This window comes from Amblyraja radiata, chromosome 18 (assembly GCF_010909765.2).
Source record: "Amblyraja radiata isolate CabotCenter1 chromosome 18, sAmbRad1.1.pri, whole genome shotgun sequence".
Taxonomy (NCBI): Eukaryota; Metazoa; Chordata; class Chondrichthyes; order Rajiformes; family Rajidae; genus Amblyraja; species Amblyraja radiata.
Genome location: NC_045973.1, coordinates 26,345,507 through 26,458,098, shown reverse-complemented (window position 1 = coordinate 26,458,098; position 112,592 = coordinate 26,345,507). Strand labels below are relative to the sequence as shown.

General features: G+C 51.2%; 3 protein-coding genes and 3 long non-coding RNA genes across 7 annotated transcripts; 2 read left to right on the top strand and 4 right to left on the bottom strand.

The window, feature by feature from the left end:
* Nucleotides 1-11,615: 11,615 nt before the first annotated feature.
* Nucleotides 11,616-26,031, bottom strand: LOC116983274 (phosphatidylinositol 4,5-bisphosphate 3-kinase catalytic subunit gamma isoform-like). Its single transcript, XM_033036955.1, has 11 exons — nucleotides 25,721-26,031; nucleotides 23,326-25,146; nucleotides 22,585-22,650; nucleotides 19,255-19,480; nucleotides 18,505-18,599; nucleotides 17,804-17,950; nucleotides 17,568-17,658; nucleotides 15,634-15,764; nucleotides 15,284-15,395; nucleotides 13,677-13,834; nucleotides 11,616-12,093 (listed from the first exon to the last, which is right to left on the bottom strand). The coding sequence occupies exons 2-11, from the start codon at nucleotides 25,135-25,137 to the stop codon at nucleotides 11,830-11,832; spliced, it is 3,102 nt and encodes a 1,033-aa protein (XP_032892846.1). The 5' UTR covers nucleotides 25,138-25,146; nucleotides 25,721-26,031; the 3' UTR covers nucleotides 11,616-11,829.
* A 5,001-nt stretch (nucleotides 26,032-31,032) lies between these two features.
* LOC116983273 lies at nucleotides 31,033-32,163 on the bottom strand. The gene is made up of 2 exons (XR_004414664.1): nucleotides 31,984-32,163; nucleotides 31,033-31,608 (listed from the first exon to the last, which is right to left on the bottom strand). It is a non-coding gene; the product is annotated as an uncharacterized LOC116983273 (long non-coding RNA).
* Nucleotides 32,164-39,774: 7,611 nt separating this feature from the next.
* LOC116983271 (coiled-coil domain-containing protein 71-like) lies at nucleotides 39,775-41,498 on the bottom strand. The gene has a single exon (XM_033036954.1). It carries the CDS (start codon nucleotides 41,446-41,448, stop codon nucleotides 40,828-40,830), a length of 621 nt encoding a protein of 206 aa, XP_032892845.1. The 5' UTR covers nucleotides 41,449-41,498; the 3' UTR covers nucleotides 39,775-40,827.
* A 9,914-nt stretch (nucleotides 41,499-51,412) lies between these two features.
* Nucleotides 51,413-52,638, top strand: LOC116983267. Its single transcript, XR_004414660.1, has 2 exons — nucleotides 51,413-51,455; nucleotides 51,488-52,638. It is a non-coding gene; the product is annotated as an uncharacterized LOC116983267 (long non-coding RNA).
* Nucleotides 52,639-54,077: 1,439 nt separating this feature from the next.
* Nucleotides 54,078-91,036, bottom strand: slc6a6 (solute carrier family 6 member 6). 2 transcript variants are annotated; one of them, XM_033036945.1, is made up of 15 exons: nucleotides 90,786-91,035; nucleotides 90,165-90,226; nucleotides 89,216-89,443; nucleotides 73,541-73,675; nucleotides 72,721-72,955; nucleotides 67,590-67,722; nucleotides 66,663-66,797; nucleotides 64,259-64,362; nucleotides 63,739-63,863; nucleotides 62,867-62,979; nucleotides 59,731-59,868; nucleotides 57,520-57,622; nucleotides 56,315-56,415; nucleotides 55,460-55,630; nucleotides 54,078-54,236 (listed from the first exon to the last, which is right to left on the bottom strand). In XM_033036945.1, exons 3-15 carry the CDS (start codon nucleotides 89,439-89,441, stop codon nucleotides 54,084-54,086), a joined length of 1,872 nt encoding a protein of 623 aa, XP_032892836.1. In that variant the 5' UTR covers nucleotides 89,442-89,443; nucleotides 90,165-90,226; nucleotides 90,786-91,035; the 3' UTR covers nucleotides 54,078-54,083. The 2 variants fall into 2 exon arrangements, with proteins under 2 accessions (XP_032892836.1, XP_032892837.1); XM_033036946.1 differs by lacking the exon at nucleotides 90,165-90,226 and having other exon boundaries at nucleotides 90,786-91,036.
* LOC116983268 lies at nucleotides 63,534-71,067 on the top strand. The gene is made up of 3 exons (XR_004414661.1): nucleotides 63,534-63,546; nucleotides 65,524-65,528; nucleotides 70,643-71,067. It is a non-coding gene; the product is annotated as an uncharacterized LOC116983268 (long non-coding RNA).
* Nucleotides 91,037-112,592: the final 21,556 nt, after the last annotated feature.

Below are 112,592 nucleotides of genomic sequence, written 5' to 3'. Positions count from 1 at the left end.
CAGCTGGGAAGAAATTGTCCCTGAATCTGTACCTCTTGCCTGATGGGAGAGGGGAGAAGAGGGAGTGACCGGGATGAGACTGGACCTTGATGATGCTGTTGGCCTTGCCGAGGCTAGGTGAGGTGTAGATGGAATCAATGGAAGGGAGGTTGGTTTGTGTGATGGTCTGGGCTGCATCCACAATTTTCTGCAATATCTTGCGGTCTTGGATGGAGCTGTTGCCTTCAATGTTTTCAAGAAGGAACTGCAGATGCTGGAAGATCGAAGGTACACAATAATGCTGGAGAAACTCAGCGGGTGCAGCAGCATCTATGGAGCGAAGGAAATAGGCGACGTTTCGGGCCGAAACCCTTCTTCAGACTGATGGGGGGTGGGGGGTGAGAAGGAAGGAAAAAGGGAGGAGGAGGAGCCCGAGGGCGGGGGGATGGGAGGAGACAGCTCGAGGGTTAAGGAAGGGGAGGAGACAGCAAGGGCCAGCAAAACTGGGAGAATTCAACGTTCATGCCATCCGGACGCAAGCAACCCAGGCAAGCAATATGAGGTGCTGTTCCTCCAATTTCCGGTGTTGCTCACTCTGGCAATGGAGGAGACCCAGGACAGAGAGGTCGGATTGGGAATGGGAGGGGGAGTTGAAGTGCTGAGCCACCGGGAGTTCAGGTAGGTTATTGCGGACTGAGCGGAGGTGTTGCCTTCAATGTTTGGGGAGCTTGTGGGAACTGATGGATGGAGATCTGCGATGGGGACCTCTAGGGTTCAGGTCACCAACTGTGCCTCAGATATCATCGCAGTCTTTAGACTCCAGAGATCAGAAACAAGCCCTTCTGCCCACTGAGTCCGTGCCGACCAGCGATCCCCGCGTACACGAGCACTATCCTTCTCACCACTGGGGACCATTTACAATTTTACCAAAGCCAATTAACCAACAAACCTGTACGTCATGGGAATGTGGGAGGAAACCGGAGCGCCCGGAGAAAACCCACGCGGTCACAGGGAAAACGTACAAACTCCATACAGACAGTAACCGTAGTCAGGGTTGAGCCCGGGTCTCTGGCGCTGTAAAGCAGCAACTCTACTGCTTCGCCACAGTGCCACCCGGCAGACAAGGTGGATACTATAACAACCTTTACAACTCCTCCTGAATCAGTTGGGATTTAACTTACCCACTAACAAGAATCCTGTTGGACCCTCACCCTGTGCGGCTGAGGGTGGTGGCACTGGTGTTGTCCTCTCTGCTCTCTACATTGGCTCTGACTTTTGATCTCCGTACACAGTATCACCACCCGCTGGGCAACCACAGACAGACAGACATCTATCAGCATACACCATCCCAACACACACCCGGGGTGAGACACAGTGAAGATGTCCCTTTACATCATTCCATCACACCTCCCTGGGCAAGGATGACACGCAATGTGAAGAACATTCAATGTTGGTAACAGTGCATTTTTCTCCAGTTTTGATTACGACTTTACGGGATTCTTCGCCAAAGCCCCTCTCACAGCAGGACCCTCGTACTGTGGGGAGGGGTGGTGGTACGGGGCAGTTAGTTGTCCAGCTTGCTCCTTGGACCTTGCATCTTCACCGCCCTGAGGGCTGTAATGAGAGGAAGGATCTTAAGGGACTATCTCCCAAAATACTTCACCAATGTCAAACATGCCAGGGGCTGTGATTCTGCACAAACACATTTCCTCTTCCATAAAACATCTCCACACTGCAGGGGAGGCAAGCACCTGGTAACCTTTAGCAGGGACTAGACACTTGCAGGTAGATTCCTTTCCCCAAATGTGCACGATTACAACACTTAAGTAATGGCAGAGTAGAGGGATCTAGGAGTGCAGGTACATAGTTCCCTCCTGAAAGTGATGTCAAAGGGAGGCGGGATGGTGAATAAAGCTTTTGGCTCCCTGGCCTTCATCAGTCAGGGAACCAAGTATAGAAGTAGGCACGTTATGTTACAGTTGTACAAGATGTTGGTGAGGCCGTGAGGATATCAGGTGAAGGGGGATTATGCACGACCGTAGGGGGAAGGGGTCAGTGAGCTTAGTCAGTGAGCTTAGTGTTCTGACGGGGCAGGTGGAACAGGTTCAATGGGGACGTTAGGTTTTGGTTTATTAACATGTAGCCGGTGACAACTTGGACAGCACGCATAGTCGGGATCGAACCCAGGTCTCTGGCAGCAACTCTACCACTGCGCCACTTTCTTCCCCGCTCCCTACCACCCCTCGTGTCCTCTCCTCCCTCCCTTTGCTTTTCCTCCAGTCTCCTCCAGCCCCCTTCCCTTTGCTCAAACCCACGCCTCCCTTCCCTCCCCTCCTCTGCGCTCCCATCATCCCTCCTCCTCCTTTCCTCACTCCCTTCCTCCCCCCTCCTTTGCACTCCTACCCCTCCCATTCCTCTCCGCCAAACTCCCTCCATACCCCTCCTCCTCTCCATCCCTTTCTCCCCTCCTCTCCCCCTTCCCTTCCACAAAACCCCAGAACCTACCAGAGTCCCCGCGGGAGTGGCAGCCGCACCAGCCCCGGCGTAGAGGGGGTGCAGGAACCTCCTGGGTCCCTCTCGGCCGGCGCTGTCGTTAATATCGGTGAGTGGGTTGGCGTTGAGGATGATGGCGGCTCGTTCCTGCTGCCTCTCGGCGTCTCGCCGTACTCCCTCCACCACAGCCCGCCGGTGGGTGGACGCCCAATTGGGTGGCCTCCTGCCCGCTGCCTGCTCCCGCACGCCTGCCTGGCACACACCCACACAGACACACACACACATGGACACAGACATACACAGACGCACACACAGACATACCGACACACACATATACACATCAGTACGTGGCAGCTTTGGGCTGCACTCAGAATATTATGTGAAGTTCTGGCCGCCCCATTACAGGAAGGATACCATCATCAGTCAGGGGGTTGAATCATTTAGTTTAGTTTATTGTCATGTGTACCGAGAAATATGCAGCAAGTGTCAAGGAGTCAATAGTCACGAACGTTTAATTTTCATATGTACCGGCAATGGATCAATAAAATTCGTACTCGCTGAAGCTTAACGGACCTCTAAATTATTATTATTATTATTATGTGTACTGATGTACAGTGAAAAGCTTTTAATTGCGTACTATCCAGTCAGCGGAAAGATTATACGTGATTACAATCAAGCCGTCCAAAATATGCAGATCCAGGATAAAGGGAATAAGATTTAGTGCAAGATAAAGTCCAGTAAAGTCCAATTAAAGATAGTCCAAGGGTCTCATAATGAGGTCGATGGGAGGTCAGGGCCATTCTCTAATTGGTGAGAGACACTTCAGTTGCCTGATAACAGCTGGGAAGAAACTGTCCCCGAGTCTGGATAGTCTGACGAGCTTCTGCCCCATCCCTCGAGCATCCCCTATCGCCCCCTCACCTGCACCAGGGCCTGAGAGCTCCTGCTTCCGGAACCTTCTCTAACACATCGCCACAGCCGCTCGGCTGTCACCTGACCTGTAGAGGTAAAGTTGGCGAGTCAAAGGGTCGTACAGCAAGGAAACAGGCCCTTCAGCCCAACCCCCCCGTGCTGACCAAGATGCACCGTCTAGGCTAATCCCATTTGGCCGATATATCCCTGTAGGCATTTCCTATCCACGTGCATGTCCTAGTGTCTTTTAAATGTCATCATTGTATTGCCTCAACCATCTATGGCAGCTCATTCCATACACCCACCGCCCTTATGTGGAAAAGTTGTCCTTCAGGTTCCTATTAAATCATTTCCCTCCCCCCCTAAGCCCATGAGATTCCCTTACGGTGCCAAAAAGATTGTGACCATTCACCTTATTCATATCTCTCATGATTCTAAAATCCTCTAGACAGTTTCCCCTCAGTCTCTTACTCAGCGGGGCCAGGCAACATCTCAGGAGGACATGGACTGGTGATGTTTCGGGGTCGGCACCCTTCTTCAGATTGATTGTAGGGGGAGAGAGAAAAGCTGGAAAAGTGGGAGAGGCAGGACGATGTGTGGCAGGTCATAAGTGGACAGAGGCAAGGGGGGCGGTTGATAGGCAGATGGTTAGAATAAATGCCAGGTTTAAGAGCAGAAGGTGTGAGATTGGTTTGAATAATTGCGAATTGTGAAGTCAGATGGAGGAATGTAGGAGGGGGAGGGTGGAGAAACAGGTGGGAATCCAGGTGGGGGAATGGGGAGGAGGAATGGGGAAAAAGATAGGGGGGGGGGGGGTTAAGATTACCTCAAATTTGGGATATGGGCCAAATTGAAGCAAATGGGAGATTAGATGGGGCATCTTGTTCGGCATGAACGAGTTGAGCCAAAGGGCCTGTTCCATGGTGTATGACTCTATGACCTGTGCTATGTACAGCCCCTCCCAAAGTAAACATATTTAAGGGCCTGTTCCACTTGGGTGTTATTTGCACGTCATTTACGCGACAGGCCGGTAGTGACAGTCGCGTGAAAATCGTCTAGCAGTACGATAGTCGCGGGCCAAGTGCTCTAGAGGGCCCTGCTTCTTTTGGGAGCCATTTGCGATATCGTTCATACTTAGCCTGATCTCCGTGGCAAGGATTTTCCCAGTGAAAAAATGTTCAAAACTACGCACGCTTTATACCCGGGTGGTTACGTGGTGCGGCGCTCAAATGACGTACAAACGGCGCGCCGATGGCGTACGTGCGGCGCATGGTTACGGACATTGACGCATAATAAATTAGCATTGGCAATGTTCGTGCGTCACCGTGAGTAGCCATGCGTCACTACGCGCTACACATACGCCGTCGGTACGTCAGCGTGCGCAAGGGATACATCACGCAGGTGGCGTGCGCAGATTTTGAGCATTACAAAATCCTGGGGCACCGCGCGTCAATGCATACGCCACCACGCTCGCGTCACGACGCACCAACCAATTTTTCGGATGTCGTGCAAATGACGCCCAAGTGGGATAGGCCCTTTACTATCAGGGGGGAAAGGAACAGGGGAACGCCACCACCTGCAGGTTCCCCTCCTGGTCCTACACTGTCCCATCTTGGAAATCTATCACCATTCCTTCACCATCACCGAGTCTAGATCCTGGAGCTCCCTCCCCAACAGCACAATGGGGACCGCTCAACCCCCGTGATACCATCATCGCACCTCCCATCCTCTGGAGAAGCTGCTGGACCGAGGGGTTTGGCGGGTCTCGTGCTGGGTCAGGATGGAGGAAGGTCTCCGCCACTTCACGTCCAAAGAGCCTGGAGGGGAAAATGAGAGCAGCAGACGTTAACGGAAGCTGTCTGTCGGTCAATGGGCGCCGGTGGGCAACGCAGGGCGAAGGGGGCAGCACTCAATGGAAGGGAGAGACTTGCCTGTAGATAGTCACAAAAAGCTGGAGTAACTCAGCGGGACAGGCAGCATCCCTGGAAAGAAGAATGGGTGATGTTTTGGGTCAAGACCCTTCTTCAGAAGCTTCCGTTACTGCAGCTTTCTGTGTCTTATCTTCGGTTTAAACCAGCACTTGCCTGTAAAGCTGTCTCTTGTACTCGGGCTCGCCGCTGGGCTCCCATTGGCTAGGTTCTTCTGCTGAGGGCTCCCACTGGCCAGCTTCTGACAAAGGCCCCCATTGGTCAGGTTCCTTGGACACGGACTCCCATTGGCCAGTTTCCCTGGGCACGGGCCCCCATTGGCCGGGTTCCTTGGGCGCGGGCCCCCATTGGCCGGGTTCCTTGGACACGGACCCCCATTGGCCAGTTTCCTTGGGCGCGGGCCCCCATTGGCCGGGTTCCTTGGACACGGGCCCCCATTGGCCGGGTTCCTTGGACACGGGCCCCCATTGGCCGGGTTCCTTGGACACGGGCCCCCATTGGCCGGGTTCCTTGGGCGCGGGCCCCCATTGGCCAGGTTCCCTGGGCGCGGGCCCCCATTGGCTGGATTCCCCTGTCGGGGGGTATCTTTGCCACACGTGGCCCACCGTTCCCCCTGGAGAGCAGCCGCCCGCACCAGAGGTGACGTTGTCCATCTTGACCCGGGCCATCCGCTGAGACTCGTCTGGCAATGGCAACACAACATGTAACACGCAACACAACATGTGATAAAGTGCAACACACTCCTCCATTAGTTCAGTCATCAATCCGTGCAATGTCCCTGGAATCGCTCTTGTTGTGGATTCTTGTAACCTCACTGCCGTACACCCCGTCACACACATACAATAACTGCCGGACACAAAGGAATGTTGATGAACAGAGATACAAAACGGCCTGAAAGTGGCCACACAGGTGAAGAAGGGTGGTGTCATGCGCGCCTACATAGGTCGGGGCATATCCAAGTGCCTACCCAAAAGCCTCATAAACGCCACTCTTGTATCTGCCCGCACTACCATCCCAGTCAGCCCATTCCAGGCACCCACTAACCTCTGTGTAACAAGATTTGCCCCGCACATCTCCTTATAACTTTGCCCCTCTTACCTTAAAGCTATGGTCTTTAGAGTTTGATATTTCCATCCTGGTAAAAGGTTCTGACTGTCTGCCCTATCAATGCCTTTTATAAATGTATATACTTCTATCAGGTCTCCCTATAACCTGACACTCCAGAGAAAACAATCCAAGTTTGTCCAATCTCTCCCTGTGGCTAATACCCTCTAATCCAGGCATCATTCTGGTAAACCTTCTCTGCACCATTTTCAAAGCCTCTGCACCCTTCCTGTAATGGGATGACCAGAATTGCATGCAATACTCCAAATGTGGCCTGACCAAAATTTGATAAAACTTTGTCAAGACTTTCTGACATTCTCAATGCCCCGACCGATGAAGGCAAGCATACCATATGCCCTCTTTACCACTCAATCCACTTGTGTTGCCACCTTCAGGGAGTTGTGGACTTGGAGCCCAAGATCCCTTTGTATATCTTATTAGCTGGTGGGACAGTCTAGAGGGGAAGAGTAGCCTCCCCCTGCCCTCCTATTCCTGAGGCAGGGTGAGATCTGCCTGGGCTCATATGCCGATGGTTGGATTTGTTAGGGGTCTGTGAGGCGGTTCCTTGAGATGCATTCTGAGGTGGAACAGCTTGCCAAGGTTCAGTATCTAGGCCAGCAGTGTATCCAACGACTTAAATAATGAGAAGACCTCCCTAAGGGGCTGTCCCACTGCGGCGACCTAATCCGCGAGTTAAGAAGAGTGTCTTCAACCTTCAAGCTCGAGGCCACTCGCCTGGAAAACCTCGAGCTGGATCGGCCGTCAGCGTTGAAACCATGAGCTGGATCGACCGACCGCACACACACACATTGGAAAGGCGGGGGCCAGGGAAAGCGGGGGAGCGCTGTCTGAAATTCACACCGCGATGAAGAGGAAGGTAAAAGATGGCTGCACAATGTATGGTAAGTTCTTTAGAGAGCGCGGAGAGGGGGTTGGGGGGAGAGGAGAGAGGGGGAGAGGAGTGGAGACACTTTTAAGAAGTATAATAACGTTTAGCGGGCATTTTACCTACCGGTCGGTTTTCCTTGGCCCTGAAAGCTACAATGAGCCAATTAAAATGCCCAGTCAGCGAAGGAGATTGCCTACAGCTGCCCGCCACTGCCTGTAACTAAATAGCGACCCCATTTCACTGCACGAGTTGAAAAGAACCATGCTGACCAAATTTCCGTGACCTAGCTGAAGTCGCGAGCATTCGGGAACTTCCCTCGAGCATGAAGGAGAGTTCCAGTGACCTCATAGGACCACGTGTCAACCATGCTGCGAGTTTGAGTCGAGGGCAAACTCTTCTAAACACGCAGATTAGGTCGCCGCAGTGGGACAGCCCCTTTACGCTCATCTCCCATCCCCCGAGCCCCTTATTCCCATTTTACCCCTCCTCTTTCCCCACGTCTCATCTCATTCCACCCATATCACACCCTCTGGCCTTACATTTCACTCCTCTTCTCCTTATCTGACATCTATGTCTCCTTTTCACCTCCAGCCTATCATTTACTCCACCCATCTGCCAATCACCCCTCACCTGTATCCACCTATCACTCGCCAGGCTTTGTCCTGCCCCTACCAGCGCCAGGATCGTCTGTATCTGGTAACGGAGAGGACGGTCCCCCTTTTGAGTGACGGTCTCCACAGCAACCTGAGGTTGAGGTGTATCAGGAATGGGGGTGGGGAACCTTCGAAAAATCTGAGGAAAAGGGGGTGAGATGAAAAGGAGGGAAACATTCCTTACCTGAGGAAGAGAGGGGTCAGGTTGGTCGCCCTCCCAGTGCGGAGATGTCTATACTGGGTGCGGGCAGGAAGCTGTAGATCACTATCAACCCACTGCTGACCTCGGACAAAGTGGAACACTCGTTGTTTGGCCTTCAGTTCTGGCCCAGGTCCTCCTCTACATACCAGGCCATTGAAACAAGACCATGATTGATGTGTTCCGCATGGAAATGCGCTTACAGTCGTTGCGTTGAAAACTGACACCTTGGCAGGTTGAAGTTGAGGGTTAAGCAGGAAGGAGTGTAGAGAAGATTTACGAGCACATTGCCTGTGCTATAGGGAGAGGTTGGCAGGCTTTTACCCAGGGTACGGGAATCAAGTACCAGAGGGCAGAGGTTTAAGGTGAGAGGGAAAAGATTTAATAGGAACTTGAGGGGAAGCTTTTTCACTCAGAGGGTGGTGGGTATACGGAACGAGCTGCCAGAGGAGGCAGGTATTACAACAGCATTTAAAAGCTAAGTATAAGAAAGGTTAGAGGGAAATGGGCCAAATGTAGGCAGTTAGGACTAGCTTGGATGTGGCAGCTTGGTTGTCATGAATGGGCCAAATGACCTGTTTCCTTGCTGTACGACTCAATGACTCTAAGTGCCTGCCCTTTGTCCAGACCAGTGCCTTGTGCTCAATGCTTTCATAGACGAGCTGAATAGCACGGAAACAGGTCTTTCTGCCCACCAGATCCATGCTGACCAGCGTGGTATTCAGGGTTAGTCGTGTATCCTTGCGTTTGGCCCATATCCATCTAAACCTTTCCTATCCATGTATTTGTCTATATGTCTCTTCTGGCAATTCATTCCATACACCTAACGCAATCTGTGTGAAAACGTTGCCCCTCAGGTTCCTATTAAATCATTCTCTTCTCACCTTAAACCTCTGTCCTCTGGTTCTTGATTCCCCTACTCTGGGCAAGAGACTATGCATTCACCCTATCTACCCACTCATGATTTTATACACCTCAATAAGATCACCCTCAGCCTCCATCGCTGCAAAGAGTAAAGTCCTAGACTGCCCAACCCCTCCCTATAGGCCTGGCAACTCACACCCCGGCCATTCCCTCTTCTCTCCGCTCCCGTCTGGCAGAAGGTACAAAAGCAGGAAAGAGCGCACCACCAGACTCAGGATCAGCTTCTTTCCCAATGTTATCCGGCTTCTAAACGGCCCTTCCATAAGCTAGGGTACTGTCCGATTCACCTCTACCCCATTGTGGACATTGGACTTTGACTCTGGAACTGGTGCGCTACAATGCTGAGAACTATATTCTACACTCTGTATCTTCCCCTTTGTTCTACCTATTGCATTTGAGTTTGGCTTGATTGTATTTAAGTAAAGTATTATCTTATCTGTTTGGACAGCAAGCAAAACAAAGCGTTTCACTGCACGTGACAATAACAAGCCTAAACCGTGGCTGTGTGTGCTGGATTATGGGCGGTGACCCCCAGCTTGCAAAGGTCATCTCTCCGATCTCTTCATCCCCTTGACCGTTCCAACCCTTGCCTTGGTTCCCCACAGCAATCACACTGGTTCAGCAGGTTCTAGATTCCAACGGTCCTCGATCCCACCACCCCTCCCTCAGACAAGTGCTGCCCATGAGATCATAAACTTAATGGGGCACCACACAGGTGCAGTGGTAGAGCCACTGCTTCACAGCCCCAGGGACCCGGGCTCAATCCTGACTATGGGTGCCACCTGCATGGAGTTTGTACGTTCTCCCTGTGACGGTATGGGTTTCCTCCGGGTGCTCCGGTTTCCTCCCACATCCCAAAAACATGCGGGTTTGTTGATTAATTGGAGTTTTGATAATACCCCCCAGCGTGGATGAGAAAGTGGAATAAGATATAAGTTAATGTGAATGGTCAGCGTGGACTCGGTGGGCCAAAGGGCCTGTTTCCACGCTGTGTCTCTAAAACTAAACTAACCTTAAACCCATGGGACTGTGGATCAGTGTAACAAGCCCCCCACCCACCGCGATTGAGAAGGTTGCTCAGGCACGTACCTCTCTGGCAGAATCCTGTGCCCGCTACTCGCTCTCGATTCTCTGCCCAGTGGCTTGACTAACTATTTGTTGTTCCACTCCCTTCTTCTCCTCCCCCTCTCTCGCCATGACAACCGCACTGTCCTATCCTCAGATCAAAGTAATAATTAATAAAAAATCAAGTGCTGGGAGTCGTTTGTTCACCATCGATGCACCATCGAGATTCAGAGGAACATGGGGAGTAGTGGGCCGGAACTGGTCTCGCCACCATTCAAACCTGTCCCACCGTTCAATACTATCACTTCCTTGATCATCTAACCTCACTCACCTGACTCGTACATTCACCTCCATTACCCCTTGGTCTCTCAAACCCTAAGAACTACATCCAACTTCCTGAATATGGAGTAATGGGGCTACACAGCACAAAAGCAGTCTCTTCAGCCCACCTTATCCAAGCTAGCATCCTTCGCTAGTTCCATTTGCCTGTATTTGGCCCATATCCCTCTAAACCCTTCCTATCCATACATCTGTCTAAAAGTCGTAATCTGCTTCCACGGATACATACTGGTTGCATCAGGACCTGCTTCAGTAACTCAAACGACAAGGAACGAAGGAGACTACAGAGAGTGGTGGACACTGCCCGACCCATCACAGGTACTGACCTCCCCATCGTTGAAAGAATCTACAGGAGGCGCTGCCGCGGAAAGGCAGCCGGCATCATCACAGACCCACAACACCCTGGCCACGCTCTCATCTCACTGCGACCATCGGGAAGAAGGTACAGGAGCCTGAAAACCGTGACCTCCAGGTTCAGGAACAGCTTCTTCCCAGCAACCATCAGGCTCTTGAACACCGCACAACACTTTAGTTTGTCTTTGGTTACACTACAGACTTTGGTTTAGCACTATTGTTTCCCGGGGTTTATTATTAATTTATTGTATTATTGGTTATTATATATTTATTTGCATGTTATTGTGTTTATGGGCCTGTTAAACCACAGCAAGTTAACAATGTAATTGTTCCATTGATGGTACTTTGAAACTACCTCGAGCGCAGCACTGCGGGCATGATCCCAACACACCCATCCCACACCGGTCACTCTGTCCCACACTGGTCACTCCATTCCACATCGGTCACTCCCGTCCCACACTGGTCACTCCCGTCCCACTGGTCACTCCTGTCCCACTGGTCACTCCTGCATCACCGGTCACTCCCGTCCCACACTGGTCACTCCCGTCCCACTGGTCACTCCTGTCCCACTGGTCACTCCTGTGTCACCGGTCACTCCCGTCCCACACTGGTCACTCCCGTCCCACTGATCACTCCCGGCGCACACTGGTCACTCCTGTCCCACTGGTCACTCCTGTCCCACCGGTCACTCCCATGTCACCGGTCACTCACGTCCCACACTGGTCACTCCCGTCCCACTGGTCACTCCTGTCCCACCGGTCACTCCCGTGTCACCGGTCACTCCCGTCCCACACTGGTCACTCCTGTCCCACCAGTCACTCCCATGTCACCGGTCACTCCCGTCCCACACTGGTCACTCCCGTCCCACACTGGTCACTCCCGTCCCACACTGGTCACTCCTGTCCCACTGGTCAGTGCCCACACACATCGGTCAGTCCTGTCCCACACCGGTCAGCGCTGTCCCACACCAGTCAGTCTCTGCAGCTGGGGTCAGGCTTGTTTAATGCCCATCCACATGTGGATCCACCAGTTGGCCTGTACAGTCCAGCCCAGGCTCTCGCACTCGCTGATGCAGCTGAGGAAGTGTTGGTGCGCGGCTGGGGTTTCACTGCCCACAGCCAGCGCCTCCCGCAAGTATTCAACGTCCCGCGCACAGTTCAGCTCCGGGAGTCCTGTCCGCAGCATCAGCGAGAAGAGGGTGATGAGGAGCGAGGAGTGGGACCGCAGGCTCAGGTACGCCTGGACACAGGTGTCCTGTAGACCAAAAAACAGGGGTTACCACATCTGGCCACACACTGACTGCTCCAGGGAGCCGATAAGAGGGGCGGTACTGAGGGAGGGGCGGTACTGAGGGAGGGGGTTACTGTGGGAGGGGGAACTGAGGGAGGGGCAGTACTGAGGGAGGGGGTTACTGAGGGAGGGGCAGTACTGAGGGAGGGGCAGTACTGAGGGAGGGGCAGTACTGAGGGAGGGGGTTACTGAGGGAGGGGCAGTACTGAGGGAGGGGCAGTACTGAGGGAGGGGCAGTACTGAGGGAGGGGCAGTACTGAGGGAGGGGGTTACTGAACTGAGGGGCAGTACTGAGGGAGGGGGAACTGAGGGAGGGGCAGTACTGAGGGAGGGGCAGTACTGAGGGAGGGGGTTACTGAACTGAGGGGCAGTACTGAGGGAGGGGGAACTGAGGGAGGGGCAGTACTGAGGGAGGGGCAGTACTGAGGGAGGGGCAGTACTGAGGGAGGGGCAGTACTGAGGGAGGGGCAGTACTGAGGGAGGGGCAGTACTGAGGGAGGGGGTTACTGAGGGAGGGGGTTACTGAGGGAGGGGGTTACTGAGGGAGGGGGTTACTGAGGGAGGGGCAGTACTGAAGGAGGGGGAACTGAGGGAGGGGGAACTGAGGGAGGGGGTTACTGAGGGAGGGGGTTACTGAGGGAGGGGGTTACTGAGGGAGGGGGTTACTGAGGGAGGGGGTTACTGAGGGAGGGGCAGTACTGAGGGAGGGGCAGTACTGAGGGAGGGGGAACTGAGGGAGGGGGTTACTGAGGGAGGGGGTTACTGAGGGAGGGGCAGTACTGAGGGAGGGGGAACTGAGGGAGGGGGAACTGAGGGAGGGGGTTACTGAGGGAGGGGCAGTACTGAGGGAGGGGTTACTGAGGGAGGGGGTTACTGAGGGAGGGGGAACTGAGGGAGGGGCAGTACTGAGGGAGGGGGTTACTGAGGGAGGGGCAGTACTGAGGGAGGGGGGACTGAGGGAGGGCAGTGCAAAGTGAAATTTACTAAAGAGCAGAATTTAATGTTCGAGCATTACACTGTTATAGTTACAGAGAAGGTGCAGACTAGAAAAAGTGCAAGGGCTACAATAAACTAGGTTGGTTGATCGGGTCTACACCCTAGATTCACAGATGGTAGAACATTACAGCACACAGTGTCTGTATCGAACATGATGCCAAGTTAAACTGATGGAAATGACTCATATCCCTCCTTGAAACAATATGAAACGATTCATATCCATGTGCCTGCCCAAACGCTTCTAAAACACCACTATCATAGCTGCTTCCACCACTATATCTGGCAATGCGTTCCAATCACTCACCGACCGCATATCTCCTTTATATTTTGCCCCTCCCAGATTAAAGCTATGCCCACTAGTATCTGACATTTCTACCCTGGGAAAAGAGGTTCTGATTGCCTACCCTCTCTATTCATCCCTTCATTTTATATACTTATATCAGGGCTTATGGAAGGAGCATTCAGTAGTCTGATAACAGCGGGATAAAAGCTGTTCCTGAGTCTGGTGGTGCGCACTATCAAATGGGACTTCCATCACCGCCCACACTCACCTTGAAGCGCTGGAAGTAGAGGCTGGGCCTTCTGTTCAGCCGTCCCATCACAAAGAGCATGTCTGGGGTTAGGACGAAGGGCACCCGCTCCCGCCTCAGGCCCAGGAACCGCTTCCTGTTGCCCAGGATGTGGCCAAAGTCAACATGGAATAGGTTCCCTGTGGAGAGAGGAAGGGTGACCAAACATGCACTCCTGCCTTTGTGTCCCCACCCGGATATCGATCAGGATATCACCATCATTCAGCAGGGAAACAGGATGATGTGGATAGATAGACACAAAGTGCCAAAGTCACTCTGCAGATCAGACAGTATCTCTGGATCCCCTCTACTCTCAGTCTGAAGAAGGGTTCCAACCCAAAATGTCACCTCTTCTTTTTCTACAGAGATTATGCCTGGACTGCTGAGTTACTCCAGCAATTTGTGTCTATCTCCAAATAGCATTCCAACCTCCCATACTGACTGCAGCTCCCAAGCTCTGGAAGTGCACTGCCGTGGATCAAACAGGGGGGAAAAAAGGGATATGGACCACGTGCATTAAATTGACATCGTTAGCACAGACATCAGGGCCGAAGGGCATGTCCCTCTGCTGTGCTTTGTCCAAAATCACTGGGCATCTGGAATTCTCTGCCTGTCTATGGAATTCTCTGCCTCAGAGGGTGGAGGTGGGTTCTCTGGATCCTTTCAAGAGAGAACTAGAAATGGCAGAGTCAGGGGATATGGGGAAAAGGCAGGAACGGGGTACTGATTGGGGATGATCAGCCATGATCACATTGAATGGCGGTGCTGGTTCGAAGGGCCGAATGGCCTACTCCTGCACCTATTGTCTATTGTCTATCGTTTATCGTCTATCCAAGACCTGTTTTCACATATTTGGCCCAAATCCATCTAAACATTTCCTATCTATGTACCTCTAAAAAAATGTATTTTAAAGGCACAGTGTGGTGGTGCAGCACTAGTGTCTTACAGCGCCAGAGACACAGGTTCGATCCTGACTAAGAATTCTGTCTGTATGGAGTTTGTACATTCTCCCCATGATGTGTCAGTGTTCTCCGGGTGCTCTGGTTTCCTTCCACATTCCAAAGATGTTATTCATGACTTTGGTAAAGATTGTAAACTGTCCCTCGTGTGTAGGATAGTGCCAGTGTATAGGGTGATCGATGGTCAGCGTGGACTCAGTGGGCTGAAGGGCTTGTTTCTGCGCTGTATCTCAAAACTAACCTGTTATAGTACCCGTCTCAACTGCCTCTTCTGACAACTCGTTCCATGTAATCAACACCTCCTGAGTGAAAACTGGCCCCTCAGGTCCCTATTAAATCTTTCCCCTCTTGCCTTATACCTATGTTCCCTGATTCTTGATTTCCCTACCCTGGGTAAGGGATTCTATGCATTCACCCTATCTATTTCCGCTCGTGATTTCATTACGTCTATAAGATCACCCCTCATCCTCCTGCGCTCCAAGGAATCCTAGCCTGCCCAGCCTCTCTGTAGCTCAGGCCCTCGAGTCCTGGCAATGTCCTCATAAATCTTGTCTGCGTTCTTTCCAGCTTGACCCTCAACATCAGCCCAGGGTGTTTGGGAGATCAGGGTGCATGGGTGAGGGGTCACACCTCGCTCTGTGATCATGATGTTGTCGTTGTGTCGATCTCCGATGCCCAGGACGTACGTTGCGACACAGTATCCGGCACAGGAGGTGACGAAGGTCTCCATCGCTTGCTGATACTGTAGGTTGAGATGGATGGCCAGTGAGACGCAGTGGATAAGACACAGCGACACACCAGTCCCAACCCTGGGCTTCCCCCGGGGGTGGGGGCTGGTACTGAGGGGATGGAGGGGGGGGGGGGGAGGGAGATACTGAAGGGTGGACAGTATCCTTCAGTATCCTGAGAGGGGCGCGGTGAGGAGACAGTGAGGGAGGGGTACTGAGGGGGGGGGGGTACTGAGGGAACGTAGGACTCACCGCTTCCTCCACCTGCAGCTTAGACCGCAGCCAATCGTGCAGCGCGTCGTTCTTGAAGGCACCACTGTTGCCGCCCTTCAGGCGCTGCACGGCTGCAATGGTCATCGCATCTCCCACCGCCTCGATCATCCCTGCAGCGCACAGGCAGGGCAAGTTTATTATTGCACGCATGGGTTCAGTGAGATACAGGTGCAGTGAAGATCCTGCTTGCAGCAGCATCACAGGCACAGACTCAGACACACACAGAAACATCAATTACATGGAGATTCTCCAAGTCAGTGAAAAGGAAAAGTCTGTGCAAAAGACAAAACACAAAACACACTTATAGAAAACAAAGTCACGGTAGTGCAAGAGGTTGTTCATCATATTCTCTTATTGAGGTAGGATTAGGATGAGTTGCAGGTTGGTTCAAGAAAAATAAATAAAATGAATAACATCAAACATAGAACAGTACAGCACAGGAATAGGCCCTTCAGCCCATAATGTCCGTGCCAACATGATACCATTAAACTAATCTCTGCCTGCACGTGATCCATATCCCTTCATTCCCAGCATACCCACGTGCCTCACTTAAAGCCTCTTAAACACCACTATAGTATCTGCCTCCACCACCACCCCTGGCAGTATTTTCCAGGCACCCACCACCCTCTGTGTAAAAAACCCTGCCCCGCACATCTCCTTTAAACTTTGGCCCTCTCACCTTAAAGCTATGCCCTCCAGTGCCTGACATTGTCACCCTGTAGAAATAAGCTCTAATTGTCTACCCTATCTGTGCCTCGCAGAATTTTATAAATAAATCAGATATCCCCTCTGCCTCGGGTACTCCTGAGAAAGCAATCCATGTTTCTGCAACCTCTCTTTATAGCTAATGCCCTCTAATCCAGGCAGCATTCTGGTAAACTTCCTCTGCACGCTCTCCAAAGACTCTATATCCTTCCCTCTGCTTGACCGAACAGAACTGCACGCAATGCTGTCTAACTAGAATTTTATTTATGCTCATTGGATAGGTTGGATAGGCTATCGGAGACCTTATTGAGGTGTACAGGATCATGAGAGTCACGGATAAAGTACATGCTCACAGTCTTTTCTCCAGGGTAGAGGATTCTAAAACTAGAGGGCACAGGATTAAGGTGAGAGGGAAAAGATTTAAGAGGGACCTCAGGGGCAACTTTTTCACTCTAAGGATAGTCTGCATCTGGAACGAGCTGCCAGAGGAAGGTATAGAAGCAGATACAATTATGTCTTTTAAAGGACATTTGGACAGTTATATGGATAGGAAAGGTTTAGAAAGATATGGGTCAAATACAGGCAAATGGGACTAGCCCAGTGTGGCAACTTGGCATGGACAAGGTGGGGGAGAGGGGGAGGGGGGAGGGGGAGGGGGAGGGGGAGGGGGAGGGGGAGGGGGAGGGGGAGGGGGAGGGGGAGGGGGAGGGGGAGGGGGAGGGGGAGGGAGAGGGGGAGAGAGAGAGAGAAAATCAGTACAGGAATAGGCCATTCGGCCCTTCGGGCCAGCACTGCCATTCAATATGATCATGGCTGATCATCCACAATCAGTACCACATTCCTGCTTTCTCCCCATATCCCTTGATTCCCTTAGCCCTAAGAGCTAAATCTAACTCTCTCTTGAAAACATCCAGTGAGTTGGCCTCCACTGCCTTCGGTGGCAGAGAATACCACAGATTCACAACTCTCTGGGTGCAAAAGTTTTTCCTCATCAATGGCCTACTAATTATTCTTAAACAGTGACCCCTGGTTCTGGACTCCACCAACATCGAGAACATTTTTCCTGCATCTAGTCTGTCCAATTCCTTAAGAATTCTATATGTTTCTGACAGACAGACAGAGAGAGAGAGAGACAGGGGGAGAGAGGGGCAGAAAAAGAGGGATACAGATAGAGACACAGAGGCAGGATGTGTGTGGGGGGAGTTTACCCATGTTGTATCCGGTGGCTATGCACCCGTAGGGGATGAGGTTCAGATCGAGCGAGTTTTCCTGCCAGATGGAATCCATTATCACCAGAGTCTGTGGGACAGGCAGAGAGGAGGGGGCATGAAACAGGTGGACCGGCTGAGGTACAGGCTGAGGGGAGAGCTGGTACAGGAGGTGGGGACGGCTGGTACAGGAGGAGGGGAGGGCTAGTACAGATGGAGGGGACGAGCGGTCTCACCTGGAGGACCAGCATGTCCTGTCGCAGGTCATCGCCCTGCTTGAAGATGATGCAGATTGGCCGGCCGTGGGGGTCACTGAGGTCAGCGGGGGTGAACTCCAACCAAAGCGGCTTCTTCTTGGAGGGTAGAACCTTGCATTGCTCCACCTATCAGAGGCAGGGTCAGGACCACTTGTTCCCAAAGTAAACATCCGCCCCCCCACCCCCCCCTCAGTACTGCCCCTCCCACAATAAAAACTGTACTCCCCCCCCCCCCCCCACAGTGCGGCAGTACAGACGGAGAAAGGTTGGGGTCTCCCTGTCGGTCTGCCCCTGGGCCTGACCAAGATGGCCATTCGCAGGTCCAGGCAGCGAGTAGTCGATGGCTGCACTGGGGTTGGCTACCTGCCCCTTTTCCGGGCCTATGTCCGTCCCCGCGTGTCCCTGGAGGGGGGACTTTGCAGGCCTTCCGTGAATGCTGGTTGCCGCGGGAGGTCGAGTGTATTGTTGATAAAGTTGGCGATATATTAATTTGACGACCGTTTGTTTGTAAACTGTCAACATAGGCAGTCTTTGATCATGTTAATACCCTGTATGGTTTGTTTTTTCCATGAATAAAAGTATTTGTATAATTTTTTTTTTTTAATGTTTAAACGCACGGTGCCCCCTCAGTACTGCCCCTCCCACCGCGCGGTGGTCCCAGAGGACTGCCCATCTCTCACCAGGATGCGCCCCACCCTGAGGCTGGGGTTGTACGGAGCCACGACGTTCTGGGGAAGATCCGCCTGTCGCAACAGTTCGTGCAGCAAGGCTGCGGCTGCAACGAGATGCATGTGTTAATGCCCCGCAGAGGAGCAGAGTTTTGCCTCCCCTTCCCTCCCTTCATCTCCCCTCCCCTCCCATCCCCTATTATATATTTATCGCCTTGTATTAATGGCAGCTTTTAACTGCAGCAAGTAAGGATTTAGTAACAAGCTCCTGCAGATGCTGGTTTACACAAAGGTATCAGGGGGGTTGGGCAGCATCTCGGGAGAAAAGGGATGGGTGATGTTTCAGGTCTCGATCCTTCATGGGACTGAGGACGTTTGAAACAGGGTCCCGACCCGAAATGTCTTCCATCGTTTTTTCCCCAGAGATGCTGCCTGACCTGCTGAGTTACTCCAGCACTTTGTGTCCATCCCTCTAAACCATTCCTATTCATGTACCTGCCCAAGTGTCGTTTAAACATTGTACATTGTAGCCGCCTCTACCACTCCCGCTGGCAATTCCTTCACCTCTCCTCTTGCCCCTCCTGCACTCTCACCGTCTCTCACCCCCAGCGATCGCTTCCCCTCTAGCCTCCTCCTCCACTCCCTTGAACCATCTGCAGTTCCACCTACATCTCCGCCCCACCCTCCCCACTGACCCTGGGGGGGGGGGGGGGGGGGGGGGCAGCGCTGGCTTTTGGCCGTTCCCAGCCGGGGTGGACTGACCGTTGGACGGGACATCTCCTTTCTCAGCGATGGCCGCCTTGAGGCTGGTGGCCACGTGTCCGAGGGAGCTGACCAGATGGACCTGCCGCTGGAAGTCCTGCAGAAGGGTTTGGCCGCATGCCAGCAAGTACGCTTCCAGGGTGACCGCGTAGCGCTCCGAGAATGGGGGCGATCCCATCACCTCGCCGCGGCAGTACCAGAAGAAGAAATGTCCGATCCTCTTGCTCTGGGGGAAGAGGAAGAGCTGCGGAGTTAGACGGAGAGATTCCAAGGTGGCATCATCGTGGTCAGACACATCGACCTCACGCCGGTGGTCTTCTCTGACCACTGCCTCCTTCAGGCTTCCTGTCACCTACAGGAGGACCGAAAGGCAGGCAGAGGGTTGTGGAAGTTAAATATGAAGCTGTTGACCCCAGAGAACATTGAGGAGCTAAAGAGGGACTACACATGTTGGAGAACGGTGAGGCCCCTCTTTGACTCCCCAACACACTGGTGGGAAGCAACCAAGGAGAACATTAAGAGGTTCTTCAACTTTAAAGGGGTTCAGAGCAAGACAAAGTGAGAGGGAATTATGTCAACTCCAGACAGGTTTGCAGCACCTGCTCCTTCTGCAGTCGAGAGGGGTGGATGTGAGGAAGGAACTTAGAGAGCTCGGCTCTTTACCTCAGAATCCTCCAAGATCATCTTCCGATCCAGGGTCCGCCACATGGAGCAGGATGAGATGTGCTCACGCTTCTTCTTCCATAAGGTTCACAGGGGGAGTTCTGTGATCACCAGCCTTAGTGAGGACAGCTCGGTAACATCCTTGCAGACGGACATGCTGAGGATCTGCACATCCTTTCATACAGGTTTGTACGACAGTAAGGCCACAGACAGCACCGCCTCCCAGAACTTCCTGTCCTCTATCACGGAGGTCTTGGAGGACAGCAAGCGGGAGAGTCTGGACCAACCACTGACCTAGGAATTGATTGGCTCCATCCGTTCCTTTGAATTGAATAAAACTCCCGGAAGCGATGGCTTACCGGCTGAGTTGTATTCGGCTCTGTGGGACTGGGTGGGCCCGGACCTGCTGGAAGTGTACAACGACATGCTTCTAGCCGGCAGCATGTCAGACTCTATGAGGAAGGGCAGCATCGCCCTAATCTATAAGTAGAAGAGGGAGATGAATGATATCGGGAATTGGAGACCCATCACATTGTTGAATGTAGATGTCTAAGGCCATCGCCAACTGGGTCAAGTCTGCTATCGGACAGGTGGTCCTCGCTGGCATTTAAAACTCAGTCACCTTGGAGGACAGACGGGAGGATGCCTGCCTAATCAGCTTGGACCAGGAGAAGGCCTTCGACAGGATATCGCACACGTACATGAGGGACGTGCTCTCCAAAATGGGCTTTGGGGAGGGAATCAGAAGTTGGATCCAACTGCTCTACACCGATATCTGTAGTGCAGTCCAAATCAATGGGTGGGAATCAGACAGCTTCCCTGTCAGGTCTGGAGTCAGGCAGGGTTGTCCTCTCTCCCCTGTCTTGTTCGTCTGTTGTATTGAACCTTTTGCCTAGTCCATCAGGAAGGACGTGATCATAAGAGGAGTGACATTGCCAGGCAGTGGGGACACTCAGGTCAAAACCTCCCTGTACATGGACGGGGTCACCGTCTTCTGCTCAGATCCAGGGTCGGTCCGCAGATTGATCAGCATCTGCGACCAGTTTGAGTCGGCCACGGGAGCCAGGGTGAACCACAGGAAGAGAGAGGCCATGCTCTTTGGCAACTGGCCTGACCGATCATCTGTCCCCTTCACCATCAAGCCTGACTTCTTGAAGGTGCTGGGGATCTGGTTCGGGGGGGGGGGGAGCTGAGGCATGTGACAAGAATTGGCTGGAGCAGACGGCCAAGGTGGGGAAGAAACTGGAGCTGTGGATGCAGCGCTCCCTGTCTATAAAGGGGAAATCTGGTCATCAGGTGTGAGGTGCTCTCGAGGCTGCTGTACTTGGCGCAAGTGTGGCCCGTCCCTCCCTCCTACACCACAGGGATCACCTGGGCCGTCTTCCACTTAATCTGGGGGTTGAGAATGGACCGGGTGCGACAGGCCACACACGGGGGTAAAAGCATGCCCAACGTCGCCCTCACCCTGATGGCCACCTACGTGTGTGGCTGCATCAGGCGGAGTGTAGAGCCAAGGCACGTGGGCACCAAGTGTCACTACCTGCAGAGGTTCTACCTGTCCCCGGTGTTGCGAAGGATGGGCCTGGCGCAGATGCCACACAATGTGCCAGTCAGCTGGACATTGCCGCCCCATCTGTCGTTCGTGGAAAGGTTCTACTGGACCAACACCTTTGACCACATGTCCATCGGGCAGTGGTCAGCACGGAACGTCCTGCAGGCACTGCAGGGAAAGGACTCGATGGATCCGGTGGCGTGGTTCCCAGAGCAGACTGCCCAGCTTGTCTGGCAAAATGCCTCATCGCCAGAACTCGCCAACAAGCACCAAGACCTGGCTTGGCTGGCGGTGAGGGGGAGCCCTCCCAGTCAGATCCTTCCTGCACCGTCGGAACCTCACTACCAGCTGCCCTCGGGAGGGCTGCTATGGAGCGGAGACGGTTGCCCACCTCTTTGCAGAGTGTAGATGTGCAAAGACAGTCTGGAGAGGTCTGCAAGGGTCCCAGTCACGATTTATTCAAAACTGCTCCGTCATAGAGGACTCTGTGATTTACAGACTGTTCCCAGGGACGCATTCAGAGACTGACATCGAGTGCTGCTGGGAGGTCATCAACTCGGTGAAAGACGCTCTTTGGTCTGCCCGAGCTTTGTTGACCACCCAGCGGAGCGGGATGTCCGTCAGGGAATGTTGCCGACTGGCCCACAGCAGACTGCAGGAGTCCGTGCTGAGGGACGCACTGAAGCTCGGTGCAGCTAACGCCAAGGCTCGGTGGGGGAGGACCACGGTCTAGGGTCCTTCCGCTGCTGGGCATGGGGGGCAGGGTGTGGTGGAGACGCCCCTCAAAATAAGGGAAGGGATTCCACGCCAGTGGGCCACATGAATGTGGGGTAATTTGTGTAAACAGTATTGAACCTATGTATAGACTCCGAGAATGTTGGATGGAGTTTTGTAAGGATCATGTATTGTATATATTTATAAAAAGGTCTATTTTGAAATTAATTTTTTTTTTTTTTTTTAAATCTCTCTCGCCCCGCCCACACCATCCACGATTCCTCAGGAGGGACTCGGCGCTGAGGGAGGGGCGGTATTGAGGGAGAGGTAGTACTGAGGGAGGGGCGGTGAGGGACGGGCAGTACGGAGACACCCCCACTCTGCCTGTAGCTGACACTCACTGTCAACGCGCGACCAATCAGGAACCTGGCCAGGCTGCTGTCGTGGTACGGCTCGAACTTCAGTACCTGGGGAACAGATAGACAAACCTCAGAGGCCATTCAGCCTTGGTTTCACTGCTAGCCCACCAACCCCACCATCCCTTCCACATGGTCCCCAGCCTGGATCAGGTGATGGTGATTCTGGCCAACTGGTCCATTGCCTTGGTCCATTGCGGGGGTTCGGGCGAGGAATCTGACCAGGCTAAGGATGTATGGGGGGGGGGGGAGGGGGCAAGGAGTGGAGGGGAAGAGGCAAAAGTGCAGGAGAGAGAGCGGAGGGGGGGGGGGGGGGTGAGTGGAGGGTAATAGAAGGCAAGGGAGGGGTGGAGGAGGGGAGAGAATGGGGAGGAAGGAGGGGGGGGTGGTTGAGAGTGGGCATGGAGGGTGCGACATCACACCAAGAGCACCTGGAGGAGGGATCAGGATGTGATGCGTCTCACCTGCACCACCTGGAGGTGGTAACACCGGAGGAACATCTCACCTGGACACCTGGGGCATATCACATAACTGCTGGAGGAGGGATCTCAGGTAGTGACACCTGCAGGAAGTATCTCAATCGGTTTCACATCTCTGCTGGATCATCTGGAGGGGGTATTTTTGGAGGTGGGGCATATCACTTGGACACTGGGAGGCGATATCTCGAGGTTTCCCATCTAGCCTAGTCCACCTGAAGGAGAAATCTCAGGAGGTTTCATATCTCACCTGGACTAACTGGAGGAGATATCTCAGGAGATGGTCATTGTCCAAGCCCTCCAGCCGCCTCACCGCCAGTTTGCGGACTTCACGGTCGGCAACGTCCGCCCCGAGCAGCTCCAGGGCCACCGCCAGGTCCAGCTGTTGGGGCTGCCAGCGGTGAAAGAGCCAGTGTACCTCCTGTACCACACTGCGGTCTCCCCACTGCACCGTGGCCAAGAAAATGGGCAGCGGGCGGCTGTAGAGCCCGCACTCTTCCCTGAACCGCTCCAGCAGGTCCCTCTTCTCACCGTGGGATGTCTGCCCGAAGTCTGACGATTCCGACCCCTTGTCCGAGTGTCCGGGCAAAGCCACCGGTCGATGGTAGGTGTCAAGCAAGATGCAGATGGCAGCAGAGGTCACGAGCTCGGGGTTGGTTTGGGAGCTCAGCAGGTCCGCTCCTTGGTTGTCCCTGGATCCCGGCCACATGTGCAACACGTACTCACCCTGCCTCAGGAGCGAGTGGTGGTCTATCAGGAGCAGACTGACCGAGTGTAGATGTCCAGCCTTGCCCTGCCCAGGGTTCCCTTCCCTTGGACTCTGCCTGGGGTCCCAGGCCGGGAGTGTCTGGTCGTCTAGCCCGTAGACCGCCAGCCTCAGCCGTGATCCCCGGGGCAGGTTCTCCACCCGGATGTCCAAGCTAAGCCAGACGTTCCACATCATCTCTTGGGCAAGGGGTCGTGGGGGCGAGGCGACGGAGGACAGGACACTGGCCCCATGGAGCACGGCGGCCTCCACGTAGACCGCGGGAGGCCCCTCGCTGGGCGGGGCGGGGAGGTCCAAGCCCAGGAGCTTCACCCGGAAGCGGTGGTGGCAGTCCCAGAGCGAGATGATGGGGGGTTCCTCCCCATCCAGCTCCTGGAGTCCAGTGGTCAGCTCCGTGGCCTCGTCCACCAGTGGCCACTCCACACCTTCCACCCCATCCTCCTCTGCGCACGGGGCCTCCACCAATGCCAGGTGGACCTCCTCCTTGTTCTTCAGACAGTGGCGGACCCAGGAGAAGTCCACCAGCGGCCGGCAGCCGGTGAGGTAGTCCTGGCGCCCGCAGACCTTCAAGACCAGGTCAGGGGCGACCTCTGGCGGCGTTGCCTCACGGTAGGCTTGCACAACCTCGCCCGGAGTGTAGCGAAGGTCCACCTTCATCTTCCGGCTGGTGCCAGCATGGTAGATGGTCACCGCCATCTCCCTGATGACCTGGGGCAAGAGACCTTGAGGGAGGGGGCTGGACACCAGGCAGGGCTCCATGGCAAAGGCCCTCCCGTCCCGCCCTTGGACATCCGCTTGCCTGACCACCGCAAACATCCTGCGTGCCCAATTCAGCTCACTCTGCTGGCTGGCCACTCTGGACCGGACATCCAGACCCACCAGGTTGGTCAGCCCGTTCCAAAAGTCCTGGCTGGATCTGGTCTCCTTGGGTTGGGGCTCCAGGTGGATCTGACCCTTCTTGAGGCCCAAGCTCTTCCAATATCTCACCGCCTCCAGCGAGGCCAGGGTCTGCTGGTCCTCCAACATCTCGTACCAGGTGGGACCCTTCCTGTACAGCAGCCGGAAGTGGTGGGGGGAGTTCAGCTGGTAGTTGCTGGGCGTGGCACTGTGCCCGGCAGCCTGGCTCCAGGCCAACAGGCGGAGGGTCCACACTGTGGAGTGTGTGGGCATCTCCAGGTCCAGCGACTCACTCTGGCCGTCGGAGGGGCAGGAGGTGGGCAGCACGCAGGTGAGGAGCAGAGTGCCGCGGGCGGTGAAAGGTCCGGCGCTGTTGACCGCACCCTCCGCCTGGTCCATAGCCGGCACCTGTGAGGAGAGGGGAGATATGCCAGTGGTCAACGCAGCTCTCTGCCCAACAATGTCCCATCACACACTCCCTGAGTGAAGCTCCCTCTACCTCCCTTTATACTCCCCCGAGGTCAGACACAGGGTGAAGCGGTCCATATCCCTCTATTCCTTGCCTATTTATGTGCTGCCTACATGCATCTGAAATGTTCCTATAATATTTTACCATATATATAGTTCAACCAGATCTCCCCTCAGCCTCCGATGCTCCAGTGAAACCAATCCAAGTGTGTCCATCCTCTCCGTGCAGCTAATACCCTCTAATCCAGGCATCATTCCGGTAAAAGGTACACAAAATTGCTGGAGAAACTCAGCGGGTGCAGCAGCATCTATGGAGCGAAGGAAATAGGCGACGTTTCGGGCCGAAACCCTTCTTCAGACGAAGACGAAACGAAACCCTTCATCATTCCGGTAAAGCTCTTTTGCACCCTCTCCAAACCCTCTACACCCTCTCGGTCATAGGATGACCAGAACTGCACACAACACTCCAACTGAGGCACAGTACTCCCAAACGGACACAATACCCAAGAATTACCTGACAGGACTTCAGCTGAATGAATCGGGTTGCAACGCGGTGTCCTGGAGGTGATGTCTACCCTTCCAAGCCTCTCACTGAGGGAGACCAGGTCTGGGGTTTGCAGACGACTCTGGTGTCTCATGGGCTGGCGATGAGCAGGCAAGTGTGACAGATAGAGATGGGCGTCAGCTGCTGAGACGGTCTTTATACTGGAAGGTAATCTGTGCCAAGAGGTGGAGAGAGTTCTCCGCACTTCCTCATTCCTGATAATTGAGTTACCTGTTCCACCACATTAGTAACACAGTGCAGGGCTCTGATCTGCTGGTAATGAGATCCGGGCTCAGCAACACCTTTTCCCCCACTAGAGGGCAGCACAGTGGTAGAATTGTTACCTTACACCAGGGGTCGGCAACCTACGAATGCGACCCGTAACTCGAAATCATCCGGCCCGCAGTAGTTTTTTTCGAGACAGGGGTGTTCCTCTCCTCCTAAAGTCCACCACTAACTCCTTAGTCTTGTCGGTGTTGAGCTGCAGGTGATTCAGCCCACACCACTCAACAAAGTTGCTGACCACACCTCTGTATTCAGCTTCCCTCCCCTCACTGATGTAGCCCACAATTGCAGTCATCTGAAAACCTCTGTAGGTGGCTGGAGTCCGAGTTGTATCTGAAGTCTGAGGTGTAGATGGTGAACAGGAAGGAAGGGAGGGAGGATCGTCCCCTGTGGGGCCCCTGTGTTGCTCACTACCATGTGTGAGACACGGTTCTGTAGCCTGACATATTGTGGTCGTCCAGTCAGGTAGTTGGTGAGTCAGGACACCAATGGAGCATCCACCCGTATCTTCATCCGTTTGCTCTCTACTATTGTAGTACTGATTATGAGATATTTATCTGTGCTCACAAGCCTGTTATGCTGAGGCATGTAAGGATTGAATTGTTTTGTTGTCAGTGCAGATGCCAATTAAACATTTTTCACTCTCTTAAAGAGAAATTGTAGTTGTACAAGAGGTTGGTGAGGGTGCACTTGGAGTATTGTATTCAGTTATGGTCATCCTGCTGCAGGAAAGATGTGGACAGTGTCATTATGTGGACAGTGTGCCGAGAAGATTTATGAGGTTGTTGCCAGGACCCGAGGGCCTGAGCTACAGGCAGTGGTTTGGAAGGCTAGGACTTTAATCCTTGGAGCACAGGACGCTGCAGAGTGATCTTATCGAGGTCTGTAAAATCAGGGGGAACAGATTGGGTTAATGCACATTCTTTTATCCAGGGTAGGGGGAATTAAGAACCAGAGGACATGAGCTTAAGTTGAGATGGAAGATTTAATAGGGGCAACTTTTCACACAGAGGGTGGTGGATATACGGAATGAGCTGCCGGAGGAGGCAATTGAGGCTGGTACAATACAACATTTAAAAGACATTTGACAGGTATATGATCAGGAAAGATTTAGAAGGATATGGACCAAATGCGGGCAAATAGGATGAGCGTAGATGGGGCATGTTGCTCGGCATGAATAAGTTGGGCCAAAGGGCCTTTGCTTGCTGCATGACTCTCTAACCGATCCAATTTCCATGGCTAGGCACCAGCCGCACTTGTGTACCCCACATGGAGTTATTTCGAATGAGAGATCATCAGTTCTCTCCTGCCCCCACAGATGCTGTCTGACCTGCTGAGTATCTCCACCCTTCTGTGTTGAACTTCCCCGCTGCATTGAAGGGCTGCGGTGAGACAGGGCTATTACTGGAACAGTGCACCACCATTGTGAGCGGTGTCATGGAAGGTTGGCGGGCGTCCAAGGTACAAAGCATTCTTCAGCCGAGCGGAACTGAGAACTTCCCACCGCCACAGCTGGGTGAGCAACAATTGTTGCAATGGAGTTGTTTAGTTTAATTTAGTTTGGAGATACAGCGCAGAAACCATCCCTTCGGCCCACTGAATCCACACCGACCAGCGACCATCCAGTACAGTAGCACTGTCTTACACACTGGGGACAATTTGCAATTTATTTTTACCTAAGCCAATCAACCTACAAACCTGCACATCTTTGGACTATGGGAGGAAACCGAGCTCCCGGAGAAACCCCACGTGGTTACGGGAATAATGTACAAACTCCGTACAGACAGCACCCGTAGTCAGGATCGAACCTGTGTTTCTGGCGCTGTAAGGCAGCAACTCTACCACTGTGCCTTTCTGGGAAGCTGTTCACATACATTGATACATTTGCTCAGAAGGCAAGAGCTAAGAATGAGGGTGGCAGAGCTGCTGCCTCACAGCGCCAGAGACCCGGGGTTAATCCTGGAAGGAATGGAATACTTTATTGTCACATGTGACATGGCACAGTGAAATTCTTTGCTTGCATACCCAATGTATACAAATAGCGGCCACCTACGGCACTGACAAAGTTACAAAACATGCCGGCTCCGCCTTTTGTCCCCCACAGTGGTCCACCCTGCGGTCTCATCGACCGTCGACGCCCCCACTTCACGCCTCCGTGGTGCCGACCCGGACTCCGACCCGGGCTTCTACGTGGATATCAGGGTGGCATCGAGACCCGATAAAGGTTTCCGGCTGCGTTCCCAGTCCACAGCCGCGGCCCGGCAGGAAGCCCGACCTCGGGTGCAGTCTTTCTGTGAGGAGTATGCACGTTCTCCCTGTGAGCACATGGGTTTCCTCCGGGTACTCCGGTTTCCTCCTCCCACATCCCAATGGCATGCAGGTTTTTAGAGTCATATAGTGTAGAAACAGGGCCTTCAGCCCAACTTGCCCATGCCGACCAACATTGCCCCATCTACACTAGTCCCAACCGCCTACTTTTGGCCCATATCAACTAACCTATCAATGTACTTGCCGTTTTTTTTAAAGCATTGTGATAATACCTGCCTCAACTACCTCCTGAGGCAGGTGCTATCGCAATGTTTAAGAAACATTTAAAAAGGTACATGGATAGGAGGTTTAGAGGGATATTGGCCAAATGCAAGTAGGTCGAGTTAGATAGAGCTCTAGGGGCTAGTGGAATCAAGGGATATGGGGAGAAGGCAGGCAGAGGGGAGATCTTATAGAAACATATGAAATTATAAAAGGACTGGACAAGCTAGATGCAGGAAAAATGTTCCCAATGTTGGGCGAGTCCAGAACCAGGGGCCAGTCTTAGAATAAAGGGGAGGCCATTTAAGACAGGTGAGAAAAAACTTTTTCACCCAGAGAGTTGTGAATTTATGCAATTCCCTGCCACAGAGGGCAGTGGAGGCCAAAACACTGGATGGATTTAAGAGAGTTAGATAGAGCTCTAGGGGCTAGTGGAGTCAAGGGATATGGGGAGAAGGCAGGCACGGGCTATTGATTGGGGACGATCAGCCACGATCACAATGAATGGCGGTGCTGGCTCGAAGGGCCTCCTCCTGCACCTATTTTCTATGTTTCTAGGACTAACGTAGATGTGGGTAAGTTGGGTCAAAGAGCCTGTTTCCGTGCTGTATTACTCCATGAGGGGTTGGATAGGCTGGGAGCGTTGTGACCTTATTGAGATGTACAAGATGAGGGGCATGGATAAATTAAACGTTCAGTCTTTTTCCGCCATTTTACAAGGTTCTAAAGGTGAGAGATATGAGAGACCTCAGGGGCAACTTTTTCACTCAGCGGGTAGTCCATATCTGGAAGAGCTGCCATAGGAAGCTATAGAAGTGGATACAATTCCAATTTTTTTAAAGACAGTTGGACAGATATATTGATAGGAAGGTTTTAGGAGTCAAATGCACATAAATGAGAATAGCCCAGTATGCCAACTTGGTCAACATGGACAAAGTGGGCTGAAGGGCCTGTTTCTGTGTTGTACAGGTATGTGACTCTAAGGGCCAATGAGTTTAGCAAACAAGGAACAGCAGGGATCACTGGTTCTGATTCATTTTTCAGGGGGTGGGGTGTGTTTTATTACTGAGGCCCAATGTTACTTGCCTTGGTGTAGATGTTGATCCATCTTCACCCATCTCTGTGATCCTTCTGGTGTAGGTGGTGTGCACGATCAGATTGCAGGATTTAGGCCCAGTGATGATAAAGAGTCGATGGCAACATCCAGTTGAGTTGCTGGTGAGGGTTGAGCCCCATAATGTTGATGGTGAGAAGGTTTCCTAAAGACCTTTATCATGTTTTGTGACATGATACGTGGGATTTGTCAACCCCTGCCCGCGAGGCTGGCTGGTCAGAGACAGTCTCTCTCGGCTCACTACAGGAAACCGGGGTCCACATTTGGAGTGAAGGGACTGGACCTGGCGGTTACGGGGTGGGTACCTCGGGAGGGAATCGAGATGGTTCACCCATTCGATAATTCTGGACCAACGCAGCAGTGAATGCTGACACACGGAGCAGCAGATGCTGGAACCTTCAGCAAAACGCAAAGTGCTGGAGGAACTCAATGGGTCAGGCAGCATCTGTGGAAGGAATGGACATTTCAAGCTGTGACCTTTCTTCAGACTGGATGACATTTCACAACTGGACTCTTCTACAGTCTGAAGAAGGGTCCCGACACCGTTGCCTGTTTGTTCCTTCCACAAAGGGCAGGCTAGGATTTTATTGCTTGAAGTGTAGAAGGTTGACAGGGTGATTTGTATAAAATCAAGAAGGGAGTAGATGGGGTGAATGCTCAGTCTTTTTCCCAAGGTAAGGGAATTAAGAACTTGAGGGCAGTACGGTGGCCAGCTGGCAGAGAACCTGGTTCGATACTGACCACGGGTCGTGTGTCTGTGTGCGCGTGTGCAGAGTTTGCACGTTCTCCCTGTGACCCCGTGGGTTTGCTCGCGGTTCTCCGGTTTCCTCCCACTTCCCCAAGATGTGTGGGTTTGTAGGTTAACTGGTGTCTGTAAATTGCCACTAGTGTGTAAGGAGAGGATGAGAAAGTGGGATAACATAGAACTAGTGTGAATGGGACCGATAGTTGGCAAGGCCTGAGCTAATAGAAGTGACTGGGCAGGCTAGGACTTTATTCCTTGGAGTGCAGGAAGAGAAATGATCTTATAGAGGTCTAAAACATCATGAGGGGGGGATAGGATGAATGCATTCTTTTACCCAGGTAGGGGAATCAAAAACTAGAGCCCATAGGTTTAAGGGGAGAGGGAAAAGATTTAATAGGAACCTGTAATAGGAACCTGTGGGGCACCCTTTTCACACACAGGGTGGTGGGTATATTGAACGAGCTGCCAGAGGAGGTAGTTGAAGTATGTACTGTAACAACACTTAGCAAATGGGTTGGATTGAGATGGAGCATCTTGCTCGGCATGAATGGGCCTGTCTCTGTACTGTACCTGTTGTGTCGTCACAGGTAAAGAGAAAATCACAGTACATTTCACAGTCAAAATGTTTGTTTTTTAAAATAACTGTAAAATATACAAAGTCAGTTACATAGCAAAACCACTCTTCCTAGCTTTCAATGTCTGAAAAATCTGTTTCCAAAAAATATATTCACACCCCTCCCATCATTTCTTCCCACCCATACCTTCCTTTAAAAATATAAACACACACACGTCTCCCTTCCCACCCAGGAAGAGCCCTCCTGAAAGGATTGACTCCACGAGAACAATCTTTTATCCTCTGGTGGTCAGGTCCAACAACCCTCTCTGAGGATAACCTCGCACTTGGAGACAGTCACAGCCCCCCAGCCCCTCTTGCAGTCTTTTGGGTTTAACATCTTGGGTGGTAAAGAAGGCGTTTGGCACGCTTTCCTTCATAGGTCAGGGTATTAAGTACAGGAATAAAATACACTAAGTGCTGGAGTAACTCAGCGGGTCACGCAACATCTCTGCGGAACATGGTCAGGATCGTTCTTCAGACTTCAACTTAAATCGTCGCCTATTCATTCTCCAGAGATGTTGCCCGACCCACTGAGTTACTACAGGACTTTTGTGTCTTTGATTCTGAACCTGCATCTGGTCTTTTCTTTTATTCCCTTAAAAAACCCTTTTTTATATTCTGAACCTGCATCTGCACCATTACATCAATGACCCCATGGTCGTCCCTGGCCAGGACCTGCCCCAAGAGCAGTGGACAACCCTCAACCGCTTGAGGACAGGTGTCGGACGCTATGGAGTAGCGATGAAGAGGTGGGGCCTCGTGCACAGCGCCTCCTGCGAGTGTGGGGACCCAACACAGACAGTGGAGCACATCGTCACCAGTTGCCCCAAACACCGGCCACCGAATGGTGAACGAGGTCTGATTGACCTGGACGATGACACGTTGGCCTGGCTCACCTCAACGGAGCTGCAGGTCTAAAAGACATACAACAGAAGAAGAAGAACCTGCATCTGCAGTTCCTCGTGTCTATATTGAGTACAGAAGTTGAGTACAGTCACGTTCCAGCTGTACATGGCGTTGGCAAGGCCACATTTGGAGCACTGTAGATGCAGTGCATTCTGAAAGTATTCAGACCCCTTTATCCACATTTTGTTACGTTACAGCCTTATTCTAAAATGGATCAAATTCATTTTTTTAATCATCAATCTACACACAATACCTCATAATATAAAACCAAAAACAGGTGTTTAGAAATTTTTGCAAATTAATTAAAAAGAAATAACTGAAATATCACATTTACATAAGTATTCAGACCATTTGCTGTGACACTCAAAATTGAGCTTCGGTTCATCCTGTTTCCATTGATTATCCTCGAGATGTTTCTACAACTTGATTGGAGTCCACCAGTGGTAAATTAAATTGATTGTACATGATTTGGAAAGGCACACACCTGTCTATATAAGGTCCCGCAGTTGATAGTGCATGTCAGAGCAAAACCCAAGCCATGAAGACGAAGGAATTGTCCGTAGACCCCCGAGACAGGATTGTGTCGAGACGCAGATCTGGGGAAGGGTATAAAACAATTTGTGCAGCATTGCGGGTCCCGAAGAGCACAGTGGCCTCCGTCATTAAATGGAAGAACTTGGAAACCACCAGGACTCTTCATAGAGCTGGCCGCCCAGCCAAACTGAGCAATCGGGGGAGAAGGGCCTTGGTCAGGGAGGTGACCAAGAACCCGATGGTTACTCTGACAGAGCTCCAGAGTTCCTCTGTGGAGATGGGAGAAACTTCCAGAAGGACAACTATATCTGCAGCACTCCACTGATCAGGCCATTATGGTAGTGGCCAGACGGAAACCACTCCTCAGTAATAGGCACATGACAGCTCGCTTGGAGTTTGCCAAAAGGCACCTGAACAAGATGCTCTGGTCTGATGAAACCAAGATTGAACTCTTTGGCCTGAATGCCAAGTGTCACGTCTGGAGGAAACCAGGCACCGCTCATCACCTGGCCAATACTATACCTACGGTGAAGCATGGTGGTGGCAGCATCATGCTGTGGGGGTGTTTTTCAGCGGCAGGAACTGGGAGACTAGTCAGGATCGAGGGAAAGATGAACAGAGCAAAGTACAGAGAGATCCTTGATGAAAACCTGCTCCAGAGTGTTCTGGACCTCAGACTGGGGCAGAGGTTCACCTTCCAACAGGACAACGACCCTAAGCACACAGCCAAGACAATGCAGAAGTGGCTTTGTGACAAGTCTGTGAATGCCCTTGAGTGGCCCAGCCAAAGCCCGGACTTGAACCCAATCGATTATCTCTGGAGGGACCTGAAATTAGCTGTGCATCGACGCTCCCCATCCAACCTGACAGAGCTTGAGAGGATCTGCAGAGAAGAATGGGAGAAATCACCCAAATACAGGTGAGCCAAGCTTGTAGCGTCATACCCAAGAAGACTTGAGGCTGTAATCGCTGCCAAAGGTGCCTCAACAAAGTACTGAGTGAAGGGTCTGAATACTTATGTAAATGTGATATTTCAGTTATTTATTTTTAATAACTTTGCAAAAATTTCTAAACACCTGTTTTCACTTTATATTATGGGATTTTGTGTGTAGATTTATAATTTAAAAAAAAATTGAATCCATTTTAGAATAAGGCTGTAACGTAACAAAATGTGGAAAAAGTGAAGGGGTCTGAATACTTTCTGAATGCACTGAAGACACAAAGTGCTGGAGTAACTCAGCAGGTCAGGCAGCATCTCTGGAGAAAAAAAGATGGGTGTAGTTTCAGGTCGAGACCCTTCTTCAGAAGAGTGTACAGTTCTGATCATACTGCTATGGGAAGGATATTAAACTATAGAAGGTGCAAAAAAGATTTGAGGATGTTACTGGAAGTTACAAGGAGGCTAGTTAGGCTTGGACATGTATCCTGTGGATCATAGGGAAACTGAGGGGTCACCTTATAGAGGATTATAACATTGAGGAGCATAGATAAGGGATGGTCACAGTCTTTATCTCCCCCCCCCCCCCCCCCAAGGTAGAGCTTAAAGGGCACAGGTTTAATGTGAGGAGGGAGAGATTTAGAAGGGAACCGAGGGGCAACTTTTTCAGAGGGTGATGGGTTTATGGAACAAGCTGCCAGAGGAGGTGGTTGAGGGAGATACTGTAACAACATTTAAAATACATTTGGACAGGAAAGTGGATAGGAGAGTATGGATGGAGATGGGCCCGGATTAGGTAAGTGGGACTAACCTGTCTAGGCAACTTTGTCAGCACATTATCCTCAGGGGACAGTTAAAAAACGTCATTCCATCAATGTCCAGTACATCTTTCTAACCCTGCCTCTGTCATGGAGGCATATAAAACAGACACCCAGGGGCAATAACACAAATCAACAAACTACTGCAGAACTCAGTCGGTCAGGCAGCATCTGTGGAGGCAAACGATGGTGGACATTTTGGGATCTTGCTTCAGGAGTGAGAGTGTAGAGGGAAGGTAAGCAGTATACAGAAGTGAGAGGGAGGGGAGAGGTGGGGGCTGGTGATGGGTGAATGATGGGCAGGTGTAACCAAGTGGGAGGAGAAATGAGTTTTAGTAATGAGGGAAGGATGGATGGATAAGGTGAATAAGGGGAGGGAGAGCCTGGTTAGGCAGATGGGAGTTAGAAAGGAACACAAGGTGGGGAGGCGGCAGGGGGTGGATTACCTTACCCCTCCATCCTGGATCCATTAGCCCATCATCTATCTCCATATAACTGGTGCACTACAATGCTGAGAACTATAGTTTAAGGAACTGACATATTACAATGCTGGGAACTATATTCTGCACTCTGCATCTTCCCCTTTGCTCTATTTATTGTACTTGAGTTTCCCTTGATTGTATTTGTGTACAATGTTATCTGATCTTTCTGGATAACGTGTAAAACTGTGCTCGGGATAATCGTCCCTTCAGTAAACCAACCAATGTCACTCCTGGGGGTTTCAATCCCCGCTACCCGTGCCCTGCCGTGGAGGGGGGTAGGGTGGGATTGAACCTGTACCGTGTCTACCTGTGGTGCTCACCTGTCTGACAGCTGGAACCAGCCTCTCCCCAGTCAAGCCTCCCTGCTACTCCTGGGATTAAATGAAGCTCCACGCCCCATGTTCACTCACACACTGGCCCTCAACTTAAAACCCAGTGCTAACCTTCGAAACACCCAAATTCCGTGATAAAGAGACAATGCAAAAAACATTCAAAATATTGGCACAGATTTTCTTTTTAAAAACACTCATCCAATTTGCCGGCAGTTATTTCATAATTCACAGTGATTTTGTTCAAAATGCAGCTGAATTGTCGACTGTAAAAGCACAAATAATTATTAAATTCCTTAAACCGCTAGTCTTGATTAATAAAGTGACAGATACAACAGTCAGACAGCTACAGACATTAAAATGCTCGGCGATGCAACAAATATAATTCCTGTTCAGTTTCATTAACACATTTAAACGTTCAGAGTTTGTGTTCAAGGGGCAACCAGGTAAGAACTGATGTCCGGGGACTGCCTCATCCATATTTTTGCGCGTTGAACCATTGGCACGATTACCGACTTTGACTTTAACGAATTAAGTTGCTGAAACGTTCAACGATGGATGGGAAGACACTGTTGAAAACCTTGAAACCAGGAATGGCCGTTGGTTTCAGGGACGTTAGTGTCCATGATACTGTGGTGACAGGTTCCACCCGCCACGGAGACTTGCCGCATTACGTTGAAGTCATTCCAGCGCTGAGCCTGAACACACACACACACCAGCGGGGGGGGGGGGGGGGAGGGGGGACACCACTGACACTCAGGCACGGTGCCACATTAAACGGCTACCGACTCCAGTACAGAGTGCCACGCAGACATTCCAGCTAAATATAACCCCCACAATAAGCCTTGGGCAAAACACAAAGCACTGGAGGAACTCGGCTGGGGAGGAAATGGACAGGCAACATTTCGGGTTGGGACCCTTCTTCAGGCTGATCAGGAGCTTTGCATCACAACCTAATGAAACTCCCTCCACAGAGGCTGCCTGACCCGCTGAGTTCCTCCAGCACTGTGCATTTTGCTCAAGACTCCAGCATCTGCAGTTCCTTGCGCCTCCAATACTGCTTTCTATATATCGTGCATCAAATCGGGACCTTTGCCAAGAGAGGCCGCCTGCGTTGCAATCAACACCAGGCATGTCAAACCATACCAACAAAGTGCTGTTGAAAGGAAGTGCACTCTGAGCTAAAGTCACTCCAAGCACTGCATTCATCATTTATAACACTGCATTGTAAATCTATTTAAACTCACTAATTCCTGCTCTGTTCCTCTCTGCCTCGTGTTTCGTGGGGCGTCAGGTCACATACTTTGCATTTACTTCCACTGCCTGTGACAAACAGAAGCAGATCTTAGCAGGAATGTGAGTGAGCTTGAACAATGAAACAGTCACTAGGATGAACTACAGCTCAGTCAGAGGTAGGTTATAAAGCAGCATATTAGAGGGGAATGAGGAAGAAAGAGGGCAGTAGAATTTAGGGAGGGTATTGCAATGGCGCAGCAGGTAGCACTGCTGCCTCACAGCACCAGAGATCTGGATTCAATCCTGACTATGGGTGCTGTCTGTACGGAGTTTGTATGTTCTCCCTGTGACCACATGGGTTTCCCCCCACACTCCAAAGACTTGCGTGTTTGTAGGTTAATTGGCCTCTGTAAATTGTCCCGAGTGTGTAGGATAGAACTAGTGTATAGGTGATCGCTGGTCAGCATGGACTCATTAAGCTAAGGAACCTGTTTCCACACTGTATCTCTAAACTAAACTAAGACCCGGGTTCGATCCAGACCTTGGGTGCTGTTTGTGTGTGTGGTGTTTGCACATGCAACATCCCAAAGACATGCGGGTTTGTACGTTAATTGGCCCTCTGTAAATTGCCCCTAGTGTGTAAGGAGTGGCTGAAAAAGTGGGATAATATAGAACTAGTGTGAACGGATGATGGATGGTCAGCGTGGACTCGGTGGGCTGGACGGTGTATTCCCATGCTATATCTTTCAATCAATCAAACATTCCACTCACCGATCATGTAAAATATATACCCAGGGGAAATGCTCATGAAAGGATCTGGCTCCCTAACCGTTCCCTACACTTGGCCAACACCAACACACACCAATGATATGGAAAAAGCTGTTGGAGGAGGTAGTTGAGGCAGGTGCATTTAGAAGACATTTGGTTAGGTACATTGTTCGGAAAGATTTAGAAATATTTGGGCCAAATGCAGGTATAGCTTAGATGGGGCATCTTGGTTAGCATGGATAAAATGGTCCGAAAGGCCTGTTTCTGAGCTGTACGACTATGTGTCGGGTAACAAGTCAACAAAGCGTGAATGATAAGGGGAAAATAAGATGCAAAGTGCTGGAGTAACTCATTGGGTCAGGCAACATCTCTGGAGGAAATGGATAGGTGATGTTGCAGGTCGGGGCCCTGCTTCAGATTGATCCAAATCATCGCCTATCCATGTTCTCCAGAGATGCTGCCTGACCCAATGAGTTACTCCAGCACTTTGTGCGTTTTTTTTGGTAAAGAATCATCTGCAGTACCTTGTGCCCCTGCAAATGACAGGGAGTCAGTCTCCACATTCTAAGTAATCTGACACAAACTCACTCGGCTATTTGTTCCTCCTCCACACCAGCCCGTTCTCCCCCCACACTGGAAGGTGAACAGCAGCGGGTTTAACGGTTTGGACATCTTGTTGAAAGGACATAGGAGAGGGGTTGAGGAGACCTGTGCTTGGGGGGTGGAGGGTGGTGAGGCTGGAGATGTAGTCGGGTCCGTGATGGTAGCTTACCTCTCTGAAGCAGACCCTTCGACCTGACGGCCTTTTGCAAATAATCCTGTCAGCCTCACGGTCACTGCTTACGACAAAGCACCAGACTGGACAGACACCAAGTGCTGGAGTAACTCAACGGACCAGGCAGCATCTCTAGAGAATATAGATGGGCGACGTTTCAGATCGGGACCCTACTTCAGACCCATGAAACATCACCTTTCCACATTTTCCAGATGCTGCCGGATCTGCCAAGTTCCTCCAGCACATTGTGTCTTTTATTGGTAAATCAGCATCTGCAGTACATTGTTTCAACAAAACACTGGGCTGCCTCGACCACAGCCTGGGGTACCTGCCCAAATCCGGATCAAAAAGGGCGGGCAAGGTTATCTGGTTATCTATGTTTCTGTTCCTTATTTCATCAGGAATATGTGAATGTTTTAGCTGGCTTTATATAACTAGGTTAAAATACTGTTCTAAGGCATAAGAACACTTCTGCGATTAAAGGTAGCCCAGATTAGATTCTCAGAATCTGAAAGCATTTGAAGGCTCGGCCATTATCTGAAGGTTAGACATTCAGAACCTTTTTCCCAGGATGGAAATATCAAATACTAGCGGGCATAACCATAAGGTGAGAGGGGCCGGTTTCATAGGAGATGTGCAGAGCAAGTGTTTTTTTTATATAGAGGGTGGTAGGTACCTGGAATGTGTTGCCAGGGGTGGTGGTGAAAGCATAAACAACAATGGAGTTCAGGAGACTTTTGGACAGGCACATGGATATGCAGGCAATGGATCACGTGCAGACAGACAAGTTGGTCTTGGCATCGTGTTCGGCACAGACATTATGGGCTGAAGGGCCTGTGGCTGTGCTGTCCTACGGTTCTATACCAGCCCACGGGTTCTTTGGTATTTGTCTGGAAGCTGCCTCTTTCACCTGAGCACGTGGCCACTGTTGTTATTCAGTGAGAGTGTCGAGGACTAAGGTTGTTAGGGGAGGAAGTGGACATGGCTGACAATGCAGGGCTGCTTGGATAGGACAATGCAGTGTGCCAGCGGCGAGCAATGGGCTGCCTGGTGTAATCTGGCGGCTGTTTCACGTTAGGGACTGGCAGGCACACCACGTATCACGGGCTGGAACCGAGGTACAGGAGCCCTGAGGATGAGCCAGACAGTTGCCCCTCCGCTCAGCCCACCCTAACTGGAAGGCCACACGTACTGACTGCAGCAGCCTCCCGGCGGCACGCAATCTGTGCCCACTTGTGGCAGGGTCCGTAATCCAGCCACTCGCTACGGGATGGATCTATCCAATGCTCATCTAACGTCCCCTGCAGTCCTCCCTCCTCAACCCCAAAAATAATCGTTACCCCTATCCCGTCCTGCAAAACCAGAACTCCTCCCAGGGCGGCAGTGATCACAGCTTGCCTGGACAGTTATAGTGACAGAGGGATGTTTTCCCTCTACTCTTCCCCAGACAGAGACCCACACGAAGGCTTCACAGACGGCAGGTTGGACAGTAAACTCATCTCCAGTCCATCCGGTGATTCCTGCCCCCCAGAGCTTGACGTGACTCTGCCAGGTAGAGCCACAGCACAGCAAACAATCATTCCCAAAGAGTCACAAACTACCGAGCCCCAAGGGTACTCAATGTAAACTTGTCCTAGGGAAGAGGTGAAAGGAGATGTGTTGGAAGCAACAGAGGTACTAGCCTGTACACGTCTACGAGGAATGCTCACAGCCACTCTGCTCTGATGTGATCATCACACAGTCCACGGGGGAATGGAGACTCTCGGGGAGACCGGGGACGAAACTAAACTACCCAGTACCACCTCATGTTTTATATTGCACTCGCTGGGAAGCAAAGGCTCATCTCAAGGCTTCTCCCCCTCGTTGCAAAACTGGGAACGAGGGAAGGTCAGCGATTTCTCTTGGTGAAATTTGCCTTCACGGTTAATGTGGCTCCCCCCCCCCCCCCCCCCCCCCAAGCAGAGTGGAGTCATGACAGCACTCAAAGCACTGGAACGGTCTTCCCCGTTTAAAGCAAGATCCACTTTAAATCCGAGGATTGAATCCACCATATTGCTGGAGGTTTATTTAAGATGACCCTGAGACCCCCTTATAAGCCAGCTACCGGCTCCAAATGGTGGCTCATATCCCGAGGCCGGGTATGAATATACCTACACAGTTGGAGGCCCTTTAGCCCTGTAGACGTAGGCAAGGGTTTTGTCACTTGTGATGTCTCTGCTGCCCCTGAAACCCTGTCCACTTTCTATGAAGCACCAGAAATGTAAACTGCAGAATCCTTCAGGGCAAGGAGTAGAGTGGCTGGCAGACCACAATCTCACTAGCTCGACGGGGCAGAGGTTCCCCACCTGGCAAAGTAGGGAGCAGCACTAACTGGGGGCAGAGTGAGACGGGGAACGCACGTAGACGTACGGCCACGTGAACCAATGACATCTGATTGTGTCCCACTGATGCCCAATTCCAGATGTCGCAGGTGCTTAATTGTCATCCACTGGTGCACGTATCCAGATGTTCCAAAGCCGGAATCATTGCTCAACGGCCCTCTGTATGCAGATGTTGCACACCCTAAGTCATTGTCTAACTGGTGCCTGTTTTCAGATGCTGCATGTTCTGCTGTTACCCATTGGTGCACATATCCAGATGTTCCATGTCCCATTGGTGCACATGTCCAGATGTTGCTGGTCTTGTCCTTGCCCCACTGACACAAGTCTCCAGATGTTCCAGGCCCAAATCACTGCCCCCAAAATGTGGCCCCAGATGTTGCAGGTACAGAGATGTTACCCCACCGACGCCCCTTTCCAGATGTTCCACATCCCAAGTCATTCGTTTCCAGATGTTGCAGGTCCTGAGTCATTGCCCCGATGACAGGTCTTTCCAGATGTGGTAGGTATAGGCTCCTGCCCCTACCGAGGAGCGGGCCCAGATGTTGCCGTCCCAGAGATGGCAGCTCAAAGGCAGGGCCGGTGCGTGCTGAGTGGCGGCGAGGTCGTGGCGCCGAGCCGGGGGCTATGTTGGGTAGGCGATGGGCTTGATCTCCACCACGGGCGACAGGTTGACTCTCAGGATCCTCTGGGCCTTCCTGCGCACCTCCTCGTCCGACGACGGCTCGTCCACCTTGATGACCTTGGAGCGGAGTAGCTGCAGCCTCCGGGCCGTCTCCTCCTCCTCTTCCTCCGGGTTCAACTCCCGGGATCCGGCCTCCTGCTGATTCGGTCTGCGGGCCCCGGTCCTGCGCTCGGGGTAGCGGTGCTGCCGGGTGTCCCGGCACGGCACGGCTCGCAGCCTGACCCCCGGGGCCGGGGGCCGGAGCCAGCCTCGCCGATGTGGGAGCTTGGCGTCGGCCGGCGGTTTCTGGTGTCGGGGCCGGGGCTCGGGCCGGGTGTGGGCGCTGCAGGCCGGCGGCACCTGGCATGTGCTGGACGTGTAGCCGTACACGTCCTGGCTGCGGAGCACCGTGGGCAGGCAGCCCTCGTCACGCAGCCCCTGCACCATGTTCATCAGCTGCCGCTGCGAGTCGCCCCGGCACTCGGGAGCCAACACCGCCAGCGCGTCCCGCAGCGCCCGGGGACCCACCACCGCCACCCGGGACCAGGCCTGCACCGCCGGCCCTTCCGGGGCCGCAGCCATCCGGCAAGGCCGGGGCCTGGGGATATATATATATGCCTTGGCCCTGGAGCCTGGGACTCAGTCCGGGGCTCTGGGACCGGGGCCTGACGCAGGCCGCACGGCCACGCGTCTCTACTGCCTCTGGGCACGGGCTCGGGCGCCGGGAACGGTCAACAACTCGAGGCCGAGGCTTCGCGGCCTTCACCCTGCGCCGGCCGGAAACAGTTGCCAGGGTCCGCCCCTCCCACGCGTCACGTCCGGTTTACACGTCACTGGGGGGCGGGGCTTAGAGTATGACTGCCTCTGTTGCCAATTTACACAAAGTCCATGTGGGACTTTAAAATGTAGCCAATACTTGAGGAGCAGCCCCTTCAGATAGTTGAACAGGGGCTGCAACCTCTCACACTGCACGTACACATCAAACACAGTCTCTTCCTCGCCGCAGAAGTGACAGGCGGCTGGCGAGTCTGTGAACCGGCTCAAGTATCTGTTACAGGCCACAGCCATGTGCAACACTCCCCACCCCAGGTCCCCGATGTAAAGGGGGAGGACTCACCTATAGAGAGACCTCCACCAGGGACCACTCCCACCGTCAGATGGTAACATGGACCGCCAGGGCGTGTCTGGACGGAAGACAAGGGCGAGGAAGTGCAGAGTGTGCAGGAGCAGCCTGTACAGTACCCGCCTCTCAGCGTCACGGAACGGCACGCTGGGCATCTCGGAAAGGAGGATCATGTTGCCTGGGGCCGGCTCTCAGGAAGGGACCCTGTGTGCCCTCCTGGAGGCAGCGACCCTCGCGGAAAAAGTACGTCGCCAGCGCGTGCCATCTAGGAGGACTTTCGGAATACGTATACCTCCGCAGAGTCCTGAGACCGAGAGCCGTCACCTGGGTACGGACGCAAACCAGCGACTGACCGCCCTCCTCCAACGGGAGACTCAGAACCCCAGCATAGACCCAATGATTCCTCTCTCCCCAGAAGTAGTTCACCAACCTCCTCTGGATCATGGTGACAAATAAAGAAGGCGGGACCAGAGTGGGCAGCCGGTACCCCAACATAGAGGCCACCAGCTGGTTTATGACCAATGCTCTCCCCCGGTAAGAGAGCACGCCAAGGAGGCCTGACCAACGCCCCAGCCGGGTGACGACATTCGCCTCTGGCTCCTGCCAGTTCGCCGGCCAAGCCCCCTCAGTGGGACTCGGGTAGACCCCCAGGTAGAGGAGGTGTGTGGTGCTCCACGTATAAGCCGTCATCTCCTCCAGCAGGGAATCCACCTCCCACTAACCCACCAAGAGACCAAAACACTTCCCCCAGTTGATCCTGGCGGAGGATGCAGCCGAGAAAACCTGCTGGCACTCACGCATCCTCCGCAGGTCAACAGGGTCGGTGAACATGAGAAGGACATCATCGGCGTAGGCTGAGAGAACCACCTCCGCCCCCGGCCCCGGTAAAGCCAGGCCTGCCAACCGCCTCCGGAGACGGCACAGGAAAGGCTCTTCACAGATGGAATACAGCTGGCATGACACAGGACATCCCTGACGTACCCCCCTCCTAAAGTGAATGGGGGCCAACACTGGTGATGATTCGGGTCAAGAACCTTCTTCAGTGATTCAGTGGGGGGAGGAACTGGAAGCAAAAACCCAAAATTAAAAACAAAATCTTGCCTCTAGTTTTCCCCTCCCCCAGTCTGAGGAAGGGTCACCTATCCATGTTCTACACAGATGCTGCCTGACCCGCTGAGTTAAGCCAGCACTTTGTGTCTAAGGTTTAGAGGCATTTGACAAGGAGTATGACAATGACAGAAGTATGCCATTCGGCCCTTTGAGCCAGCACCGCCATTCACTGTGATTATTGGCTGATCGTCCACAATCAGTAAACCGTTCTTGCCTTCTCCCCATATCCCTTGACTCCGCTATCTTTAAGAGTTCTATCTAACACTCTCTTGAAAGCATCCAGAGAATCGGCCTCCACTACCTTATGGGCCAAACGTGGGCAGATGGGACGAGTGTAGATGGCGTATTTGGGCGACATGGGCAAGGGCCCATTTCTGTGCTGTGTGACTATGCGACTCATAATTATGTCCTCTGTTCTGAACATCCCCACTTTCACAGGACATTGGACTTTGTCTGTGGAACTGGTGCACGACATTGCAGAGAACTATATTCTGCACTCTGTATCTTACCCTTTGCTCTACCTATTGTACTTGAGTTTGACATGACTGTATTTATGTATGGTATTATCTGATCTGATTGGATAGCATGCAAAACAAAGCTTTTGATGTACCTCGGTACATGTGACAATAATAAACTTAAACCTTTCCACCCTACCCGTCCCTGAATTTGATGTCTTGTGGAGCTGTTTATGCCTCCAAACCTACACTCCAAAGACATGCAGGTTAATTGGCTTCAGTAAAATTGTCCCAAGTGTGCAGGATAGTGCTAGTGTTTGCGGTGATCACTGGTCGGCATGGACTCGATGGGCCAAAAGCCCTTTCCCACTGTATCTGTAAAGTCTAAAGTAAATGTGCAAGTTGTGAAGCCAGAGGAAGGAATTGAAGTTAAATGTTGAAAGGATGTGCGATTCTGTCACTGGGAGAACTTTGTTCCTTCCCTGCACCCTTTCTGTGCTATGGGGAAGTTCCACATTGAGTTGGACTCCATTCAAAGTTCAAACTAATCACACAGCTCGTGTCCACTTCCCATTGGCAGTGTAGTAGGAGAGGCACGGTTTGGCAAGGGGATGGAGGGGGAGGAGGAGGAAGTTGCTGGGACCAAATAAATGCACGTCAGTGGATGTTAATTTAGGGAAGTGATAATTAGTCATTATCCTAGATTCAATAGTGAATGTGCATGCTCTGTGCAAAAGTGCTGACAGATCTCATCACCCTCCCTCTGGTTCCCACATTCATTCCCCAAAATCACGAGAGGAATAGATCGGGTAAACGCACACTGAGTCTGTTGCACAGAGTAGGGGAATCGAGAACAAGAGGACAGAGGTTTAAGGTGAGGGGGCAAAGATTTAATAGGATCCTGAGGGGTAACTTTTTTTAAATATACACAAAGGGTGGTGGGCATATAGAACAAGCTGCCGGAGGAGTTAGTTTAGGCAGGGACTATCACAACGTTTCAGAAACATTTAGACAGGTACATGAATAGCACAGGTTTAGAGGGATATGGGCCAAATGCAGGCAGGTGGGACTAGTGCATTGCAGATGAAGCATGTTGGTCGATGTGGACAAGTTGGGCCAAAGGGCCTATTTCCACTCTGTACAACTCTATTTCTCCATTCTTCTTAGATTCCACCAACTGCACCCTTTTGTCTTCCCCAATCATCACCTCCAGATAACAGAATTGCCCTACACACTAGGGGGTTAATTTACAGAGGGCCTACAAACCCGCACGTGTTTGGGGCGTGGGTAGAAACCGGAGCATCAGGAGGAAACCCACACAGTCACGGGGAGAACATTGCAAAGTCCACACAGACAGCACCAGAGGTCAGGAGTGAACCTGGGTCTCTGGCGCTGTGAGGCAACAGCTCTACACTGCAGAGTCCTGTGTACCAAAATAGACACAATGAGCTGGAGTAAATCAGCAGGTCAGGCAGCATCTCTGGAGAACGTGGCTAGGTGACATTTTGGGTTGGAACCCTTCTTCAGACTCATTGTAATGGGGATGGGGGAAGCTGGAAGAGCATAGGGGGCAGGAGAAAGCCGGGCAAGTGATATGTTGATGCAACTGAGGAGGATGATTGGCAGATGGGTGGACAAAGGCCAGAGATGAAAAGACAAAAAAAAGTGTTGAGATAAGGATAGAGGAGTTGAGACATGTGAAGCCAGGGGATGGGTGTAGGGGGGGGGGGGGGGGGGGGGGGAAGGAAATGGGTGTGGGTTCAGGTGTGGAAAAAAGAAGAGAGGAGGAGAATTCTGGGGACAGGGTGGGGTTGTTTGCAGGTTAGTTACCTAAAATTTAATGTGCATACTATTGGGCTGTAATCTGCCCAAGCAAAATATGAAGAACAAACTGACACTTAAACACTTTGAACAGCAGGGGGAGCCAAAGGTCTTCGCCAGAACACCGAAAGCCAAGTGTAGAAATAAAGACTTGCAGATGCTGGTTTATACCACAGACACAAAGTGCTGGAGTAACTCAGGTGGTTGCAGCACAGGACCTGACCCGATCTGAAAAGTCACCTGTCCATGTTTCCAGAGATGCTGCCTGACCCGCGGAGTTACTCCAGCACTTTGTGTCCTTTTTGTGTTGAATTGTCATATGTCACAGGGCACGGAAATGGGGCCTTCGCCCAACTTGCCCACACCGGCCAACATGCCCCATCTACACTGGTCCCACCTGCCAGCGTTTGGTCCATATCCCATCTAAATCTATTCTGTCTTTGTACCATTGTCATATCCGTGTCCATTTCTCTCAGTTCACCACCCACCCTGGACTTGTTCTGAGATGTTTTCTGTACATTCTTCTGTAGAGAACGCAAACTATGTGTTTAATTCCCCTGCCATTTCCGTATTCGCCGATGTACTCAGTCAGTGGAGAGCGCACGTACACTTTGCTAGCGTTCCTTTTGGAGGAATCTGTGGAAGATTCTTCACCATGTTTCTTTGAGATCAACTTTCTCATGATATCATGTTGACTTTCCCCGGACTCACTGTGCATGTCTCCATGAGCCAACTCTCTTTTCCCAATCCCTGGGTTTACTGATCTTTTTGGCAACATTGCACACTAGTGCTGTGACCTAAAGCTATCTATAGCTGTTGCCCACAGTTGGGCCACTTTTCCCCATTGGGATGTAGCTGTTCAGAGGGCTATGAACTTGTTGTAATCCACAAATCATTCTCCTGATGCTCAGCCTTTTCCCTTTTCATGGAAGTTGCTATTAAAGTGGTTTCCCAGTCTCTTGCAACCAGCTTTCACCTTCTAACCCCATGACCTGTTCAGAGATGAGACCCTGGTTTCCGATTGAACTAAATCATTTTCAAGAGAGAGACATAAGGAATGGCAGATGCTGGTTTACCAAAGAAGGTACAAAGTGCTGGAGAAACTCAGCGAGTCAGGTAGCATCTCTGGAGAACATGGATGGGCCATGTTTCGGGTCAGGAACCTTCTTCAGACCAAAAAAAGGACACAAAGTGATGGAGTAACTCAGTGGGTCATCTCATCTGTGGAGAACATGGATAGGCAATGTTTTGGGTGGGGAGGGTCTGAAGATGGGTCCTGGCGCCCAAGTCCATCACTCCCTGAAAGTGACAACACAAGTAGATCGAGTGGTAAATAAGGCGTACGGTACGCTTGCCTTCATTGGTTGGGGCATTGAACGGTCAGGAAATCACATGCAGCTTTATACAGTGCCCTCCATGATGTTTGGGACAAAGACCCATCATTTATTTATTTGCCTCTGTACTCCACAATTTGAGATTTGTAATAGAAAAAAAATTACGTTGTTAAACTGAACATTGTCAGATTTTAATAAAGGCAATTTTTATACATTTTGGTTTCACCATGTAGAAATTACAGCAGTGTTTATACATAGTCGCCCCATTTCAGGGCACCATAATGTTTGGGACACAGCAATGTCATGTCAGTGAAAGTAGTCATGTTTAGTATTTTGTTGCATATCCTTTGCATGCAATGACTGCTTGAAGTCTGCGATTCATGGACATCACCAGTTGCTGGGTGTCTTCTCTGGTGATGCTCTGCCAGGCCCGTATTGCAGCCATCTTTAGTTTATGCTTGTTTTGGGGGCTAGCCCCCTTCAGTTTTCTCTTCAGCATATAAAACGCATGCTCATTTGGGTTCAGATCGGGCCAAGAAGGTAGGAGAGAAGGAACAGCTAGAAGCAGCGAGAGCTAAGATTGGCTGGAAGTTGGTGAGTCAGAAGTAAAGAAGATTTAAAAAGCGCGCCAAGGCATCTGCCATGCATCTGCCCACTCACCCAACCTGTCCAAGTCACCCTGCACCCTCATAGCATCCTCCTCACCCACACACCCAACCTGTCCAAGTCACCCTGCACCCCCATAGCATCCTCCTCACAGTTCACACTGCCACCCAGCTTTGTGTCATCTGCAAATTTGCTAATGTTACTTTTAATCTCTTCATCTAAATCATTAATGTATATTGTAAACAGCTGCGGTCCCAGCACCGAGCCTTGCGGTACCTCACTAGTCACTGCCTGCCATTCTGAAAGGGACCCGTTAATCCCTACTCTTTGTTTCCTGTCTGCCAACCAATTTTCTATCCATGTCAGTACTCCACCCCCAATACCATGTGTTCAAATTTTGCCCACTAATCTCCTATGTGGGACCTTATCGAATGTTTTCTGAAAGTCCAGGTACACTACATCCACTGGCTCTCCCTTGTCCATTTTCCGAGTTACATTCTCAAATAATTCCAGAAGATTAGTCAAGTATGATTTCCCCTTCGTAAATCCATGTTGACTCAGACCGATCCTGCTACTGCTATCCAAATTTCATTTTTTATAATTGACTCCAGCATCTTTCCCACCACCGATGTCAGGCTAACTGTTCTATAATTCCCTGATTTCTCTCTCTCGCCTTTCTTAAAAAGTGGGATAACATTAGCTACCCTCCAATCCACAGGAATTGATCCTGAATTTATAGAACGCGTCCACGATTTCTAAAGCCACTTCCTTAAGTACCCTGAGATGCAGACCACCAGGCCCTGGGGATTTATCAGCCTTCAGTCCCATCAGTCTACCCAACACCATTTCCTGCCTAATGTGAATTTCCTTCAGTTCCTCCATCACCCTAGATCCTCTGGCCACTAGTACACCAGGGAGATTGTGTCCTCCTTAGTGAAGACGGACACAAAGTACCTGTTCAACTCGTCTGCCATTTCCTTGTTCCCCATAATAAATTCACCTGTTTCCATTTCGCTGTAAAATGAACCGCCGGCCAATGAGTTTTGAGGCATTTGTTTTAACTTGAGCAGATAGGATGTGTCTATACACTTCAGAATTCATTATGCTACTACCATCAGCAGTTGTATCATCAATGAAGATAAGTGAGCCAGTACCTTCAGCAGCCATACATGCCCAGGCCATAACACCCTCACGACCGTGTTTCACAGATGAGGTGGTATGCTTTGGATCTTGGGCAGTTCCTTCTCTCCTCCATACTTGGCTCTTGCCATCACTCTTCGTCTCATCTGTCCACAAGACCTTTTTCCAGAACTGTGGTTGCTCTTTTAAGTACTTCTTGGCAAACTGTAACTTGGGCATCCTATTTTTACAGCTAACCAGTGGTTTGCATCTTGCAGTGTAGCCTCTGTATTTCTGTTCATGAAGTCTTCTGCAGACAGTGGTCATTGACAAATCCACACCTGACTCCTGAAGAGTGTTTCTGATCTGTCGGACAGGTGTTTGGGGATTTTTCTTTATTATGGAGAGAATTCTTCAGTCATCAGCTGTGGAGGTCTTCCTTGGCCTGCCAGTCCCTTTGTGATTAGTAAGCTCACCAGTGCTCTCTTTCTTCTTAATGATGTTCCAAACAGTTGGTTTTGGTAAGCCTAAGATGTCTCTAACAATTTTATTATTGTTTCTCATTCTCATGGCTTCTTTGACTTTCATTGGCACAACTTTGGTCCGCATGTTGATAAACAGCAATAAAAGTTTCCAAAGGTGATGGAAAGACTGGAGGAAAGACTAGGTGCTGAGAGCTCTCTTATACCTGCATTAAGGAGGCAATTAAACACACCTGTGCAATTACAAACTCCTGTGAGCCATTTGTCCCAAACATTATGGTGCCTTGAAATGGGGGGGGACTATGTATAAACACAGCTGTAATTTCTACATGGTGAAACCAAAATGTATAAAAATGGCCTTTAATAAAATCTGACAATGTGCACTTTAACCACATGTGATTTTTTTTCTATTACAAATCTCAAATTTTGGAGTATAGATGCAAATAAATGATGGGCCTTTGTCCCAAACATTATGGAGAGCACTGTAGGACTTTATAGGTTAGACTGCATTTGGAGTATTGCGCACAGTTTTGGTCACAACATTTCAGGAAGGATGGGGAGGTTTTGGAGAGGGCGCAGAGGAGGTTTACCAGAAAGATGCCATGCATTAGAGGGCAATAGCTATAAGGAGAGGTTGGACAAACTTGGATTGTTTTCTGGTGCTGGAGGTTGAGGAGAGACCTGATAGAAGTATATTAAATTATGAGAGGTGTAGAGACATAGACACCTATGTCCAAGGTGTCCTTGAGACTCTTGAAAGGCACCCATAAATAAAATTTATTATTATTATTATTATAGACATAGAAAATAGGTGCAGGAATAGGCCATTCGGCCCTTCGAGCCTGCACCATTCAATATGATCATGGCTGATCATCCAACTCAGTATCCTGTACCTGCCTTCTCTCCATACCCCCTGATCCCTTTAGCCACAAGGGCCACATCTAACTCCCTCTTAAATATAGCCAATGAACTGACCTCAACTACCTTCTGGGGCAGAGAATTCCAGAGATTCACCACTCTCTGTGTGAAAAATGTTTTTCTCATCTCGGTCCTAAAGGATTTCCCCCTTATCCTTAAACTGTGACCCCTTGTCCTGGACTTCCCCAACATCGGGAACGATCTTCCTGCATCTAGCCTGTCCAACCCCTTAAGAATTTTTCCAACCCCTTAAGAAATGTTCCAACCCCTTATGAAGATAGGGCAGACAGTTAGAACCCTTTCGCTCAGGGTAGAAATGTCAAAGCCTGGAGGGCATAGGTTTGAAGTGAGAGGGACAACGTTTAAAGGAGATGTGCAAGGCGTGGTTTTTCTTTTCACACAGAGGGCGGTGAGTACCTGGAATGTGCTGCCGGGGGGTGGTGGTGGTGGTGGAGGCAGATATGATACGAGTGGTGTTTAATAGGCTTTTGGATATGCAAAGAATAGAGGGATATGGATCACATGCAGGCAGGGGAAGTTAGTTGAACTTAGCATCATGTTCGGCACGGACATTGTGGGCTGAGGGGTCTGTTTTTGAGCTGCATAGTTGGTAGTTTCCACGGCTGTGAGAGTTGTTGAGGGGGCGCTGGGTTGGGGAGGGCCGGGGATGGAGTCGTGCTGGGCCTCTGACCTCCGGTGTTGGCTGGGAGAGCGATCCAGCTGGAGGTGGCCGTAGTGCGACCAGGGAACAGGCCAACGCCCGGCAGGGGAGGTCAATGGGCCACTGGCATGGAGCTTGGACCAATGACAGGGTGGGAGGTGTCCGCCGCAAATAGCCCAAAGATGAGAGAATAGAGAGTAAAAGTCATGAGTTGAGTGAGGCACAATGAAGATAATTCAGGCTCTGGAGGAAGGGCAAACGCAGCTGTGTGTTCCAGGCACAGCGAGACTCCACAGAAGTACTATCCCTCCCTCACTGCTCCCCTTCCTCAGTACCGCCTCCCCCCCCCCTCCTCAGTATCCCCCACCCTCAGTACCGTCTTCCCCCCTTCCTCAGTACCCCCCACCTTCCCTACCCTTCCTCAGTCCCGCCCCATTGAGTTGGTGTAAAATCACTACCTGTGAATGAGGTAAAGCAAGAAATGACTGTAGTCTAAGGGTTTCAGTGAAAACTGTAAACATTTATTGTTTTTTTTTATTTTTTTTATTTACTCACACAGTACAAGATCAAAGTTCTAATACAATTCGACTGTCACCTAAGAAAGCACATGACACATTAATATACCGTATCATAAATACATATCTTTTATATTGTTTTTCTTTCTAAAAAAAACCTGCAAACTGCTAAAAGTTAAACCGGATCTTGGATGAAAACAGCGAAACGGTCCGGATCAGATCAGCACGGACAGGATCTATCCCCCTGATCCATTACTCTGGGACAAGAGACCCACTCCCTGTCACACACACTCATCACCCCCACCCTGCGACTGGGATATCCAGAGGTGGGGGAGAAAGAGTGAGGGTGTGGAGGTGAGAGAGTGAGGGGAGAGGCAAAGGGGGGGAGGGGGGGGGGGGAGAGGAGGGAAGGTGTGAAGATGAAGTGAGGGGAAGAGGGGAAAGGGTGAGAGGGCAAGGGAAAAGAGGGGAAAGAAGGAAAAGAGAAAGAGGGAATGGAGAAAGGGAAGGTGGAGAGGAGCAGAGAGAGTAGCTGGGAACTGGGGAGAGACAAACGGTTGGAGGGATCGAGAGGATTAAAGGGATGAGTGAGACAGAGTGAGAGAGGGAGGAGGCAAAGAAATGGGCGAGAGGGAATGAGGGAGAGGGGGAGAGAAAGGGGATGAGGGGAGAGAGAGAGAGAGAGGGGATGAGGGAGAGAGGGGATGAGGGAGAAAGAGGGGATGAGTCTCAAGGGGAGAGTTCCTGCCATGAATTCAAAACTAATTCTACAGAATTACCAGCGATCAACTCCGAGAACTCAACGTTTCAAAAATTAAAAAAAACGTACATTGTCTTTCAAAGCGTATTCACTATGAAATTGTTTGGTATCTAAGATTGCAATCCGTAGTCAACACATAAAAAATAACGGGTTAAAATGCTGTGAAGCTTGGTGCGGGTATTTACAGGGGGTGGGGGGGGGTGAGCCGTTGAATTCTCCGCAGGCGAGGATGACTTTACATCGCACTGGGCTTTGTCAATACGATCTGTGCAATCCTCACTGCGTTATCCTCACCGACACCCGGCAGCAAGTCTGTTGTAACACTGTACGTCTCGGTGTAAAGCCCCCACTGCCAGCAGGGTCACCGACCAGCACGTTTACACTGACACATGTTGGATAGGTCACTCTCCTTCCCTCCCTCTCTGTGCAAATCTCCCTGCCTCGGTGTCCACCCCTACTGTCTTGAGTGTGCGTGTTTGTGAATGTGTGTCTGTGTGGGCGAGCACATGTGTGTGGGTGAGCATGTGTTTGCATGTGCGTTTCTGTGTATGGCTCCATGTGTATGTGTGTGTGTGTGTGTGTGTGTGTGTGACTCTGCCTGTGTGCATGTATGTGTGACTGCCTGTGTGCATGTGTGTGTCTGTGTCCTGTGTATGTTTGTGCATGTGCACTGCCTGTCTGTGGGCGTACGTGCATGCTTGTTCGCGTGTGCGTGCACCAACACTCCCTCTCAGACTCACCCCTCAGCAAGGGGGTGGGTACAGGGTGAGAGGGGCTCCAGGCCAGGCGGGTGGGGTTCCCCGTCGCTCTAGCTTGGACCTTGCCCCTTGTCGTGGTGTTGACCCCGCCCTCTCCCTCTGACACCCCCCCCCCCACAATGCCCTTAGGCTTCGACCCCCCCCCCCCCCACAGCCCGAACCCAGTCTAAACGTTCACCGAGGCGCACAGACACACACACGCACGCTCACGCAGCCCCCCCACCCTGTGAAGGGGCCTGGGCCGTGATGCTGGATAATTGGTCTCATTTAAAAGGACACACGTTCACTTTCACCTTGGGAGGGGGGGGGGTGGGGGTCAGTTATGTCAGTGCACACGCAGCCCTCACCCTAGGAAAGGGACCCCCAAAACCTCCAATCTGAGCCGGTCAGGTATTGAGGTGGCATTTTGGAACCGTGGGGGTGAGAGGGGGACGGGGACGGGGGAGAGATGAGGAGAGGCAGAGCGGGAGGGAGGGAGGGAGAGGGAGACTATGCTTACACACTCCTGACACACACGTGTATCCAGTGACAGACTAGTAGCACTGTGAAGCTGCAACATTTTCAATGCATCTCAGTAAAATAGAAACCTACTACAACAGTGTTACAGGTTGAAAAATATGCTCCATACAAAAAAATAAATGACAAGGGTTTAAAATTCTTCCTCAAAATGTCTACAATATTGATGCTGGGATCATCTACACACCGATTGTGGTTAGAACACCCACAGGTATAATGTAAAATTATTCCATTACCCACACACACGCGCACACATCCACACAGGCATCCACACACAAAGTCTTAAAACATTGTTTGAAGCGTTTCGTAAATCTACCACCCGCCATCCTGCCTGCCAGCCACCCACGAGGCAAGGCAGCCCCAGCCCAGTTCCCAGAGTCAGCCTGACCCTGGCAGGGATTTGGTCCAGTATGTGTGGGGCGTCTGACAACTCTCCGTCACCACAGGGGAGGGGCATCGGGCTAGGGGTGGGGGTGGGGATTCTGACCGGACCTCTGCTCTTTGCATCACTCGCCTCGCGGGGAGGGGAGGGGAGTGTGGGAGGGGAGAGGGTCAGAGGGTGGAATGGAGGAGTGGGAGAGCAGGAATGTGGGAGTGGGGGATGGGGCATGGCAGCAGAGGGAGTGGGGAGTGGGGGAGACGGGCTAGTGGTGGAGGGAGGTGGGAGGGGCTGGGGGAGTGGGAGGAGGGGCGGGGCATGAGATCAGAGTCCTTGTTTCCCGGCAGACCCTTTCACAAGGGTCGTGAGGGAGAGGAGGGGAGGGGAGGGGAGCTGCCGGGCGGAGGGGGGTTGTTTGGGTGGGACGGGTTCCCCGGGGCATGGACAGATCCATGGGTCTGGCTAATGTTCTCGGAGAGCGAGACGATGTCTACTCAGTCCAAGGTCTCGTTGAGTGTCTGAAGCCCAGGATCTCGGATGTTGTGTGGTGAATGGACATGGTGGGAGGGGGAGGGGAGGGTAGGGGAGGGGAAACTGGTCCTAAAAAGATTAGAGTTTGTCCAAAAAAAAAAAGCACAACTTTAGACTCTCACAGAGAGGTTACATTGCAGTCTCTATAATTATTTGAGGTGTTTTTTCTACATCGTTTGCAGCAGTCCCATTGGGACTGAGAGGGATGACAGCTTCGGCATCAAGAGCCAGGTCTTTCGGTTTCCTCCCTTCTCCCCTTGGAGCGGTGAGCATCTTTATCCGCTGTAGGAGGGGGAGAGAGAGCGAGGGGGAGAGTCAAAGAGCTGTCGGGCGCAGGGAGGGTGGGGGAGAAAAGCAGGCCATTCGGCCCACCTTGCCTCTGTTCGTGCCCAACCTCTCCCTGTAGTACTGTTCTTAATTCCGCTCGCCTGGGCAACAGACTCACCCGCCATTCCTATCATGAATTTATCCACCTCTATAAGATCACCACTCATCCTCCTGCCTAACCTATTAGGCTTTATTCTATTGCTCCAAGGAATAAATTCCTAGCCAGCCCAACCTCTCCCTGGAGCTCAGACCCTCGATTCCTGGCAACATCCTGGTAAATCTTCTCTGCACTCTTTCCAACTTAATGACACCCTGCCTACACCAGTGGCCAAATCCAAACACAATACAACTGCAACATAATGTCCCAACTTGTATGCTCAACTACCGCCCCTGGCAGCTCGTTCCACACACCCACCACCCTGAGTGTGAAAACATTGCCCCTCGGGTTCCTATTAAATCATTCCAGTCTCACCTTAGTTCTCTGGTTCTTGATTCCTCTGCTCTGGGTAAAAGACTCCGTACATTCATAAGTTCATAGGTTATAGGAGCAGAATTAGGCCATTCAGCCCATCGAGTCTACTCCACCATTCAGTCATGGCTGATCTATCTTTCCCTCTCACCCCCCCCCCCCCCCATTCTCCTGCCTTCTCTCCACAACCCCCAACACCCGTACTAATCAATTCACCCTATCTATTTCATTCGTAATTTTATCCACCTCTTTACTATCACCCCTCATCCTCCTGAACTTCCCACACTGGGTGGCCACAACTGAAGGTAATAGACCCAGGCGTGGCCTCACCAACATCTTGTACAACGGCAACAGAACTTCCCAACTTCTCCAAAGCTGCTGGCATTCCCAACGTTTCTGGTTCTTGGTTCCCCTGTCCCTGTGGGAAGGACTCTGTGGGTTCACCCCACCGTCATTAGATCATAAGAGATAGGAGCAGAATTAGGCCATTCAGCCCATCAAGTCTACTCTGCCATTCAATCATGGCTGATCTATCTTTCCCTCTCAACCCCATTCTCCTGCCTTCTAACTATAACCTCTGACACCCGTACTAATCAAGAATCTATCGATCTCTGCCTTAAATATATCCAGCGGGTGAATAAATATGTTCCCCCCCTGTGGTTTTGCCCCCCCCCCCTCCCCCTCCCCGCTGCTCTGCCCCTGGGCTCACCTCGATAATGGGTCCATCGGAGTTAATGATCTTGATCACCATCACCAGCGGGATGCAGATCATGGAGGAGAGGGCGAGCAGCCAGCCCACACCCTCTGCCCAGTCGGGGTACTTGTAGATCTTGTTGTAGGTCAGGGGGGTGTACTTGGCCAGGGAGAACACAAAGCAAGCCTGCGGGGGGAGACCAATACGTTTGTACCCAGTTTGTATCTTCTGGGCGGCACGGTGGCGCAGCGGTAGAGTTGCGCCAGAGACCCGGTTCAATCCTGAGTAAGGGTGCTGTCTGTGTGGAGTTTGCACGATCTCCCTGTGACCGCGTGGGTTTTCCCTGGGTCTCTGGGGTGGTGAGGCAGCGGTTCTACCCGACGCACCGCTCTGCCGAGACCAACCACCTTGCCGTCGAGATTCTCCAGCGAACAAGGAACGGCTCACGGTTCCACCCCGAGACCCTGATGCCTGCGGTTCGCGTCTTGGACTCCCCCCCCCCCCCCCGCCCCAACCCCCCGGTTTCCCTTCCCCTCCTCTCCCCCTCTACCATGGAACGAACCCCCCCAGGACCTTCACAGCCCTAGGACCCCTTTCCCCAAGAACCCCTTTGACCCCACCCCCCCATCATGACCCCGGCTCACCCTGGCCTGGCCCACCGGAACCATCCCGGCCTCCCTCTGGAGCCTCTCCCACTGGGACCCCCTCCCTCAGGAACCCTTGACCCCCCCCCCCCTCCCACTGGGACCCCCTCCCTCAGGAACCCTTCTGAACCCCCCTCCCATGGGACCCCACTTCCGCCAGATCCTCTCTCCTCCCCCCTCTCGGGCCCCTGCTCCCTACCCCCCCATCCTCCACACTCCCCCTCACCATGCAGAGGAAGGGAGTGATGACAGTCCAGCTCCACTTCATCCAGCATCCCGGCCTGTAGCCAATCATGTCCTCCACAGCATCATAGAAGTTCTCGGCTCCTGAGGGGGGAAGAGTGGGGTCAGTCCGGGGTAGAGTTGGGGGGGAAGACCTGTCCCAGCGCGAGTGGGGGAGGGAGAGACAGTCTGGGGTAGAGTGGGGGTACATTCGTCCTAGTGAGTGGGGGGGGAGGGAGAGTCAGTCTGGGGGAGGGTGGTTTGAGACACGGCCCTGCTCTCGGTAACCAATGGTACGAGCCGCCCCCCGCATTGGTAGAGTACCGGGATTTGGGGAGGGCGGTTTCTCGTCCCTCAGTGTCTCTCAGGCCTGAGCTCCAGGGGGACGGGGAGAGCCGTGCTCACTTCTGACCGCCCTGCTGCAGGAAGGGAGTGGGGCAAACTGGCTGCTTTGGAACAGGCTCCCTCCCTCAGCAGGCATCAGAGGCCTGATCTGTCAGCTTGTCACTCGACGAGAGTCCGGCCCAGTTGTGACGTGAAGTTGAGGCAGCTCACGGATGGAAAAACACCGCCAAAATAAACCAAATCATCTATAAAAGAATTAGTTCCAGACAAGGCAGCAAGCGGGACCATTGGTTATGTATAGCAGGCAGCGTTAAGCCAAGATATAGTTGGCCACACCATATAAGGGGCGGCAGGAAAGAGCTGTCGGAACAACAGCTATTCAGCAAAATCTACCGCAGTACTCGGTATAAAAAAGGTTTTAAAATTAGAAGCAGAAAAGCCAATTCAGTGACAGTGACTTAAGGGAGAGGCTGTCTGTGAAAGGTTCACCTTACAGTATAACTGGGGTACAGTACTGGTGGGGACGGGTCTGTCTGTATAACACTGGGGTACAGTACTGGTGGGGACAGGTCTGTGTATAACACTGGGGTACAGTACTGGTGGGGACGGGTCTGTCTGTATAACACTGGGGGACAGTACTGGTGGGGACGGGTCTGTCTGTATAACACTGGGGTACAGTACTGGTGGGGATGGGTCTGTCACTGTATAACACTGGGGGACAGTACTGGTGGGGACGGGTCTGTCTGTATAACACTGGGGTACAGTACCAGTGGGGACGGGTCTGTCTGTATAACACTGGGGTACAGTACTGGTGGGGACGGGTCTGTCACTGTATAACACTGGGGTACAGTCATCTGTACTTACCGTACACCCACGAAATTGCGATACATTCAAAGAATGCCACCCAGAGAAGGCACATACCACTGGCTGCATAGTAATCAAACAACTGGAACACATACAGCCCGCCCTGTGGATACAAGAGACAGCAAGGATCAGAGGCAAAACAAGCCGACTCTCCCAAACACCACCACACACACACACACACACACTGTGAACGGTGTTTAACTGCATAGTTCACTGAAGGGGGCACCACAGGTACTGTAGATCGGGTGGTCAGGAAGGCCTTTGGCACATTGGGCTTCATCAGCCAGAGTATTGAGTGTAGAAATTGGGAGGTCATGTTGCAGTGTACAGACATAAGTGAAGCTGAGTATTGTGCTTTTTTTTGGCACCATGTTATAGGAAATATGTTGTCAAGCTGGAAAGTGCAGATTGACACGGTTGTTGCCAGGGCTCGAGGGTCTGCGCTAAAGGGAGAGGTTGAGCAGGCTAAAACATCTATTCCCTGGAGCACAGGATGCTGAGGTGTGATCTTATAGAAGTGTATCAAATCATGAGAGGAATAGATCGGGTAGCGGCACAGAGTCTTTTGCCCAGAGTAGGGGAATTGAGAACAAGAGGACGGATTTAAGGTGAGGTGGGAAAGATGTAATAGGAACCTGAGGGACAACGTTTCCCACACAAAGGGTGGCGGGTGTACAGAACGGAGGTAGTTGAGGCAGGTGCAATCGCAACGTTTAAGAAACATTTAGACAGGTACATGGATAGGACAGTTTTAGAGAGATGTGTGGGTTAAACACAGGCAGGTGGGACGAGTGTAGATGGGGCATGTTGGTCGGGGTGGGAGTAGTGTAGATGGGGCATGTTGGTCGGGGTGGGAGTAGTGTAGATGGGGCATGTTGGTCGGGGTGGGACTAGTGTAGATGGGGCATGTTGGTCGGGGTGGGAGTAGTGTAGATGGGGCATGTTGGTCGGGGTGGGGCTAGTGTAGATGGGGCATGTTGGTCGGGGTGGGAGTAGTGTAGATGGGGCATGTTGGTCGGGGTGGGACTAGTGTAGATGGGGCATGTTGGTCGGGGTGGGAGTAGTGTAGATGGGGCATGTTGGTCGGGGTGGGACGAGTGTAGATGGGGCATGTTGGTCGGGGTGGGAGTAGTGTAGATGGGGCATGTTGGTCGGGGTGGGACGGGTGTAGATGGGGCATGTTGGTCGGGGTGGGAGTAGTGTAGTTGGGGCATGTTGGTCGGGGTGGGACTAGTGTAGACGGGGCTTGTTGGTCGGCGTGGGACTAGTGTAGATGGGGCATGTTGGTTGGGGTGGGACGAGTGTAGATGGGGCTTGTTTTTAAAAAAAAAAAAATTTTTAATCAAAAATATTTATTCAAATATTAAAATAGTATTGACAATACAATAAAACAAAACACCACCATAATACAAGACGAACAAATATGCTAAGCAACTGCTAAACAATTATATTGCAATCCTTGTCAAGGATACATTCAACCCCCCTCGGTGCCCAGCGGTCCTGGAACTCCCTCAGGGTGCCCGTAGACAGGGCGTATTCCCTTTCCATCCGCACCCGGGCACGGACGTATCCCCGGAAAAGGGGCAGGCAGCCGGCTCGGGTAGAGCCCTCCAACGTCTGGCGCCTTGACTCGCGGATGGCCAGCAAGATGGGGCATGTTGGTCGGGGTGGGACTAGTGTAGATGGGGCATGTTGGTCAGGGTCAGGGCGGTGAGCATGGTGGGGGATGGGCAGGGGGACAGGGAGGGTGGGGACATTGACCTTGGTCACCATGGCAAGGGCCCAGCAGTTAGCTTATGGGGGGGGGGTGAACGGGGTAGGGGGACGGGGAGGGGGGTCAGGGTGGTGAGCATGGTGGGGCTTGGGCAGGGGGACGGGTGTAGGGGGACGGGGAGGGCGGTCAGGGTGGTGAGGGATGGGCAGGGGACGGGGAGGGCGGTCAGGGCGGTGAGGGATGGGCAGGGGGACGGGGAGGGGGGTCAGGGCGGTGAGCATGGTGGGGGATGGGCAGGGGACGGGGAGGGGGGTCAGGGCGGTGAGCATGGTGGGGGATGGGCAGGGGGACGGGGGTCAGGGCGGTGGGGGATGGGCAGGGGGACGGGGAGGGGGGTCAGGGAGGTGAGCATGGTGGGGGATGGGCAGGGGACGGGGAGGGGGGGTCAGGGCGGTGGGGGATGGGCAGGGGGACGGAGTGAATGTGGGAACACTGACCTGGGTCACCATGGCCAGGCCCAGCAGGTAGCTGATGCTGCAGGTGATGGCGATGAAGCTTTCCCTTCTGTAACCCTTCCTTAGGAAGGATGGGTAGAGGTCGACCAGTGACGTGATCTGCCCTTCCACCTCTACAAACTGTGGAGAGAGCGCACCGGGATCAGTAACTGTTTAACCTGGGAGCCTCTCCCCTGCCCCCATCCCCACCACCTGCCCGTCCGCATGCCCCCCCCCCCCCTCCCCCCGTCTCCTCCCCAGAGTGAAGCTGTCCCATCACCCAGGATTCCTGATTTGTTGCGGGCGATATATCTGCTTTGTAGGAGTGGATGAGGTGTTTGGGATGATCCCAGCATTTGGCCGTTGCTCGGAAGCATCAGGGTTAAATGTCGGGTATCATGGCGTCTCTTTGTTCTGGCGAGGCCAAGTCTCCCTGTGCGAAGCGGCCTTTTGTCAACAGCACTCCTGTATGTCAATATTACACGCAGCCATGTCCGTGTCAAAGCCTTTCATTCCCCCGACAGATGTGGGTTAGACTCTGACCACAGCCAACGTCTGCCTCTGTGTAAACACCCAACCAGAGTATCTGCAACCTTCCGCCAGCCCACACGTTTGCTATGGGTGGGGTCAGGCCATAGAAACATAGAAAAGTAGGAGTAGGCCATTTGGCCCTTCCAGCCAGCACCGCCATTCAATATGATCTTGAATGATCATCCAAAATCAGTTCCCCATTCTGGCATTTCCCCCATATCCCTTGATTCCGTTAGCCCTAAGAGCTAAATCTAATAGCCCTGTTCCACGGTGCGAGTTCATTCCAAGAGCTCTCCCGAGTTTAAAAAAATCTAACTCGTGGTAAGCACGGAGAATGAACGTAGCGGGTACGTCGGAGCTTGGGGACGTCTCTTAGCGCTAACGGCAGGTACTCGAGATGACTCGCTAACGGCAGGTAAGCACGGGAAGTCTCGTGAAGATTTTTTCAACATGATGTAAAATGTCCACGACAGCCCCGAGTACTGACGAGTGGCCATTACCGTAAATCTCCGAGTTCGAATCAGGGCAAACTCGGGAGAACTCTTGGAATGAACTCGTACCATGGGCCAGGGGTTTAACTCTCTTGAAAACATCCAGTGAATTGGCCTCCACTGTCTTCTGTGGTAGAGAATTCCACAAATTCACAACTCTTTGGGTGAAAACGTTTTTCCTCATCTAAGTCCTAAATGGCCTACCCCTTATTCTTAAACTGGGACTCCCCCAACATCGGGAACATTTTTCCTACATCTGTCCAATTCTCTAAGAATTTTATGTTTCTATAAGATACCCTCTCATCCTAAATTCCAGCGAATACAAGCCCAGTCGACCCATTCTTTCACCATATGTCAGTCCCGCCATCCTGGGAATTAACCTGGTGAACCTATGCTGCATTGCCTCAATAACAACGTTCTTCCTCAAATTAGGAGACCAAAATTGCACACAATACTCCAGGTGTGGTTTCACTAGGGTCCTGTACAACTGCAGTAGGACCTCCTTGCTCCTAAACTCAAATCCTATCGCAATGAAGGCCAAAAGGCCAATTAGTGCATTCGGCTTTTCCCCTCCTGACTACTCCCTCCCCCGTCACCTCTATCCTTCCCCTTCCCCCCCCGGACCCTGTGTGTAGGGGGAGGGGGTGCATGTTGGAGTCTGTGCTCTCTGGAGCCACGACCATAAGACACACAGGAGCAGAATTAGACCATTCAGCCCATCAAGTCTACTCCGCCATTCAATCACAGCTGATCTATCTTTCCCTCTCAACCCCATTCTCCTGCCTTCTCCCCATAACCCCAACACCCTTACTGATCAAGAATCTGTCAATCTCCACTTTAAAAATACCCATTGACTTGGCCTCCACAGCCGTCTGTGGCAATGAATCCCACAATGGTGAAAAGCGACAGTGAATTCTTGAGAGGAGGAGTCAACACTCTCCCCGTGAGAGAAAAAGGGAGGGGTTTGAGTATAGGTGTAGGAGCCATTTCTGTTTAGGCTAGCTACTGTTGGCTAGATATATCTTGCAGTATTATTTTGGACATTTGAGTGCGGTCATTAAACGCACAGAGTGGCGTATATATATATATATATGGGCATAGGGAACAGGAGGTGACAGACACAGGGGTGGAGAACATAGTCACCAGACCGGGGCGAACAGCCAGCTCCAACTTGTATGCAGAACAAGGAAAACCTGGTACGCCCATCTCTTTGTTTGTACAACTATTTCAATAAACGAGCAATTATACTGGAAAAACAACCGGAAGATCTGTTCTATTTGGTCTGTGTAAGATCACTACCTGTGTAGTCATGGCCACTGGAAAAGTTGGACATTTGCCATTACAGTAGGAACAAAGAGGTCCTTCTGTAGTTGTACAGGGCCCTGGTGAGACCACATCTAGAGTATTGTCTGCTCCTAATTTGAGGAAGGACATTCTTGCTATTGACGGAGTGCAGCGTACGTTCACGACGTTACTCCTCGGGGTGGCGGGACTGTGATATGAGGAAAGATTGGAAAGACTAGGCTTGTATTCACTGGAGTTTAGAAGGATGAGAAGGGATCTTATAGAAACGTATACAATTATAAAAGGACTGGACAAGCTAGGTGCACAATGTTCCCAAATGTTCCCAATGTTGGGGTAGTCCAGAACCAGGGGCCACAGTCTAAGAATAAAGCGGAAGCCATTTAAAACTGAGATGAGAAGAAAACTTTTTCACCCAGAGAGTTGTGAATTTGTGGAATGCTCTGCCACAGAAGGAAGTAGAGGCCAATGCACTGGATGGATTTAAGAGAGAGTTATATAGAGGGCTAGTGGAATCGAGGGATATGGGGAGCAGGCAGGCATGGGTTACTGATTGTGGATGATCAGCCATGATCGCAGTGAATGGCAGTGCTGGTTCGAAGTGGCCAAATGGCCTTCTCCTGCACCTATTCTCCATGTTTCTGAGAGAGGGGACAGAGAGAGGGAGGGAGGGGGAGGTGGAGTGGGAGAGAGAGAGCGAAAGAAGGAGGAAGAGAATGAGGAGTGGAGGGAGAGAGGGACAGACAGACAGAGAGAGTGGACAGAGAGAGTGGACTCCCCCGTAAAAAACCACAAGGGATTTGGCGCAAACTGACCTGGCTGTCCAATCCAAGAAGTAGAAGCATAACAAAAAATAAGACAGCCCAGAACGTGGGCCAGGGCATCATGCTCACTGCCTTGGGGTAGGCGATGAAGGCCAGGCCAGGACCTGCAACAAAGCAAGGCAGAGAAGGGGGGGTGGTGGGGAAGATGGGAGAAATGAGAGGCATTAATTGATAAATATTACTGATCTAGTACAAAAAAATACAACCGAATCACCGCGCAATCTGTGTGTGTGTGTGTGTGTGTGTGTGTGTGTGTGTGTGTGTGTGTGTGTGTGTGTGTGTGTGTGTGCACGTGAGTGTGTGTGTGTGTGTGTGTGTGAGCGTGTGTGTGTGTGTGCTTGAACGTGTGTGCGTGAGCATGGGAGTGTGTGTGGGAATGTGTTTGTGCATGAGTGAACGTGTGTGTGTGTGTACGCAAGTGTGTGAGTGTGTGAGCGTGAGTGTGCGTTTGTGCATGAGTGTGTGTGTGTGTGTGTGCGTGCACGAGTGTGTGGGAGGGTGTGAGTGTGTGTTTGTGCACGAGTGTGTGCGTTTGTGCATGAATGTGTGCGGCAGTGTGTGTGTGTGCGTGCACGAGTGTGTGGGAGTGTGTGTGTGTGCACAAGTGTGTGTGTGTGTGCACAAGTGTGTGTGTGTGTTTGTGCATGAGTGTGTGTGGCAGTGTGTGGTCTGTAAACTGAACAGAAACCCTTTGTCAACCTTTGCCTCCGTCCCAATTCTCCTGGGACTGGGGTGGTATGGAGTGGTTGGGCGGAAGGGCCTGTTTCGTGCCGTGTGACTAGGAGCGGGTGGTGACCAGGTTGTACCCCCCACCCTGGGGACAATGTCCGGTCTCACCCCCCAAGGCCCCGTCTCCCCGTTACCTGACTCGGCGACATCCGCAATGTCCACCCCTTGTTCTTGGGCCATGAAACCGAGGATGGAGAAGATGGCAAAGCCCGAGACAAAGCTGGTGCCGCTGTTCAGACATCCCAAGAGCATGCAGTCCCTGGGGGCAGAATGCAGGCAGCAGGAGGCAAGGAGCAGGGAGCAGCGGGGAGAGGGCAAGGGAAAGGGGGAAGAGGGCAGGGGGAAGGGAGCAGAGTGCAGACTGGTGTTAGTGCCCCATTCCTCATATCTCCCCAACTGCAGTCATCCCTCCACACTGCCCCCCAAACTCCCACCCCACGTCCTCCCCGTTCCATACCCTCCTCTCCCCTCCACTAAATTCCCATCGTTCCCTCCCCCCACCTTCACCCCAACTCCACCACTCCCTCGCTTTCCTGTACCCCACCCTCGCCCCTCCGCCACCCCTATTTGCCCTCCACTAACCCCCTACCGTATCCCTACCACCCCATCTCCCCAATACTACACCTTCCCCCCCCTCCCCGCCCGTGGCCTCACCGGTAGCAGTTGTACTTGTACTTGTTGTAGCTCCCCAGGGATGTCATGGCGCCTAAACAGATTGCATAGGAGAAGAAGATCTGTGTTCCTGCATCGATCCAGACCTGGGGGAGAGAGGTACAGAGAGAGAGAGATGGGGTGAGAAAGAGGGTAGTTGCTTGGGGGTTGGGATGGGAGAGGGGGCAGAGTGTAGGACACAGGTCAGGAGAACAGGTCAGGTGTGGGCAGGGCAGCCATGACGGGTGTGGCAGGGCGGCCAACTCTCACGCATTTGACAAAATTCTCACGCTCTCACGCTGATGACAGAAGTTCTCACACTCAAAAAAATATTTTAAAATATATATAAATAAATAAAGCCACACTCCTCTGCACTCACCAATGAGAATAGTTTTTTGTCGGCGGGTTCCCAGTAAAGAACGAGCAATTCGGCTTAAGCCCATCGTACACTATTTAAAATGGCATTGTAGACAGAAATGCTGGAGAAACTCAGCGGGTGAGGCAGCAGCTATGTCTGACTTTGACCCTTCTTCAGACTCAAGCATTTCTCCAGTATTTTTGTCTACCGCTCTATAGATGCTGCCTCACCCGCATTCACATTCCCGTGCAGATGGTGTGATAGGTGAGACACGGCGCTGGTCCCAGCACCGACCCCCCCTCACCTCCAGCGGCTCTGTGTCAGTAGGTCGCTCTGTCCACACCCCATGGAGTTTTAACCCCGGCCCAGAGCCAGGAGTGGACCGGGTGAGTGAGGGCGTCGGTGCCGCCTCCAGAGCCGCGGGGATGAATCTCGGGCTAAGGTTCTGCTCCGATGCCCAACCCCCGGGTCACTGTCCCTCACCTCCCCCGGACCCCAGCTAGACACAGAGCACCTGGGCCGGCCACATTCCCGCAGAGGGGGGGGGGGGGGGGGGGCAAGAGAGGGAAATGCTCCCTGGACATCGCCAAGTCTCCGCTCACTCTGGATGTTGTCGCCACTTCACTGACCCACACTCTCACACACAACCTAACACACACAAGGTTTAAAGGGATTTGGGCCAAATGCAGGTAAGATGGGGCATGTTGATCTGCATGGACAAGTTGGGATGAAGGGCCTGTTTCCATGCTGTAAGACTATGACACACTGTAGAAAGGGTGCGATTGCTCTGGAGAGGATCCAGGGGCGATTTATGAACATATTGGCTGGGCTGGAATTTTTGTTTCAATTTGAAGAAAGATTTGATAACTGGGATTGTATTCTCTGCAGCAACGGTGAAGAAAAGACTTAGTTGAGGTGAATAATATTATGAGAATAGGACCTGTTTCGCTTAACAAAGAGTGTAAGAAGGAACTGCAGATGGTGGTTTAAACTGAAGATAGATACTAAAAGCTGGAATAATTCAGCAGGACAGGCAGCATCACTGGAGAGAAATAATAGGTGATGTTTCGGGTCGAGACCTTCAGAATGAAGAGGTTGAAAACCAGCCATAAAACACAAAGACTGGAGATATGTGTTATCCAACTGAGGGCAGATATCAGAATCATGTGTTCATCTTTATTGACGTGACACCATAATAAATATATTACGGAAAAAAAAAATTATTGGGGTGGCACGGTGGCGGTAGAGTTGCTGCCTTGCAGCACCACAGACCCAGATTTGATCCTGACTACGGGTTCTGTCTATACAGTATTTGTACATTCTCCTTATGACCACGTGGTTTTTTGTGGAAATTCCTGTTTCTCATACATCTGAAAGAAGTGCAGGTTTGTAGGTTAATTGGCTTCTGTAAATTGTCCTTGGCATGTAGGATACGACTGGTGTATGATAGATTGCTGGTCGGTGTTGATTCGGTGGGCCGAAAGACCCATTTCCATATATATGTTATACATATATATCTTAATTTCATTGAACCATATACGGTTGAATATGTGGCATTATTTTCATCTTGTTTCTATAGTCAAAGTGTAAGGTTGATTGATTTATTTGTGGAGAACGGTGATGGAAGTATGACTCCTCTTGCCTTGTTTCTATGTTTTTGTTTCTCTATATATATGCATAAGAGCATGAATTATAATCTGATTTCCATACATGAATATACTAAGGTCATTCATGTGCTGCACATGTTGATCAGAGCCTGGCTTTACTGTGGAATGTAATTAGGAATGTAATTTAGCCTAACCTTATTCATACCTAATCCAATTTGAAGCATAAATGTCGCATCAATTGTAAGTTAAAAGAGTGGCCATGACGGGTGTGGGCAGGGTGGCCATGACGGGTGTGGGCAGGGTGGCCATGACGGGTGTGGGCAGGGCGGCCATGACGGGCGTGGGCAGGGCGGCCATGACGGGTGTGGGCACCATGTTTGATTAGGGTGGTCTGATGGTTTCAGGGTCCACCTTGTACGTCCTGTCTACGCCGGCCACTCACCTGCGGGTCACCCAGCCTTGTCATGTCAGGGTACAGGTAAAACTTGATTCCCTGAGCTGCACCTGGCAGCGTGACTCCTCGAATGAGCAACACCAGCAGCATCAGGAAGGGGAAGGTTGCGGTGAAATAGACAACCTGGTGGGAGATGGGGGGGGGGGGGGGAGAGAAAGAGGCATCAGCTTAGGTATCATCAGTCATCGGATATCCTCCCCCCACCCAACACAGTCTCCCCCTCCAGCACCGTCCACCCGGTTCTCCCAACCGCACCTCCAACCCACCCGCCCCCCCCTCCCAACCCGCCCCAAATGACAAGGGCAGTGGGGACCACCAGATGAACCCCAGGGTCAAAAAAGACACAAAGTGCTGGAGTAACTTAGCGGTCAGGCAGCATCTCTGAAAAAACATGGACAGAAAGAACGTGGTTGACATCTGAAGGGTCGCGATCTGAAACGTCGCCTATCCATGTTCTCCAGAGATGCTGCCTGACCCACTGAGTTACTCCATCTCTCTGTGCCCTAGTCATCACGGCGTCCGTCCTGGAACTCCCTCCCCAACACCGTGTATCTCAGACTATCTTTAATCGGACTTTACTGGACTTTACCTTGCACTAAACGTTATTCCCTTACTCCTGTATCTGTATACTGTGGACGGCTCGATTGGAATCAAATAAGTCTTTCCGCTTACTGAAGAACACGCAACAAAGGGATTTTCACTGTACCTCGGTACATGTGACAATAATAAACTAAACTGTACACCTCAACAAGGTCACCCCTCAGCCTCCTACGCTCCAAAGAACAAACTCCCAGCCTATCCACCTCTCCCTGTAACTCAAGCCCACAAGCCCAGGTAACGTCCTGGTGAATCACTCCTGCCCCCCCCCCCCAATCCCCACTCGAGGATCATTGCCCGCCTCCTGACGCCACTCACCTTCCCGGTGGACCGCACTCCCTTCCAGATGCAGAAGAAGCAGATGACCCAGGCGGCAAGCAGGCATAGTGCCAGCTCCCACTTCAACTCCCCAATATCTTCGATCCCCGGCGACAAGCCCAGAACCTTCCGCCTGCAGGAGAGAGGGGGGGGTGGGGGGTAGGGTAGGGTCATGAGGGGACAGAGAGAGGGGAGAGGAAGGGGCAGAGTGGGGAAAGGGAGGGGGGAGATGGAGTAAGGGAGGGAAAGGAAGTGGAGATCGAGTATGGGGAGAGAGGGCGGAGGGGAGGGAGGGGGAGGGGTTGGGGAAAGGGAGAGGGGGAAGGGGGGAGATAGAGGAGAGGGGGAGGGGAGAGGAGAGTGTGGAGGGGGGAGAGAGAGGGTGTGCGTTAGTGGTGTGGGGGTGGCACTGGGCACTGCGGGTGTCGGCTGGAGCCACTGCCCGCTGTGCCAGGCAGTGACTGAAGCAGAGGCCGGCTCTGGCCGGGGACAGGGGGCTGGCATGCAAGAACGTTCGGCAAACGGCAAACAGCAAAATAACCATGGGCTACCTTTGGGTCAAACAAGCTCCGAGAGGGAGTTCCGGGTCCCTGGACAGGGAGCCCGCCCTGCTCCGCACAGCCAGGGGGACGGAGCAACAAGGCTGGCCGGGACAGGGGGTGCGTTTAGCTGCTGTCCTGTAGGGCTTGGTGGTCACGCACTGTTGCCTTGGGCACCCTCCCACAGTATGGGGCGAGGGCCCGTGTAATACAGGGGCCCCACGGGCACAGCTCTGCAAAATAACAGGCAGAACACAAGTTGATGCAGAGTCACAGAGCCGTACAGCACGGAAACAGGCCCTTCGGCCCACCTTGTCCGTGCCGACCCAGTTGGTATTCTGGGCTAGTCCCATTTGCCTGCATTTGGCCCATATCCTCTCTATTTGGCCCATAAATAAATACCATTGATATCCCACTAAACCCTTCCTGTCCTATATGTCTTTCAGAAGCTGTAATGGTATCTATCCGCTTCTATAGCTTCCTCTGGCAGCTCGTTCCAGATATGGACTACCCTCTGAGTGAAATCCCTCTTAAATCTTTCCCCTATCACCTTAATCCTGTGCCCTCTAGTTTTAGAATCCTCTACCCTGGGGGAAAAGACTGTGAGCGTTCACTTTATCTGTGCCCGTCATGATCTTGTACACCTCAACAAGGTCACCCCTCAGCCTGCTACTCTCCAGAGAACAAAGTCCCAGCCGATCCAACCTCTCCCTGCAACTCAAGCCTGCAAGCCCAGGTGACATCCTGGTGAATCTCTCCTGCCCCCTTCTCCAACATTCACATAACAGACTTACCCAAAATGTGCATCTTAATTTAAACACTGCCACGGAATAGGTCATAAATGTTGTGGACAGTACACTCTCAGGATAAGGACAGCCCAGGTCAGAAGCAGAGTGAAGATCCCTCTACCCTGTCCCAGCACACACAAACACACCCAGGGCAGGGACATTGGGCGTTAGATAGAGACAGGGTCTCTCTATTCCTTGCTCTCCCTGTCACTCCCCACTCCAACAGAAGCACAACCCCTCACCCTGCAAGACATGTAAAGCCTGACATAAAAGAAGAACAGCTGGATTGGTTCAGTCACATCTGTAAAGAGAAAGGGGAGAGAGATTTGGGCAGTGTGTGAGAGGGCGGGATTGTTTAGAGGTCAGTGACTCAGCCGGACAGGGCCCGTGTCTCTGCCTGTCAATGTGCTGGGATATCAATGGTAACAATCTCTCGGAACCCGGCGGAATCTGGCCGCCCTCTTCCCTGGACTGTTCCGGAAAATTGGCCGAGAGAGTACAGCAGGTCCATCCATCATACACGGGGGATATACAGTCCCGACCCCTTACCTGACTCACTCCGGCCCACCATGTGAGAGGTGAGTGGGTGAGTGGGAAAGTGGGAAGGACAGAGGGAAAGAGATGGAGAGAACGAATGAGCAGGACAGAGAGATGGAGAGAGAGAGAGAAAGTGAGCAGGGGAGAGAGAAAGAAATGGAGAGAGAAAGATGGAGAGAGATAGAGAGGGGGAGGGAGTGAGAAAAAGATTAAAAAGAGAGAGAGGGAGGTAGAATGCGTTAGAAAGGGGAGAAAGAGAAAGCATGAGGGCAGGAGAAAGATAAATGAAGGAGAGATAATATGAGAATGGGAGAGAGGAGAGAGGAAGAGAATGAGAGAAGTGAGAGAGGAAGGGTGATGATGAGGGAAAGAGAAAAAGGGAAGTCGAAAGAGAGAAGTGAAAGGAAGCAGAAATGGAGAATGAGACATTGATGGGGGAGGGGGTAGTGGGGGAGAGAGACAGAGAGTGTGAGAGACAGCGTGAGAACGTGTTTGTGAATGTGTGAGAGTGTGTGTGGGTGAGAGTGTGTGTGTGTGTGCGTGTGTGGGTGTGCGTGTTTGGGTGTGTGTGTGTGTGAGTGTGAGAGATAGTGTGAGCATGTGAGTGTGTGAAGACACAGAGAGGCAGTTGCCTCGTGAACATTTCCTTGTCTGGTTGGGGTGAGGAACATTAACTGGAGCGATGACTACTTTTGCTCTGTAATGGAGATTGAGCTGGGGCTTCTGTGGCTCATAGGGAGGGGATGGGATGGGATGGTGGAAGGAAGGAGTAACCCGGGCTGGATCCCCGCAGTTGATGGAGGGACAACTGGATACGATGGACGTTTGCTGGAGAGGGGGAAGAGCGTTAGAGATCTTAGAGATACAACGCGGAATCAGGCCCTTCGGCCCACTATATCCGCACCAACCTTCAAGCAGCGATCACCCCGTACACTAGCACTATCCTTTACACTAGGGGCAATTTACAATTTGGAATGTGGGAGGAAATTGGAGCACCCTGAGAAAACCCACGTGGTCACAGGGAGAAGGTACAGGCAGCACCCATAGTCGCGATCGAACCCGGGTCTCTGGCACTGTGAGGCTGCAACTCTATGCCGCCCTTGGTGGGATTTGAACACTTGTCTCTGGATCAGAGCTTCGGACTGAACACTGGCCCAGTAACTTAACCACTGGGCTAACTTTGCTGGAGGAGTCCAGTGTGCGGCTGGGGAGCTCAAAGCTCACGCAGTCTACGCCGGAGGCCACGCTAGGCGCAGCGGTCCCAGCAACGATGTGCCGGAGGGAGAGGTTGGAAAACGCTGGGATCCTTGCAGGAAGGGCGGGCCGGACGCAGAGGTTGTGAAGTTGGGTCAGGTTGTAACGAGGGGTGGGGGGGGGGGGGGAAGGCAGGAACATTTTGGATGTTACGCCCTTTCAAAGGAGAAGTTTAACACAGCGAGACGTCAGAAGTTGACGGTGAGACATCACAGGTTCCTTCCCCAGAGGACCACCACGGCCTCCATTGGGATGAGCAACGTTCTTGGAGAAGGTGCAGGGTTTACGAGAATGCAGAGGTCCCAGAGAGGGGCAGAGGCTTCCAGAGCCCTGCATCCAGAAAGCTGAAGGAAGATTTGGGAAGATCGGGGGGGGGGGGGGGGGGGGGGGGGGGGGGGCTGGAACCGGAGAAGGTCCAGGATCGAGTGAGATGTTAAGTGGGACGGAGGGGTTGAGAATTTTCAGTAAGTAAAGCAAACACACTACAGATGTTGAAGATCTGATATAAAACCAGAGGCACAGCAGGTCAGGCAGCATCCACAGAGAAGAAAACAGTGGATGCTTCATCAGAACAGTGCGTGGGAAACCAGGTCTCACATTTTGTGAAGAGGTCCCCAAGAAGATTGACAAGAGCAGGGCAGTAGACGTTGTCTATATGGAGTTTAGCACGGCCTTTGACAAGCTCTCACACGGTTAGCTAGTCCTTAGTTTTAGTTTTGAATTTTGTTTGGAGATGCAGTGTGGAAACAGGCCCTTCGGCCCATCAAGTCCATGCCGATCATCGATCACCTGTTCACCCTAGTTCAACGTTGTCCCACTTTCTCATCCACTCCCTACACACTAGGGGGTAATTTACAGAAGCCAATTAACCTACAAACCCACACGTCTTTGGTATGCGGGAGGAAACCGGAGCACCCGGAGGAAAGCCACGCGACGCGGTCACAAGAGAACTCCTCTCAGACAGCACCCAAGGTCAGGGTCAAAACCCAGGTCTGTGAGCCAGCAGCTCTACCCGCTGCACCACTGTGCCGCCCTGGAAGATTATGGCGCTTGGAATCCAGGGTAAGTTAGCCGACTGGATTCAAAACCGGCTTGGAGTAAGGACTCAATGTGTAGATGTTCTGTTTGGTGGCTTAAGAGCAGTGGGGAATTGGGTCCAGTCTGGTTTGTTATCCACACTAACGATTTGCACAGCTATGTAGATAACGTCGTTAGTAAATTAGCAGATGACACCAACGTTGGTGGTGCAGTGGGCGGTGAGGAGGATGTCTGAGTTCTTGGTCAGTTGGGGAGGTGGGCCAAGGGATGGCAGGTGGTGTTTAACTACCTGCCTGGTCAACAGAGCAGCCGATGAGCTGGGAATGTTTCAGAACATCGGGTGGGAGGGGAAGACAGTGAGAATGTGGGAGAGGGGTGGGAGGGGAGGAAGGCAGTGTGATGGGGGTAACTAGAGACCCCATACCTGACCCCGCCAGGACCGCCACAGAAGGGGGCGGGAATGAGGCCATTCGGCTCATCGGCCTGTGCTGGCCCTTCCTGGAGGGTCGGAGAAGGGCTCTGGTTCATTGCCTGGTCGGGGTCAGGGGGTCGAGGCTCGAGGAATGGCAAGGTCGAGGGGTGAAGAAATCAAAGGGCAATGCGATTGGGGCAGAGGTCAAGAGGCAATGAGGTCAATGGGTGAAGAGGTCAAGGGCGGCATGGTTGAGGGGCAGGCCACAGTCAATGTGCGGTGAGGTCAAGGAGAAAAGGTCAAAGGGGTACGAGGTCAAAGGGCTATGAGGTCAAAGAGGTCAAGGTGCAACAAGGTCAATGGGCAACCAGGTCAAGGGACAGCAAGGTTCAAGGGCGAAACGGTCAAAGGGCAGTGACGTTTAAGGGCCAAGAGGTCATGGGGCGGTGAGGTCAAGGGGCAGCCACATTGACCCAGGGAGCGCAGCCTCGGAGGCAGCTCTGGGATGTCCACCACACACAGTGAGGGTAACGCCGGGGGCAACGCAATGCTGGCTTTCTTACTCCCAGAATTCAGTCACGGGAGAGGTGAAGTTGGTGAAGTTACAGCCGACACACAGCGAGAGGTTCTTCCTCAGCCGGTCCTCGATGCAGTGTTCAGTGTTCCAACTGTGGCCGCAGCGAGCCCAGGGCAGGTCGCTCTGGAAGGTCTGGAAGAGGTAGTAGATCCCCCAGGCGAGGATCACAATGTAGTAGACGTTCAACAGTGATACGATCACGACCGAGGCACAGCCGATCCCTGCGACACACACACAGCAAACCCATCAACACAGGGGAATGGCCCTGAACCACAACGTGCTGCCCCAACACCAGCCCTGAACCCCAACACCAGCCCTGAACCCCAACACCAGCCCTGAACCCCAACACCGGCCCTGGACCCCAACACCGGCCCTGAACCCCAGCATCGGCCCTGAACCCCAGCACCGGCCCTGAACCCCAGCACCGGCCCTGAACCCCAGCACCGGCCCTGGACCCCAGCACCGGCCCTGGACCCCAGCACCGGCCCTGAACCCCAGCACCGGCCCTGAACCCCAGCACCGGCCCTGAACCCCAGCACCGGCCCTGAACCCCAACACCGACCCTGAACCCCAACACCGACCCTGAACCCCAGCACTGGCCCTGAACCCCAATGTGCTGCCCAGCTCTGGAGCTGAACCCCAACACTGCCCCGTAATGCCAACGCTGCCCGTTACCTCAACATTTCCCCAAGAGTGGCAACTGTACTCTGTAACCTGAACCCCAGCAATGCCTTGTATCCCCTCCCCCCCCTCTCTCCCCATCCCTCCCCCTGAAGCTGTGGCCTGTGTCGGGCCCACCCACTCACCAGAGAAGAGGGGGCAGAGCTTCTGCCAGCAGGTGATGCCTCCCTGTGAAGTGTACTGACCCACAGCAACCTCCAGGAAAAACACCGGCAGTCCTCCACCGATCAGAAAGATAACATATGGGATAAGGAAAGCACCTGGAGAGGGAAGAGAGACGGATCACCAATGATACACATTTAATTACAGAATATAGATTTAGGGCCTTTAGAGATATAGCATGGAAACAGGTAGTTCAGCCCACTGAGACCGCACCGACCAGCGATCACCCCGTACACTAGCACTATCCAACACACGAGGGGCAATTTGCAATTTTTTACCAAAGCCAGTTAACCTACACGTCTTTGGAGTGTGGGAGGAAACAGGAGCACCCAGAATAAACCCACAGGGGTGAACATATAAACTCCGTTCAGTCAGCATCCGTAGTCAGGATCGAACTTGGGTCTCTGGCACTATGAGGCAGCGGCTCTACAGCTGCCAGCTTAGTGCCGCGTTAACACTGGCCAAGGGTTTGATACACAAACCCTGAATTAATGTCCAAACACTGGAGTGAGTGTGGAGGCAGAGTCACAGCAAAATGCAACATGGAAACAGGACGCAGGGCATTGTGCTCTGGCTGCTCCTTCATTCACCCACCACCGTCTGTGTGGAAAAAGTTGCCCCTCAGGTTCCGATTAAATCTTCCCCCTCTCACCTGAAACCTATGTCCTTTGGTCTTGTTTCCCCTACACTGGGTAAAAGGCTCTGTGCATTCACTCTATCTACACTCTGCACACAGGCCACACTCCCCACCATCAACTCCATAAACTGTTGTCCCTTTCCTTCTTCTCCCCGCTCCCGTCTGCCAGAAGGTACAGAAACTTGAAAGCACGCACCACCAGACTCAGGAACAGCTTCTTCCCTGCTTTAATCTGGCTTCTGAACGTTCCTTCCATGAGTTATCGCACTGTCTGATTCACCCCATTGCGGACACTGTCTCTGGAACTGATGCACTACAATGTTGAGAACCATATTCTGCACTCTGTATCTTCCCCTTTGCTCTGCATATTGTCCAACGTCCATACTGACCAACATGCTCCATCTAAGATAGTTGCATCTGCCCGCGTTTGGCCCATGTCTCTCTAAACCTTTCCTATCCATGTACCTGTTCAAAAATCTTTTAAATGTTGTTATAGCATCGTCTATAACTACCTCCCTCTGGCAAAAAAAATGTCCCCCAGATCCCTATTAAATCTTTTCCCTCTCACCTTAAACCAATACCCTCTGGTTCTTGATTTCCTCACTCTGGGTAAAAGACTGTGCATTCACCCCATCTATTCCCCTCATGATTTTATACACCCCTATGAGATCACCCCTCAGCCTCCTGAGAATAAAATCCTAGCCTGCACAATCTCTCCCTGTAGCTCAGGCCCTTGAGTCCTGACATCATTGTCATGGATCTCCTCTGCATTCTTTCCGGCTTATGACATCTTTCGTAAAAAGGCTTCGAGGGACATGGGCCAAATGTGGGCAGGTGGGGCCAGGTTTAGCTCTACAGAGAAGTGTATTGTCTTCACTTTGTTCTCGGTCATTCTTGTTCGGAAGGGGCAAGTTGGGCTGTGACTGTTCTGTATGACAGATGGCGGGACGACAGATGGCACAATGGGCTAAGTGTTCGTCTGGCAACTGGAAGGTAGCCGGTTCGAATCCCGCTTGGAGTGCATACTGTCGTTATGTCCTTGGGCAAGACACTTCACCCACCTTTGCCTGTGTGTGAATGTGTGTGAGTGATTGGTGGTGGTCGGAGGGGCCGTAGGCGCAGATTGGCAGCCACGCTTCCGTCAGTCTGCCCCAGGGCAGCTGTGGCTACAGAAGTAGCTTACCACCACCGAGTGTGACTGAGGAGTGAATGAATAATGCGATGTAAAGCGCCTTGAGTATTAGAAAGGCGCTATATAAATCCCATCCATTATTATTATGACTCTGTGACTCAGTGGGATATGGATCACGTGCAGGCAGGGGAGATCAGTTGAACCTGGCATCATATTGGGCACGGACACTGGGCCTTTTCCTGCGCCTCGCTGCTCCACTCCACGTCCCGAGTGCGGGTGGCTTCTGCAACCACCAACCCTTCACCTCTCCCTGCGCCCTGCCTGAGATAAAGGCGTTATCTGGCTTTGTTTGGGAACAGAATTAGCGTTGGACGCCTGTAGCTGGCGGAGGCCTCGCCTCAGCGGCGCCGCTGAGCGGCTGCCAGCCACATCAGCGTTATCACGGCGCACGCCGCGCGGAGCCACGGGAAGGTCACGTATGCACACGCTCTACCGTCTGTACCCTGACCCACAGCAACCGAGAGTTAAACTTCACTATGTTTTGTCTGCAGTCACTGCACTGTTAAACAGTATGATGTGATAAGCAAATGGAAGTAGGCCAGACACATACACAATACATTAAAAGTTCCTCTCCCAAAGGTATACAAATATATATTTAATTTGTTTTCCTATAAACTTAACCTTGAGTTCATTAAAGTCGGGGCTCAGGAAATGCTTTACAGAAATCCAAATGACTCACTTTCATCCCTGGAGCGCATAATCTTAACGGCAACAAACTCAGGGTCACTGTGCTCCGAGGAGGAGCCTCGACCCACAATTATTAACTACTTTTTATAACTTTCCATGGTTCTGTGCCGCAGAGTCTTTCTGCGAACTTTATTATCTTTTTGTTTTAAATCACAATAAAACAAAAAAAAACCTTTCTCTCCGATTCTCCCTGAAAACAAAAAAATTCAGAGCGAAAGGAAATGTTTTGTTGATGGAATCTAACACCAAGTTTGGTGATGTGTGCGTGAGAGACAGAGAGAGAGAGAGGGCCAGAGAGGGAGAGGGAGGAGGAGAGAGGGGGGGGAGTGGAGGGAGAGCGATGATAATATAAGCCTTTGTGTTGGGAGGATTTGTGTATTCAAAGGTACAAGTTGGCAACAATCGCTGAAGAGCCTGCTTCCAATGCTGTATCTCTACGCTAAACCTAATTAGGTCCTATATTCTTAAATGTCACCCACTTTCATGCAAATTCAATTCAAATAACCTGTATTTTAATATATAGCACCTACATTGCGTTTCCAAAGCTTCACATGCAGCCGAGGGAGCTCCCCCTAGTAGTGGGGTAACGCAGGAGCGGTGGGGGGGGGGGGCAGACACAGACTGCATGTGTGTGTCTGCGTAAGTGTGTATTTGTCTCTGCGTGTCTCTGTGCATCTGCATGTGTGTTTGTATCAGTGTGTCACTGTATGTGTCTCTATTTCTGTGTATATGCTTCTCCATGTGTGCATGCGTGTGTCTCTGTGTATGCATGTGGGTATGCGTACGTGTGCATGCGCCTTTGTGTATGTGAGTGCGTGTGTCTGTATTTCCGTGTGTGTGTGCGTCTCTGAATGCGTGTGCCTATGTGCACGTCTGTGTGTGTATCTGTGTGTGTGCGCGCACGCCTATGAGTGTGCGTGTGTGTATCTCTCTCTCTGTCACTACACTGCAAACCCCTTCCTCGGAGACCTGATTTCCCCACCCTGGGGCCCTCTCTGCACCTGGGGCAGGAGGGAACGGCGACAGCATCAGCCCCCTGCAGCCAGGCGGAGGGAGGGCGCGCTCCTATATTTAGCTGGCTACCCTTGCCGCTGCACTGTCAAGGACACAATGCCAGCTGCGTCGTCACTATGATGAGAGCCGGCAGCTCGGCACGCAGCTCACACGCACGTCACACTGCAACCTCCCCCCCCCCATCGCATGCCCCCATGCAGGGGTAACTGGGAAAGGGAACAGGGTGCGGGTCAGCCTCAGAGAAATGTGGAGAGGATGTGGAGACAGTCTGCACAGCCACGCATTCTGTGTCGCAGTAAACAACCTAAATGACTCATCGCTGCTCCAGGACGACTCATGCTGCGATTCCACACTTAGTTCAAATTAGAGAAACTGTGCGGAAACAGGCCCTTCAGCCCACTGAGTCGACCAGCGATCACCCTGTCTACAAACCTGCTCGTCTTTGGAGCGAGGGTGAAAACCGGAACACCCGAAGAAAACCGGGAGAACGTGCAAACTCCGTACAGACAGCGTTCGTAGTCAGGATCAAACCCGGGTCACTGGCGCTGTAAGGCCGCAGCTCTACCGCTGCGCCACCGTGCTGAGATGGGGACAGTAGTCAGACTGCTATATGATTGGCCTAACCAAGACCCAAGCTCAAATACAATGGACTGGATATTAAGAGACTCAGTTATACAGCATGGAAACAGGCCTTTCGGCCCAACTTGCCCATGTCAACCAAGCAAGATACTCCATCTACATTAGTCCCATCTACTTGTGTTTAGTCCATATATCTCTCTCAACCTTTCCTATCCATGTATCTGTCCAAATGACTTTCAAATATTGTTATAGTACCTGCCTCAATCACCTCCTCTGGCAGCTCATTTCATAAACCCGCCATCTCTGTGCGAAAAAGTTGCCCCTCAGGTTTCTATGAAATCATTCCCCTCTCACCTTAAATTTATGCCCTCTGGATCTTGATTCCCCTCCCCTGGGTATAAGATTCTGTATATTCACCTTATCTACACACAGAACAGTCTCCCCACCATCAACTCCATCTACACTTCACGCTGTGAACATAATCAAAGATGTCCCACCCCCGTCATTCCTTCTTCTCCCCACTCCCGTCCGGGCAGAGGTACAGAAGTTTGAAAGTGCGTACCACCAGACTCAGGAACAGCTTCTTCCCCTCTGTTAACAGGTTTCTGAATGGTCCTTCCATAAGCTAGGGCACTGTCCGATTCATCTCTACCCCATTGCGGACATTGGACTTTGTCTCTGGAACTAATGCGCTACAATGCTGAGAACTATATTCTGCACTCTGTATCTTCCCCTTTGCTCTTCCTATTGTACTTGAGTTTGAATCAATTGTATTTATGTATAGTACATCTGATCTATTTGGAAAGCATGCAAAACAAAGCTTTTCACTGTACCTCGATACACGTGACAATAAATAACCTAAACCACTTTATTTGCCCCTCAGCCTGCTAAATATAATAATCAATAATACTAAAAAACAAATAACAGTAATGTACCTCTTTGGAGACCCTTGGACTATCTTTAATCAGACTTTACCTTGCATTAAATAGTAAACCCTTCATCCTGTATCTGTGCGCTGTGGACGACTTGATTGTAATCATGTATAGTCTTTCCGCTGACTGCATAGCGCGCAACAAAAATAATTTCATGTGTACTGAGGTACAGGTGACAATAGTAATCTAACCTACACTAATGCGCAGAAGTGAAGAAGGCAGTGGGAGTCTGAGGGAAGTCTGCGCCCAGCAGACAAGTCAGTGTGTCTCTCCCCGCGCACAGGCTGGCCCTCATGTCAGCATGGACCGGTGGTGACTGGGAGTGGTGGCTCCGTCAGAATGTGGCCACATACTGGAGACACCGCCTCCCAAGGTCAACAGCCCTCAGTGTGATAAATCACTGCAGAATGAAAGGGGAGGGCGGTGGGGGAGCGGAGAGAGTGGTGTGGGGGGTGGGGGGGCAGAGAGGGGAGGGGTGAGAGAGAGGAGGGGGTGGGGGAGGAGAGAGAGTGGAGGGGGAGGGGAGGGGAGAGGCGAAGAGGAAACTTGTCCACAGGTTGGCACTTCTGTAGGCAGTGGGAGGTGGTGAGCAGAAAGCTGGTATGTGTGTGTGTGTGTGTGTGTGTGCGTAGGCCCCTATTGTGCCTCTGGGCTGTAACCTGAGACCAGGGCAGCACCAGCACTGTGTCAGGCATCAAGGCAGGTGGATGGAGTTTGTTCCAGTTTAATCAAGACCTCCCAATGACTTCACCCCTCACAGCGCAGGAGGCCGAGGGGAGATCTCATAGAGGTGTAAGTGTAAGCAGGGAAGATTGAGTTTGGCAATACAGCATGGAAGGAATGGAGAGTGGACCAGTGGCACAGAGGCACGGCCAATGATCGCTGCCTCCCAGCGCCAGAGACCCAGGTTCAATCCTGACTACGGGTGCTATCTGTATGGAGTTTGTACCCTGTGACCGCGTGGGTTTTCGCCGGGTGCTCCGGTTTCCACCCATGTCCCAAAGACGTGCAGGTTTGTAGGTTAAACCCGGCTAACCTATCGAAGGGTTGGCTTCGATAAAACTGTAAACTGCCTCTAATATGTAGGATAGTGCTAGTGGATGGGGTGATCGCGGGTCGGTGTGGACTCGCTGGGTCAAAGGGCTTGTTTCCACACTGTCAAAGACTAGAGGGCATAGCTTTCAGGCGAGAGGGGATGTGCGGGGCAAATTTTGTTTTTTTAACACAATGGGCAGTGGGGGGGGGGGGCCTGGAACACGCTGCCAGGGGTGGTGGTGGAGGCAGATACGATAGTGGCGTTTAGAGGCTTTTAGATAGGCACACGGATATGCAGGGAATCACGTGCAGGCAGAGATTGGCGTCATGTTGGGCACAGACATTGTGGGCCGAAGGGTCTGTTGCTGTGCTGGACTGTGCTGTGTTATGCGTATAGTTCCCCGGTCTGGGCCACAGCGGGGGAGGTGTATCTCAGATGACCGACCGCTCCTTTGTTTCGTGACAGGCAGTGCTGGGAGGGAGCTGGGAGTGGTTGCTGTCCACAGGAGATTAATAGCCGGCAGGATCCAAGTCCTGGTGTGCAGAATCAGGATCACGTGGTGGAGCTCCAGCCCATGGTGAAATGAGAACACCAGAGGCTGGTTGTGGGAGGAATGTTATCAAGCTGGAAATAGTAGAGAGGTTTACAAGGATGCTGCCAGGACTGGAGTGTCTTAGCTGCAGGGAGAGGTTGAGTAGGCTGGGACTCTTATTTCTTGGAGCGCAGGAGGATGGTGGGGGGATCGTGTAGAAATTTATGTTCAAAATCATGAGAGGAATAGATTGGGTAAACACAGTCTCTTGTCCAGAGTAGGGGAACCGAGAACAAGGTGATCTTATAGACGTGTATAAATCATGTGGAGTCCGGAGAGGGTGGGGTCAGCCGGACGGGGTCAGTTTGGCCGGAGGGGGTCTCATCCACTGCCCCAGCCATAGGTGCCGCTGGTCACCAGCTCAGACTTAGAAATCAATCCCTAATCATCTGCATGAACTGGATGGAAACTGCTGATGAATAAACCCGGAATCCAGTCCAGTCACACCGAGCTCAAGCGATGGGCTATCGGTGAGGATGGGTCTGTCGGTGTAGAACACTGGGGTACAGTGGAGACGGGTCTGTCTCTGTATAACACTGGGGTACAGCACTGGTGGGGACGGGTCTGTCGCTGTAATATTGTGTTCAGTTTGATCACACAAAAGCTATTGGATAGATGCCATTAAGCTGGAAAGAGTGCAGAAAATAGGAGGATGTTGCCAGGCCAGGCCTCAGCAACAGGGAGAGGTTGGGCAGGCTAGGATGTGCAGGATTTTTGGGCAGGCCTTGGAGTGCAGGATTTTTAGATATGCATAGAATCATGAGAGGAATAGAAAGTGGGAATACACAGTATTTTTCCCAGGGTAGGGGAATCAAGAACTCGAGGGCATATGTTTCAAGTCTAGGTGAATATTGGATTCTTCAAAACATTTCAGTCTGTGGCCCAAGTGCTGGTAAATTGGATTAGTGTAAGGGGAAGCTGAATAGTCAGCATTGACATGGTGGGCCATAGGGCTTTTGGTATATCATGCCACGTGTACCAAGATACAGCAACAAACTTGGTCTTTGTGTTATCTAGTCAAATCATCCCATACGCGAGTACAATCAAACCTCACACAAGTACAACAGGCAGTGCAAAGAAAAAAATGCCAGAGTGTGGAATATAGTGTTACAGTGTAATAGTGTTACAGTTACAGGGAAAAAGTGCAAGTCCACAATGCGGTAGGTTGGGAGATCGGGACTACACCCTAGCTTATGGGAAGTCTGATAACAGTGGGGAAGTAGCTGTTTCTCTCTTGTATGACTGTGCTACGACCAGAAGTGGCTCAGTGGTGCAGCGGGTAGAGCCGCTGCCTCACTGCGCCAGAGATCAGGGTTCGATCCTGACCTCGGGTGCAGCCTGTGCGGAAATTGCGCGTTCTCCCTGTGACCGCGTGGGTTTCCTCCGGGTGCTCCGGTTTCCTGTCACATCCGAGCGTGTAGGTTAATTAACACTATAATTAGCCCCTAGAGAGTATGGAGTGGATGAGAAAGTGGGATAACATAGACGAGAGTGAACGGGTGATCGGTGGGCCAAAGGGCCTGCTTCCACACTGTATCTCTAAACTAAACGAAACTATCCCGTGTTGAGTGTAAAAGTTGGGGCATGGTGAAATGGCTGCACAAGTTGGCGAGACCACACTTGGAGCACAATGGTTCTGGTTGCCCAGCGAGAGGAAGGATGTCCTTAAGTTGGAAAGGGTGCAGAAGAGATTCACCTGGATGTTACCTGGGCTTGAGACAAGGAACTGCAGATGCTGCTTTACACAAAAGGACACAAAATGCTGGAGTAACTCAGCAGGTCAAGCAGCATCTCTGCAGGACATGGATAGGCGACGTTTCGAGACGGAACCCTTCGTCAGATTGGACCTGCGACCTTGAGTTGCGGGGAGAGGTTGGATAGGCTGGGACCTTTTATCTTTGGTGTGTAAGAGGATGAGGGGTGACCATATTGAGGTGTACAGGATTATGAGGGGGCATGGATAAAGTGAACACACTGTCTTTTACCCAGAGTACAGGATTCTAAAACTAGAGGGCACAGGCTTAAAGTGAGAGGAAAGAGATTTAATAGGAACCTGAGGGGCAACTTTCTCCCCACAGAGGGTGGTGGGTGTATGGAACAAGCTGCCAGGGAAGGTAGTTGAGGGAGGTATTATAACAACTTGTCTGAATTAGGTGAACAGGCAGATAGGGGTTTCTGGACACAGTGAGATCCCATGATTAGTGAGTGAAACTGAAACAGGCACCGACACAGACACAGGGAGATTTGTCTCTTTCTCCCTCTTTGTCTTCCACCCCACATGCCCTGCTTCAAAACAGAGCTGCCAGCTCTCTCCGGGTAGGATAGAGGTGTTGGGGGTAAGTGTGTCAGCAGTGCCCTGGGTTGTCACCCTTGGAGACTGTACCCCAAGTCCCACTTCAACTTATGACCTTTGGGTCCGACTTAAAGAAATTTGGTCGTGTATATGTGGAAGTTGTCATCACGAGTCTGAACAAAGGGATGAAGAGGAAGTTGTGGTGGCTGATGTGTGATGGTGAGAGGAGAGGAGGCCTCATGTGAACAGCAGGGCGGAGATCAGATCCAGCAAGTGGAGACCCTCGGCTCGGCTGCCCCATACTCTGCTAATTAGTTGAGTTTAGTTTAGAGATACAGCGTGGAAATGGGCCCTTCAGCCGACCAAGTCCACGCCGACCAACAATCACCATCCTACACACTAGGGACAATTTACAGAAGCCAATCAACCTACAAACCTGCACGTGTTAGAAGTGTTGGAGGAAACTGGAGCATCTGGTGATAACCCACTCGGTCACAGGGAGAAGGTACAAACTCCGTACAGACAGCACCCGAGGTCAGGATCGAACCCAGGTCTCTGGCGCTGTGAGGCAGGGGCTCAACCCGCTGTGCCGCTGTTACTATGGACTAGGTTCCATTTTGCCTCGTTCTGCCCCTGCCTCGGGCGAGTCAAGTGTCAGGGGCCAGGGAAATATTTCTCACAGTATCTCTGCTCGACACAAGGTGGCCCTGATAAGTAACCACTGCTGTTTCAGCTGTTAGCAGGTTTGAAGTGCAGCACATCTGACACACACCTCGCACTGGATCTGAAGGCACAGGATCTGAAACTTGAAAGCAGCCAAAAGAGTAGGAAAAAAAACGAGCTTAAAGTTCAGCATTGCATCAAAAACAGAGGCACGCGCTTCAAGGAAACTCTGACTGTGCCAGATATGTCGAGCATGATGATTCAAAGTCTGATGTTGGGTCACAGTGGTTCCAGGAACACGAGGGGCAGGGATGAAGTGACTACTCACAGGGTAGAGGATTCTACAACTAGACGGTACAGGCTTAAGGTAGATGGGGAGAGATTTATAATAGGAACCTGAGCGGCAATGTGTAGTCTGTATCTGGAACGAGCTGTCAAAGGAAGCTATAGAGGCGGAGGGTGGTGGCTATACGGATATGAGCTGCCGGAGGAGGTAGTTGAGGCAGGTACTATAACAATGAAAAGACGGACAAATACATGGATAGGAAAGGTTTAGAGGGATAAGGGCCAAATGCAGGCATTCGGGACTAACTTAGATGGTTCACCAGGATGTTACCTGGGCTTGTGGGCTTGAGTTACTGGGAGAGGTTGGATAGGCTGGGACTTCTTTCATTGGAGCGTAGGAGGCCGAGGGATGACCTTATTGAGGTGTACAAGACCATGAGGGACACAGATAAAGTGAATGCTCACAGTCTTTTTCCCAGGGGAGAGGATTCTAAAATTAGAGGGCACAGGATTAAGGTGAGAGGGGAGAGATTTAAGAGGGGCCTCAGGGGCAACTTTTTCCACTTGAGGGTAGTCCGTATCTGGAACGAGCTGCCAGAGGAAGCTGTGGAAACGGATACAGTTGTGGTTTTTAAAAGACATTTGGACAGATATATGGATAGGAAGGGTTTAGCCTGTTAATGCAGAATGCCAACCTGGTCGACATGGACAAGGTGGGCTGAAGGGTCTGTTTCTATGCTGTACGGCTCTGTGTCTTCATGAGACAGAAGTGGGAGAGCGTGTGGTGGTGTGAACAGAGGCAGCGAGGGGGTTGGGGGAAGAGGTGCGGAGATGGCGTCGACCACGTGCGTTACCAGAGGAAGGAAGCTCAGCTTGAGAGAGTGACGTAGGGAGCGGTGGGACGTTTCACAGAGCACCCACTCTGTGAGCGATAACAAAGTGGATGCACAAACTGGCAAGGCAGCAGCCAAGCAAACAGGAGTGGTGGGGACAGAAGATGCCCTTCATCCCTCACAGCATGGAGCAGGTGTGTAGTGTTGAAGAGATACGTCACTCGCTTGAACACTACACCACACTAACCTCAGCCACTACCATCTTCAATGGAGGCACCAGGAACTGCAGATGCGACAAAAGACAGAAAGTGCTGGAGGAACTCAGCGGGTCAGGCAGCATTTCTGGAGAAAACGGCGACGTTTCAGGTCGGGTCCCTTCTTCAGATGATTTACTACGGAGTGTGTCTCTGTCGGACGGTCTCGACCTGATACATCACCTATTCCTTTGATGCTGCCTGACCCACCGAGGCACTGCACTCTGCATCTTCCCCTTTGCTCTACACATTGTACTTGAGTTTGGCTTGATGTATTTATCTAGAGTATAATCTGATCTGATTGGATAGCATGCAAAGCCTTTCAATGTACCTCGGTACCAGTGACAATAAAAAACGAATTATTCATTCATTGTATTAGTGATTATTATATATTTATCTGTGTGTTACTGTGTTTACAGGCCTGTTAAACTGCAACTAGCAAGAGTTTCATTGTTGTGTTGCCAGTACATATGACAATTAAACACTTGACTCTTGGAAGGCACTGTTTACATGTCTGTGGGTCTGTGATTAGATCACACAATGCCCCGTATCACTCAACGATATCGAACCAGAGGAGAAAGTGCAAACAGGATTTTGATGGATTTCCCACATCTTTTCCTCCAGGAAGGTTAATGTTCAGCAGACTGATAGCGTGGATGCAATCAGCAAAAGACAGTGCTGGAAGAACTCGGTGGGTCAGGTAGCATTTGCATTATGAAGGTTCTCAACCCATTCCTTCTCTCCAGAGATGCTGCCTGACCCACTCAAAGCGGAGTTACTCCAGCTTTTTGTGTCTATTTGCACTTTAAATGCAGGCAAATGGGACTAGCCCAGAATGCCTCTTGTCAAGGGCCTGTTTCCATGCTGTACAGCTCTATTTGCTCCCTGGCCATGATGGACATGGATGGATGCCACCCCTGCCCGGTTGGGGAGGAGTTAGAGGGTGTGGGTTCTTCAGGTCAGGGACTGGAGGTTGTGGGGGGAGAGAGAGGTCACCACCAACTCAGTCACATGGGGGGGGGGGGTCATTGGTGACCATGGTAACCCTCCCATGAACCAATATGGCCACCAGTGATCCAATGTGGAACTCAGCAGGAATTTCTTCACACAAAGCCACTGCGTTAGAGCAGCAGAGAGGCCCAAGGGGGGTGGAGGCCCAAGGAACTGCAGACGCTGGAATCCTGAGCAAAACACACAATGCTGGAGGTACTCAACGGGACAGACAGCATCTGTGGAGGGAATGGACAAGCGACATTTCGGGTCGGGACCCTTCTTCAGAGTGATGGAGTAGGGGGAGAGAAAGCTGGGAAAGAGAGGTGGGGCGGGACAAAGCCTGGCGAGTGATAGGTGGATACAGGTGAGGGGGTGATTAGCAGATGGGTGGAGTAGGTGGCAAAGGCTGGAGGTGAAAAGGAGACAAAAGGGTGTCAGATAAGGAGAGGGGTGAAATGTATAGCAGGAGGGAGGGTGGGATATGGGTGGAAGAGAATGGCGGGACGAAGTGGGGGATACAAGGGGAATCGGGGATGGGAGATAAGTGTGCAGAGAGGAAAGGAGCAGGGTGATTGGGGGTGGGGGATGATGGGAAATATTGGGGTGGTACAGTGGCGCAGCTGGTAGAGCTGCTGCCTCACGTTGGCTGAGATCCGGGTTCGATCCGGACCTTGGATGCTGTCCGTGTGGAGGTTGCATGTTCTTCCTGTGACCGTATGGGTTTCTTCCAGGTACTTTGGTTTGTTCCCACATCCCAAAGATGCGCAAGTATGCAGGTTAATTGGACCTCTGTAAATTGCCCCTAGTGTGTAGGGAGTGGATAAGAAAGTGGAATAACATGTGAACGGGTGACCAATGGTGGGCATGGGACTCGGTGGGCCGAAGGGCCCGTTTCCTTGCTTTATCTCTAAACTAAAAATGTGATTCCAGCATCTGCAGTTCCTTGTGTGTCCATGGATACAGTGAGGTTATTTGGACGAGCTTGGTTGCAAAGACATTGTCTGGCCAGCTGAGTTGCTCCAGCACTTTGTGATTTGCACAAGGAGAATGTTGGGAGTGATGAGGAGGGGAGAGGGAGGGGGAGGTGGAGTAGAGGATTGCTGGCACAGAGGGCCTGGGTTTGCGGCGTCTAGTCAGGCATTGAGGTGTGAGGTTTGCATTTAAATGCAAGGGGGAAATATCCAATTAATGGCATGACCCTTAGCAGCATTGATGTACAGAGAAATCTTGGGGTCAAGTCCATAACTCCCTGAAAGTGGCAACACAAGTAGATAGAGCGGCAAAGAGGGCTTGCTTTCATAGGTCGGGGCATTTAATATAGGAATCAGGAAGTTATGATGCAGTTTTATTAGACTTATGGTCAGGCTACATGGAGTATTGCGTGCAGGAAGGATGTGGGGGCTTTGGAAAAGGTGCAGAGGTTTACCAGAACAATGAGGAGATTTCGCAGTGGAGCGGACAGAATGTGTAGGAAAGAAGGTAGACACAAAATGCTGGAGTAACTCAGCGGGACAGGCCGCATCTCTGGAGAGAAGGAAAGGGCGACGTTTCGGGTCGAGAACAATGACTGGATTAGTGAGTATTAGCTACAGGGAGAGATCAAACAGACTTGGATTGTTTTCTCTGCAATGCCGGAGGTTGTGGGGAGATCTAAGGGAGGTTGTGATAGAAGTATCTAAAATGATGAGGGGCAGAGATAGGGTAAACAGTCAGAATCTTTTTTCCCCCAGGGTGGAAAAATCAAATATTAGTGGGCATAGCCTTAAGGTGAGAGGGGAAAGGTTTAAAGGAGATGTGCAGGGCAATTTTTATTTTTACACAAAAGAGGGTGGAGAATGCTTGGAATGAGCTGCCAGGGGTGGTGGTGGAGGCAGATACGATGGTAGCTTTTAAGAGACTTTTGGATAGGCACATGGCTATGCAGGGAATGGAGGGATATGGATCATGTATAGGCAGATGGAGATGGTCTTGCCATCATGTTTGGCACATTGTGGGCCGAAGGGCCTGATCCTGTGCTGAAGGGTTTCGGCCCGAAACGTCGCCTATTTCTTTCGCTCCATAGATGCTGCTGCACCCGCTGAGTTTCCCCAGCAATTTTGTGTACCCTGTACAGTTCTCTGTTCTATTACTTGAAAGTGGAGAATTTACTGCCCATACTGTTAGGTTGTAAGGCACAAGTGGGGCAGCACGGTGGTGCAGCGGTAGAGTTACTGCCTCAGCACCAGACACCAGTGTTCGATCCCGGCTACGGACGCAGTCTGTCCGGTGTGTTTGTACGTTATCCCTGTGACCACGTGGGTCTTCTCCGGTTGCTCTTGTTTCCTTCCACACTCCAAATACGTACAGGTCTGCGGGTTAATTGGCTTCGGTAAAAATTGTAAATTGTCCCTAATGTGAGGGACCGTGTTATGTGCGGAGATCACCGGTCGGCACGGACTGGGAGATACACAAGAGGGTAGCAGAGATTCAGGAAGCTTCTGTTCCGCTGCCAGGTGAGTCACAGCAAGATGTGCACATCTGTAACACCCTGTTTTCCCCCACATGGCCAATGCAAATCATGTTGTGTAACAGCCATCAACTCCCATCAAAATTGCTGTACTCATTAACCAGGTGTGAGGATCAGCGATGGGACACACACCAAGGCCACAGGGACACAGCAACAAGCCAAAGACAGTTACTAATCCCGCTTTAGTATTAAGGCCACAGCTCCCCGACTGTGTCAGGCTGGGTGTTGGAGCGAAGGGCTGCGGGCAGAGAGGGTTGGTTCTGCCTCACTTTACCAGCTAGGGATCAAACGGGGCCCCAGTGCTGGACCATTAACCCAGAGAACGACACAGAATGCAACGGGCCAGGCAGCATCTCTGGAGGACACTGGTAGAGTCATACAGCAGAGCAACAGGCCCTTCGGCCCAACTCGTCCATGCCAACCAAGATGCCCCATCTAAGCTAGTCTAATTTACTGCAGAAAAAGTCTGAAGAAGGGTCCCGACCCAAAAGGTCACCTATCCATGTTTTCCAGTGGTGCTGCCTGACCCGGAGTTACTCCAGCACTTTGTATCTCCCTTTGGTATGAGCCAGCACCTGCAGTTCCCTTTTATTACATTCTCATTTGCCTGCATTTGTCCCATATCCCTCTAAACCTTTTCTATCCATGCATTGACCAAATGTCGTTTAAATGTTGTGTACCTCCTCTGGCAGCTCGTACCATATACCCATCACCCTCTGTGTGAAAAGATTGCCTCTCAGATTCCTATTAAACCTTTCTCCTCTCACCTTAAACCCATGTCCTCTGGGCTTTGATTCCTCTAACAGGTTTAAACCTTCTTCTGAAGATGGTTTAAACCTGTTCTGGAGAGATGCTGTCTGACCAGCTGAGTTACTCCAGCACCATATGTCTCTTCCTGTAAACCAGCGGCTGCTGTTCCTTGTGTCCACTTATTAAACTAGAGTCTCGTCACTCTTGGTAGATATCCAAGGAGATTTTATGGAACAAATTAAATGTCAACAAGAATTGGAGGCTGCCTGTGATACAATCACCACAGCCATATAAAGGCAGAACAAAGGCCATCCACCCTCTCTCCCGCTCCCTGGTGGTGAGACTGTTGCCTGACCAAGGCATGGGACCTCCTGGATGAGGACAATGCTTACCTCCACCATTTTTGTAGCAGAGATAGGGGAATCTCCAGACGTTGCCCAGTCCGATGAAGCCTCCAGCCACTGATAGAATGAAATCAAGCTTGTTGGCCCACTTCTCGCGCTGCACCTTGCCATCGGCTTCGTCCTCGGGTCTGGTCCCAGGACTCTTCCCAGGGGAGGGCTTCAGGGTGTCTTTGTGAAAATCTTTTAAGCAATGCATCTTTTCACCCCGGGCCATTCCTGAGCACGGACACACATGATGCAGCCCAGACACGGAGGCACACGGACAGAAACACGCACCACACAGAATCACACACACACACACACACACAGAATCACACACACACACAGAATCACACACACACACACACACACACACACACACAGAATCACACACACACACACACAGAATCACACACACATACAGAATCACACACACACACACAGAATCACACACACAGAATCACACACACACACAGACAGAGGAGAATAAAAATAAAGGTCTCAATCAGTCTTGTTAATGGCATCGGCCACACATACAGCTCCCATAGTGATCGCTGCCCCGCCAATCACACAAGGTCACCGGATCAATGCGCTCCCTTCCTCCTCCCCCCCCCCCCCCCCCCCCCCCCCCCCCTTCACCCATCTCACCACCCCTGTATTCTCCCCACCCCCTGCGAGGGGACCCTACCCCTGGGGGTGGGCATGTTTCCTCGCCGGGTACCGGCCTCCGATCCACCCCCTTCTGTACCCACCCCCCTCCCTCCGGCAAAACCCTTCCCCACCCTCTCCTCTCCCCTCCCCTCCCCTCCCCCTGAAGCCATCCATTCAATGCAACCTTAACGCCGTTTTATTTTTTCTCCCTTTGTTCTTTAAATTTAATTTGTTTAAATTTTTTTTTTTAATATTTTTTTTTTTTTTTAATAGCCACAATATTCGCTCCGGGGGCAATGATACATACAGAGTGGGTTCAGGACTCCGGGAAAAACGCCCCTTACACGCTCCAATACACTTGTCCAGCTTCTGTTTGGGAGAACAACAAAAATAGACAAGGAACAAAAAAGAGAAAGAGGGAGAGGGGGAGAGAGACAGAGAGAAAGAGAGAGAGAAAGAGAGAGCAGCAACGGGGGTAGGAGGAGCAGGCACCCGCAAATAATCTCCCCAAAATAGAACGATCCTTTTTTTTTAATTCGATGATTTTGGAGACGGAAGGGAGAGAATTAAAACCCCCTTTTAACATCTTTAAACTGTAAGGAGTGTTCAGCTCATGAACAGAGGACATTGCCTGCCTTGACCCCTGTGTCTTTGTTCAAAGGCTCGGCAGTTCCTCTGCTCAATTGGCTAAAATATGAATATCTAGATTACATTTTTTTTAATGTAACACTATCCTGATGTTAGAATCGAGGATTTTTTTGTGTTTTTTTTAATATATAAAAATCCCCCCCGTACAGTTTCTCCTCCCGCCCGCCGGAATCTATTTTACTCCCTTTATTTCAGACAATTAAAAGTCATTCCTATTATTTTTTTCTCAATTGGAAAAGAGCCCTTGCCCAAAGGTTGTATGTGAAATATCGTGGATTACCTGTAGCTGGGGTGGGGGGAGTGGGGAGGTTGTTTGCGGCTCCTCGTTCAGTTGTTCACAGATCCCTCTGTTAGCTCACAAAATGAATCCCGCTTTGGAAACTGATTTTCATTTATAAGGCTCGCTAACTGTCCCTCCTCGTCGCTCGCTCGCTCAGCAACCTCATGTCTATGAGTGGAAAAAACCCAAAACCAGCTTCCTCTCTGCGTAAGGACGTAGATTGGCAAATCGAGAGAGAGAGGGGAGAGTGTGGGGGGGAGTGTGAGTGAGAGAGAGAGAGAGGGGGGGGGGGGGGGGGGGGGGGGGGAGGAGGAGGAGGAAGGAGAGAGAGGGAGGAGAGAGGCGAGAGGGGGGAGGAGGGGAGGAGAGAAGCAGAGAGACAAGCAAAGATCCGTTATAAGATCTTTGGACACAAGCGTGCAGACAGAAGCAAAGACAGAAGAGGGAGGCGGATGCCTCTCTCTGTATCTCTCACACACTCACTGTACATTTCTCCCCCCGCTACATCGTCGCTTTCTTTTTCAATTTGACTTTGCCGGCGTTTGCTGCTCGTGTTGTGGAGACTGGCTCTTCGAACCGGCGGTACACAGCCCCCTACCCTGGGGGATTTCAACAACCTTCCCGCGGCCACACTCTCCCCCTAACCTGGGACATGACATCTCTCCACCCTGGAGTGTCACACTGCCCCTACACACTGCCCCTACCCTGGAGGGGGGGGGGGGGGGGGGGTGATTACATCCCTTGACCATGGGGGTCTCTAAGACCCTCCACCCTGGGTCCTTACATCCCCTTCCTATGGGTCTATGCAACCACTACCCTACACACTGCCCAACCCCTGGGGCGATCACACCCTGAGGTGCCCATACAGACTCCCATCCTGTGGATTCAACCCCCTCCCCCCTCGTTCCCCTTGGGCTAAACCCCCCACTCCTGGGGGTCCGTCCAGGATCTACACTATGGGGAGAGGGGGAGGAGTGGGTGGGTTGAGGGGGTAGAGGGGAGGGTGAGGAAAGAGGAGGAGGTGGGGGTTGCCGGGGCAGGTTGTGCCTTCCATCCACCGAGTCCGCTGCCTGTCGGCGCCGACGGGGTTAAGGTCTCGGTATAAATATACGCGCTGGTCGGCGGTCCGCGCCGCGTCTAATGCGACCGCTAACAGGTTTATGCAAAGCCTGTATTACTGGGGGGGGGAGAGAGAGGACTCACAGAGCCGGCTAGGCTAGGCTCCGGCCGCCAGTCTCTGCCTTCACCCATTTTGTGAAGAGCTGCCTCCCATTTTATGACTGGTTGCTTCCCTCTGCAGCGGCCTACACCTGCCTGCCCCCAGACACTGACTATCCTCTCCCTCACTCACTCCCTCACTCAGCCACCCCGGCCAGCACCGCAGATTGTCCGGGGGGCCGGGGAGTAGGGAGTGGGTTAAGGGGGAGTGAGGGGTAGGGGCAAGGGTGGGGATGGTCTGGGGCATTTGGGGGAAGGGAGGGAGGGAGGAGTTGGGCAAGATTGATGATGGTGTTGACCTCTGGGCACTGGAGGGGGGAAGTCAGGGGAGGGGGTTGCAGGGGCAGTCATGGGGCAACAACCTGGCGGTGACCCACATACCACAATCAATGAGGATAGGTGACAACACCTCCTCCACAATAATTCTCAACACAGGTGCCCTGCAAGGATGCGTTTTCAATTCCCTTCCATATTCCCTATACACCCATGACTGCGGCCAAATTGGACTCTAATTCCATCTACACGTTGATGAAGATGGACATGGTGTCAGGACAACAACCTCTCCCTCGATGTCAGCGAGAGGAAGGAGCCAGTTATTGACCAGGGAGGGTGGTGGGGAACTTGTCCCCGTCAGCATCAATGGTGGTGAAGTGGAGATGGTCGAGAGCTTCAAGTTCCCAGGTGTAAACATCACCAACAATCTGTCCAGGACCAACCACATTGAGGCTACGGCCATGAAAGCACATCAACGCCTCTACTTCCTCAGGAGACCAAGGAGGTTCGGCACGTCTCCAACGACCCTTCCCAACGTCTACAGGTGCATCCTATCGGGATGCATCACAACTTGGTTTGGGAACAGCTCTGCCCAAGACCACAAGAAATCGCAGAGAGTTGTGGATGTAGCCCAGTCCGTCACACAGACCAGACATCGACTACATCTACACTTCACGCTGCCTCGGAAAAGCAGCCAACATCATCAAGGACCACTCACACCCCGGTCATCCCCTCTTCTCCCCTCTTCCTTTTGGTAGAAGATACAAAATTGTGCACCACCGGACTCAGGAACAGGTTCTTCCCCGCCATTATCAGACTACCGAATGGTCCTCCCATAAACTAGTTTGTAGTCCCAATCTTCCAACCTACCTCATTGCAAAGTTTGCACTTTTCTATTTGCACTTTCTTTGTCATTATAACACTATATTCTGCACTCTTTATTTTCTCTTTTGCACTACCTATTGTTCTCATGTACAGTATAATTTGACTGGATAGCATGCAAACAAAATGTATCACTGTATCCTGATACATGCGACAATAATAAACCAATACCAGGCGAATGTGAGATGTAAGGGGTTCAGAATAAATCAGGGCAAGCTAGTATAGATTGAGGGCTTTTAAGAGTGAGGTGGTAGGGGTAATATGGGGGCTGTGTTGCAGAGAATGGTTACACAGAAGGCTTTCCGGCCCATCAATTTGGTGCGAGCTCCTCAAGCTGACATCTAGCCTTTCTCCACACCTGTGGTAGGTTCTGTGGGCCAGAGGTGTGTGCTGTGGTCTGCGGATGGGTTGAGATGGGAGTCGATTGTCCAGCTGCTGGGATTTGTGCTCCTGATGTGTCCAGTGGTCCAGACATTAGAGTCACACAGCACGGAAACAGGCCCTTCAGCCCAACTTGCCCATGCCATCCATGATGCCCCATCAACATCTCACTCAAATGTTGGAGGCCTCCTAATAAATCCAGACCATCTGGTAATTTATCAATTTATATGCCCCCTTAACTGATTCCTTACTCTCTTCAAGAATCTCCTTCATTAGGCGGCACAATGGTGCAGCGGGTAGAGCTGCTGCCTCACAGCGCCAGAGACCCGGGTTCAATCCTGACTGTGGGTGCTGTCTGTACGGTGTTTCTACGTTCTCCCTGTAACCGTGTGGGTTTCCTACGGGTTCTCCAGTTTCCTCCCACATCCCAAAGGCGTGCAGGTTTGTAGGTCATTCGGCTTCAGTAAATTGCCCCTAATGTGTGGGATAGAACTAGTGTAAGGGTGATCAATGGTCGGGCCAAAAGGCCTGTTTCCATGCTGTATAACTAAACTAAATTAAATTAAACTAATTAGGTCGTGATGTTACACCCCAAGGTTCTAAAATTGGTTCTTCTAAAAAGGACACAAAGTGCTGGAGTATCTCAGCGGGTCAGGCAGCGTCTCTGGAGAACATGGATAGGTGACGTTTTGGGTCAATAGACAATAGGTGCAGGAGTAGGCCATTCGGCCCTTCGAGCCAGCACCGCCATTTAATTTGATCATGGCTGATCATCCCCAATCAGTACCCCGTTTCTGCCTTCTCCCCATATCCCCTGACTCCACTATTTTTAAGAGCCCTATCTAGCTCTCTCTTGAAAGCATCAGGACCTCAGTTCTTTGCGTCTACAAGTTGGTTCTTCTGCCTTGGCCGGGACAGAAGCCATCCTCTGCTGCTGAGTTGCCCTCTCCCTGGCTCCCAGCCTATGTGGTCGGCTGTGAGGCTGCACACGGCATGGGTTTCACAAACCACTGCTTCACATCACAGAGTCAGCTTGCAGAAGGATTGCTCCAGAGTTGCTGCTGGCGGGTGCGGGTAGACGGAGGGGGTGCACGCTTGAGATGCCTGTCCTGTGCGTGTCAGAACACATTGGTGGGTGGGGAAGGAGGGGGGGGGTGGCTTGGTTGTCTGGCATTGGTGAGCTTGAGCTTGAAACCCGGGTGTCAAACCAGTCCTGTTTATACTCTGCATCAGTGCACAATCACACACAGTCACACTGTAGACAGCTGATGCTTGGATTCTTATCTGAATAGCAGAGAGGGAGACGTTTCTCACGAATGGGAAGTTTCTGAATAAAGGTAGAAAAAAGGCACAAAGTGCTGGAGGAACCCTGCAGGCCAAGCAGCGTCTGTGGAGGGAATGGACTGACAAAGCTTTGGGTCGGGGCCCTTATTCAGACTGATTGTAGGAGGGGAGGAGAAAGCTGGAAGAGAGGTGGGGGGGCCGGACAAAGCCTGGCAAGTGATAGGTGGATACAGGTGAGGGGAGGGTGTTGAGAGGCAGATGGTTGGACAAAGGCCAGAGATGTAAAGAATTAAGATGTGAGATAAGGATTGAGGATTTGCGAATTGTGAAGCCAGAGAGAGGAATGTAAGTGAAAGCTGAGATGGAGGGGGGGAAGGAAGAAATAGGTGTGCATCCGGCTGGGGAACAGGGGAGGGTGAAAAGGGAGGGGAGCCTATCTGAAATTGGAGAATTCGATATACGTGCAGTTGGGTTGTAAGCTACCCAAGTGGGTCAGACCTCAAAGTAAAGGGGCAGAGTGACTAAGAGGGGAGGGGAGATGACAGGGAGAGAGAGGAGGGGAAATTAGGTGGTATTTGGAGTATCGCGAGCAGTTCTGCTTGCCCCAATTACAGGAGGGGTGCGGAAACCTTTGGAAAGGGTGCAAGCGAGGTTTTCCAGAATTATGCCTGGGTTAGAGAATTTCATCTACAGAAAGAGGTTGGACAGGCTTGGTTTGTTTTCTCCGGAACGCCGGAGGCTGCGGGGAGGTCTGATCGAAGTATATAAAATGATGAGAGGCAGAGATAGGGTAGACAGTCAGAATCTTTTTCCCAGGATTGAAAAAGCAAAGACTGGAGGGTATAGCTTTAAGGTGAGAGCGGTAAGGTTTAAAGGAGATGTGCGGGATAGGTTAGAGAAATCGGGGGAACTGATTATTACTGGGATATGTGGAATTACTGATTACTGGAAGGGATATATTTAGAGATCTATTGGAATTTGTGAGGTTGTAAATGAGAGAATTGATGAGTGATGCAAGATTTTTCGGATTTCCAGCAGATACATTGTCACACAAGGAATAATGAAATAAATTTGGTGTTTTCCACAGAAGACTCTTCCTCAAAGGACAAAGGAGGTTCGGCACGTCACCAACAACTCGTACCAACGTCTACAGATGCACCGTGGAACGCATCCTGTCGGGATCCATCACAGCTCGGTTTGGGAACAGCTCTGCCCAACACCGCAGGATGTCGCAGAGAGTTGTGGATGTAGCCCAGTCCGTCACACAGACCATCGACTCCATCTACACTTCACGCTGCCTCGGGAAAGCAGACAACATCTTCAAGGACCATTCACACCCCGGTCATTCCCTCTTCTCCCCTCCCTCATTAGGCAGAAGAAACAAAAGCTTGAAAGCACGCACCACCATACTCCAGAACAGCTTCTTCCCCGCTGTTATAGTTAAGAGGGAGTTAGATGTGGCCCTTGTGGCTAAAGGGATCAGGGGGTATGGAGAGAAGGCAGGTACAGGATACTGAGTTGGATGATCAGCCATGATCATATTGAATGGCGGTGCAGGCTCGAATGGCCTACTCCTGCACCTATTTTCTATGTTTCTATGTTATCAGACTACTGAATGGTCCCACCATAGGCTGATCTTCCAACCTACCTCATTGCAGACCTTGCACTTTTTTTAACCTCCACTCCTATTTCTTGGAGACTAAAACTATGCACTCTGTGTTCCCTTTGTACATGTCATAGAGTCATTGAGTCATAGATTAGTACAGTGTGGAAACAGGCCCTTCGGCCCAATTCGCCCACAATGGCCAACGATGTCCCAGCTACACTAGTCCCACTTGCCTGCGCTTGGTCCATAACCCTCCTAACCTGTCCTATCCATGTACCTGTCCAACTGTTTCTTAAATAATTGGATAGTCCCTGCCTCAACTACCTCCTCTGGCAGCTTGTTCAATACACCCACCACCCTCTGTGTGAAGAAATTACTTCTAATATTCCTATTAAATCTTTTCCCCTTCACCTTGAACCCATGTCCTCTGGTCGTCAATTCCCCTACTCTGGGTAAAAGACTGTGCTTCTACCCGATCTATTCCTCTCATGATTTTGTATACCTCTATAAGATCTCCCCTCATCCTCCTGCGCTCCATGGAATAGAGACCCAGCCTACTCAACCTCTCCCTATAGCTCACACCCTCTAGTCCTGGCAACATCTTCGTAAATCTTTTCTGAACCCTTTCAAGCTTGACAATATCTTTCCTATAACATGGTGCCCAGAACTGAACACAATATTCTAAATGCGGTCTCACCAACGTCTTATACAACTGCGACATGACTTACCAACTTCTATACTTAATATTTTTAAGAAGGAACTGCAAATGCTGGAAAATCGAAGGTAGACAAAAATGCTGGAGAAACTCAGCGGGTGAGGCAGCACCTCTGGAGCGAAGGAAATAGACAATGTTTCGGCCCAAATGCTGAGTTGCTCCAGCATTTTTGTCTACTTTCTATACTCATTACTCTGACTGATGAAGGCCAAAGTGCCAAAAGTCTTTTTGACCACCTTATCTACCTGCGACTTGACCTTCATGGTCCATGCACTTGTACTCCTAGATCCCTCTGCTCTACAACACTACCCAGAGGCCTACCATCATTCACTGTGAAGGTCTTGTTCGACGTCCCAAAATGCAACACCTCACAAGCTATCCAGTCAACGAGGATTTGACTGTATAGCATGCAGAACAAACATTTCCACTGTACCTCGATACACATGACAATAATAAACCAAGATCAGCATCAGTAGGTGGGACTGGGTGGGGAGTGGGCTGGGGAGATGTACTGGTGCAAACTGAGTGATAGTCAGCAGAGAGAAGAATGAGTGGTCACGTTTGGGCTGGGAGGGAGTGGTAGAAATCAGTGCTGGGACCCCAACTGATTGCTACCTGTTAGTGAGTCGGGCAAAGGTATCAAGTGCAATATATCCAAGTGTGGGTTGCAGAGAGCCCTTGGGAGAACACACAGCAGATAAAATATAATCTGGGGAATTGGGAGGGCATGCACTTTTCGGGAAAATTTAGGAATACAGATTATTTTTTTAAATGCTGAGAGACTGAAAGATATTCTGAAGAACCTGGGTGCATTTCTGCACAAATTACTGAACATTTACATCCAATCGAGAGATGCACATTAACACTACCCTACACACACTAGGGGCAATTTACACATACACCAAGCCAATTAACCTACATACCTGTACGTCTTTGGAGTGTAGAAGGAAACTGAAGACCTCGGAGAAAACCCATGCGGCCATGGGGAGACGTACAAACTCCGTACAGACAGCACCCGCAGCCGGGATTGAACTCGGGTCCCCGGCGCTGCAAGCGCTGCAAGGCAGCAACTCAACCGCTGCGCCACCGTGACCGCCCACTAACTGTTCTGACTGTTTACTCCATATCTTTGCCTCTCATAATTTTGTCTACTTCTATCAGGCTTCTCTTCAACCTCCAGTGTTCCAGAGTAAACAATCCAAATCTGTCCAACCTCTCAGCTGTGATTGAACGGCAGAGTAGACTCAATGAGACGGGCGAGTTAATTCTACTACTATGACTTATGAAGAAGGGCCCCGAACAGAAACATTGCCTATCTATCATCCCTGCAATTCAACCCCTACTTGGTCAGCATTTGGAGCTGGGCCGAAGGGTTTGCTTCTGTGTTGTACGGTTCTATAACTGTAGACACAAGGAACTGCAGATACTGGTATACAACATCAAACACAAAGTGCTGGAGGACATGGATAGGTGATGTTTCAGGTCAGGACTTTATCAGACCCTATGACACTGATTTTAGAACGTAGAAAAATACAGCACAAGATCAGGCTTTTCGGCCCACAATGTCTGTGCCAAACATGATGCCAAGACCATCACCTATCTGCGTGCACACACTGTACCTTATATCCTTCCAATCCCTGCATATCCAGTCTTTAAAATGCCACCTAATGTATCTGCCTCCACTACCACCCCTGGCAGCGTGTTCCAGGCACCCTTTATGTAAAAAAGCTTGCAACTTTGCACCTCACCTCAAAGCTATGCCTCTAGTCTTTGGGATCTCCACCCTGGTGAAAATAGTTCTGATTGTCTATCCAGTCTATGCCTCTCATAGTTCTCCAGCACTTTGTGTTTATCATTCAATCTCCTCTTAACCTTCCGATGCTAAAGAGACCCACCCTGGCTTCATTTACTCGGCAGACGGGAAGGCCCTCATGGCTGGGATCGCCCCTGGCCACATCCTCTGCACCTGCCCCAAATTCCTGCCGTCCTTCCCTTGTCGAGCGGTCTGGGTGGGCCATGGTCCACGGGGTCACGGAGAAGAGTGTGGGTGTCTAGCGTGTGGAAGGCAGCTGGGTGAGTCGGGGTAGGGTGGACGGGAGGGAAGTGGTGATCTGTGCTGGGGCAGAGGCAGAGGCAGGCTGCAGCCCTCGACCCTCACTGTTGCACTACTGTGACATCACAATGGAAACATTTTGACCAAGGCTGGGTGACCTAGCTGTGGCCAAAGTGGCCGAGATTCACCACCTCACATCACGCCCTGTCATCTTGCTGAAGACAGTGGCTCGATGCACGCATGACATTGGCCGGGCCGCTCGTGGCAATGATGATCACACTTTAAAGCAGGTCTCCGATGACACAACCAAGGGTCCCTGTTCTTGATTGGCTGTTTCTCCTATCTGGATCCCTGCTTCGGAGAGTTGGGAATGGGGTCCGGCAGCTCAGACTTCCGGGAGCAGAGGCAAGGGTGTATTCCACAGTGGAATCACATCTCCAATGGTGGTTGCACTGAGAGCTCAATGGCAGAACAACAGGCCTTTCGGCCCACAATGTCCGTGCTGAGCATGATGCTAAGCTAAACTATTCTCCTCTACCTGCACGTGATCCACATCCCTCCATTCCCTGCATATCCATGTGCCTATCTAAGTTAGTTTAGTTTAGTGTAGTTTAGAGATACAGCGTGGAAACAAGCTCTTTGCCCCATCGAGTCCACGCCAACCAACAATCACCCCTAAACTGTTCTATCCAACTCACTAGGGACAAATTAGAGAGGGTCAATTAACCTACAATTAACCTATACGTCTTTGGAGTGTGGGAGGAAACCGGAGCACCAGTGAAAACCCATGCGGTCACAGGGAGAACGTACAAACTCCGTACGGACAGCACCTGTAGTCAGGATTGAACCCGGGTCTACTGGAGCTGTAAGGCAGCAACTCTAACGCTGCGCCACTATGCTGCCCAATCTAAAATGCCACTATTATACCTGCCTCGACCACCAGCCCTGGCAGTACATTCCAGACCCCACCGCCCTTTGTCACCCCACCCTCACCTGTCCACAGCCTCAGTATTTGATAATCTGGAAAACCAGTTCTGACTTTCTACCCTACCTACATCCATCAGACTATCACTGTGGTATCACGCCTTGAATCGTGGTTGGACTGTTATAGAGTACAAGGGCATAACAACAGGTATTACGGCCCACCTCGTCCATGCCGCCCAAGTTGATCTTCCGGACCTGCATTTGGCCCATATCCCTCTCAACCCTTCCTATCCATGTATCTGTCCAAATGTCTATTAAAAGTCACAATTGTATTCACTTTCTTCTGGCAGCTCGTTCCAAAGTTCCTCTGATGTGCCTCCTCTTCTCCTTAAAAACAGGCCCTTTGGCCCACCACACCTATGCCATCCATCATGCCTATCTATACCAATCCCACTTGCCTGCATTGATTCCATATCCCTCTCTGTGCTTTACTGCAAGTGACATCACAAGTAGAGAGGGTGTTGAAGAAGGCTTTTGGCACGCTGGCCTTCTTCAGTCAAGGAATTGAGTATAGAAGTTGGGACGTTATGTTACAGTTGTGCAAGATGTTGGTGAAGCCACACTGTGTTCAGTTTTGGTCATCCTGCTGTCGGAAGGATATCGTTAGACTGGAAAGACTGCAGAGAAGATTTACAAAGGTGTTGCCAGGACTTGGGTGCCTGAGCTATAAGGAGAGGTTGGGAAGGCTGGGACTTTATTCCTTGGAGCGTAGGAAGCTGATGCTGAATCGATTAGATGAATAGATAAAATAAATGGGAAGGGCTTGAGAGATCGGGCTGACTACTCGTGCCCCTATTATTGTGTTCCTACCACTATGGTTCATGAAGACAACTTAATTCTATCTCCTCGAGAGCAACCAGGGATGGGGAACAAATGCCCACATCTGGTGGAAAATCCCTCCAGAAGGGGAGGTTGTAGACAGATATGATTCCAATGTTTAAAGGGAATTTCAATGGGAAATGGAAGGGAAAGGTTTGGAGAGATAGGGGCAAGATGCAGGCAGATGGGCTTAGCATAAACAGGCATTACTGTGGGCCTGGATGAGTTGGGCCGAAGGGCCAGTCCAACTCTAGAAGAGTTTGCAGGAGTCGTGAGCGTTGCAAGCATCCAGCACTGGGTTCAAGCGTAGACCTACATGGAGCGGGAAGTCTGTTAATGTGTTTTGGTTTCCGCCTGGGGGGGAAATCGCTGAAGGTTTTCTTAATGCACTCTGACTTGTTGGAAGCAATTAGTCGACTTTTAACAAGTCAAAGCTCATTAATTTGCTTGTAGCTGGCCTTGGCTCCAGTTGAAACATGGCGCCCAGTGCTGACCCCCAGCGGGTCCAGTCCAGCAGCTCAGCCCTGCTCCCTGCTCTGCCGGCTACTTCCACAATATTCCTTGCAAGAGCCCAAGACAGAAAGACTTGCATTCCTTTGGCACCAATCCCATCCACTCTGGAGCTCAGTGAAGGGTGGCACAGTGGCGCGGCTGGTATAGAACATAAAAAGCACACCTCCAGATTCAGGGACAGTTTCTTCCCAGCTGTTATCAGGCAACTGAACCATCCTATCACCAACTAGAGAGCAGTCCTGAGCTACTATCTACCTCCTTGGAGACCCTTGGACTACCTTTAATCGGACTTTACTGGACTTTATCTTCCAGTAAACGTTATTCCTTTATGATGTATCTGTACACTGTGGATGGCTCGATTGTAATCATGTATAGTCTTTCTGCTGATTGGTTAGCACGCAACAAAATTTTTCACTGAACCATGGTACACGAGACAATAAACCAAACTATACAGGAACAGGCACTTCGGCCCATAGTCTGTGCTGAACATGAGACCAAGACCAACTCTGATCTGCCTGCACATAATCCATATCCATTCCCAGCATATCCATCCATGCGTGTATCTAAAAGCCTTACGACCGGCACCATTGTATCTGCCTACACCACCACCCCCGGCAACATGTTCCAGGCACCCAGCCCTCTCTGCATTGTCGTTTCTTGAAGAGGTTTTAACATTTTCCTTTGAAGGGTGCATACAAGCAGTTGTGAACAATGGGATTAGATGAATTACAGAGTGCAAGTTTAATACAAAAATCAATTCAAACACAGGACACGAGCCATTTAAAAATAAAAATTTAAAAAACATTTAAAAAGAAAATGAACAAAATTATGAATTTGGTAGATGAGCTATATCACGCACACAAACTGTCCCCCCCGCAACGCTGATTACACTGCGAGAGGCATAACGGAAGTCGGGTCGGGTTTACTGAAATGGCGGAGGTTACGCTCCGTTGCATACTACGTCAGTCCATTGGATTTTGCAGGAGTGGAACATCTTGCTCTTTGCCCACCAATCTCTGTGTAAAAAAACTGCCCTGCCCCTCTCACCTTAACGCTGTAACTCTAGATATTTACACCCGAAAAATATAGTTCTGACAGTCTACCCTACCTATGACTTTCATAATTCCATATACTTCTGCCAGGTCTCCCCACAACCTCCGGTATTCCAAAGTAAACAATCCATGTTTGCCTGTCTAAGTTCGATCCTGACCTCGAGTGCTGTCTGTGGAATTTGCACATTCTCCCAGTGACCGGGTGCTCCGGTTTCCACCCAAGCCCCAAAGACGTGGGTTTGCAGGTTAATCAGCCCTCTGTAAATTGCCCCTGGTGTGTAGGAAGTGGATGAGAAAGTGGGGTAACGTAGAACTAGTGTGTACGGGTGATCGACGGTCCGTGTGGACTCGGTGGGCCGGAGGGCCTGTTTCATAAGGTCATAAGGAAGAGGAATAGAATTAGGCCATTCGGACCATCAAGTCTACTCCGCCATTCAATCCTGGCTGATCTATCTCTCCCCCCAACCCAATTCTCCTGCCTTCTCCCCATAACCTCTGACACCTGACTAATCAAGAATCTATCTCTGCCATAAAAATATCCACAGACTAGGCCTCCACAGCCTTCTGTGGCAAAGAATTCCACAGATTCACCACCCTCCGACTAAAGACATTTCTCCTCATCTCCTTCCTAAAAGAACGTCCTTTAATTCTGAGGCTATGATCTCTAGTCCTAGACTCTCCCGCTAGTGGAAACATCATCTCCACATCCACTCTATCCAAGCCTGTCACTATTTTGTATGTTTCAATGAGGTCTCCCCTCATTCTTCTAAACTCCAGCGAGTACAGGCCCAGTGCCGACAAATGCTCATCGTAGGTAAACCTACTAATTCTTGGGATCATTCTTGTAAACCTCCTCTGGACCAGCACATCCTTCCTCAGATATGGTGCCCAAAATTGCTCACAATATTCCAAATGTGGCCTTACCAGCACCTTATAGAGCCTCAACATTACACCTCTGTTTTTGTATACAAGTCCTCTTGAAATAAATCAAGTTTGCTTTCTTTACTACCGATTCGACTTGCAGATTAACTTTTTTGTAATCCTGCACCAGCACTCCCAAGTCTCTTTGCACCTCCAATTTCTGGATTCTCACCCCATTAAGAAAATAGTCTACGCCTTTATTCCTACTACCAAAATGCATGACTCCGCACGTTGCTACACACTGTATTCCACTTTTCCATGCTGTACCTCTAACCAAGCCTTTGGCTATCACTTGCAAAATATTATTCAAAGGCAAGGTTATTTCCATGGTACACAAAATTGCTGGGGAAACTCAGCGGGTGCAGCAGCATCTATGGAGCGAAGGAAATAGGCGACGTTTCGGGCCGAAACCCTTCTTCAGACTGATGGGGGGTGGGGAAAGAAAGAAGGAAAAAGGGAGGAGGAGGAGGAGCCCGAGGGCGGGCGGATGGGAGTGTGGGAGGAGACAGCTAGAGGGTGAAGGAAGGGGGGGAGACAGCACAGGCTAGCCAAATTGGGGGAATTCAATGTTGATGCCATAAGGACGCAAGGACCCCAGACGGAATATGAGGTGCTGTTCCTCCAATTTCCGCTGTTGCTCACTCTGGCAATGGAGGAGACCCAGGACAGAGAGGTCGGATTGGGAATGGGAGGGGGAGTTGAAGTGCTGAGCCACCGGGAGGTCAGGTAGGTTATTGCGGACTGAGCGGAGGTGTTCGGCGACACGATCGCCCAACCTACGCTTGGTCTCACCGATGTAAATCAGCTGACATCTAGAGCAGCGGATGCAGTAGATGAGGTCGGAGGAGATACAGGTGAACCTTTGTCGCACCTGGAACGACTGCTTGGGACCTTGAATGGAGTCGAGGGGGGAGGTGAAGGGACAGGTCTTGCATTTCTTGCGGTTGCAACGGAAAGTGCCCGGGGAGGGGGTAGTACGGGAGGGAAGGGAAGAATTGACAAGGGAGTTGCGGAGGAAGCGGTCTTTGCGGAAGGCAGACATGGGGGGAGATGGGAAGATGTGGCGAGTGGTGGGGTCACGTTGGAGGTGGCGGAAATGGCGGAGGATTATGTGTTGTATTTGCCGGCTGGTGGGGTGAAAGGTGAGGACCAGAGGGACTCTGCCCTTGTTGCGTGTGCGGGGATGGGGAGAGAGAGCAGTGTTACGGGGTATGGATGAGACCCTGGTGTGAGCCTCATCTATGGTGGCGGAGGGGAATCCCCGTTCCCTGAAGAACGAGGACATTTCCGATGCCCTGGTATGAAATGTCTCATCCTGGGAACAGATGCGGCGTAGGCGGAGGAATTGGGAGTAGGGGATGGAGTCTTTACAGGGGGCAGGGTGGGAAGACGTGTAGTCCAGATAGCCATGTGAGTCAGTGGGTTTGTAATGTATGTCGGTCAGGAGTCTGTCCCCTGCGATGGAGATGGTGAGGTCAAGGAATGGTAGGGAAGTGTCGGAAATCGTCCAGGTGTATTGGAGTGCCGGATGGAAGTTGGTGGTGAAGTGGATGAAGTCAGTCAATTGTGTGTGGGTGCAGGAGGTGGCACCAAAGCAGTCATCAATGTAGCGGAGGTAGAGGTCGGGGATGGGGCCCTGGTACGCATCGAACAAGGATTGTTCAACGTACCCGACAAAGAGGCAGGCGTAGCTGGGGCCCATGCGTGTGCCCATAGCTACGCCTTGTGTTTGGAGGAAATGGGAGGAGTCAAATGTAAAGTTATTGAGGGTGAGGACCAACTCCGCTAAGCGGAGGAGAGTGTCAGTGGCTGGGTATAGGTTGCTCCTCTGGTCGAGGAAGAACCGGAGGGCTCTGAGGCCATCCTGGGGGGGGATGGAGGTGTAGAGTGACCGGACATCCATGGTGAAGATGAGGGGGTGAGGGCCCAGAGAGTGGAATGCGTGGAGGCGGCGGAGAGTGTCTGAGGTGTCTAGAACATAGGTGGGGAGGGATTTGACCAAGGGGGATAGGATGGAGTCAAGGTATGTGGAGATGAGTTCGGTGGGGCACGAACACGCAGAGACAATGGGTCTGCCGGGAGAGCCGGGTTTGTGGATTTTGGGGAGAAGGTAAAAACGGGCCGTGCGGGGCTGGGGAACGATGAGTTTGGAGGCTTGGTCAGGTAGGGCGTGGGAATTGATGAAGTCGGTGATGGTGCTAGAAATGGTGGCCTGGTGCTCGTCAGTGGGGTCATGGTCCAAGGGTAAGTAGGAGGAGGTGTCCGAGAGTTGGCGCGTGGCCTCAGCTTTGTAGAGATCGACGCGCCAGACTACCACGGCACCTCCCTTGTCGGCTGGTTTGATGACCCAGTCTGGGTTTTTGCGGAGTGATTCGATGAGTAGGAGGAGGTGTCCGAGAGTTGGCGCGTGGCCTCAGCTTTGTTATTTCCATGTTTGCTTCAGGCCAAGTTAGGTTGAGTTTGACATACAAATGCAGTGATGTGCAGGCAGTATCTTTGGGTGCAGGTACAATTAAAATCTTGCTTGCAGCAACATCATGGGCACGGGCACATGGGCACGGGCACAGCACACACATATTGAAACCGCGCACCAAACTTCTACAATTACCCATTTTATGCAGATACTTTAATCCCTGTGTCGTTGAATTAAACCCTTTGTCATTGAAATGAGCAGCCTGGGAATAAATCTACTGAGAGTGTCTTTCAAAATTGTGCATTGCCCTAATTTGGTTAATAGGCCATTAATTATACAACAAGGAGGCACATTCCTCATTTAAAACCTGTCCCTGTAGTTCTTTTAATTAACCTGTTTGGCTGTTCCTCCTAATAATATACATTGGCCTTAAACTGGGCACCAGAATCTGGAGATGGAATCTGAGCAGATTGACTACACGTGCAGATAAGTGCAGGGTTTTACATTTTGGGAAGTCAATCCAGGGGAGGACCTTTACGGCAGGTCCCTGGACTGTAGTGGAGTAGAGGGATTGAGGAGTATGGGTACATAGTTCCCTGAAAGTGGCGTCACAGGGAGATAAGGTTGATCAAGGCCTTCATCAGTCAGGGCCTTAAGTATAGAAAAAAAGATACAAAGAGCTGGAGTAATTCAGCGGGATAGGTAGCATCTCTAGAAGACATGAATATGTGACAATTTTGGATTGAGACCCTTCTGCGGCCTGGTGTAGGCCTGTGGCCTACACCAGCCTGAAGCCGCGGTCTCTGGTTGGGAAGAGCCGATCCTGGACTCACCTTAACTTTGACTTTGTCCCTTACCATCTGGACGCCCGCAGCAACGGCTGTGGAGGGTAGAGGTCCCGACCACGGGGGAAAATGGAGGAGGACTGGCCTAGCTCTGTGCCTTCCACCACAGTGATGAATGCTGTGGTGGATGTTTGTGTAAAATTTTAATGTGGTTGTGTTCTTTATTATTGTACCGCTGCTGGCAACCCAAATACCACCGACCTAGGTTGTGTGGCAATAAAATTATTTCTTCTTCTTCTTCTATACTCAAGGACGACAGATGGCACAATGGGCTAAGTGTTCGGCTGGCAACCGGAAGGTAGCTGGTTCGAATCCCGCTTGGAGTGCATACTGTCGTTGTGTCCTTGGGCAAGACACTTCACCCACCTTTGCCTGTGTGTGTCCTTGGGCAAGACACTTCACCCACCTTTGCCTGTCTGTATGGAAGTAATTGTGTGAAGCACTTTGGGGTCAATGCAAGTTGACTAAAAATGTGCTATATAAATAAAGACATTATTATTATTATTATTATTATTATACTGGGTATGGGAGATGGGATGTTATGTTACAGTTGTACAAGATGTTGGTGAGGCCACACTTGGAGTACACATCAGTGTGGTCACCCTGTTATAGGAGGAAAGCCACAAAGCTGGAGAGATTGCAGAGAAGATTTACGAAGACGTTACCAGGACTCAAGGGCCTGAGCTTTAGGGAGAGGTTCGGTAGGTTAGGACTTTATTCCTTGAAGTGCAAGAAGCTGAGGGATGATCTTATAGAGGTGGATAAACTATAATGGGGATAGATAGGGTGAATGCACAGAATATTTTACCCTGGGGAGGGGAATCAAGAAGCAAAGGGCAAACATTTAAGATGAGAACATTTAATAGAAACCTGAGGGGCAACTGTTTCACACAGAGGGTGGTGGGTTTATGGAACGAGCTGCCGGAGGAAGTAGTTGCGACAGGTACTATCAGAACATTTCGACAATACACGGATAGGATAGGTTTAGAGGGATAAGGGCCAAACGCAGGCAGATGGGATATTGCGTGTATTTGGGGCATCTTGGTCAGCATGGGCAAGTTGGGCGGAAGTGCTAGTTTCCACGTTGTATGACTCTATAACTCTATTTGAGGGACATTTGGAAAGGTACATGCTTTGGAAAGGTTGAGAAGAATATATGGGCCAAATTCAGGCAAGGGACTAGCTTTGATGGGGCATCTTGGTCGGCATGGATGATATTGGCCGAATGACCTGTTTCCATGCTATATGACTCTATGACTCTATGATTACATGTGGAGTTAGTTAGTGTGGTGAATTTGTTGGTTAATTGAGGTTACCGGTTGTTAATGGGGATGACTTCCACAAAGATGATTGGTGAGGGTTAATTTTGAAGGAACAAAGACAGAAGTGCTGGAAGAACGTAGCTAGTCAGGCAGCATCTGTGGAAAGAGAAAGCAGTCAACATTTGTGAGGAAGTGCCCCTGACCTAAGACAATCCTCCCTTCCCACAGCTGCTGCCTTAGTTCTGTTTTTGATTCCAAATCCAGCAGCTGCAGTTTTGTTTGTTTTTCAAGAACTCTCAGGAGCTGGCCAGTGGGTATTTGAGGTAGTTACTGGGAGGTTGCAGGCTGGTGTCCGGGGATGTGGATTGCCTTTAGAAACCAGCTAAGGTCACTGATGTCCGTCGGGGAAAGGAATCTGCAGCTGTAGCTATGTCCGAGCCAAAACCAGAGCGCCAACATTATTTTGCTGAGGCCCCCTGCCACTTGTGGTACTGCAGTCAGATGCCGAACAGTACAGCACGATGACAGGCCTTTCGGCCCACAATGTCCTTTCTGTTACACCAATCTCTGCCTGCATATAATCCATATCCCTCCATTCCCTGCATATCCATGTGCCAGGTTTGATTGGCCGATGAGTGGAGTGACTAGCTTAGAAGGGGGATCTTGGTCAGCATGGGTGAGTTGGGCTGAAGGACCTGTTTCCTGTATGACTCCGTGACAAAGGCTGGAAGTGAAAAGGAAACAAAGGGAGTCAGATAAGAAAAGAAATAAAGCAAAATGTGAAGCTGATAGAGATTTGTGTGTTGCACAAGGGGACGATCCCAGGGATAATTGGGTTAACGTGGGAATATTTGAAGGCTCTGGCCCTGTAATTGCTAGAATTTAGAAGGGCGAGGGGCGATCTCACTGAAACCCAGCAAAATATGCAAGGCCTAGATAAAGTGGACAGGGAAAGGATGTTTTCAGTAATGGAAGAGTCTAGGACCAGAGAGCACAGCCTCAGAATAAAAGGACATGCGTTTGTAAAGGAGATGAGGAGGAATTTCTTTATCCCGAGTGTGGTGAATCTGTGGAATTCATTGCTACAGACGCTTGTGGAGGCCAAGTCATCGGGTATTTTTAAAGCGGAGTTTGACAGGTTCTTGATAGGGGGTGTCAAAGGTTACAGGGAGAAGACAGGAGAATGGGGTAGAGAGGAAAAAATAGATCAGCCACGATTGCGTGGCGGAGCAGACTCGATGGGCCGAATGGCCTAATTCTGCTCCTATGTCTTACGGTCTTCATTCCTCTGAGCACTGTGCATCCACAGAGCTGGGAACATAATGCAAGAGCTGCCGTCTTGCAAGGTGAACAAATTCATCACCTTAAACCACAAGCAACTCGGAAGGAAGGGTTCAGCGAGCTGAGGTTACAGAAACATGATCTTCCCCGTACCGGATCGGTTTACTCTGTTATTAAGTAATGTAATGGTAACTTGGTTGAGAGGAAAACAACAGCCTAGGACTAAACTATTCAGTAGAATTCTCAAGGTGACTGATATCTATAAGTAGACCCGTCTCCCTGGACAATGCAATGGAAATCAAAACATGCAGATGCTGGGAAACCTGAGGTAAAAGCAGAATTGGCTGGGGAATCTCCGCGGGAAGAGAAACGCTTGATTAGTTTATTGTCACGTGTACTCAAGTACAGTGAAAAGCTTTTGTTTGGTTTAGTTCAGTTTCGAGGTATAGCGCAGAAACAGGCCCTTCTGACCACTGGGGTCCACGCCGACCAGCGTTACCCGTACACTAGCACTATCCCACACGCACGAGGGACAATTTACAGTTTTTACTGAAGCCAATTGACCTACAAACCTGTTCGGCTTTAGAGTGTGGGAGGAAACTCCGTACAGACAACACCCGTAGTCAGGATCGAACCCGGGTCTCTACCGCCGTGCCTCCATGCTGCCCTGTCCAGTGTTACGTGCTATCTGGTCAGCGGAAAGACTATACAAGGTTACAATCGAGCCGTCCACAGTGTACAGATACAGCATAAAGGGAATAACGTTTAGTGTTAAATAAAGTCCGATTAAACATAGTCCGAGAGTCTCCAATGAAGTGGATGGTAGGTCAGGACTGCTCTCTAGTTCAGGTCAAAGAATTGAGAGAAAGTTAGAACTCAAATAGACAATAGACAATAGGTGCAGGAGTAGGCCATTTGGCCCTTCGAGCCAGCACTGCCATTCAATGTGATCATGGCTGATCATCCCAAATCAATACCCCGTTCCTGCCTTCTCCCCATATCCCCCGACTCCACTATTTTTAAGAGCCCTATCTAGCTCTCTCTTGAAAGCATCCAGAGAACCTGCCTCTGAGTGTCCCAGGCCACAGCACTCGCTCAGTGCTGCCCTCAGAGAACGTAGAACAGAACAGCACTGGAACAGGCCCTTCGGCCCAGAATGTCTGTGCTGAACATGATGTGGGACTTGCACACGTCAATAGAAAGGGGGAACGTGAGCTGATGGGTTAGAACATAGCCCAGTACAGCACAGCAACAGGCCCTTTGGCCCACAAAGTCCGTGCTGAACATGATGCCAAGTTAAACTGATCCCTGCCTGCGCATGATGCATATTCCTCCATTCCCTGCATGTCCAAGTGCCCAAATAACAACGTCATAATCATCACTATTGTATCTGCCACCACCGCCCCAGGCAGCACGTTCCAGGCACCCACCACCCACTGTGTAAAGAAATTGCCCTGCACATCTCCTTTAAACGTTGCCCCTCTCACCTTAAAGCTGTGCCCTCTAGCCTGGGACATTTCCACCCTGGGAAAAAGGTTCTGATTGTCTGCCTTATCTATGCATCTCATAATTTCACATGTCTCTACCTGGTCTCCCCCGCAACCTCCGACTGCTGTGTTCAATATCCCATCAATAATGAATAGCTAATACGTGATCAAACATAGATTGGTGGCCAGTAATGGACCTGCCTTTGATCAATAAGCCCCAGACAATGCATTGCCAGCATACAAACACAATCAGTCATTGCTCAGGGAACAGTTCCACGGAGAATGTAGTGAGAGTGGCAATCCGCCCACTCGTGTTCCGTCAACATCACACGCAACCGACACGTGATGACCACGCTTACATGCCAAGCCCGGGTGCAACAGATAAGGCTGATGAATTCTCCCCGACTCTGGCAGGACGCCTGGGCTGCCAGATAAGGTCATGTGCCGTAGGGCCGCACATGCCACGCTAGACGGGAGACAGCTTCCCTGTCTCCCCAATGCTGGTGAGGCTCAGCTTTATATTATTGTCACGTGTACCGAGGTGCAGTGAAAGGCTTTGTTTTGCACGCCATCCAAACACATCCGATATACCGAACATAAATACAATCGTCAAACGCAAATATAATAGGTAGAGCTTCGCTTGGCCAGGTCGACCTTGCAACGCTGCCAAAGCCTTTACGGTCAAGTTAAGAACTCCACACTTATTACAATTTAGACCCTCAGACTATCTTTGATCAGCTTTATCTTGCACTAAATGTTATTCATCTTATTCCCTTTAACATGTATCTGTACACTGTGAATGGCTCAATTGTAATCATGCATTGTCTTTCCACTGGCTGGGTAGCACGCAGCAAATGCTTTTCACTGAACCCAGGTATAGTCTAAACTAAACTTGAGAATGTTGCCAAAACCTGGCGATTCTCGTATACTGTCTGAGTACTATTCCCAAACACTTGAACTTAATCTACGATAGTGCTTATGAGTAGTCATATTTTTACTGAACTGTTTGCAAAAAATAATTTCCCTGTCACTGTCTCTGTGACCATAAAGTACCATTGAACCATTGAGGAGTGCAGAATATCGTTCTCAGCACTACAGCGCACCAGTTCCATTGCTAAGAGGGGCTAAGTTTAAAGGAGATGTGCTGGAAGGTTTTTTACACAGAGCCTGGTGGGTGCACGGAACGCGTTGCCAGGGGTGGTGGTGGAGGCAGATACAATAGTGGTGATTAAAAGACTATTAGATAGGCATGTGGGTTATGCTGGGAATGGAGGGATATGGATCACGTGCATTGTAGACTGAAGGGCCTGTTCCTGTTCTGGACTGTTTTATGCTCTATATATAAAAAGTATGAAAGGACAAAGGAGAGTACATGCCATTCCAGGATTTGTTCCGGTTCCATCCCACATTCCAAAGACGCACTGGTCAAGAGTTTAATTGGCTGCTGTGTGTTGACTCGAGCGTAGTTCTCAGCATTGTAGCACATCAGTTCCAGAGACAAAGTCCAATGTCCACAATGGGGTAGAGGTGAATCGGACAGTATCCTAAGCCTGGTTACAGAGGGGAAGAAGTTGTTCCTGAGTCTGGTGGTGCGCACTTTCAAACGTCTGTGTCTTGTGCCTGATGGAAATGGGAAGAAGAAGGAATGGGATAAGCAATCTGACAATAGCCCCTTGTGTGCGGGATGCACAAGTGGGATAACATAGAGCTAGTGTACAGGTAGTCGATGGTTGACGTGGAGTTTAGATTTTAGAGGTACAGCACGGTAACAGGCCCTTCGGCCCACTGACTCCAACCAGCGATCACCCCGTACACTAA

Excerpts from the sequence above, each read along its gene's own strand:
- LOC116983274 (XM_033036955.1), bottom strand. The coding sequence starts at position 25,137 with ATGGACCAGGCGGAGGGTGCGGTCAACAGCGCCGGACCTTTCACCGCC. Across the intron at positions 22,651-23,325 it reads ATCTCCTCCAGTTAGTCCAG|GTACTGAAGTTCGAGCCGTA; the intron begins GTGAGATATGAA and ends TCTGTTCCCCAG. Across the intron at positions 15,396-15,633 it reads AGCTGCAGGTGGAGGAAGCG|TATCAGCAAGCGATGGAGAC; the intron begins GTGAGTCCTACG and ends CTCAACCTACAG.
- LOC116983271 (XM_033036954.1), bottom strand. The coding sequence starts at position 41,448 with ATGGCTGCGGCCCCGGAAGGGCCGGCGGTGCAGGCCTGGTCCCGGGTG.
- slc6a6 (XM_033036946.1), bottom strand. The coding sequence starts at position 89,441 with ATGGCCCGGGGTGAAAAGATGCATTGCTTAAAAGATTTTCACAAAGAC. Across the intron at positions 67,723-72,720 it reads CCCGTGACTGAATTCTGGGA|GCGGAAGGTTCTGGGCTTGT; the intron begins GTAAGAAAGCCA and ends TCTCTCCTGCAG. Across the intron at positions 56,416-57,519 it reads CGCAATTTCGTGGGTGTACG|GAGCCGAGAACTTCTATGAT; the intron begins GTAAGTACAGAT and ends TTCCCCCCTCAG.